The sequence below is a fragment of the Salmo salar genome, chromosome ssa02 (genome assembly GCF_905237065.1).
Source record: "Salmo salar chromosome ssa02, Ssal_v3.1, whole genome shotgun sequence".
Lineage (NCBI taxonomy): Eukaryota > Metazoa > Chordata > Actinopteri > Salmoniformes > Salmonidae > Salmo > Salmo salar.
In genome coordinates, this window is record NC_059443.1 from 53,225,528 (window position 1) to 53,369,244 (window position 143,717).

The 143,717-nt window shown below is 44.1% G+C and overlaps 6 protein-coding genes, 4 non-coding genes and 1 pseudogene across 13 annotated transcripts in view; 4 read left to right on the top strand and 7 right to left on the bottom strand.

Moving 5' to 3' along the window:
• Positions 1-1,101: 1,101 nt before the first annotated feature.
• LOC106586353 (uncharacterized) lies at positions 1,102-3,037 on the top strand. The gene is made up of 5 exons (XM_014173553.2): positions 1,102-1,448; positions 1,697-2,053; positions 2,219-2,279; positions 2,398-2,439; positions 2,681-3,037. Exons 1-5 carry the CDS (start codon positions 1,268-1,270, stop codon positions 2,745-2,747), a joined length of 708 nt encoding a protein of 235 aa, XP_014029028.1. The 5' UTR covers positions 1,102-1,267; the 3' UTR covers positions 2,748-3,037.
• Positions 3,038-18,407: 15,370 nt separating this feature from the next.
• On the bottom strand, positions 18,408-25,086 carry ima2 (Importin subunit alpha-2). Of its 2 annotated transcripts, XM_014171600.2 has the most exons (11): positions 24,810-25,086; positions 24,385-24,501; positions 24,140-24,280; positions 23,786-23,874; positions 23,409-23,677; positions 22,992-23,086; positions 20,778-21,041; positions 20,249-20,482; positions 19,480-19,662; positions 18,936-19,085; positions 18,408-18,608 (listed from the first exon to the last, which is right to left on the bottom strand). In XM_014171600.2, exons 2-11 carry the CDS (start codon positions 24,448-24,450, stop codon positions 18,519-18,521), a joined length of 1,581 nt encoding a protein of 526 aa, XP_014027075.2. In that variant the 5' UTR covers positions 24,451-24,501; positions 24,810-25,086; the 3' UTR covers positions 18,408-18,518.
• Positions 19,199-19,333, bottom strand: LOC123739885 (small nucleolar RNA SNORA84). Its single transcript, XR_006767993.1, has one exon. It is a non-coding gene; the product is annotated as a small nucleolar RNA SNORA84 (small nucleolar RNA).
• Positions 20,582-20,716, bottom strand: LOC123739890 (small nucleolar RNA SNORA84). The gene has a single exon (XR_006767998.1). It is a non-coding gene; the product is annotated as a small nucleolar RNA SNORA84 (small nucleolar RNA).
• Positions 23,261-23,380, bottom strand: LOC123740248 (uncharacterized; annotated as a pseudogene).
• Positions 25,087-25,168: 82 nt separating the features above from the next.
• trnar-ccg (transfer RNA arginine (anticodon CCG)) lies at positions 25,169-25,241 on the top strand. The gene has a single exon. It is a non-coding gene; the product is annotated as a tRNA-Arg (tRNA).
• Positions 25,242-26,993: 1,752 nt separating this feature from the next.
• Positions 26,994-33,104, top strand: LOC106585744 (uncharacterized). The gene is made up of 5 exons (XM_014172323.1): positions 26,994-27,205; positions 29,338-29,958; positions 30,378-30,464; positions 30,847-31,038; positions 31,690-33,104. The coding sequence occupies exons 1-5, from the start codon at positions 27,142-27,144 to the stop codon at positions 31,875-31,877; spliced, it is 1,152 nt and encodes a 383-aa protein (XP_014027798.1). The 5' UTR covers positions 26,994-27,141; the 3' UTR covers positions 31,878-33,104.
• Positions 33,105-36,551: 3,447 nt separating this feature from the next.
• On the bottom strand, positions 36,552-87,805 carry LOC106585727 (nucleosome-remodeling factor subunit BPTF). Its single transcript, XM_045713258.1, has 32 exons — positions 86,942-87,805; positions 83,936-84,758; positions 77,435-77,655; positions 71,093-71,338; positions 70,354-70,545; positions 69,118-69,467; positions 68,680-68,898; positions 66,730-66,878; positions 65,719-65,850; positions 63,166-63,295; positions 62,481-62,616; positions 61,950-62,132; positions 59,648-61,574; positions 58,532-58,656; positions 52,826-52,954; positions 52,439-52,589; positions 52,162-52,201; positions 51,857-52,082; positions 51,431-51,574; positions 48,747-48,877; positions 48,303-48,417; positions 47,870-48,090; positions 47,250-47,475; positions 46,333-46,913; positions 45,465-45,547; positions 44,243-44,468; positions 43,768-44,054; positions 43,060-43,233; positions 42,136-42,328; positions 41,675-41,759; positions 40,510-40,696; positions 36,552-38,939 (listed from the first exon to the last, which is right to left on the bottom strand). Exons 1-32 carry the CDS (start codon positions 87,456-87,458, stop codon positions 38,903-38,905), a joined length of 8,586 nt encoding a protein of 2,861 aa, XP_045569214.1. The 5' UTR covers positions 87,459-87,805; the 3' UTR covers positions 36,552-38,902.
• Positions 87,806-88,708: 903 nt separating this feature from the next.
• On the top strand, positions 88,709-88,790 carry trnas-aga (transfer RNA serine (anticodon AGA)). Its single transcript has one exon. It is a non-coding gene; the product is annotated as a tRNA-Ser (tRNA).
• A 4,629-nt stretch (positions 88,791-93,419) lies between these two features.
• On the bottom strand, positions 93,420-106,927 carry LOC106585723 (nucleolar protein 11-like). Its single transcript, XM_014172269.2, has 18 exons — positions 106,742-106,927; positions 106,187-106,300; positions 105,993-106,049; positions 105,593-105,741; positions 103,645-103,702; positions 103,331-103,472; positions 102,465-102,665; positions 102,102-102,178; positions 101,837-101,960; positions 101,404-101,498; positions 101,231-101,296; positions 100,904-101,088; positions 96,458-96,583; positions 95,821-96,048; positions 95,359-95,437; positions 94,970-95,062; positions 94,762-94,869; positions 93,420-94,236 (listed from the first exon to the last, which is right to left on the bottom strand). Exons 1-18 carry the CDS (start codon positions 106,886-106,888, stop codon positions 94,123-94,125), a joined length of 2,163 nt encoding a protein of 720 aa, XP_014027744.2. The 5' UTR covers positions 106,889-106,927; the 3' UTR covers positions 93,420-94,122.
• Positions 106,928-113,506: 6,579 nt separating this feature from the next.
• Positions 113,507-143,717, bottom strand: part of LOC106585713 (cytoplasmic phosphatidylinositol transfer protein 1) — a 78,822-nt gene continuing 48,611 nt past the window's right edge. For 2 of the 3 annotated variants that reach the window (XM_014172239.2, XM_045705937.1), the window contains 8 exons: positions 129,185-129,333; positions 126,539-126,627; positions 125,947-125,954; positions 123,617-123,688; positions 120,344-120,442; positions 116,502-116,657; positions 116,317-116,380; positions 113,507-114,336 (listed from right to left, as the gene is read on the bottom strand). In XM_014172239.2, the coding sequence (XP_014027714.2) occupies positions 113,852-114,336; positions 116,317-116,380; positions 116,502-116,657; positions 120,344-120,442; positions 123,617-123,688; positions 125,947-125,954; positions 126,539-126,627; positions 129,185-129,333 (1,122 nt within the window). In that variant the 3' untranslated portion in view covers positions 113,507-113,851. Of the gene's footprint in view, positions 114,337-114,673; positions 114,811-116,316; positions 116,381-116,501; positions 116,658-120,343; positions 120,443-123,616; positions 123,689-125,946; positions 125,955-126,538; positions 126,628-129,184; positions 129,334-143,717 lie in introns of all 3 variants that reach the window. The other variant, XM_014172257.2, reaches the window with a different exon arrangement.

Here is a 143,717-nt window from a genome sequence, read left to right on the forward strand (position 1 = left end):
CAATGCTACCAAATACTACTTGAGTGTATGTAAACTTCTGACCCACTGGGAATGTGATGAAAGTAATTAAAACTGAAATAAATAATTCTCTCTACTATTATCCTGACATTTAACATTCTTAAAATAAAGTGGTGATCCTAGCTGACCTAAAACAGGGAATTTTTACTAGGATTACATTTCAGGAATTGTGGAAAAACTGAGTTTAAATGTATTTGGCTAAGGTGTATGTAAACTTCCGACTTCAACTGTATGTTCTGTCCATCGCCTAGATGGAGTGCAATGGAGGATGTTATCCCCTGATGCTAGAACAAAGTTGACAAAAGGCCTTTAATAGACAACGGTCATTGCTATGCGGGATCCTCGGGACATCCCTACCATAAACCCTAACCTTAACCTTAACCCCTACCCCTACCATTACCCTTACCCTAACAATAAACTTAACAATAACCATAACCTAACCCTAACCTTAACCCTAACCGTACCCACTTTACATTTCAACTTCAATGGGTTAGCACAGACCAATAGACAATATCCTCTCCTGCGACTACCAGGAGTAAGGAAGCTGAAACCAACAGATGCCATCTTGCTGCCTTTGTTGTTCACTAGAGCTGTATTTGTAACATGTCCTACTTTTTCCCTCATTATCTTTCGGATACCCGCATAGTTCAATTTGAATGTTAGTAGTTATGTTATTGTCATTGTAAGCTTTCTTTGTTTAATTCCAGGTCAAGTTATCTGTCTGCAAACACGATATTCCTTACATGAACAGTACACATGAAACCAATGCATAAAAACAAACCACATTCATGGGTCTCGTATTACTCTTGGGCTGGTGTCATGTGATCCGTCAGAACATGAAAATGAATAGACGCTGATCTTTAATTCTCAGTCGTGGTCATGAGATACCCATGAGAATTGTTATGTGTGTCAATTTAGTTAATGCCCAACTTACTTCTCAGGTGTCACATGTTTAACAAAGGAAAACACTTTGTGATACCAGCGAATAGCAGTTTTTAACACATTTTCCTAGAGGCCTGAATCGAATGGTGAAACACAACACTGGGTGGATCTTTGGTACATTTAGGTAGTCCTTTGACCCATTTCAGAGAGCCAGCTTTATTGCCTTAACTTGGATAAACATTTTTAAAAAGACAAGAACGAGTCTTTGTCAAAGGTCACTCTCAAGGGGCTAGGGCGCCAAGAGTATATCTACTGTGCAACTCTCGTCTTCCCCCTCACAATTGAGGAAAGACCAGACAGAGACAACATGAAGATGCAGATGCTGCTGGTGTTGGCTGTAGCAGTCTTGATGATTCCCAGTCTGTCTGAGGGACGGATCCTCTCAAAATGTGAGCTGAAGAGCTTATTGGAGGAGGCGGCCTTCAAATTCAACCTGACTGAGAAAGCCAGAGAGAATTATGTGACAAACAAGGACTTTGTGGCTAAAAGTAAGTTACATTACATAACCCAATGATTTTTTTCATTCAACAATTGGAACAATTTCTTAAATGCTAGGTGCTGGTTTCACGGACCTCGGATTAAGCCTAGTCCTGGACTAAGAAACATTTCTTGAGATTCTCAAGATTCTTAATTGAAATGGCTTCTTATTCCAAGACTAGGCTAAATCTGTGTATGGGAAATCAGCCCCTAGGAGTCCGATTGTAAAGTAACTCTCAATTGTCATTGCCTCTTCCAGTCGTCTGCCATGTAGAGAAGGCCACAGGTTTCAACACCAGTTTTGTGACTCCTTGGAGGGATGATGATGGCCCTGATGACAGCCCTACCCACCCTGCTAAGGATGATAACCGCTCGACCCATCCTACCCACCCTGAGCACCCTCCTAGGAGGGGTAAGAGACACGCTGGGGATTCTCACGGGGATTCATCCAGCGCTGAAAGTCATCAGTTCAGCTCATCAAAAGAAGACTCCAGTGAAGAAGACTCCAGTGAAGAAGAGACCATGTACCTCTACGGCTTGTTTCAGCTGAGCGATCATGTGATCTGTGCCAACGGCTCCACTCCGTCTCTGAACCTTTGCCAGATAAACTGCAGTGGTGAGTTCAATAAATGTGACCTATCGAAACAAAATATGAAAAATAGCACAACAAGATCCTTAATAGAGTAGTTGGATGTTAGATTTGATCTTGAGTTTGGTTTTAGTTAAATGGCTTGTACGAGAGTCAGTGGTGTATCTCTGTTGTGCTTTTTTTTGTCTCAAGATTTGATTGACGACGACATAAGTGATGACTTGGACTGTGTGGAGACAATCAAACAGACAGTGTAAGCGTTTGGTTTTGAGGTTGATGTTTTTTGTACATTTTCTTATTGTGTTAATATACTGTCTGCAAGTGCAGCAATTCTTACTAACTTTTGGATTGTCCTTTTTTCGTTTAAACAGGGAAAGTGGGCCTGGTGATCATAAAAGGGCTCTAATGAGAATGTAAGTATGCAAATGCAAAATGTATGTTTTAAATTTTAAACAGAAATCTATTTTATTTCCATCATGTTGAATTGAAATTGGTTGGCATTCAATGTTTAAACGTGTGAAAAATTATATTAGAATGTCACTTTAGGATGTCCTTTAGTGATTTTTTTGCGAGTACCTCTAGGGGTGTAACTGAACATGGAAATGTAAATGCTTTCTGAGGTAATTATTAATATTGTTTTAATGATCCTTATAGGTTTAAGCTGCTCTTCCAGAAGGAATGTGTCATGACGGTTGCCTCTAGCTACTTTTCCGAGTGTTGAATGAGAAGCCATGTAAGATGACAACCCCCCAAAAGTGTATTTTGCACACTAATCGTTCACTCTCTAAACAATACATTGAGTTACATAGGGTGAATTTACACAGGCAGCCCAATTCGAAGCTTTTGCCCAATTATTAACCAATTGCAAAAAAAGACCAATGCCAAAAGATCATAATTGAGCTTCCTGTGTAAATGCAGCCATGGTGTGTAACAATTCGTTCTCATCAGCCTCTTTTTCACAAAGTACACCAAAATAGAATGTATGTAGAAAGAATAAAGTTTAACAGTATATTTCTTTGGTTTGTTTAATTATTTTGTGTTGTTGTTGTTGATGTGAACACCTGCACCTACTTTTAAATGCAATTGGGATAAATATATAGCAGGTTAAAGCAAGGCATACCTTGGACTAAACACTGGGATAAACTAAACAGGAAGAGGGTTTACTCCGCCCAAAATCTGTTCACGAAAATAAGACCATGATGTGAGGAATTTTTGTATGGAAGTCAATGAGAGTGTAAAATTTGATCAACAGAAAATGTAATTACTAATTTGCTACGTGAGTCTTACAGTGGATATCATAAGTATTCACCAACCTTTGATTTTTTTTAGATTGTGTTGCATTACAAAGTGGGATTGAAATGGATTTAATTGTGATTTTTTTTGTCATTGATCTAAAAAAATATTACTCCATAATGTCAAAGTGAAAAGAAAATTCTACAGTTTACAAATGAACTATTCACCCCCTTTGTTTAGGAAAGCCTAAATTATTTCAGGAGTACAATTTGGCTTAACAAATCACATAACAATTTACATCAACTCACAATGTGTGAAATAATAAGAATTGACATGATTTTTGAATGACTACCCGTTTTTCTATCCCCCATACGTACAACATCTGTAAGGTCCCTAAGTCAAGTACTGAATTTCAAGCACAGATTAAACTACAAAGACCAGGGAGCTTTTCGAAAGCCTCATAAATATTGGTAGACGGGTAACAATAACCAATCAGACATTGAATATCTCTTTAAGCATGGTCAAGGTCATAATTATTCTGTGGATGATGAATTAAACCACCCAGATACAACAAAGATACATTCTTCCTTCTGAACTGAGCTGCAAGACAGGAAGGAAACTGCTCAGGGATGTTAACATGAGGCCATTGGTGATTTTAAAACAGCTACAGAGTTCAATGGCTGTGATAGGAGAAAACTGAGGATGGATCAACAACATTGTAGTTACTCCACAATAAAGAGTGAAAAGAAGGATGCCTGTACAGAATACAAATATTCCAAAACATGTGTCCTGTTTGCAATAAGGTACTATAAAACTGAAAAAACGTTGGCAAAGAAATTAACTTTTTGTCCTGAATATAAAGCGTTATGTTTGGGGCAAACCCAACACAACACATAACTGAGTAACTGCCTCCCTATTTTCAAGCATGGTGTTGGCTGCATCGTGGTATGGGTACGCTTGACATCGGCAAAGACTGGGGAGTTTTTCAGGATTAAAAGAAATGGGATGGAGCTAAGCACAGGCAAAATCCAAGAGGAAAACCTGCTTCAGTCATGTAAGGGAATTTTTATGTTTGTGCTTTTCTGATAACTAACTAACTAATGCACGTGGCTGACTGTACAAATCCTCTCTATCAGTAGCTGCAATTTGGCAGTACGCCCAGACCTTGTTTTGAGAACGAACTAAAGATATCTCAGTTTCAAGGTCTCAGCTTAGAGAGAAGAAGCCTCGTGAGGTATTGGTCAGTCACATGTTATGAACCAGTATTGGTTGGCCACATGAATGAAACAAAACGGTAATGATTAATTAATTATGCTAAATCATGCAAATATAACATGTCTGTGTATAGTCATATACAGCCAGCAGCATACCACCCTGCATCCCACTGCTGGCTTGCTTCTGAAGCTAAGCAGGGTTGGTCCTGTTTGGTCCCTAGATGGGAGACCAGATGCTGCTGGAAGTGGTGTTGGAGGGCCAATAGGAGGCACTCTTTCCACAGGTCTAAAAAAATCAATAATATCCCACTGCCCCAGGGCAGTGATTGACACTCCCCTGTGTAGGGTGCTGTCTTTTGGCTGGGATGTTAAACAGGTGTCCTGACTCTCTGTGGTCATTAACGATCCCCTGGCTAAATTCCCAAGCCGTCCCTCATACAATCACAGTCACCTAATCATCTCCAGCTTACAATTGTCTCATTCATCCCTCTCCTCTATTATACAAGTTGTTGCTGTAAATGAGAATGTGTTCTCAGTCAACTTACCTGGTAAAATAATGGTTAAATAAAAAATAAGACTGGGATTGCCCATTCAGAGCTTCTGATTGACATGTGTACTATGGTGCATTGAGTTGGTTGGAACTTCTCCAGTGTGCTGACAATTAACATTGATTAATTTAAGATAGACTTTGAGTGTCCCTGTGTAAGAATTTCCACGACAGTTTGGCATGTTTGATGCTGCCTGCGGAGCTTTCCAGTGGGGGTCTGCAAGGAAAACCGGTGGTACATTTTATGAAGAGTGAGAGAAATTCCCGTCCGACCAAAAACGGACGAGGACCCGCCCAGACCCTTACTGTGAGCTGCCCAGGAGGAGAGACATCATCCACGAACAATTGAGGGACGGTAACTGATTTCAGTAAGTCAATTTAAATTAATCTGTATAAAAAGAAACAAAAATCATCAAAAAGAAAATCAAGGCGAGTAACGCATAAAAAGGTACCCATAGTCTTAAAGAGAGAAGACTATTCAATAGTAGTTTTAAGAGAAGACTAGAGCAAGGGCGTAAAGGTACCATGGAAAGCCCCACTGACACCTGTCTTTAGGCATTTACAAATGTCTTTGTGGTCTGCAGCCACAAAAAAATAACAAGGTATTTTTGAGTACGTGGTGTTATTTATATGTATAGTGAGTAGCAGCAAGAGAACCGATTACGGAGTGTGTTTGGGAATAGTACTAAGTGAATGTGGATGTGAAAGTTGTGTGACTGTGAGATATGGGATGTTAAGCTGAAAGATTGGTATTTGGATAACAAGAGTTGATTGCGCCTCCCGAGTGGCGCAGTGGTCTAAGGCACTGCATCGCAGTGCTAGCTGTGCCTCGAGAGATTTTGGGTTAGAGTCCAGGCTCTGTCGCAGCCAGCCGCGATCAGGAGACCCATGGGGTGGCGCACAATTGGCCTGGGTTAGGGGAGGGTTTGGCTGGCAGGGATGTCCTTGTCCCATCGCGCACTAGCGACTCCTTTGGTGGGCCGGGCACAGTGCACACTGACATGGTCACCTGGTGCACAGTGTTTCCTCCGACACATTGGTGCGGCTGGCTTCTGGGTTAAGTGGGCATTGTGTCAAGAAGCAGTGCGGCTTGATTGGGTTGTGTTTCGGAGGACGCAAGGCTCTCAACCTACGCCTCTCCCGAGTCTGTACGGGAGTTGCAGCGATGAGACAAGACAAGACTGTAACTACCAATTGTTGTTAGTTTTCCAGTTCTGTGAGCTGACTTTTCCAGTTCTGTGTGATCTGATCTGTAACGTTATCTAGGGGTCTGTCCAACACCGCCATTGGATCTACAGGTAGAGTATAACAAGTCTCAAATCAGATACGTAACATGTCTCAGAGGATAACGTCTCGTTAAAAATGAGGATAACATGTCTCATTAGTAACGAGGGTAACATGACTTTAAATTATATGAGGATAACATGTCTCATCATGTTTCATGTATAACGTTATTATGTATGGAGATATAAAAAAGAGAGAACTATTTCCGAATATGCTGTTAAACAGAGCTAGTGTAAATATCTAAACCCCTGTATGAATAGAACTGTAAGGGCTGTCGTGAGAGAGAGTGGACCAAGGTGCAGCGGAGTCAGTGTTCATCATAGAATATTTAATAGCAGAGAGAACACTATACAAAACGAGATAACTGACTGCCAAACAGTCCTGTCAGGTGCAAACACTAACAAAAACAATTACCCACAAAACCCAAAGGAAAAACATGCTCCTTATGTGTGACTCCCAATCAGCAACAACGAGCTTCAGCTGTGCCTGATTGGGAGCCACACACACACACGGCCCAAAACAAAGAAATACAAAAACATAGAGAAAAGAACATAGAACGCCCACCCAATGTAACACCCTGGCCTAACCAAGATAAAGAACAAAAAACCCCTCTCTATGGCCAGGGCGTTACAAGAACACTAGTCTAGAGGAGGAATTTGTGATGTAACACAAATGTACAAGGGTTATTATGATGAACTGAGGAAGTAAGAAAATAAAAATAATATTATACAACTAGCACACCCACATGTAGACGTATGTAAGTGGTGAAAAAAGTATTCTGAGGAATGTTCAGAGTGGTCCTTTTATGGATAAGGTTAAAGCATTGTACGGGACTTGACTTTCCCCTAACCAATAGAACTAATGAACGCTTAGAAGATTTCCTCCACCCTGGTAATGCATTTTGAAATAAGCCCATACCCTGTTAAATAGAACTAATGAATGTTGAACATGATTTTCTGTTAACTAAACTTAAAAGGCTACAATTTATTGTACTCCCGATGGAGTTTTCATTGATATCCCAAATTGTGACGTTCTAAACCAATTCTCAGGTACCGATTTTTTCTACTGGAAAGAGTAGAAGGGTTTTAGTTGATGGAGACTAGTGAAAGTAACAAAGTGAATGATGATTGGCTTTCAGATAGCAATCCAATAATGCAATATTTTAGTAATTTGAAGGAGTAAAACAGAGGGATTGAGCATTGGGACTAATTTTAAATTAGAGGCTGCTCACTCTTCAAGGCCTGGTCCACTGCTCTCGTGTTTAAGTCATCTGTTGTTTGTGATTAGAGATAACCTTCCTGTGGAACAATTAATAGCCGCCAGTACACACTGAACTCAAACAGGCTGTAAGAGACACAGTGGGGAAATTTTGGACAGTTTGTACATGATTGTACACTACCGTTCAAAAGTTTGGGGTCACTTGGAAATGTACTTGTTTTTGAAAGAAAAACACATTTTTTGTCCATTAAAATAACATCAAATTGATCAGAAATACAGTGTAGACATTGTTAATGTTGTAAATGACTATTGTAGCTAGAAATTGCAGATTTTTATTGGAATATCTACATCGTCGTACAGAGGCCCATTATCAGCAACCATCACTCCTGTGTTCCAATGGCACATTGTGTTAGCTAATCCAAGTTTATCATTTTAAAAGGCTCATTGATCATTAGAAAAGGCCAGCATCCCAGAGTCGCCTCTTCGCTGTTGACGTTGAGACTGGTGTTTTGCGGGTACTATTTAATGAAGCTGCCAGTTGAGGACTTGTGAGGCGTCTGTTTCTCAAACTAGACACTCTTGCTCAGTTGTGCACCTGGGCCTCCCACTCCTTTCTATTCTGGTTAGAGACAGTTTGTGCTGTTCTGTGAAGGGAGTAGTACACAGCGTTGTACGAGATCTTCTTGTTTTTGTCAATTTGTCATATGGAATAGCTTTCATTTCTCAGAACAAGAATAGACTGATGAGTTTGAGAAGAAAGTTCTTTGTTTCTTGCCATTTTGAGCCTGTAATCGAACCCACAAATGCTGATGCTCCAGATACTCAACTAGTCTAAAGAAGGCCAGTTTTATTGCTTCTTTAATCAGAAAAACAGTTTTCAGCTCTGCTAACATAATTGCAAAAGGGTTTTCTAATGATCAATTAGCCTTTTAAAATGATAAACTTGGATTAGCTAACACAATGTGCCATTGGAACACAGGAATGATGGTTGCTTTTAATGGGCCTCTGTACATCTATGTAGATATTTCATAAAAGATCTGCCATTTCCAGCTACAATAGTCATTTACAACATTAACAATGTCTACACTATATTTCTGATCAATTTGATGTTATTTTAAATGGACAACAAAATGTGCTTTTCTTTCAAAAACAAGGACATTTCCAAGTGACCCCAAACTTTTGAACGGTAGTGTATACAATTATTTCCTTATGAAGTTATCAAGAGATAATTCGATTTGATTTATTCTAATTTGTTTATTTTTGATTTAACAGGCAGTGTTGTTTTTTGGGGGGGATGCATGAATCACTGTCACATACTGACCAGTAAAGGGGTAATTTGTTATTGTAGTTTGGTCAGGACGTGGCAGGGGGGTATTTGTTTTATGTGGTTCGGGGTGTGTGTTTATGTAGAGGGGTGTTTGTTTAGAGTTTCCGGGGTTTTGGTCTATGTTCTATGTTAGTGTATGTCTATGTTCAGTCTACTCTATCTATTTCTATGTTTAGTTAATTGGGATTGGGCCTTCAATTGGAGGCAGCTATTCCTCGTTGCCTCTGATTGAAGGTCCTATGTATAGGGGTGTGTTTGTTATGGGAATTGTGGGAGGTTGTTTGTGCACAGCTGTGTGTAGCCTGCATTACTGTTTGTCATCAGTTCGTTTTTCTTGATTTGTTTAGTAAGTGTTCTAATAAAGTCATAATGAGCACTCAACCCGCTGCGCCTTGGTCCACTTCCTACGACGACCGTTACAATCACGATGTGAGTCGTGTCCAAAGGGGGAATTACCAGTCCCCTGGGGCCCTTTTTTGTCTAAGAAGTCTGGATTTCCTGAATTACAAATGCTCTAAACTAAACTGTTGTTCTGGTCTGTCCTCTCTCGAGGTTATGGCGAAGGTGACCATAGATGGTATCTAGGTGCATGGAAGATAATTCGGCTGAGAACAGAACAGTGTAAACCTCAGCACCCCCTCTAAAACGTCTGAAAATTGCGAAAATGGCGTTCAGTATGGTCCAGCACCACTTCTACTGTGAGACCTGAGTCCGAGCCGGCAACCTGTACACAGCATCCAAAAGCTATCAACTGCCTTTTCTCTCATGCTTTTTCTCTCAGGAGTGTGACATGGGTCCATTTGGAGAGGGATCCAGTCCAAACTTTTCTCATGCTGCTGGTATACTTGTAGGAAAATGGACAAGACATAATGGACTGTAAAGGACAGTGGCGGCTCAGGTGAGAGACATTATCAAGGGCCATCCACTTTGAACATGTGCCATTAAAAGGACAAACTGAAACACTATCTGAAGAAGAACATGAGGAAACACCAGGAAAGAAAGAATGAGTGCCGTGAAAGGGTGGTCAACCATGCCGTAATTGATTTAGGCTTATCTAAAATTGTTTATTTAGGGTATCAGGTTGATTGTGAAGGTCTGCACACTGCAAAATGTATAGTAATTTAGACTAAGAATGCATCTCATCACCTGTCATTACAACAGGTGATGAGAAAAGTTAGGGTCTTAAATTAAAGTGATAGAACCAACGTGAAGCACTAAGGACTGTCACTCTAAGTTTGGGTTAGATAATTTATCAATAGTTATAATTATGATTTGAAAGGCAAGGCTTCTAGAGACAGAGCTGTGCCCTAAACATGTTAGGAGAGACACTAGATTGGGGAAAGGTTAGCTCAAGCTACAGTCTCATTCTTAGCCATGTTGGTGTGAAACTGTTTTAACATGTGTTCACTTTCTCTTCCCTGTGAAATGTTATTAACAATCTATAATGCGATCTGCGCCTCTCTGGCTGGTAAGATTTCAGCAGCTATTATGTTTTCTGTTCCTCCAGAGGATGATGAAACTGCCAACTGTGGATGAGCCCCCATTTCCCCCTGTAGATACGGAAGATGAGTAATGACTGAAGGTTCTTTTCTTTAAATAAGTTGAAGGTAAACTCTTTACATGTTTACATTATGTGGAACACTGAGCTGATTTTTATTTATTTATTTATTTCACCTTTATTTAACCAGGTAGGCAAGTTGAGAACAAGTTCTCATTTACAATTGCAACCTGGCCAAGATAAACCAAAGCAGTTCGTCACATACAACAACACAGTTACACATGGAGTAAAACAAACATACAGTCAATAATACAGTAGAAAAATAGGTCTATATACAATGTGAGCAAATGAGGTGAGATAAGGGAGGTAAAGGCAAAAAAGGCCATGGTGGCAAAGTAAATACAATATAGCAAGTAAAACACTGGAATGGTAGATTTGTAGTGGAAGAAAGTGTAAAGTATAAATATAAATAATGGGGTGCAAAGGAGCTAAATAAATAAATAAATACAGTAGGGGAAGAGGTAGTTGTTTAGGCTAAATTATAGATGGGCTATGTACAGCAAGCACCAACCTTTTGAAGATCTTAGCAGAATTGTTAAAAACAACAGGGTTTTATATTTTGACTATGTTGATGTCCCAGGGACAGTTGGTGAAAAACATAGGTGATGTTCCACTAGACACAGGAAGACAAATTCACCTTTTAGTAGGACAATATTTGTATATATTAAGGATCCCCATTCTTCCTGGGGTCCAGCAACATTAAGACAGTTATATACAGTTTAAAATATTACATGACATTACATTTCACAACACTTTACCCAATACATTTAGTGTGTTCACTCAGGCCACTACTCCACTATCACATATTTACAGTACAACATCCATGTGTACGTGTGTGTAGAGTGCGTGTCTTATCATGTGTATGTGTCTGTGCCTGTGTGTGTGTCTCTCTTCACAGTCCCCATGTTCCATAAGATGTATTTTTATCCGTTTTTTAAATCAGATTCTACTGCTTGCATCACTTACCTGATGCAGAATAGAGTTCCATGTAGTCATGGCTTTATGTAGTACTGTGCGCCTCCCATAGTCTGTTCTGGATTTGGTGATTGTGACGAGACCTTTGGTGGTATGTCTTGTGGGGTATGCATGGGTGTCTGAGCTGTATGGTATTAGTTTACCGTTTTTCTCAATCGCTTTGGCTCAATTCTCCAATGAGAATCATTTTTTTCCAAACCATAAGTTCAAATCTCTGAACAATTAGTTTCTTGTTCACACCAGATTTTAATTCCTTATTCATTTAAGCAAATTGCATGTGTTTTGGGGTCACTTGGAAATGTCCTTGTTTTTGAAAGACAAGCACATTTTTTGTCCATTAAAATAGCATCAAATTGATCAGAAATACAGTGTAGACATTGTTAATGTTGTAAATGACTATTGTAGCTGGAAACTGATGGTTTTTTTTAATGGAATATCTACATAGGCGTACAAAGGCCCATTATCAGCAACCATCACTCCTGTGTTCCAATGGCACGTTGTGTTAGCTAATTCAAGTTGATCATTTTAAAAGGATAATTGATCATTAGAAAACCCTTTTGCAATTATGTTAGCAGAGCTGAAAACTGTTTTTCTGATTAAAGAAGCAATACATCTGGCCTTCTTTAGACTAGTTGAGTATCTGGAGCATCAGCATTTGTGGGTTCGATTACCGGCTCAAAATGGCCAGAAATAAAGAACTTTCTTCTGAAACTCGTCAGTCTATTCTTGTTCTGTGAAATGAAGGCTATTAAATAAGAGAAATTGCCAAGAAACTGAAGATCTCGTACAACGCTGTGTACTACTCCCTTCACAGAACAGCGCAAACTGGCTCTAACCAGAATAGAAAGCAGTGGGTGCACAACTGAGCAAGCGGACAAGTACATCAGTGTCTAGTTTGAGAAACAGACGCCTCACAAGTCCTCCACTGGCAGCTTCATTAAATAGTACCCGCAAAACTCCAGCCTCAACGTCAGCAGTGAAGAGGCGACTCCGGGATGCTGGCATTTTAGGCAGAGTTCCTCTGTCCAGTGTCTGTGTTCTTTTGCCCATCTTAATATTTTATTTTTATTGGCCAGTCTGAGATATGGCTTTATCTCTGCAACTCTGCCTAGAAGGCCAGTATTCCGGATACGCCTCTTTACTGTTGACATGGGGGAACATCACAACCCTGAACAACAGCTACATGCTCGTGGAAGAGAAAGATGAAGATGTGTAAGAATGCGTTGTGGTGGTGTTAGGGGAAGACATAATAGAGGAAGAGGTAGAAGGCAAAGAATAAGAGTCCCTGAAGAAATCAGAGCCACAATTGTGGACCGTGTCATAAACCACGGTCTTACAATGGAAGAGGCTGGTCGGAGAGTAATGTAAACAGTGTCATCAATTGTGCAAACATTCTGTAGGGAAAACAGGTAAATATGTACTTGTTCTTTACTTTTGTTATAGCATTTCATTCACAACAATACAGCAACTATTGTAAAGGTAAATGCAAGTCTGAAATCACAATGTACCGTAAGATATGTATGAGGAATATACAGTAATACAACACAATTTGAACACAATATACTATCTGTAACATGATCTATTTGTGAATTCTACATGTCATATATAGGACTGCACAAGGACCTCATGCTGGTGGCAGAGCAGCAGTATTCAGCCATCAGCCAGAACAAGAAATTTGCAACATGGTCATAGCCAACAATTCCATGACACAAAGAGAGATCCAAAGTGCAATCATAAATGACAAAAATATCTTAACAAATATAAATTCTGTCAGCATTTCCACTATAGAGAAAAGTTTTGAAAAGAAAGCAAATGACTATGAAACAACTCTACAAGGTTCAATTTGAGAGGAATAGTAACAGAGTGAAGGAGCTGTGGTACCAGTATGTCCAGGTAGGAGCTGTGGTACCAGTATGTCCAGGTAGGAGCTGTGGTACCAGTATGTCCAGGTAGGAGCTGTGGTACCAGTATGTCCAGGTAGGAGCTGTGGTACCAGTATGTCCAGGTAGGAGCTGTGGTACCAGTATGTCCAGGTAGGAGCTGTGGTACCAGTATGTCCAGGTAGGAGCTGTGGTACCAGTATGTCCAGGTAGGAGCTGTGGTACCAGTATGTCCAGGTAGGAGCTGTGGTACCAGTATGTCCAGGTAGGAGCTGTGGTACCAGTATGTCCAGGTAGGAGCTGTGGTACCAGTATGTCCAGGTAGGAGCTGTGGTACCAGTATGTCCAGGTAGGAGCTGTGGTACCAGTATGTCCAGGTAGGAGCTGCGGTACCAGTATGTCCAGGTAGGAGCTGCGGTACCAGTATGTCCAGGTAGGAGCTGCGGTACCAGTATGTCCAGGTAGGAGCTGCGGTACCAGTATGTCCAGGTAGGAGCTGCGGTACCAGTATGTCCAGGTAGGAGCTGCGGTACCAGTATGTCCAGGTAGGAGCTGTGGTACCAGTATGTCCAGGTAGGAGCTGCGGTACCAGTATGTCCAGGTAGGAGCTGCGGTACCAGTATGTCCAGGTAGGAGCTGCGGTACCAGTATGTCCAGGTAGGAGCTGCGGTACCAGTATGTCCAGGTAGGAGCTGCGGTACCAGTATGTCCAGGTAGGAGCTGTGGTACCAGTATGTCCAGGTAGGAGCTGTGGTACCAGTATGTCCAGGTAGGAGCTGCGGTACCAGTATGTCCAGGTAGGAGCTGCGGTACCAGTATGTCCAGGTAGGAGCTGCGGTACCAGTATGTCCAGGTAGGAGCTGTGGTACCAGTATGTCCAGGTAGGAGCTGTGGTACCAGTATGTCCAGGTAGGAGCTGTGGTACCAGTATGTCCAGGTAGGAGCTGTGGTACCAGTATGTCCAGGTAGGAGCTGTGGTACCAGTATGTCCAGGTAGGAGCTGCGGTACCAGTATGTCCAGGTAGGAGCTGCGGTACCAGTATGTCCAGGTAGGAGCTGCGGTACCAGTATGTCCAGGTAGGAGCTGCGGTACCAGTATGTCCAGGTAGGAGCTGCGGTACCAGTATGTCCAGGTAGGAGCTGTGGTACCAGTATGTCCAGGTAGGAGCTGTGGTACCAGTATGTCCAGGTAGGAGCTGTGGTACCAGTATGTCCAGGTAGGAGCTGTGGTACCAGTATGTCCAGGTAGGAGCTGTGGTACCAGTATGTCCAGGTAGGAGCTGCGGTACCAGTATGTCCAGGTAGGAGCTGCGGTACCAGTATGTCCAGGTAGGAGCTGCGGTACCAGTATGTCCAGGTAGGAGCTGCGGTACCAGTATGTCCAGGTAGGAGCTGCGGTACCAGTATGTCCAGGTAGGAGCTGCGGTACCAGTATGTCCAGGTAGGAGCTGTGGTACCAGTATGTCCAGGTAGGAGCTGTGGTACCAGTATGTCCAGGTAGGAGCTGCGGTACCAGTATGTCCAGGTAGGAGCTGTGGTACCAGTATGTCCAGGTAGGAGCTGTGGTACCAGTATGTCCAGGTAGGAGCTGCGGTACCAGTATGTCCAGGTAGGAGCTGCGGTACCAGTATGTCCAGGTAGGAGCTGCGGTACCAGTATGTCCAGGTAGGAGCTGTGGTACCAGTATGTCCAGGTAGGAGCTGTGGTACCAGTATGTCCAGGTAGGAGCTGTGGTACCAGTATGTCCAGGTAGGAGCTGTGGTACCAGTATGTCCAGGTAGGAGCTGTGGTACCAGTATGTCCAGGTAGGAGCTGTGGTACCAGTATGTCCAGGTAGGAGCTGTGGTACCAGTATGTCCAGGTAGGAGCTGTGGTACCAGTATGTCCAGGTAGGAGCTGTGGTACCAGTATGTCCAGGTAGGAGCTGTGGTACCAGTATGTCCAGGTAGGAGCTGTGGTACCAGTATGTCCAGGTAGGAGCTGTGGTACCAGTATGTCCAGGTAGGAGCTGCGGTACCAGTATGTCCAGGTAGGAGCTGCGGTACCAGTATGTCCAGGTAGGAGCTGTGGTACCAGTATGTCCAGGTAGGAGCTGCGGTACCAGTATGTCCAGGTAGGAGCTGTGGTACCAGTATGTCCAGGTAGGAGCTGTGGTACCAGTATGTCCAGGTAGGAGCTGTGGTACCAGTATGTCCAGGTAGGAGCTGCGGTACCAGTATGTCCAGGTAGGAGCTGTGGTACCAGTATGTCCAGGTAGGAGCTGTGGTACCAGTATGTCCAGGTAGGAGCTGTGGTACCAGTATGTCCAGGTAGGAGCTGCGGTACCAGTATGTCCAGGTAGGAGCTGCGGTACCAGTATGTCCAGGTAGGAGCTGCGGTACCAGTATGTCCAGGTAGGAGCTGTGGTACCAGTATGTCCAGGTAGGAGCTGCGGTACCAGTATGTCCAGGTAGGAGCTGCGGTACCAGTATGTCCAGGTAGGAGCTGCGGTACCAGTATGTCCAGGTAGGAGCTGTGGTACCAGTATGTCCAGGTAGGAGCTGCGGTACCAGTATGTCCAGGTAGGAGCTGTGGTACCAGTATGTCCAGGTAGGAGCTGTGGTACCAGTATGTCCAGGTAGGAGCTGTGGTACCAGTATGTCCAGGTAGGAGCTGCGGTACCAGTATGTCCAGGTAGGAGCTGCGGTACCAGTATGTCCAGGTAGGAGCTGCGGTACCAGTATGTCCAGGTAGGAGCTGCGGTACCAGTATGTCCAGGTAGGAGCTGCGGTACCAGTATGTCCAGGTAGGAGCTGCGGTAGCAGTATGTCCAGGTAGGAGCTGCGGTACCAGTATGTCCAGGTAGGAGCTGCGGTACCAGTATGTCCAGGTAGGAGCTGCGGTACCAGTATGTCCAGGTAGGAGCTGCGGTACCAGTATGTCTAGGTAGGAGCCTCATGTGGGCATCGTTCCATAACTCTTCTGCACACCTGAACCACTTATCCACCGCAGGAACTTCGGTCTGGTGCGGAGTGCACGGAGCCAGGGCTGGCTGATAACATAACCCAGAACATACTGGAAAGGAGTCAGCCCAGTGGAGGAGTGTCGCAATGAATTCTGGGCGTATTCTGCCAAAGGAAGGAATCGGGCCCACTCCCCCTGCATGTCCTGGCAGTGACTCCCTCAGGAATCTCCCCAGCTCCTGGTTCATCCTCTCCACCTGCCCGTTAGACTGAGGCCAGTACCCAAAAGTGAGGCGGACAATATGCTAGTTTATCCATTGGAATGGGACCGCCAACTCGTGGTAGACACAATATGTATTGTATCCTACAGAAAGCTTCTATATGAAGGCTTTCCAAACATGGGACTTGAATTTGGGGCTGTGTTAAGAAATGATGTCCTGCGGAAGGCCATAGTGCCGGAAGACCTGCTGGAACAGTGCCTCAGCGAGTCTATGGACAGATGTGACCAAGACCGCTGAGGCACGGGAAGGGTAAGTTGTTTCGCTGCTGGAGCGTGCTGGAGAGTTTTGAATTGAGTACATACTGAACATGTACACCTTACATTGGTATACAATATACAGTATACATTTATTTCCAATGGAGCACATCTTACTAAGAATGAGCAATTTACTGAAAGTACCAATGCAGCCGTTTTTAATCTCAATATCAAATCATTTCTGGGTAACATTACTGTGGTTGTTTTCAATTAAAATGGGCAGAAACAAACAAAATCGTTCTTAGGAAAGAGCAATTTCTCTAGAAAGAATTTGCTGGGAGTGGTATTAGCAGAGGTTTGGAACTCTCTTATTGGTCTGTTGAGCAGTTTTCTGGCAGCCCAAAGCTCCATCCCATCAATAACAGGCTGACATTTCAGGCAGTCTTTTCAAACAGCTCTTACATTAAAATGGCATCATCGTTTTCACAATTTCACAGTATTATTCCAAAATAGTGTGGAAATATATATAAAATACAGGATGATCATGTTTTTGACTGCACTTGGCCTTTAAGCTCATTCTTGTACCTTTACACAAGTATATCCTCAAGTTACTCTTGAAACAGTGTCATATTTTGGTTGCTTGGTTTATTACGGACCTATCCTCCACCAAAATCATCACTCCACCCTTCATAAGGCCAAGATATCGCTGTGGTCACCACCCACCTGACCCAACAGGCTTCAACACACATGGAAGAGGTAAATAATCTCTTTTAACAGCAGTGAGTCTAGAGGCCTGGCAGGTGTGAAAGGTGAGAGTAACTAACAAATGAGTGAGACTTGCACTGGTGTTCTGTCCTTCACTTGTCACAGATCCACGCAGCAGATATTTGAACACACTGGGACCGGAACGGAAGATCAGCCCCAAGACTGAACGTCCTGTGGTACCCAACGGACCAGCTCAAAGTCCTGTGATCCAGAACAAACCAACAGTGGAGCACCTGGTTGTGAGGTCCAAGACCGTCAGAAAAGCTTGGTTCCAGGCATAAGGACCACCTCTAGGTTGACACCAACAAATCTGTAAGATTGCCGTTTGTCATACCCTGTCCAGAAACAGTGGAATAATACACAAACTTTGCCCATTTTGCACACCAAATTGTTTTGGCAACGGTTGAGTGATATGGTCGGAGATTGATTGTCAAATAGATTGGTGGATAGGAGCTGGAGGCAATCTTTGATTAAAAAATAAAACTGATTGTCATCGTATTTGAATGGTGAGCATTTTATAGAGGATGTTTAGATGTAAACTGCATTGATATTTCATTTAAGCAAGCCTTTACCAATAGGGATATACCCCCCCTTCACCAGCGGGGGAACAGGCTGTGGGTCCTCCCAAGGGTATCAATAATAGTAGCATGTACTCTGAAGAATGACAGGAGGTTAAAGTCTTAACGTAATCCTACATGAGACTTAACTCATCATACTGTATCAGCCAATCATGGCTCTGCCTGGTGTTCAACCCCCCCAACAGCTGTTTGTGCTAGACCATTTAGCCTGGGAATAAACAATTGAATGTTTTATCCATGTTTAGAATGCTGGGCACTGCCGCGTACAATATGCACATATGTAGAAAATACTTTAGTGTGGTGTAGACTACCGGAACCCCAATTTAAATAAATAAATGTCCTGGAAGCATCAAGCTTACCAAAAACCCACCAATTTGACAGCACATATCGTAATAAAGTTTATTTACAGGTTGTAATTGAACAAATAAATGTCTGTACACTTGTGAAGTTGGGAGGGACAACAGTACACAGAAAAAGACACAGGAAACAAGGACATTTAAAAGTTGAAAGTGCTTTGGTTCTCAGGGATCTGGAAGGCGTAGCCGTCAGTTGTGATTTCTGGAGCAACAGACTGGTCCTCCTCATCCTGAAAGCAAGACAGGTGGTGTCACCAGAACAATTAGTTTGAATTGCAACATCATCCACTCTTTTACCATGGCCGCGTTTCACTCAACAAAGCTGTTCTCTACCAATCTGCTGCACCATACCAATAACACATGTAGCCTTTTAGAGTCACAATAAAGTGAACAAGGTCAGATGTGAAAAGATCAACTTGGGGAATAAAACCCAGCTCATGTTCAATGTCTCCTTTTGATAACAATCAGCCGCATCACCCATGAATGGACCTGAAGGAGACGAGCTAAAGATGACATAAGTGTATTTGGACTTAGTCATTGCTTGGTAAAGGTCTCACCTCGCCAGAGAAGTACTTCTCAATGAGGTTGAGAGATGCCTTGTAGACCATCTCGTTCTCGTGGGACTGCAGAGCCTCGATCCTGTCCAGGCCGCCACACTCCTCGATCATCAAGCACAGCTTCTCCACCTCGCCGATCTTCTCTCCTGCCTGAGAGCACGAGTCGTTTAGTATGGGCTTCTACACACTAATCCATTTTCTAATTTTAAACCAATAAACATAACATAGTCAAATTTTAAAATAGCAGATCAATGCTAAAACATGAATGTCTCAACAACCGGGCTATGGGAGATACTTGGAGTGGTAGCTCCCATGCATAAATCGCAGAGATTAATATTTGCCAGTCAATCAAAACCCACAGATCAGCACGGTCCAGCTGTCTCTAGGAACCACTAGGCAAACTGTCAGTGTTACAGGGTACTCATTAGCCATAATGTGTTACTGATAGAATTCCGGGTTGTAATAGGGACCTTCATTCTGTTTGTGTCATGAGACTTAAAAGCGCTACCCATTGGTTCTTCTTACATACCAGAAATGGACTTACCAGGAAGATGTTGGTTATGGCATCCAGAATGACCAGGATGGTCTTGCTGTCCTTGGCAGAGAGCAGGTTGAGCAGGGGCTCCAGCACGTTGGCCTGTACCAAGTGTATCACCTGCTCCACCGTTCCTCCGCTGGTGTAGTTGGTGATAGCCCACACGGCCTCCTTCTGGGTCTTGTAGTCTCCCTGGTTGAAGAAAGAGACATGAGGCAGGTTCATAGAGATAGCAAGAGGACTCATCTTTGTATTTGTGCCATTATAGTGTCTATGACAGCATGGCCATCGAGGCAATATCCACCAGAGTAGTACATTTCCTTCATGATTGGTTGATCATTCCTGATGACCCAGTTGGACATGACACCAACAGGGTAACCAGGAGGGATCAGCCAATGAAATTCCACCCAGTCGAGTATATTCAAATTGTGGAAGCCCTCAACAGCGCTGCCCATGCTAACAAAGCATTTTGGCCACTAGAAGCCTCTATCATTCTCTATGGGCAGGGCTCCCTTCCATATATAGACTCATTCACAGCTTTCATTTCTGCTGTCGGCACCCTCAGACAAGGAGTGCTGATGTTTGTGGAGCAGCACAACAGATAAACCAGGAATGAAACCGAACAGTCAAACGGGGAGGTAAAATCTGGGGCTGCATGTAGCAATCGTCTAGGATCAGGTCCTAAAAGGACAAATTAACCTAGTCCATCAGCCCTTGATGCATACAAGCCCCTTAATGGTTTGCCCCCTAATGAACAACCTATGAACCCTTGTCATACCTTTTTGAGGATGTCCACCAGCAGTGGCACGAGGCCGGCATTGACGACTTCCTGGATCTGGGTGTCCTTGCCAGCCGTGACGTTGGACAGGGTCCAGGCCGCCTCCTTCTGGATGTTGGACTTGTGGTGGCGGAGAAGCGCGGGGAACATTGCCAGAGCACCGGAGTTCAACACACACTGCGTCTGCTCATCTGTGCCAGTCACAATGTTACCCAGCGACCGCAGAGAGGGAGTCTGGGAAAATGGCAAAAATAAAGGAGGGGGGGGAATTAGGATTTGGATGCAAGCTACACAATTGACTGATGTGTGTGACAGGCTTTCCTCAGTAACTTGGAATGTCTCAACAACCGGGCTATAGAAGCTACTTGGAGTGGTAGCTCCCACGCATAAATCACAGAGATTAATATTTGCCAGTCAATCAAAACCCACAGATCAGCACGGTCCAGCCGTCTCTAGGAACCACAAGGCAGACCACTGTACAGGGACAATCAAAAATGGAAAGCCTAGTAACTGCGTCAAAGGGACGTACCACGATGGTGAGCTCCCCGGAGCCGAGCAGCTGGACGAGGCGGGGCACCAGGCCGGACTGCACTACCACCTCGATGCGCTCGTTAGGGCCGTCTGTCAGGTAGGACACGGCCCAGCAGGTGTCGGCCAGCACCTCCTTGTCGTCGTGGTGGAGCAGGCGCACCAGCGTGGGCAGCAGTAGCTGCACGGCCGCCAATGGCGGGGCAGGGTTCTTGTTCCGACACAGGTTGGACAGCGTCCATGTCACGTTCCTCAGGTAACCAGACTGGAGGGAGCAGGGAGAAGTCTTTAGAGATCAATAGGCCACTCTGTTGTGAGTTATACTTAGATTTATGGATGCATCAAATTGAGGTAATGAGCCAAGATGAGAACACCAAAGCAGTCAACTGTAACACGTCATAAATACAGTTGAAGTCAAGTTTTACACCTTAGCCAAATGCATTTAAAACTCAGTTTCACAATTCCTGACATTTAATTCCAATAAAAATCTCCCTGTTTTAGGTCAGTTAGGATCACCACTATTTTAAGAATGTGAAATGTCAGAATAATAGTAGAGTGAATGATTTCAGCTTTTATTTCCTTCATCATATTCCCAGTGGGTCAGAAGTTTACATACACTCAATTCGTATTTGGTAGCACTGCCTTTAAAATTGTTTAACTTGGGTCAAATGGTTCGGGTAGCCTTCCACAAGCTTCCCACAATAAGTTGGTGAATTTTGGCCCATTCCTCCGAGCTGGTGTAACTAAGTCAGGTTTGTAGGCCTCCTTGCTCACACGCTTTTTTCAGTTCTGCCCACACATTTTCTATAGGATTGAGGTCAGGGCTTTGTGATGGCCACTCCAATACCTTGACTTTGTTGTCCTTAAGCCATTTTGCCACAACTTTGGAAGTATGCTTGGGGTCATTGTCAATTTGGAAGACCCATTTGCCACCAAGCTTTAACTTCCTGACTGAATTATATAGTGAAATAGTCTGTCTGTAAACAATTGTTGGAAGAATTACTTGTGTCATGCACAAAGTAGATGTCCTAACCGACTTGCCAAAATTACAGTTAACAAGAAATTTGCGGAGTGGTTGAAAAAGGAGTTAATGACCAACCCAAGTGTATGTAAACTTCCGACTTCAACTGTAGCTGATGACCGAGTGGAATTTCCTGCAGCACTTGTTAACTTCTTATGGCTCGAGGTTGCTATTTTCACACCCGGATGAAAAGTGTGCCTAAAGTATACTGCCTGCTAGTCAGGCCCAGAAGCTAGGATATGCATATAATTGGTAGATTTGGATAGAAAACACTCTGAAGTTTCGAAAACTGAATGATGTCTGAGTATAACAGAACTTATTTGGCAGGCGAAACCGAGGACAAACCATCCAGGAATATTTTTTTTAGGTCACTCTTTTCAATGGGTTTTCATTGAGCACCCATAATTCTAAGGAAGTTGCTTGCAGTTCCTATCGCTTCCACCGGATGTCAGTCTTTAGAAATTGGTTGATGTTTTTCCTTTGTGTAATGAAGTAGCCCTGCTCAGAATGAGGCTCGAGGGAAGTGTACTTTTTGATAGAGGCGCACAACCTGAAAGAACGCTCCACTTTGTTTTCCTCCGGTATTGAACATAGTTTATCCTGTCTTAAATTTGAAAAAAAATATCTAAAGTTGTATTAGGAAAGTTGTTTGAAATGTTTGGACAAAGATTACAGGTAACTTGAGATATTTTGTAGTCATGTTGCGCGAGTTGGAACCGGTGTTTTCAAACACGCCAAATAAATAGACATTTTGGATACATAACAACGGAACTAATCGAACAAAAGGACCATTTGTGATGTTTATGGGACATATTGGTGTGCCAACAGAAGAAGCCCGTCAAAGGTAAGGCATGAATTATATCGTTTGAGTTGTGTCACGCCTGGCGGGATGAAATATGATTGTCTGTGTTTGATGGGGTGCTGTCCTCACATAATAGCATTGTTTGCCTTCACCGTAAAGCCTTTGAAATCTGACACTGTGGCTAGATAAACAAGAAGTTCAGCTTTAATTTGGTGTATTGCACTTGTGAATGTATTAAAGTTCAATATTTGTAATAAAAAAAGTTGAAGTTGGCGCTCTGCCATTTCACCGGATGTTGTCAAATCGACCCCGTTAACGGGATTTGAGCCATAAGAGGTTAACAAATTCCACAACAAACCAGAGCTTTTCCTCATGACATGTAAACAGCTTACAGAGAACACAGACAGGTCAGGAGCAGCCAGCAGAGTCAGGAGGGGCTCAATTGCGCCGTGCTTGATGACCAAGTCCCTGTAGGTGGAGCCGTCACCTGAGGAAAAGGGAGGAATCAGCCCAAGTCAAAAATGTGGTCACAGAAGACAGCTGACCTGGCATACAACCACAGAGTAAGAAGGCTTATTGCAAAAGGTATATTGAGCCAACACATGTTCAAGTAGTCAACATTAACATGAAGTTTCACACACACAACTTTTGCAGACAAATTTGTTTGAAAGACACAGGGTTTGACAGGAAGTTATTCCAACAAACACGGGAAAAGCTTTCAGATCACTGTTCCTGTACTATCAATGGCAACAGTCATGCCATGGTCACTTTCGATACAGGCAACAAACAAAAAGTGTGCCTTCTCATACCAGCGATATTTCCCAGGGCCCAGACAGCCTGCTCGCTGATGTGGGGGTGCGGGGACATCACCAGGCTGATGAAGGCGGGGATGGCTCCGCCGGCCACCACTGCGGTGGTTTGGTCCGAGTTGCCAGAGGCGATGTTGGTCAGGGCCCAGGCCGCCTCGAACTGTATGGGAGGACACTCGGTCAGGCCCAGGAAGCTGACAAAGTTTGAGATGAGCCCGGCGCCGATGATGCGATCAATGGGAGGGTGCCTCTCTCTGGACAGCAGCTTCCTGTGGTGAACGGCCAGGTGAAAAGTAATGGTTAGGGGCAGACAGGGCAACAGAACAGAAACAGTGATTACTCAAAACCAGTTTCCAATGAAACGCTTACTGACTTACCTGGCTGACTGGGTAGCCTGCACCTGATGATCTAGGCTTTGGCTATTTACACCAGCCACAATCTCCTCAACCGTCCAGTGCTGTGCAGGCTATGGAAACATGACAGGATTACAGATTAATTACATGACATCTGTGGAACGTCTGCATGCATGTCAATGGAACAAAGTGACAAATATAGGCGCTAGCTAACAGGCCTCTGATAGAGTACAGGACAGCAAGGCGCCAACTCAATTGGGAAGAGGTCCATCTTTGGCTTGATGGCCTGTACACGTCATAATCCCCCCCCAAAAAAACTTGCCGTTGCCTGCTTGAGTTTCAAATAAGGGTAGTTACAGTATGGATACAAAATAATACCTGTGCATTTTGGTCCTTCTCTTGGAGTGGAGACGTAGGCTCATCCGGGCAGATATTGACGTTCCTTCTTTTGAGAAGCTGGTCGTCTTTCTTTGCCTTTCGAAGTTCAACGTTGACCTCGACTCTTCTGCGCCTCAACTCCTGCACATAAACAATGTCAAGTTGCATAGCGCTAGACAAATGGCAATACTGTAAACTAGGTGTTAATCAATGAAGATCAGGCAGCAAAGGCGATATCAACTTACGTTGGTATCTTTTCCCTTGTTTTTGAATTGGGTGATACGATCGGCGTCGTTCGCAGTTGTCGACATTGTTTTCGTTGCTTATTGAACAAGGCGATGACTTCACTGTAGTATTGATTACTAACGTCATGGGGAAAAGTTAAATGTTAGCTATGTGCGTGCTTTAAATAAAATAACCAACGTTTTCCTAGCTAGCAAGACAGTGTCCATTTCCTGCTGCCCGGCAAACTAGAATCTAACGTAGATCACCATGTGGCCGGTTGAAAACGCGCAAACTGACCATTTAATCATAACCAGTACACCAGAAAAACAGTAATAATTTAACAATATATCAACGTATATCATTTATATCGAGTGCACCCAGTAACTTCTATATTATAACCATTAAAATAAACAATAACTAACAAACGCATGAAGACCACACTCACCCTTTTCTTGTTCTTACTGGCAATGACGTCAAACGTGAGACCACCTTTAAATTTCCGGCTTTCTCGATCTGTGATTGGCCCATTCGAGTCAAAGCACCTCTTCATTGGCCCCTTTTTGAAAAAGTCGAAAAGGATTCACTAGTGGTGATGCGCTGTTATCGCGAGACGATACTACAGATTTTCCCTAAATTTGACTATATTTGCTTGCGACATGTCGCAGAGCACAGTAGTTGAGCTAAAACTGGTAGTAAATATGTTGATCATGAAACCAAATATACACAATTCTACGGAACTTTACACGCCTTTATCGTCATGTTTTCAATTTTATAAACTGTGCCTGCGCTAACTGGGAACGTGATGACCCAGTGGCCTAATGGATAAGGCATCAGCCTCCGGAGCTGGGGATTGTGGGTTCGAGTCCCATCTGGGTCGTATTTAACTTCCGTTTTACGTTAAATGACACAGAAAGAAGTAAATGATTGTTAATAGTTATATGGATTATAAAACCGGGGAATGCACTCCGACTCCAATTTGTCTCTTAGAAATGATATTGCATTAAACTATGGAGCCTTGACCCACGAAAATGTACCATACAAATCAATCACATACGTAGCAATAAGGTTTAATCACGACTTTAATACAAATGTTTGAAATCTGCAATACCGTAAGCATCCAAGCGTCGCCTCAAAGTTTGTGACATTGTTTCCAAAAGGGGGCAGTGGTTCTACGCGTATTACTTTTACCGGTATAGGCTACCAGAATAAATCACAGTGGCAAACAGAATAAATCAGAAACAATTAGTTGGCGCATTTCTATACAGTATTTATCCCGGTGTTTCACCCAACAGGCAAAGACTTTTCTGTTTCCATCTTGCTGGCCGGTGTTATCCCGAAATCTCCAACCTGACAGTGTATTAAGGCAAAGAGATTTATTTATAGACTAATACACATGAAAATAGCCAAACCGAAAACTGCAGACATTAGAAGTGCCTCCCCGCGATCAAACCGCCTTAAAAAAATAAAATGAGACGCAGCCTAACGTGATCATCGATAGCTGTCTTAAAGGACACAAATTTAAAAAAGCTTTCTGCTACTAAGATCAGTGAAATGTAGGCTAAACTGACAACGGAGCGAAGAGCAGAAATCTCAAGTAGCAAGCAAGTCGCAGCAAAGAAGAATTGAGTGTGTGCGCGTTCAGGCGAAGGGGGGGATTCTGTCAGAGGGGGAGATTTTCGCCACAACACCGACACCGTTGTCTGACTGGGCCATGGATCTAGCGGACCTGCTCTCATTTCCGACAGAGAGGAAGAGGCGAAGCGAAAGGCAATGCTTTGGCAATGTTAACATATGTTTCCCATGCCCATAAAGCCTTTTGAATTTAATTGAATTAATTGGGTCCAAAATCTGTCTTCTCCAGCAGGTGGCGTTTTTAAGTTTTTGTATGGAGGTCAATGAGCGTGTCGAATTTAGTTAAGACATTACATTTTTTGTTATTTGGTACCTGTGGATTATTTGATCGAATATACGTTTCGTAATGATTACGTTGTTACGAGTGTACTGATATAAGTAGGACACGTGACATCCTGGCAACTTTGAGAAAAACACTTTATATCGGAGTTGTGCCTGGTCATCACTAGTTACTACAGCCACAAAGTCATAAACACGCCTATTTATATCGGAGTTGTGCCTGGTCGTCACTAGTTACTACAGCCACAAAGTCCTAAAGACGCCTATTTCAAAAACAGCATTTTTGTTTTCATTAATATTTATTATAAGCATATTTTGACTTTGTAGCTGAAGTAACTAGTGAAAACGTTCACACAAGAATCTGTCCCACCTGATCTTGCCTCCTCCCGACTGCCTGCCATTTTTGAAGACATTTATTTTCATTGTTAGAGCGGGCACTAGAGTATCTGGTCAATATAATGGATAATCTGTATGGAGGACCAAAGCCAGGCCACTGGTACTTTTCAAATGCAATTTACATAACAAAGGCTAACTGTGAACTTTAAAACCATGTTACTTTTTTTTTAAATGATTGTTCAAATGCGACAGCCTATCACAATCCGTAATCACTAATAATCATTATCATCAGTAATTAGTGGAATTAAAGGCTAAAGTCTGGGCCACGTTTTTTTTAAAGGCCCCCCCACACAGTAGCCTATCATTTGGAATTTAATAGGACCTCTATGGCTTCATGAATGAAGTGTCCCTGATGTCACTTTGTTTACCTCTGCGTCGGAGTGACACGCCTTCCATTCCAGGCATATAAACCTCAGGAATTCAGAGACACTCCAGCAGACTTCGAAATTGATCCAATAGTACTTTTCAGAATGACAGTGATTATTCTACTCCTGCTGGTACTTGCGTTTACTTTTTCTGAAGCGGAGGACAATGGTAAGTCGGGTAACAATTCTTGCTGCTTTCCAACTATGTCTAATTACATTTACATTTTAGGGAGAAGAATGGTGAAGAATGGTAACAGTGTCATTGTATATCAGAAGATCCATTAGGAAATAGCAATTGCTTTTAAAACCAATACACTTAAACTTTTTGTTTGTATCTATTGTAAATGTGATGATATGGTGATTTCTAAAGCAGTCGTAACATTTTCTCAGAGGTGCAATAAAGAAATAGATGTACTGGCTTATCAAATCGACATTTTATTTATCACTTGCGCCGAACACAACTGATGTAATAGACATGACTAAATGCTTGCTTACGAACCTTTCCCAATGATGCAGAGTTTAAAAATAATAATTAAAAATAGTAACTAACACACGAGGAATAGAATACACAAGAAAGGAACTATATACAGGGAGTACCAGTAGCCTACCAGTTCAATGTGCAGAGAGAGGTACGAGGTATTTGAGGTAGATACGGTACGCACATGAAGTCAAGGTAAAGTGACTAGGCATCCGGATAGATAATAATAAGAGTAAAGAAAAGATTAGCAGCAGCAAATTATGAGTGTAAAAGTGTGTGTTTGTGTTGGTATGCGTATGTAGTGTATGTTAGGGTTTTGTGTGGGGGTGACAGTGTAGTGTGTATATGGTGCGTGAATATAACATCTAGCGAGTGTGCGTAGGGTCAGTCAGTGCAAGGTAGAGTCAGTACAGAGAGTTTGGGAACCAATAATATACTATTTAGCAGTCTGGCTATTTAGCAGTCTTATGACTTTGGGGCAGAAGCTATCTCGCAGCCTGTTGGTCTGAGAGCTGACGCTCTGGTATCGTTTGCCGGACGGTAGCAGAATGAACAGTCTATGGCTTGAGTGGCTGGAGTCCTTGAAATTTTTTCTGGCCTTCTTTTGACACCGCCTGATATAGAGTTCCTGGATGGCAGGACTTTACGCATGGAATTAAAGTAAATTTTATGATTGATATATTTTTTTCTCTTTCACAAATATAAGCCTATAGTTACATCTCAGACATATCTAATTAAATCTTTGTACAGGCTACTTTACAAAAATATAATCATCTGAAATGTGCGTATCATAAAGCTGGAGTAAACAAAAAGAGTGACATTCTCATAATCTGACTATTTTTACAACTATCGTTGTCAGGAAGTTAGATCTAGTTCGAATTACAAAGCATACTGCCACTAGAAATTTACGTAATTTAGCAGACGCTCTTATCCAGAGTGACTTACAGGAGCAATTAGGGTTAAGTGCCTTGCTCAAGGGCACATAAACAGATTTTTCACATAGTTGGCTCTAGGATTCGAATCAGTGATCTTTCAATTACTGGACCAATGCGCTTAACAGCTAGGCTACCTGCCACCCCATAATGTCGATTTTGATCATTGAGGCTACAATGATTAACCTGTGAATGTTTTACTTTACTTTTAAGTGTTTGGCTTGTGTGCTGACAGTAAAACTATACTTATAAGATCTGGATGAAAATGTCTTTAGAAATGACTATGTAATACCAGTAGATTAGATTATATGGTGAATACATAAAACAAAAAAATCACAATTGAATAGAATATGTGCAGTGCATTTTGCATGCTTTAGTTCAGTGCCCACACTCTTTTTATATATTCTACGTTACCAGGTTAGTCTTATTGAGATGAAATATCTCATTTACAAGAGACCTACCTGGCCAAATATCACCCCACAAAGTTTCAGACACATTTACAACATAATACGCAGAGCACTACAGTTTAAAAACATACATTTAAAGATTGAGCAGGAAAGATAGTTTGGAGGTGTGGTGCATCCTGGGGTCAGAACATTGACAGCCCTCCACTTCATTGTCCACCAAAGGTTTTACCCTAGCTTTAATCACATTCAAGGAGACAAACTCCTGTCATTTCATACCCTTTTGTAGTTCATTCCAAGTGGAAGGGGCAGAGAACTGGAATGCTTTTTTTACCCAGCTCTGACAGTTACAAAAATATTGAGTCTCTAGCTATTGCTTATATTAAGCAGTCAACTGTACTCATAACCTTATTTGATATAGGGGCCGTTGATATTATAAAGTTCTAATATACTGCTGGCTGTAACTGTCCTTGTCTGCTTTATCCAGAGCTGTTCTCCGTGATCAGCACCCCCCCTGAGAAGGGCCAGAGTGTTTTACCTGGCCAGAACCATAGCACAAGGCTAGGGGCCAAAGACCCCTCTCTCCCTATCAACGAGCTCCTGGAAAAGGGCAGCAAAGCTGGGGACTCCAAGTACGCCCTCCACCCCCTTCCCTCTGGGGTCTGGCCCAAGCACAGTGACCCTCGCCCCAGCCTCCACAACAAGAGCAAGAAGGGCCCTAAAAATGACCGCCTGATCGAGCACAACAGCGAGAAGAACCGCGGCGAGGCGAGTCTAGTGCTTCCCAAAACGCCACTGACCGCTGCCACCAACCGCACACAGAAAGTCAACGTGGACCCTCACCGGGACCCCCACACCAACTTCAACAATCCCCCACAGAGTGACCCGGACAGTTACCCCAACTCTAGACCCAGGGGCCACCCTCACTCGGCCCCCTCCCCTCGCAGGGACCCCTCAACCAGAAAGCTGGACCCGGAGGAGAACCGCCCTGGGGGGAAGTCCAGTCTGTACCAGTCCGGCGGCGCCAACCGGAATAACAGCCGCTCATCTGTGCTCATCAACCGTCGCTCCTCCAGCCTGCTCTACCACTTCGACATTCTGAAACGAGGTACTGAAAATGACACTACACCCCCACACTATGTATGGTACAAAGTGAGTTGTGACAGTGCGAGACTGCTGTGATTTCGGGATAGTTATCTAATTACCTCTCCAGCCACAAATTGCTGCCTACATCCGGATTGAATGTGTCCCTTTGTGTGAAGTCCTGGGGAGTAAGAGGTTATGATATCGATGCTAAATATGCCTAAGTGAGATCATTTATGATGTAGTAATTAAGGGGCGAGGACGGGGAATGTGGGTCCCCCTCCTGCGGAATGCGACGCCTGGGTTCTGTAATGATAACCCTGGTCCTTCTAATGACACTGGAATGAAGTCTGGCTCCGCACAAGCAGGCACGGCACGGTCGGTCACTCTCTCTCCTTCTCATCTCCGTCTCTCTCTTCCTTTCTTTGTCTCCCTCTCTCGCAGAGTCTGACTTCACTCACGAGGCCGTCTGCATGAGTGAGTGCAGGAAGGAGAAGGAGGAGAGGGAGCACTACTGCTACAGTGAATTTGGTAAGTGTGTGTGAACATGGTTAGACTATTGTATGAAAGGGATATGGGTGCCCTGGCCACCACCTTCCAGTGATCTCTCCATAAAGACTGTAAGTGAAGGGATGGGTAAAGGGGACAAAATAAGGGCATGACACAATGTCTGGTGTAGTCTATTTGAAACCCGCCTATCATGCTGTAGTTTAGACTAGAGTGACAGACATTCCCTTTGGTCATGTAGAGTCTTCTCACCATGGTGCAGGGTGAAGTTGCCCCTAAACGCTGATCTTGGGTCAGTTTTGTTGAGCCTAGATCTGTACCTATGAGTGCTCTGTGCTACTATCCACTTTAGAGTTACAAACAATGACCTGTACTTTCATTTGACCATTTACCTTTTACATTTCAGCCGTCAATGGGGTCGTTCACGACATAGACATGGTGCGTAAGGGGATTAGACTCATCACACTGATGGTGAGCAGCGACGGCTTCTACAAGATGAGCCGTCTCTACGTCACTCCTGACAGCTTCTTTCTCAAAGTGCGTCTCCTTGTCCTGGACACCTACAAATGTAGCAAGCCTTGTCCTGACATCAAACTAGGTAACTGTCAACTTAAGGAACCAATGAAAGCATCCCAAATAGCACCCTATCCCCTAAATCAGGGCTCTCCAACCCTGTTCCTAGAGAGCCCTCCTGTTGGTTTTCAATCCAACCCCAGTTGTAACTAACCTGATTCAGTTCATCAAACAGCTAATTATTAGAATCAGGTTACGCTAGATTAGGGTTGGAGTGAAAACCTACGGGACGGTAGCTCTCCAGGAACAGGGTTGGAGGGCCCTGCCCTATATGGTGCACTCCGGACAACAGTAGTGCATCATATAGGGCAGGAGTATTCAAGTCCAATCCTGGAGATCTGAGGTACTGCTGGTTTTCTGTTCTACCTGATCATGAATCGCACCCACCTGGAGTCCCAGGTCTAAATCAGTCCCTGATTAGAGGGGAGGAATGGAAAAAAGCAGTGGAACTGGCTTTGCGGTTCCAGATTTGAATTTGAGGGATATAGGGTGCCACCATGGCTCCGTTCCGATATCAACACTAGCATATTACTTCTAATGGATTCTCAATACATTTCTCCATGCTATGTGGTATGCTAGTATAGTCAATGGTACTGAACTCATGTCTACCAGTTGAGCAGAGAGACCAAATACTGAATTCACTGACACCCTCTCTTCCCCCAATGCTATTCTATAGGTAGCCGGTACATTGTAATGGGTCAGATCTACCACCGGAGGCGCCACCTCCCCAACGACCTCCTGGCCCTGCTGGGGGGGAAACTGAAGCCAGGGGACGGCCTCCTGCGTAGCAACAACTACGTCAAGCGCTTCAACAAGAGGAGACACCAGAAAGCCCTGGAGGCCACCCGGTCCAAGTGTAGGTAAAACCAAAACAGACTATCGCCCCCTGCAGTGGCGGAAAAGACATTGCAGTCGTCAACATGAAGTGACTGAGACCTATAACCCCTCTACAGCATTTCAGCAGAGACGTAGATGGATGAGGCCAATATGTTGTTTTTTCCGGCATGGACCTCCTGCACTTGTTTGTATCATAATCCAGGTTGAGTGGTAATGTTTTTGCTTGTCTGTCTGTACAGTCTTTAGCTTGTAGCTTTGCGTCCTCTTTGATAGAAGACACAAGTGGACTCTATTTCAAAGGTTCTCGTCTTTCAACCTCTGCTTGAAGTATTGCCCCATCAGATTTCCTAAATGTATTTTTTTTTAAAACCTTTATTTAACTAGGCAAGTCAGTTAGAACAAATTATTATTTACAATGACGGCCTACCCGGGCCAAACACGGACAACGCTTATTATTGTAAATGAGCATAGAGTTGGATAGAGGGCACACTTAACAAAGATAAAAGCTGAGCTCTCTAGTATTGTCTCTACTCTAGTCATTTATTAAGATGTCATAGTACTTAAAAGGATAATTTATTCATGTCTGGTACATGAATCAGTCAGATCAGTGCCTCTCTCAAATTGGTTTAATTTACGATTGAAAAATTCTGCCAGTGAACCCAGAGTTCTGGTTCAATGGGATAATTCAGGTTGAGGACATTTTCATTGGCTAATCCGATGTAACACAACTTTTCATCAGAATGTTTTGGTTGTCCCGCGTCAACGCTTGAAGATGGTGTCTGAGCATGTGAATGAAGCCCAAATTTACCCTGAGGGAGGAAGACTGCCAACTCCAGCCCCACTATTCACACGAACACACCCGCACATCTCCAATTGGCTTGTCCCAAGTTATCCCAATCATCCATGGGAAAGACTATCTGTTCAGATCTAGTTGCACACTTGTGCTTCTCCAATGGCAAGAGTCCAATCACATTTCCCCTTTAGAACTTGGTAGGAAACTTTAAAGGACTTCCTATTGACTGATATACAATATCAGCAAACTCCTATTTATGCCTGTAAGAAAAGCTGTCACATTTTCATACTGTTGTTTTGTGCCTGTCATTTGATTGCAGGAAATGCACTTTTACTGTATGTGAAAAAGAAGAGGGGGGGTAGGATGAAAGACTGGAAAAGCATCAACAACAAACCCCAGAGGAGGGAAAAGTTGAGAAGACAGAAAAGAGACTAAAATAAACCTATTTTTCTAATGTTAAAGATGTGTACAGTCTGTTTTCTCCATTGGATATTTCAGACTTCATAAGGGAACCTGATGGTATTAGTGAATGTTTTTGTAAATATAATCGCGGGAATCTGATCCTCAGCGCACCTGGACACGCGGCTTCAAAAAAGTGCGGCTCTCCTTGCCGGTTCTCTTTGGAGATGGTGTGGTGAAAGCTAATACCACCTCTGGCCCTTATTTGTTCATGCACACACACAAATGCGAACACACACATCCGATGGGGCAAAAGCTCAAAGGAGGCATTTGAGAGTGGCAAAGGGAAGGTGAGGGGGGGGAAGGAGAGAGGGAGGAGGAGGGAAGGTGAAAAAGAAAGAAGAAAAAAGGTTATAGTGCCTTCAGAAAGTATTCACACCCCTTGGCTTTTTCCACACTTTGTTGTGTTACAAAGTGTGATTAAAATGGATTTAATTGTAGTTTTTGGTCATCTACATACACAAAATACTCTAATGTGAAGGTGGAAGAAAAATGTGAACATTTATTACAAATGTATGAAAAATAAAAATACTAAAATCTTGATTGGGTAAGTATTCACCTCCCCATAGACAATACATGCTGGATACACATTTGGAAGATATTAGAGTTTTGTAGATAAGTCTCTAAGAGCTTTGCACACCTAGATTGTACAATATTTGGCCATTATTCTTTGTAAAATTTTTCAAGCTCTGTCAAGTTGGTTGTTGATCATTGCTAGAAAGCCGTTTTCAAGTCTTGCCATAGATTTTCAAGCCAATTTAAGTCAAAACTGTAACTAGGTCACTCAGGAACATTCAACGTCATCTTGGTAAGCAACTCCAGTGTAGATTTGGCCTTGTGTTTTAGGTTATTGTCCTGTTGAAAGGTGAATTTGTCTCCCTGTGTCTGTTGGAAAGCAGACTGAACCAGTTTTTCCTCTAGGATTTTTCCTGTGCTTAGCTGTACTCCGTTTCTTTTTATCATAAAAAAAACTCCTGAGTCCTTGCCGATGACAAACATACCCATAACATGATGCAGCCAAAACCATGCCTGAAAATATGAAGACTAGTATTCAGTGATGTGTTGTGTTGGATTTACCCCAAACATAACACTTTGTACTCAGGACAAAAAGTTAAAATCAGCAATGGCCTCATGGTGAAATCCTTGAGAAGTTTTCTTCCTCTCGTGCAACTGAGTTAGGAAGGACGCCTGAATCTCTGTAGTGACTGGGTGTATTGATACACCATCCAAAACCTAATGAATAACTTCACCATGCTCAAAGGGATATTTTTTTTATCCCTCTACCAATCGGTGGCCTTCTTTGAGAGACACTGAAAAACCTCCATGGTCTTTGTGGTTGAGTCTGTGCTTGAAATTCACTACTCGATTGGGGGACCTTACAGATCATTTTATGTGTGGGGTACAGAGATGAGGTAGTCATTAAAAAAATGTTAACCACTATTATTGAACACTGAATGAGTCCATGCAACTTATGTGATTTGTTAAGCACATTTTTACTTATTTAGGCTTGCCATAACAAAGGGGTTGAATACTTACTCACTCAAGACATTTCAGCTTTTCATTTTTTAATAATTAAAAAAGTGTTCTACAAACAAAATTCCACTTTTACATTATGGAGTACTGTGGGTAAATCGGTGACACAAAATCTCAATTTAATCCATTTTAAATTCAGACTGTAGCACAAAATGTGGAAAAAGTCAAGGGATGTGAATATTTCCTGAAGGCACTGTATGTACATACATCAAGACAGAGAGAGACCCTGGGAGAGAGAGTAAGAGACCCTGGGCTCTCTCCATTCCTGAGGGAAAACTTTGAATGGTTGATAAGATAGACATCCAGGCCACATAACCTTGGTCTGACCTGTCATCTTTGACTATCCTCATACTTAAAATGAGAGAAAAGCCAAAGGTTTGCACTGTGTGCACATATCTCATCTCATACTACATGGAACTAATAAAGATGTATTTGTTATTTACTCATTGGGTGTCGGTGTGGTCTGTGGGTCTATTCATGTGCTATCGGTGGGGACCTAACACTCAGCCGAAGCCTTGCAAACACACATTCTTGAATGGCACCACAGAATGACATATATAATCACTTTTGGATTCATTCCTGACCAAGATGGCTTCCATAATGAACACATTCTGGAATTATGAGGGTCTATGACATCAGCCTCTCTAGTGAATTGTAGGATCTCTATGTATGCTGCACACAGATTTGAACTGGAGTGTATAGTAAAAAATACTGTTTCAACCCTGATGATAACCCCTGGCGATTAAGTGCCCCAAAACAGGGTCATAATTGTGGTGTAATAGGGGCTCTGTCTGGCCTAGGGAATGATTTTTGAACTGAGCAGTTCCCATGCTTTGAAGTCCATCTGGGAACATAGCTGGAGGGAACAGATGCAGGCGGGCAGGAAACGGGAGTTCGCTCGCATCTCGGCTACCATCACAGCGGGACAACATTCCTTATGGAGAGGAATAGGGATAAGGGGTTGGGGTGGGGGACGAGGTGGGAATTTGTCCTAGTTCCTTCCTGTGTGACAGAGAGAGAGAGAGAGAGAGAGAGTGAGAGAGTTCCAGCCCCCAAGCCACAGAGAGAGGAATTGATGGGACTTGTGGTCATCTGTAGTCCATTTGGTGTCCTTGCAAAGCTCTGGATTCAGTTAGGGGTTTGGAGTGGAGGGGGAGCGTGAAGAAGGGAGAGAGGGAGGGGTGTGTGTGTCTTTGGTGAGAGGGGAAGGTTAAAGGAAAACTCCACCCAAACTCTCTTTTGGTATTTGTTTCATTAATCCATTGTTGATATAGTCCCAAAATGTTTTGCATGGCAGCAGTCAAGTTTTCAAGCTATGTAACTTTGAAAATACAGAAATCTGGCCCATATGATGCATTTTGCTACATATGATGAAAAACGCAGAATCATATGATGCAAAATGTATCAACAATGAACGAATGAAACAAATCCGGGGATTATTTTTTTTTTTATGACAGGAGGTGACTGTGTATTGGGAAAATACAATGTGTGTGTGTGGGGGGGGGCATAAGTGCTGCCCTCAGGCATCATCCCCTGCTCTGGTCTGGGTAGAAGTTGCCTCTAAGCACAGATCTAGGATCAGATAATCCTCCCCGAATATCTTACCTTTTGTGGAACCCAGGAAGAGTAGCTGCTGTTTTCACAGCGGCTAATGGGGATCCTAATAAATACCAAAATACCTGAAACATTACAGGGGGAAATGCAGGGAAGCTGACTCTAGATCAGTGTCTGAGGCAACTTCATCCAACTCCACCGTGGAAAGGGATGAAAAAGGTACTAACTACTTAATATTCATTATATTACACATTCCTGACCATGTGACCTGACAGGATAAACACATCCGGACAAAACTCCTGGCCCTTAAACACAAATTAATTACAACATAAGCACGTAAACACAAAGATGACAGCCCATTGGACAATTGATGTCAAAACATGACTTTATTATCTAGGATGAAATGTCCTATCAAGTACAAAAAAGGATCTCATAAGAGTTGACACAATCTGTTAAAAACATATAGTATTTTCCCCCAGTTATGTTTCCTCTTACATTTACTAAAAAAATGAAATATTTTCAGCGATATGAATAAATAACAGATATTGTGATGAAGTTATTAAGAGATGTGTAGAACTGGTTGGTTCTTTAAATTTAAAAAAAAAAAAACTCTTCAAAAGGAGTTAACATTCCCCGCCCGTTTTAAATCAATATGCACACAATATGCAGCACTTTTAATATAAAGGGCAATTTTAACTAAATGCAGAGTCCACTATGACAAAAGATAGAGAATATCTATTGAATCTACAGGTAGGCTTAGTTGCTGGTTAAAATGGTCCAAAATAAAAGTACTAATGCTATAAAAATCTCTAAAATCTCTGTTTATTGACAGCCATATTATACAACATGAAATACAAATGGTGAACGATGCATGTAAGAATAGAAACTGGAGTGCATGGTTTGAAATGCAAACAGGTCAGTGAATAGGACTGACAAACAGGCTTCGGTCACCTCATCTCTCAACTCAGTCCACCTCCGAAAAAGTTGTTGGCACTTCAAACCAGGGTTTCGGTTATTTCCATTTCAATTCAGGAAGTAAACTGAAATTCCAATGAAAATGGGAATTTCAGTTCACTTCCAAAATTGAAATTTACCCCAACCCCTCTTCAAACCTAAGCCCCCCCCCACTCTTAAGTCGATCTTTAAGATGTTAACTAAGAGCACCAATGACAACTCCAAAAATGTTCTCCCCCCAACAAACAGTACTGCCTCGACACAGTTATTACAGAAGAGTTCCAAATATGATCAAAATGGCCAAGAGTTCCTAAAGAAATCTTCATACAAACCCCAACTTAGTATGAAGATTCTCCAACGAAGGTTGACTTCCTGATTTACTGTTCTAGACCACAACATGTTTACTTGATGCAGTGGAAAACTATAAAGCATTTGACTTAATCCTTTATAGGGGGCCTATGAGTTGAGAGATGCATATGATCCAACCTTCTTGACAAAATATTGGGGGAGAGAGGGGGGGGGATTGCGGTGTGGATGGTCAGTACACTTAAGTTAAATATGCCCTTTAACGGTTTTCACATTCTCCAAGTCCATCCTCGGTTATTTTCCTGTGGAAGGATTTGGAGAGCTTTTCTTGTTTTCATCGGTTGAATGTCTTCAATTAAACATTTTCGAGAAGCCTCTACATGGCGAGAAATAGAGCTTGTTTTCTCAATGTCGGCTGTTGTTTCATATACACCAATATTCCCGCCTTAGGTGGTAACATAAAGAAAAACAGAGGTTCAACATCTGAAAAAACAAGGTTTTACAAACAGGATACCATTTCCACATTGAGACATTACATAGAAATGGTAACTTGGACTCTCTATGGCCTGTTTGGAGGACAGGGCACATACATCTTCAAGGTGGCACCATGTGGGTTCACAATGATCTAGGATCAGCTCGTTCCAAACACAAGCAGCCAGACAGGTGTGTGTGTGCTATTTAGACCCATTTTGGATGAGGAAGCAGAGACAGCTGGAAAATGTCAGTGGTTGTCATCCCAAATGGCACCCTATTCCTTTTACAGAGCACAACTTTTAAACCAAGACCCATATGGCTCTGGTCAAAAGTAGTGCACTATATAGGGAATAGTGTGACATTTGGAACATACACAGTCTGAAATGGGAGTTGACCCCAGGGAAGGAAGAATAACTGATACAAAAGAGATGTGAGATTAGTTAAGGAATTAACAACTTGAAAAGAGTCTACTGCTGCCGTGTTTTGTACTACCCTTGAACAGCCCATTAGCTTGAGTTCAGGGGGGTTTTCTCCCGCCATCCCTCCATTTCATACACCAGATCGGAAGTGGTTTGAAGGGAAGGAACCAGGCTGTGAACTGAAAGTCTGAGCCTCCCTCCCCCTGTTTGTTGGGGATGTGGTATCACCCATCATGAACACTAAGGGTTTGGATAATGGAGCCTTCCACTGCCAGTCTCTTCTCTTTCCACGGCCATAGAGGTGGTTGAGGAGCGGCGAGGGCTCATCCGGTTTGGTACCAAGGCCGTTCGGCCTGAAGCACGCGTCGGCTACGATCTTCCAGGAGCGTGTGCTGGTTTTAAACAGGGGGTGTGACTCCCACTCCGAAGTCCGACAGGTGTGGTGTGTGGGGACAGGTAAGTAGTAGCCTGGCTTCCCCATTGGAGTATGAGTGTTCAGGGGGAACCACATTGGCAGCCATTTTGACAGTAATCTTTAGAAGGAGTGCAGTCTGTGTATTCTAAGAGGCTGTAGACTGCAGTTTGTTGTTATGAGACCTACAGAACGCAGAGAGAAGGGGAAACAGTTCATGTGATCGCTTGACGTGTTTTTTTTAAATTAAAAGCTTGACAAAAATCACAAAATATGCATGAGGGAATACAAAAACTCTTATTGGATGCCAGTGGGGTCAGACGTTTGAGCAGAGAGAGCAGCCATGTTGGTGTAACATTAGTTTAATGTTCTAGAAGGCTTGTATATACAGTGAGAACATACCATGTAAAACGTGGGACAGTCGAGTTCATCAGGAAGTAACTGCAAAGCTACACAAAAAACTATGACCTATATATCTTAGCATTATTTTTCTTTTGAACATATAATACTCCTTCACAAAAGGATATAATATGCACATAAAACAATAACATTATACATTAATAAATCAGATAAAAGACTAACTGGTAAATGTTGTTCATCTTTTTAAAATGGCCAGTTAAGAGGAGGTACAATCTTTGCACTTCATCAATACAATAAAGGTACTCCGTTAAATGAAATGATATGTAATCTGCACATGTGGGACTGACTTGAATGCAACGTTACATGTGTGAGAAATACGTTTCAACATTTGAGCAAAATCTAATCACAACGATGAGGTTGTCACCTAACCGTTTCGATACTTGATATTGTGCCTCACAAGTCACCAGATTGAGATATGAACAGAAATGAACTCAACTTCCATCGAATATCTATTGTCTGTGAAATGAATGTAAAAACGTAACAGATGTTTCCCTTGATTGCTGTTTGTGACCAACATGGCTGCCATTGTCAAATGGAGAAATGTTTTTAAAGCGTCTTTCCTTCTAAAAATACAAAACAACACACCTACGGTGTGGTTTATACTGCAAATATACTTTCTTACAAAAAGTTTGACGCCGTTTTAAAGCAATAAAAACAGCAAGGTCCAGGATAGCCTAATGTTTTTTTTAGAGTGACCCCGGCACCCAGCTCAGATTCCAACTACAAGGCCAGACTTATGACATCACAATCTGTAAGAGAGGGAGAGAGAATGGATGACATAAACACATGCAGGTGGAAGCACATGACCATAAGCACACAAACACACAATGCAGGGGAGGAGGAATAGATGCAAAACTACGTGCTAAAGACAGGAGATGGGATGCTAAGGACATGGAGCATGGATTGGACATTGCTTCTACACAGCTCTAAAGTGAATGCCAATAGAAAGCTGACGCCACACGCATACACAAACAGGCTCCACACAACAGACCACAGACAGATCTGTGTGGAAGGGCTGGCGTCTGGTGGTTCGGTGGCGGCTAAGGCCCTTCAGGTTGGACCCCAACGGCAGATGTGACAGAGACTAAAGCACTACAAAACGCAAAAAACCCCTCAAAACACCAAACTTCACAGAATCATCCTAAAGTTGGGGTGGGCGAGAGAGGGAGGGATAAGAGGGAGGGATAGCACAAAGAAGAGGCGAGGACGGAGGAGCACGGGAGGATCCGACGAAGACGGGGGGGACTTAAATTAGGCGAAAAAGGGTGGGATGAGCTCAGAGTTTAAAATGTCAGAGTTGACTGACGAGGCCAAGGGAGAGTTCAGAGGTCTTACCTGCTGGCTTTGAACCCTTTTAGCTTCTGGACGAAGAAGTTCTCGAGGACCTCGGCGCACTGGTAGAACGGCGAGTCGCTCGGGTTGTAGTATCGGCAGTTGTCGAAGACTTTGGTCATGTCCGCCACGAACTCCGTCAGCCTGATGTAGTGGCGCTTCTGCAACCGCTCCTCCATCGTAGAAAGGTCTAGAAAGAAGGGAAGAAGACAAGAACAGAACATGAATCACCTCCGGAATCATCAAGTTGACTCTTCCCCAGAGTCGCTTCAAAAGGAATTGCAGTTTATGTGGTGTAAATGTTTGATAGATAATCAAGTATGCGTCTAAAAGCGCAATACATCACTTGTACGTCAACTTGACCGTCAGAAATACTAGCTCAACGCTAGTTTCGACCCTGGATCTCTGGCTCGTGCCCTTTCAAAGTGAATTACACTGGATGTGACCGAGCGGCCGACCCGTCGATTCTGGCAACATGATGTCACTGTTATGAAATTTGCCTTTGAAAGAAGTTGAAAGTTAACACTCAATTGTCACGATAGTTAGCTAGGTAAGCTAGCAACAAGCCTGGTCCTTCATAATTCCCCACAGGGCAGCAGTGGGTTTCTCCCATGTCGTGCCCCGGGGCTCCATTTTAAATAAACATATCCGATTCTTAACCTTCCCTCACCCCCCCCACCCAGTCAGCAGGCCGACCCCTTGCCCATATCAAAGAGGGCCTTCTTCTCAGTCATCAGACTTCATCTACAAACCCCAAACTTATGCCGACCGGACAGCCGTGGCCAGACTTGGCTTTTTCTTCTGCAGGGTGAAAAGGTTTCTTTTTTGCGGGCGGCGGACTAGAGTTTCCAGGCCCAGGTCAAATGCACTGTAGTGTAGAAGGCGGCTACTGTAGTGTCCAAGTGCAGAAGTCTCTGGGGTTTTTCCGGCAGCTTATTAACGGTTTGTTTGTGTGGAAGTTCAAAAAGGCCCTGTTGACGCAAGTCCGCCTTTTACATGGGCAGTTTGATCCGAGTTGGAGGCCTTTCCTCTCGAGCAGGGCGACGTGTTGCGTTTGTGTGTGTAACAACTTAGGAGTCCCTTGTGATGGCTATTCCATTTATGACAACAGCACCTCTTTTTACAATGTTGAATCAATGCAAATAGGCAGAACTCTCCCCCCACTCACCCATTGGTTCCTTAATGACTCCGTAGTAGTCTGGGGCGTCATTCGGGTCCACCGGCTCCAGGAACGGCCACGCCATTTTGTGAGCCTGAGAGAGGTAGGGAGAAAGAGAGAGGAGACACTTGAGAGACGTAGAGCAAAAAAAGAAGAGAGAAGGAAAACAAACATGAGGTTGAAAATGGCATTGGAAGCAGCTGGTTCAACACAGATGTGCTCCGGCTACGTCCATGCCATGCGGACAGAGAGGAGGAGGGGAAGAAGAGAGGGAAAAAAAAGGAGGAGAGAAGGAAGAGGAGGGTGGAAAAACCCCTGTAGCCAGGGCAGTTGTCCAAGTGCCGCCCAGGGGACCAGCGTACAGATCAGATAAGAGATGAGAACAGAGGAGGGCTTTGTTTCGTACCGTCCCGACGCGAGGTAGAGGGGGAACGAGGGCGAAGGGAGGAGCATAGGAAGGGGTGACATACCTGTAAGGAGCGCAGGATTCTCCTTAACCCCTCGTTATCCTTGTCGGTGAGCGGCGTGAGCACGGTCATGGCGTCCTCTGTGGACTGGCACTGCGGACACACATACTGGTCGATGTGGTTGGCCTCGCTCTGCAGGATGCCCACGCAACGGCCGTGGTACCAGTTCTGGCAGCGGTCGCAGCCGATGTAGAACCTGAGCAGGGGCGAGGAGGAGGGCGGCAGGGGTGGGTCACGTTCATTGTGCTTGATGAACACGACCATGGTTTCTGTTCCAAGTCCCATTGAAGAAATAGACTCTGGCGTGTCTGAATACCCATAGTTGCATTCTAAATAGTAGGCATTTTGGGTATGTGAAACTAATACATTTTACAGTAAGGAACATTTCAGAAAATGTGTATGCTTTAAAAGCCAGGGTGATATAGACATACTAATTTCTGGTTTTCATCGAGTAGAATTCGCTGCACACTATTGAGTGAGAGAATAGTCTTTGGAGTCCCATGTGTGTAGGGGAATAGGGGATGTGCTCTACCAAAATTAACGAATGGCGGGAATCAACGCAATTGCGCATTAGATGACACATTCTCAGTATGGATGAGCCTAGTACGCTGATACGTGTTGCTTGGAGGGTTGTTTTTAGTAAACAGAACGTCTAAATAGCATGTAGTACGATTAGTACACGGTGTGTAGTTTTAGTAAGTAGTAGGCAAGACAGATTTCAGATGGGGCCAATGTCTTTACATAAGGAATTCAAGCTCTGTTACATAGAACAACCTTCAACCCTAGACGTCAAAGGAAATATGAAACGATACAAAGTATAACTGAAACGATACATCAAAAGGTCAACAGATATCACCATCTAATAGGTAATATTGTACGTTTTTGCCACTGAGAACCCATACACCACACACACTCCTATGCACTTACTGTGCTTCGTCGTAGGGCGTTCGGCAGATGCAGTAGAGCTCCTCGGTCTTTCCCTCCTGGGCCCGCTTGCACTCGCTGCAGATGTAGTCGTCCATCTTCTTGGCCTCCTTCTCGGTGACGCCCACACACTCGCCGTGGTACCAGCTGGTGCACAGGTCACAGCCAATGTAGAACCTGGGAGAACACAGGACGTGAACGAATGCCAAATCACTATGGGGTCAAATGAGGTCATGGTTTCAGGTACGTTTGTTAGGAATGTATTGAATGCCATTTGTGTGTTGCCATAGTGTTTCAACTTCCTGGTTGAGGGCATTTCAGGAAGTTAAATAATGGAGAGTCACCAGTTAAAGTCCAAACACACCGCAATAATTTCAGGTGAAATTGATCTTCACTTCTGTTAATGTTTGAGCTTCCTCAGAAATGGTTAATGGTATACATTTTGACTGTCTCTTCAGAGAGGCATTGGAGGTAGCTTACTATACATTTAACGTGTTTGAATTATATCGACGCTCCTCAGAACGGCTTTAGATAAGGGTCCCGTTTGCGGTACATAAAACGTTGTGTACGGCCCAAATGGCACCATATTCCCAAGCGCACTACTTTTGACTAGAGCCCAATGGACACCCTAATTGGTGTATAGTGTAGTGCTTTTGACCAGGGCCCTGCATAGGGAATAGGGTACCATGTAGATCACAGCCTGTCTCTTACTTGGACTCGTCGTAGGGCGTTCTGCAGACACAGTAGAGCTTGGTCTCCTTCTTGCTGTCTGAGGTAGCGATCATCTTCTTCTTCTTGGCGTTGGCCGTCGACGCCGCGTCCCTCTCCTCCTCCCGCTTCCGCTTGTGGGCGAAGGCCGCCGGGTTGAGTTGGGAGGTGTGTGTCAGGGCGTGCTGGGCGTGATGCGTGTGTGCGGCGGTGGCTGCCGCCTGGTGGGCGACGGCCTGGGCCCTTTCCTTGTCCCGTCGCAGCTTGGTGAGGTCCCTCCTCAGCTCATCCTGTGGAAGGAGATAAGGGTAGAGAGTGAGATCAAAAGTGTGTGTGTGTGTGTGTGTGTGTTGGACATCTGTGTGCAGCTCTGCTACCATGTGTCCATCATGAGTACAGTATGTTCATGGGAGAATGCAGTGTGTGTGTGTGTGTGTGTGTGTGTGTGTGTGTGTGTGTGTGTGTGTGTGTGTGTGACCTGCGTCTCCAGCTGCAGCTCCTTGTCCAGCAGGGCTCTCTTCTTGAGGATCTCGGCCTTGAGCGTCTCCTTGTGCCGGCAGAGCAGCGACGACAGCTTGGTGGCGTTGGCCTTGGTCCTCTTCTGCTCGCCTGCTTCCTCCTTCTTCCTCTTCTTGACCGCCTGCTTCTCGTCCTTGTCGATCTTGTCCAGGATGAACTTCATCACCTGGTTGCACACAATCATCCTGGGTGGAAGGGGATAGAGACATGTTATATGCCTTATAAGACATTATAAAGGCTCATACATGCTTATAGCCATTTATAAAGACACACAATCCTCCTGAGGGGAGCGGTGGATGGGATTTTAAAACATTTTGTATTTAGGTGACAATGTATCGTCTTCATTTCAGTGTTCCCATCAATGTAACAAGAGAGTTAGCTATGAAGCTCGTTTTCATCCATAGTCCAGTGAAGGAATTTTAAGGACATTTGAAGTGAATACATTTTTGGGGGGGTAATTCAAATGATGAAATCTAAATGGACTTGAAGGAAATGTAAAGTATAATGTTCCCATACATCATAAACCTTTCCATCACCCGTTACCTCACACTACGAGACAAAACACTCTAAGCCAATCGGTAGCCATGTCACGAGGTCACATGTGACAGATGTCAAGAGTGTTTTTGTTCCCTGTGTTTATTTAGAGGTGGGGCCGGAGAGCGATGGAAAGAGAGACTAGCAATAGGAAGCCACTGCTCTCTCTCGCGCACGCACACACACACACACACACACACACACACACACACACACACACACAAAAGCTGTGGAGGTCAAGGTCAACCATGGTTCCCAGACTGTGTACACTGACGTGACTGACCACAAAAGAGAGAGATGGAGGGAGACAAGACCCAAAAAATTGGCCTGAATCCCAAATGAGCCCTGGTCAAAAGTGGTGCACTACATAGGGAACAGGGTACCATTTGGGATAGAACCACAGTGCCCTGGCTTGCCCTGCTCCAGGACTGTAGGTCTGGTTTAAACCCAGTGAGGAGGACACAACACATGGTCTGTCTGTGGTAACCTTTCCCATGACCCAGACACGTTAAATATAACCCCTGGCTTTCTCCACAGGGAGGGAGAGGATGACACCTCCACACACACACACACACACACACACACGGCGGGTCAACACAAGGTCTGATTGTCATGACAACAGCATTAGCTAGCTCCTAGTCCCTCACCTCTGGTTCTCCTCTCTCTCGGCGGGGGACATGGGCTTCTTCTGTTTGAGGTGCTCGATCACCGCGTTCTGCTTCATCACCACCTGTCACAGAGGAGACAGAGGGGTCAGAGGTCAACTCAGGCCTCACACGGTTGCGTCCCAAACGGCGCCCGATTCCCTATGTAGTGCATTACTTTGGACCAGGTTCCATAGGGCTCTGGTCAAATGTAGTGCACTATATAGGGAATAGGGTGCCACTCCAACTCAGGCCTCACACAATGAAAGAACAGAGAAATGTCAAAGACGTCAAATACACAGGAAGCAGGTGTTTGTTACACCGCAGGCAAAATACATGCGTTGTAGAACGCAAGACGCATAAACACACAATAAAGGACCCTTATGTATAGGTTACGTCCCAAATGGCATCCTATCCCCTATATTGGGCACTACTTTTGACACAGGCCCATAGGGCTCTGGTCAAAAGTAGTGCACTATATAGGGAAAAGGGTGCCATTTCAGAGGAACCCATAGTGTGTATGCACTAGACTAGGGGTGCACGCAAGCCACAAACGTGCTCACACACACACACACACACACACACACACACACACACACACACACACACACACACACACACACACACACACACACACACAATCTAAAACAGACAAAGACAGTGGCGGTGGACAGCTTGGAAAATAAACCACAGTCGTGGGAGCAGGCTGTTTGAGAGGACTGTTTATGTGCTGATGTCAGAGAGAGACGGGGCCTACTATACTGTTACACCACCTGTGTCTGGCTGGCTGCCTGAACACACACACACAACACAGACATGCGAGCAAACCCACGTAAGTACACGTTTCTGATATTGACCACTGCGCCCTCACCTGTTTCTGGATGATGTCGCTCTGGCTGGCCGCCGCCAGCGCCTGCTCCCGCTTGGCCTCGGCCGCCAGCCTCTTCTTCTGCTGCTGCTGCTCCCTCAGCTGCTGGATCCTCTGGAGCTGCTCCTGCACGCTGGCCGTCTGGATGGCCACCACGTTCTGGATCGGACCTCCAGGCTGGGCTCCACCGACCCCGGGTTGCTGGATCTGGATGGGAAGCTGGAGCTTCATCTGCTGGGGGAGCGAGCCTCCGGAGGTCCCCTGTTGGGCCTGGAGCTGAGCCAGGACCTGGACCTGTTGCTGGAGGCCCGGGACAGTGATGAGCTGGTGGGGGGAGCCCTGGAGCTGGAGGGTCTGCTGCGGCCGGCCCGTGGGGGTGCCGGGGGGGTGTTTGAGGGACTTGACCTGGAGGGGGGTGGGGGATTGGATGGGCATGTGGGCCTGGGTCTGGGAGGGGAGTTGGCCCTGGGGGGTGGCGGATGGGGGGGTGCTGGTGGCCAGGGCGGCGCCAGCCTGGATGGGAGCTGCAGCCTGCTGGGCGGGCTGGGCAGGGGTCTTGGTGGTCTGGCCCGGGGCGGTGGGGGCTGAAGGGAGGAGAGGAGAGAAAGGGGATGGGCAGACCTTTAGAAGACACACAGGCTATGAATATTTTATACAGGTGAATATTTGAATGGTAAAACAATAATCTGCGAGTGTATATGTGGCTGCTGATAGGCTACATAACATTTGGGTACTGGGTCCTGTTCAGTGGGCACAAAACAGGATAAAACACTTTTGACATACTACCGTACCCTCTCACTGTCTGTTAGAAAACATTTCCCCCTTTTGTGTCTACTGAACGCAGCCCTGCAGTGGATGATGGAGACTGTGTGTCCGTATCCGTGTCAATAATACACACTATTATTCGCTCTTTTGACTACCTGTGGAGGTTGGGGTAGCGGCAGGGGCCATGGGGGTGAAGAGGAAGCGTTGGACATGGCCGTTGGGCATGGCCGCCTGCATGAGCTGTTGACCGGGCCCGGGGATGACCGTGACCCCCTGGGGGATGACCTGCAGCTGGCCCGTGGCCTGGCCTTGGCCCTGGATCATCACCGTCAGGCCCTGGGCCCCGCCGCCTGGCCGCTCTACTGCCTGGCTCTGCTGCTTCTGATGGGGGGAGAAACAGGGAGATGAGGGAGGGGTGATGCTTTCGGAGGTCATTTACAGGTGCAACGGCAGCCTGGTCCCAGATCGGTTTGTCATGCAATATATAGCAACGACCATAGGAGTTGGCTAGACAAACTGATCTACGATCAGGCAAGGGTGCACTACTCTTTAAAAAAAACCAAACAGACCATGTCGAAACTAGCACATATAGATATACTAACAAGGACATGAAAATGAGTTATTCTGATCTTTCCTGTTGAATAGGACTAAAATGAAAACATACTCGTTTTGAAAAGTGCAGAATTACAATACACTAGGTGGGCCGAGCAGAAACCTATTGTCCCACTGTTGCCTGACATCAGTTGAAGGGTTATTATGGGGTAGCTGATGTTACCTGGGTGAGCTGGGTGAGTTGAGCCAGGGTGAGTTTGACCTGGCCCTGGCCCTGCTGTACCCGCTGCTGTGGTGTCTGGGCCGTGATGGGCTGGCCCGGGGTTTTGGGGGCACTGCCCACCCTCTGTCCGGCCACGGTGGTGACGGGGCTGGCACCTGAGATGGCCGTGGACACGGCCTGCCCCCGGATGATCTGGGTCACCACCTGCTGGCCCGCCTGACCTGGAGGAGGAAAACACACACACACACACACACGTAAGTGGACACACACACACACACACACACACACACACACACACACAAAGTCCAGACACACAAACAGACCGAAAGGCAGACAGACAGAGTCAGAACATGCATGAACACAAGTTCGTGAAAGAGACTATTCTAACTGGCCTATCATGCTAAAATGGAGTAGGTAAATACAAACAGCCTACCTTGCTGCACCACGAGGGGGGTTCGGAGGATGGTTTTACCCATGGCGCCTGTCTGATGGATGGGGGTGCGGAGCACGGTCATCCCCGGACGGATCTGGCCTCCAGCGGTGAGCACCTAGAAACACAGCCAAGGTCAGAAACACTGGGACTTCCCCTTATACCACAGGGACGACACGGACACCAGTGAAGGGTTGCTGTTAATAGTTCACGGGGAATTCTTTCAATAACGTGTCGATCACGTGTTACCGCTACTGACCGGTTTTAGAGGGCTGTGGGGAGAAGGAGTGACAAGGGGGCAGGGTGGATGTTGGTAAGGAAGGGGGAATTTGAAGATCTAGGCGGGGTTACCGTAAAGCACTCTGTGACAACTGATGGTGGAAATAGGGCTTTATAAATAGATGTGATTGACTGACCGACAGGGAAAGATGGTCTATGGGGTGTTACCTGCTGTGGTGAGCCTGGCATGCCCGGCCTGATGTTTATGGTTGTGGTGCGAGGCTGGAACGAGGCAAAGGTCTGGGCGCCGCCAGCTTGGCTTGAGGGAATGATGCCGAGCACCTGCTTCTGAATCATACCTGAGGAGAGGAGAGGACCTATTATTACTGTGAACCCACACATACAGGATTGGTATTTATCTAATACTTGTTAAAAAAGGACCTGTAAGTAAACATTTCACTGTTAGTCTACACCCGTTGTTTACAAAGCATGTGACAAATAAAATGTGATTTGATTTATTTCACCATAACATGAGCATTATGGACAAAATCAATACTCAGAATATTACATTTTCAGAATACACTTGTGTGTTATTCTGACTTTTGATGATCAAACGCTTCACATTTAAAAGACAGAAATGAATCCACACCAAAATTCACCAACATCTGTTAAAAACGAGAATCCTACTCCAGCTTTTCACTTTTGTCTTTTGGAAATGAAGAAAACTCAAACGTCTCCTCAAGGCTATACCGGTTTCACTTTATCAGGTATAGAAACAAACTATCCATTCTGCACATTTCATGATGTATCAAAACGTCACTCAATAAATGACTTGTGGATTTTGTTCCTTTCAAGTCGCAACCCTCTCTGATCTTGACCACAGTAAATATTAACCCAGCAAGTAAACAACATCAAAACTATCTTCAAACGGGGTATGTTGGTTTGAATCCATCACGTACGACCCGCTCATAAACCATGTATGGATTTTCCTTGAATTCATACGTTTTTATTTTCCTCCGACAAAGCAAGTGTTTCATATTCATTACTTTGGCCGCGCTTCAGTATTTACGAACTCACGTGGACACAGGACGGCAATCGAAAGGAAAATGCGTTTCCTCAAAAGATCTGATATTTTTTTTCTTCTTCTCATTCTCTTCACCATCTCCTCTCTCTGTGTTTTTTTGTTGCCTTTTTTTCTGACCACAAAACCCATCAGGTAAAGCTATACATCAATGTTTTCCCCTCTTCAAATAGCAGAGGTTATACCAGCTACAGTAGAAGACTGGGGAGTTTCATTTCTGGCACCGACATCAAACGCCCACTTCATAAGAGTAGCTGTTTGGAGAGTCGGTGAGCTAGCGAGCAAGCGACACAGAAAGAAAGAGGGGGGTAGAAATCCTTCCATCCTCCATCTCTCTATAGTGGGTTACCTGTCTGACGAACCAGACCTCAAGGTAAACTTGTTTTCCTGCTCCGCTTCCTTAGCACGTTCCAAAACAAACAGGCATTGAAAAAGTCACGCTGGAAAAATATACTACTGCTCTTTACTACCAGCTCTCTCTCTCTTCCTTCCTGGTCGACAGGATGAAACATGGATGTCACTAGACAGGAGCACTGTTTGTTTGCGGAGTAATTTAGCCTCTTGAAACATGGATGTGGCTTGTGTGTGTGAGAGAGCATGTGTGTCTGTATATATATATTGTATATATTTTCAAGGAGTGTAGCCATGAGCCTGACCCCCCTTTTATATAGATAACTGGAAACAGGAAAGATTTTGTGAAATATGGGAGGCAAAAACGGGTTCAGGACAAGGTCATGTTTTTGCATTGTATGAGTTTTAGTGTTTTATTTTATTTATCTAGGCAAGTCAGTTAAGAACAAATTCTTATTTACAATGACGGCCTACCGTGGAACAGTGGGTTAACTGCCTTGTTCAGGGGCAGAAGGACAGATTTTTACCTTGTCAGCTCGGGGATTCGTATTAGCCAGTAATAACGAGGAAAAAGCTAAGCCTTATTGAAGTAAGACAATGTTTCGGCGCAGATAAGTCTACAAGCATAAGTTCAGCATCTCCCCCTTTTAGCCACTAAAACTGCCACACCTACAATCACTCACACACTAACAAACCAAGTGTTAGTCCAAGTCAGTCATCGTGAAGCATTAATACTCACAGATATTCAATGGGAATTTCAATAAATTGCCACTTGGCTGAATAAACAAATGAAGTATGGTGCCTTTAAACAGTGTTGTACACGCGTCATTAACCCACTGTTAAAAGGTGAACTCAAATGGGACAGTGGTGCTAAAAATATGAACCATCGCCTCATCCGATGAGTCAATATTGACATCTAAATTAGCTAGCGTGCCACTTCAAAAGACGGTCTGGCTATGTTCTTAGACTACACAGTCTACCGTTCTGTCCCACCTAAAATAACAACGTTCTATTCGATTACCATGCCGACAGGGCACAAATAGACATGATGTGCATGTGCCACTCCAGACTGAGCCACTGAGTAACGGCTTGGCGCTTAGCGGTGCACCACAATGGGGTTGGCATCGAGTGGGCACCGCACCACTAGCCTGGTCAAGAGGACAGACCTTACCACAGGGTTGTGCCACATCAGGTGTGTGAGACAGTGCTTCCGTCAATAGCGGTAAGTTAGGTTAGTGGTTGGAGAAGACGGCGGTTGGTAGAGAAACATTTTGCTTTCAGTCATCCATCCTTGTCATCATGGAAAAAAAGGGAGGAATGAACGATGCATTTGAACAGCATTTAAAACAGCACCTCTCTCTCTCTTGTTTAATTTAACATTATTTTACCAGGTTGTCCCATTGAAGTCATAAAATCTGTTTTTCAAGTGAAACCTCTCTCTCGCTGCGTCTCAGGTGTGGGCACAGGGGAGTTACTGTACCTCCTTGAGTGGTTGGCACGTTGACAGTGACAATCTTGCTGTTGGCGGGCAGCGGTAGCTTGGCGGTGAGCACCTTGCCCCCCATGGACGTGCCCGTGATCTGGAAAGTCTGTCCGGCCGACGTGGCCACCGTGCCCGGTGAGGCTACAGGGAAATATGCAAATGAGGCTCCGCTCGAGAGTCAAACAACAACCGCTGTTAAACAAGCACAGCTGCTAACGCTGACTAACAGATTTAGTTTGTTAGGGGTTGATTCATACACAAACCACTACTACTTTCTACTTGCAAGGATTCCCTACTAAGTAAAAGATATCACTTAAGTATAAATAAAATCTGAACACATTTGAATGAGATTCAATTAAGTAATTCTCTTTACCAATCTACTGGCTTGTGAACAAAGAAAAGGACCTATGACCTTTGACATACCTCCACTGGGCTGCCCCTGCTTGACCCAGGAAGCAAACGACTGCTGGAAGTTCTTGTTCTGCTGGAAGGTGATGGGGGTGCCCACCTTGGTAGCCAGTACCACTTTGGTTCCGGGGGTGGCCTGGCCCGATAGGGTCACTACCTTGGGGGTGGAAGCTGGGGTGGCTGGGCTCCCCGTGGTGGTGACGGTGGTAGAGCCAGTGCCCGTTTTCTGGTCCAGACGCTTCTAGAACAAGAGAAACCGTGAAATAATCTGGAAAACACAAAACATCCCCATTTTTCACACAGCCAGTGGTCCTACTCACCTTGGCCTGTTCCGCCGCCTGGGCTTTCTCCTTCTCAACCCTGTGAAGACAAAAATAAATGTATCATACACAAACCACAGAAAGAGCTGGAACATAACTATTTTTTCCCCAAATGAATGCAATTAGCTATACAAAAACTATAGTATATCAAATTTATGAGTCGAAGTGAGGTCATAACAAAAGATAATGACCATTGAATTTACAGTTCACTCAAGAGAACAGCATGGAGTAAGCAGTTACTATGCCCCCTAGATCTAGTGCCCCCGTGCCCTCTGACCTCTCGGAGAAGGCCCTGATCTCCCAGAGATCCAGCTCCTCCTCGGCCACCCAGGACTCAATCACCACCGGCCCAGTTTCCTTTTTGGGCTCCGGCTTCTTGGGCCGCAGGTTGCTGGAGCGCAGGCCTTTCCTCTGTGGCGTGTGGGTCTCTGTATGTGTATGTGGAATGGATGCAAGAGAGAGGGGGACGGTAAGGGTGGTGCAAGAAAACAAAAGTAGAGGGGGAAGGAGTGAGAGAAGAATAAGAGAGAGAGAGAGAATCGAGTCAAGAACGACATAAAATGAAGCAATGAGAAAAAATTAGAATGATGAGAAAAAAACACCACCACTATTCTCTTTTACATTCCATGTGGAGTTTTATTCTAGCCGGCTGCTTCTCCCTCACCTTTCGGGGTCTCGGGAGTGCCGAGGGGGCAGATGATCTTGCGGATGCAGTATTCCGAGCGGATGCCGTAGGGCCCCACGTCGCGGCGCTTGATAATCTCTGTGGTGGTGATCTCCGTCTCGGAGGTCTCTGTTGCAATGAGTGGGGATAGGGCTGGGTTGGTGTAGGATGAAGGAGGAGGAAGATGCAGAGAACAGCTCCCAAGACATGACACAGCAACGACTTAATACGCTGCCATTCAATACAGTACACAGGAATGACATTCCATGGGAAAAGCCTCGGACATTTGAGTAAAAAGTAAAAAGGAGAAGCAGAGGAAATGGGCTTCATAGTGGATATTTTAGGATATATACTCCCCTACGTATTTATTTGGACAGTAAAACTAAAACCTTTAATTTGGCTCTATAACCCAGCATTTTGGATTTGAGGTAAAAATGTTCATACGAGGCGACAGCACAGAATGTCACCTTTTAATTTGAGGGTATTTTCATACATACAGTGCCTTGAGAAAGTATTCATACCCCTTGACTTATTCCACATTTTGTTGTGTTACAGTCTGAATTCAAAATGGATTAAATATATATTCACATCCTTGAGCCAATACTTTGTAGAAGCACCTTTGGCAGCGATTACAGCTGTGAGTGTTTCTGGGTAAGTCTCTAAGAGCTTCCACACCTGGATTGTGAAACATTTGCTCATTATTCTTTTTAAATTCTTCATGCTCTGTCAAATTGGTCGTTGTTTATTGCTAGACAACAAGTTTCATGTCTTGCAATAGATTCTCAAGTAGATTTAAGTTAAAACTGTAACTCGGTCACTCAGGAACATTCCTCTCCAGGTTTCTTCCTAGGTTCCTGCCTTTCTAGGGAGTTTTTCCTAGCCACCGTGCTTCTACAGTCGTGGCCATAAGTTTTGAGAATGACACAAATATAAATTTTCACAAAGTCTGCTGCCTCAGTTTGTATGATGGCAATTTGCATATACTCCAGAATTTTAGGAAGAGTGATCAGATGAATTGCAATTAATTGCAAAGTCCCTCTTTGCCATACAAATGAACTGAATCCCCCAAAAACATTTCCTTAACGTCTCCTAAAGTTGATTCAGCTGCGGGATCGGAGCACCACCAGTACAGAGCTTGCTCAGGAACGGCAGCAGGCAGGTCTGAGTGCATCTGTACGCACAGCGAGGCGAAGACTTTTGTAGGATGGCCTGGTGTCAAGAAGGGCAGCAAAGAAGCCACTTCTCTCCAGGAAAAACATCAGGGACAGACTGATATTCTGCAAAAGGTACAGGGATTGGACAGCTGAGGACTGGGGTAAAGTCATATTCTCTGATGAATCCCCTTTCCGATTGTTTAGGGCATCCGGAAAAAAAGCTTGTCCGGAGAAGACAAGGTGAGCGCTACCATCAGTCCTGTGTCATGCCAACGGTAAAGCATCCTGAGACCATTCATGTGTGGAGTAGTTTCTCAGCCAAGGGAGTGGGCTCACTCACAATTTTGCCTAAGAACACAGCCATGAATAAAGACTGGTACCAACACATCCTCCGAGAGCAACTTCTCCCAACCATCCAGGACCAGTTTGGTGACGAACAATGCCTTTTCCAGCATGATGGAGCACCTTGCCATAAGGCAAAAGTGATAACTAAGTGGCTCGGGGAACAAAACATTGATATTTTCGGTTACCGGCCCAATGCTCTAAACCCTAGGCTACTGGCCGCCCCGCTACCTGCATGTTTTGGAATATTTTTATTCTGTACAGGCTACCTTCTTTTCACTCTGTCATTTAGGTTTGTTGTGGAGTAACTCCAATGTTTTCTCCTATCACAACCATTAAACTCGGTTACTGTTTTAAAGTCCCTATTGGCCTCATGGTGAAATCCCTTAGCAGTTTCCTTCCTCTCTGGGAATTGAGTTAAGAAGTACACCTTGATCTTTGTAGTGACTGGGTGTATTGATACACCACCCAAAGTATAATTAATAACTTCACCATGCTCAAAGGGATATTCAATGTCTGCTTTTAAATTTTTTTTACCCATCTACCAATGGGCGCCGAAGACGTGAATGTCGATTAAGGCAGCCCCCCTGCACCTCTCTGATTCAGAGGGGTTGGGTTAAATGCGGAAGACACATTTTAGTTGAAGGCATTCAGTTGTACAACTGCCCCTTTCCTTTTCCAATAGGTGCCCTTTTTTTGCGAGCCATTGGAAAACCTCCCTGGTCTTTGTGGTTGAATCTGTGTTTGAAATTCACTGCTTGACTGAGGGACCTTACAGATAATTGTATGGGGCAGAGTTGCGGTCATCTTTCAGAAATCATGTTAAACCCTATTACTGCACACAGAGAGTCCATGCAAGTTAATGTGACTTGTTAACCCCCTAGAGTCGATTGACGCGCCGGTGCGTTAATGTAAGTTACATAACAAACAAATCCCCATCAAAATCCATCAGTTTAACCCTCCTGTTGTGCTCGTTTCATGTTAATTAATTCTGTGTTCCCGGTCCAAAATGACCGCCCCATTATAGCTGATTATAAATTCATAATAATACATATATTATCACCTAACGTTGTGTTAGATCTTTTTATCACGTTAAGTTCTTGTGAACATTACAAGTTTTGAACTTCTATTTGCTATTTATGGCCTGTAGGCCTCATTGACCTGAGCTCATACAACTCGTTTTTGAGTAAAAAAAGCATAATGTATGGATTATTTTGACTATAACAAATACTCAGATGAAATGTATTGTGCTATTTATCAGACTCATTTGTGTCAAAGTTTAATAATGACTCTCTCCTCCTCACCAGTGTCATGATCAAAGATATGATCAAGAGCCTCACATACAGTATATCGTTCGGTCATTGTGCTGCCACAGAATGAATTGTGAGCAAGGCCTCAAAAAAGCTTTCTATACCAGAGCTGTGAGGAAAGTTCTATATATTATTGAAACAATGTTGCGATTGTTTGTGAGAATGCTGACAGGTGTGGTTCCCGTGGGGGAAGATTCTATTGGGGAAAGGTTCCCGTGGGGGTTGCCATGGAAGCCAAGAAGGGAAGTGAGGTGTGTGTGTGTGCTCAAACACACATGCATGTGGGGGTCTGGTAGAGGAAGTGTGTCCATCTGATGAATGGGCATGTGCCTGAACTCAATTTTATACACTAATTGTAGTCTCACCCATTCATTTCTAATGACCGGTCATTTTTGACCGGGAACACCACAGGTGTACAAAAGTTAAATATAACCCCCAAAACGTAATGAAAATCATCAAAATGTATTTTGTGTGTTCAGATGCCCTGTGTGGACAAAGTCATGGAACATTATGACAATCAGATTAAATTAACTACAATTTTCAGAGAGAAAACTTGTAAATTGGTCCAATTCGACAAGAACTCAGCAGGAAGGAAAAGCTAGAGATATCTGTTTAATTGAATGAGTCTCAATCCAGCACATCCGCCATTGTCGCACTTGCACATCGGAGGTGAAAGGTGGCAGAACTAGAGCGGTGTTTGTCAGACCATGAGACATCCAGAAAAATCATTCTTCTCACGTAAACGTCTGTAGAGTCCGAACGGTGTGGCCTACAAACTATTATGACCCCTCTATGGAAAAGGGAGATACTGTTTTGCTATACGACCCCTAAAAGTGTCAGGAGACTAGTCTGAAATAAGTACCGTAGATGTAATTTGCTTGGTAGCAACCAAACCGTTTGAGCTACAAACGAATGGGCAGCACATTTTTACTCCTGAACTTATTTAGGCTTGCAATAACAAAAGGGGGTGAATACTTATTGACTCAAGACATTCATTTTTTTTTAAATTGGTTCATATTTTCACTTTGACATTATGGGGTATTTGTGTAGGCCAGTGACAAAAAAAATCTACATTTAATACATTTTAAATTCAGGCTGTAACACAACAAAATGTGGAAAAGGTCAAGGGGTGTGAACACTTTCTGAAGGCACTATCAGTTTCACAGTTGAGAAATTAAAGCACTTTATGTATCTAGTCCCCCAATTAAAAGGTGTCATAAGTATTTGGACAAATGCACTCGTATGTGTAGTAAAAAGTTTGGTAATTGGTCCCATATTCTTAGCATGCAATGACTACATCAAGCTTGTACACTTCCCCTACAATGTACACTACCGTTCAACAGTTTGGGGTCACTTAGAAATGTCCTTATTTTTGAAAGAAAAGCACATTTTTTGTTCATTAAAATAACATCAAATTGATCAGAAAGCAGTGTAGACATTAATGTTGTAAATGACTATTGTAACCGGAAACGGCAGATTTTAATGGAGTATCTACATAGGCGTACAGAGGCTCATTATCAGCAACCAGCACTCCTGTGTTCCAATGGCACGTTGTGTTAGCTAATCCAAGTTTATCATTTTAAAAGGCTAATTGATCATTAGAAAACCCTTTTGCAATTATGTTAGCACAGCTGAAAAATGTTGTTCTGAATAAAGAAGCTGGAGCATCAGCATTTGTGGGTTCGATTACAAGCTCAAAATGTCCAGAACTTTCTTCTGAAACTCGTCAGTCTATTCTTGTTCTGAGAAAGGAAGGCTATTCCATGCGAGAAATTGCCAAGAAACTGAAGATCTCGTACAGCGCTGTGTACTACTCCCTTCACAGAACAGCGCAAACTGGCTCTAACCTGAATAGAAAGAGTGGGAGGCCCCGGTGCACAACTGAGCAAGAGGACAAGTACATTAGTGTCTCTAGTTTGAGAAACAGACGCCTCACAAGTCCTCAACTGGCAGCTTCATTAAATAGTACCCACAAAACACCAGTCTCAATGTCAACAGTGAAGAGGCGACTCCGGGATGCTGGCCTTCTAGGCAGAGTTGCAAAGAAAAAGCCATATCTCAGGCTGGCCAATAAAAAGAAAAGATTAAAAAAAAGAAAAGATTAAAATGGGCAAAAGAACACAGACACTGGACAGAGGAACTCTGCCCCTTCACTGTTGACGTTGAGACTGGTGTTTTGCGGGTACCATTTAATGGAGATGCCAGTTGAGGACTTGTGAGGCGTCTGTTTCTCAAACTAGAGACACTAATGTACTTGTCCTCTTGCTCAGTTGTGCACTGGGGCCTCCCACTCTTTATATTCTGGTTAGAGCCAGTTTGTGCTGTTCTGTGAAGGGAGTAGTACACAGTGTTGTACGAGATCTTCAGTTTCTTGGCAATTTCTTCATTTCTCAGAACAAGAATAGACTGACGAGTTTCAGAAGAAAGTGCTTTGTTTCTGGCCATTTTGAGCCGGTAATCAAACCCACAAATGCTGATGCTCCAGATACTAGTCTAAAGAAGGCCAGTTGTATTGCTTCTTTAATCAGAACAACTGTTTTCAGCTGTGCTAACAAGGGTTTTCTAATGATAAATTAGCCTTTTAAAATAATAAACTTGGATTAGCTAACACAACGTGCCATTGGAACACAGGAGTGATGGTTGCTCATAATGGGCCTCTGTACGCCTATGTAGATATTCCATTATTCCATTAAAAATCAGCCGTTTCCAGCTACAATAGTCATTTACAACATCAACAATGTCTACATTGTATTTCTGATCAATTTGATGTTATTTTAATGGACAAAAAAATGTGCTTTTCTTTCAAAAACAAGGACATTTCTAAGTGACACCAAACTTTTGAACGGTAGTGTATATGGGTGGGTGGGTGTTGCGGTACATGCAGAGAAAGGATGGTCTACCTGTGCGCGTGGTGCCTACAGCGGCGGAGGGCTTGACGGCCATGTCGTCCCACCTCAGACAGGCCCACAGTAGCCTCAGCATCAGACTGACTCCTGCCAGGGACTTCACTGTCTGGAGACGGTACCTGCAGAGAGAGACAAATAGGTTACCACACACACAGGAGCACAAGCGCGTGCACGTACACACATATACGCACGCGCAAAGACAACTGTCTGGGGTCACCAACACACACAGCCTATGTCTGCTACCATAAAGGTACATGAGCACATACACACTCACACAGAGTTCATAAAATGAATAAGTCAACCCTGGCAGCCAGGTAAAATGACCGTGTTGGTTCCTTGTTACCGAGGTTGGCTATGAACCTGACTCTTTGGTATGCTTCCTCAATTGGCCATTTAAAAAGGTTGAACAAATGTAAAAAAAGAAAAGAAAATACAAAAAAACATATTGGGACAGTAAAGGAGTGCATCCCAAAAGGCACTCTAATCCCTATAGAGTGCACTACTATACCATAGTATGCCATAGGGCCCCGGTCAAAAGTAGTGCACTATATAGGGAATAGGGTGCCATTTGGGATGCACACAGGGAAAGACATTCCTCCTTGTCCAGTGTGACTGACTGGCCACAGGCAGGGAAAACATCCTCAGAGTGGTTAATGCGCAACGCGAATATCCTGACACTTGCAGACCGCCAGTATGATTCACGTCTAGCAGTAAAAAGGCAGTGGTCAAAATAACCTGAGGTCTCTCTGTGAGAGCCACAACAGAGTCACAGGGGCCAAACCCACTACCGGCAAACAGAAGGCATAACCAACAAATCAACAGGACAGACGTGAATATCGTTCGCCGGAGCATTAATGCTCGAGGTTCCAGTTTTTGTGGTGCAGTGACTGTATCATAGCTCAGAGTTGATGGAGTGCAAGGCTGAAACTAACGCTAATCATAAATCAGATGGAGCACTAGAAAACTCATATTTAAGGCCCTGAGTTTTCCCTAGCCAGGTAGTCTGGCAAAACTCAGGGCCTTAATCATATCAAATAATGCAGTTAGTTAAAGCGCTAACCCGTTGAAAACAGGGGAGCGAATGAGAAATCTTAAAAACTGTGTTCTCACCTCCATGTGATGCCATAGGTGGGTCTGGGCGAGGGGTAGGGCCAGATGTCCGGGGCCGGCTTGGCGTTGTAGCTGAAGATGGACACCTCCCGGATGCCACCCCGCCGTGCCAGCTTCTTCAGGTCGTTGTTGGGCAGGACAAAAATGCTCTTACGCTGGCTCTTGGTAACAAACTTGCGGTAGGATGGCAAGGCGGTTCCCGAGCGCGTCTTCTTGGTGCGCGAGAACTTGAGGAGGCGAACGCGGCCCTTGGTGGAGGTCGTCGAGGTCACGACCCCCGAAACAGAGGAGGTTGAACGAGAGGACTCCTTGTGGGCGGCGATGAGCGTGGTCTTGTACTCGGTCACCGTTTCGCTGTGGCTCTCGTCCGATTGGCTGTCGGGCGTGGGTGAGCGCATTTTGGTCACGGTGGTTTTGGTCATGGTGGTGAGTGTGGACACCGCGCTGCTCTCGGTGGTTGAGACAATGGGCGCGGGCGTCGTCCCCAAAGAGCTTGAGACCCCCGCCGTTAGCCGAGACTCTGTGGATACCGTGGTGGTTGTGGTGGTTACCTGGGTGAGTATGGTCTTACAGAGGGATCCCACCCCACTGTTGCTGCTCTCCTCCGCAGAGCGCACCGACGAGGGGGACATTTTGTTGGGCGTGGCAGCATCGAGCTTAACTTCCATGGGCTGGGTGTTGTTAAGCTGCTGGGTGCTCTGGGTGGTCGTAGATCCGAGCGCCTCCATGTTGTTTTCCAGCCCGGCCACCTTCACCGGGGGCTGGCAGTCCTGCACCGACACTATGACCTTGCTCTCCACCTCTACCCTTGGAGCCGGCCTTGGTTCCGTGCTGTCCGGCCCAGTCCTCTCGGCTACAGGGGCCACATTGCCGTTGAGCAAGGGCTTATGGGTAGAGCCTACTTGACCCTCTCCCTCCGCCTTGCCTAGGCTGTTCACTTTGACCTCAGAGCTGTTAGTGTGAACGTTGGAGGGCTCGTTAGGAGTTAGTAAAGAGTTGGTCAAGGCTTTAGCCTCCACGCTGTCATTTCCATTGATCTGAGGTAGAGAGGAGTGCTGGGACCCAGTGGCGATGGCCTCAGTGATGCTCTGTCCATTGCCCTGCCTCTGCTCGGGCCCCTTCCCGTTCTTCTCTGTGCTTTGCTGGGGGGGATTAGGAACAGTAGTTGCACTATGGCTGCCCTCCTGGGTTATAGTGCTTGGAGAAATCGTTGTGGAGTGTGGTTTAAAAATGGCCACTTCAGGTCCTGCACCCTCGGTGGAAGTGGGCTTGTCGCTGGAAGACTCTGATGGTCTACCAGTGTAGTGGATCCCACCCGAACTCTGAGTTTCCATTGGTTCTGCTGTGCTGCTGGGCCTTTTAAGGCCTTCCTGCCCTGAACCGACCCCTGTGGGCCCTATAGTCCTCTCAGGGAGGTTTCCCTCCTGTTTCTGGGGGGTCATTTGGTTTTGTGTCCTAGGGAATGCTTCAGCTGCAGGCTCTTTGGCTGGGGTCGCTGTGGCTGGGTGAGGGAACCCCTCAGCGGTCTTTGAAGGGCCCGCCTGCACCTCCCCTTTGACTGACAATGGAGCAAGCGCAGGTGGCACCGAAGGGGTGCTGAACTCCAATTTCACTGTGGGACTCTGGGCCTGGGTCGGAGTTTGGGGCTGGAGTGGGGTCTGCGGCAGGGCCGGGGTGGTCTTCACTGGGGTAGGCTTGGCCAGGGAGACCTGAGCCCTCTGCTTCTCCTCCAGTGCGTGCTGCTTGACGCGCCGCTCCAGCAGACCGTCCAGCTTGGAGGCCTTGACCTTCTTCTTGTAGGCCACGCGCATCAGGAAGCCCTGGGCCACGTCCACCACGTCGTAGTTGAAGGGCCTTGCATTCCCCTCACCGAGCTCCTGCCTCACGGACGTTGTCTCCGTCTCGGTCCCTGGGCTGCTGCAGGTTCCTGAGAGAAAAACAAAATGGACACATAAGTTACTGGATCATCCTTTTTATCCTCTCGTCAGAACAATGGTGAAGAAGCTTAGTGCCCAAGTATGGAAGTATGTGAGCCTCCCTTCACATTGGCATGTAGAGCAGTATGAGATCTGATTGATTCAATAATACGTGTGACTGATATTGCACGTGTTAGTAAGCGAAGTTAAAGCTAAAAATCAATAAGGGAGAATGACCGTCTATAAAAGCGCTAACCTTTTTCATCATCTTGTCCTGAGTCTGAGAGGCTAGGGTCCACCTCCATCTTGTCAGCAGCCTCCTCTGCAGCGTAGTCTTGCATCTTCACTTTTGCTGGCCCGTCACTCTCTTCTTTCTTTCCCTCATCTGGCTTTTCCATCGTCTTCTCTCCCGACAGGCGGTCTGCTGAGGGCTCTGGGGTGGTAGTGGTTAGCACCCCCATCTTTCTCTACGGGTCTTCTGCTTCCCTGGGGTTCTGAAACTACAGTTTTGAACAACCTTGGCCTTGGACCCAAGTCCAGCAAGTTGCATTTCTCGCCACGTCTGGCAGCTGCAAAGGAAGAAAACATACATGTTTTAGTTATCATAGACACATTTATATTAGTAGACAATTTCACAGAGGACATTATCCCATGTGACTTAATAATTGAATCGTACATTTCTCACAACTTGTAGCAATTAAGAAATAAGAGGTGTTTGACAGCTACATTTGTCCACTGAATTCCTTGATTTCTTTCAAACCAAATCATAGAGATGGATAAATATCTCTATTTGGATATATTTCGTTTTTGCATTGACATTGCCAGTGCCGTCACAGATGCCATAAAGGCACAGATACAAAGATGAGAGCTCTATCTATCTCTATGAAGAGGACACAAACTAGAACGCTCCTGCTGACCTTCCAGCTCGGTGCGGTAGTTGGCGTTGGTGTTGCCGGGCAGCTTGGTCAGGAAGCGGTGCACATGCGTCTTGCTGATCCAACTCCAGCCGCCCCAGCCCGTCACGCGATACTCCTCTCCCTTCTGCTTCCACACCTTCACACGGGAGAGAGAGAGAGAGAGACAGACAGAGACGGAAAGAGCAGAATGACGGAAGTGGAAAGGAGAGAGAGGGGGGAGGGTACAAAGGGAAGAAAGCGGGCAGCAGAGAGAGAAGGGGGGAACGAGTGATAAAGAGGACAGGAGTGAGAGAAGGGGGAGAGAGAGAGAGAATTGAGAGGGCCATAGGGTATTCACACCCACCATTAAGTAAACACATCTAGTAGGGCCACTATGTGAAAGTTGACACTCCCCCCGGAGCTCGGACACTCACGCCTCATCAAAGGGCTTTCAGCACCGTTCGCCATTCTGGGAGGCAGGAAGTTGCAATTAAACACGTCCTGGCGATTAGGGGTGATGGTGAACGGCCCGGTCATAAATAGAGTGGTAGCGCTTGGACTTAAAAGGGCCTGGGCGCGGTCGGTAAACAAGGGCCAGATGAAAAGGGTGTATGTGTCTGTGCATGTGTAGCAGCCCTTAAGTGTGTGTATGTGTCTGAGTGAGTGTGTCTGTGTGCAGGTGTGTGTGTGTGTGTGTGTGTAATACCTGGTGCTTGATGGGGAAGGTGTACTTGACCCAGGTGGCCTGCTGCATGGTCTCCTCGTCCTCCAGCTTCTTCTCCCTTTTCTTTACCTTCTCCTTCTCCTCCCGCTCCATGGACGTCATACGGTGTAGCCTGCATGGTGGCACAGAAAGGGAGACGAGAGAGAAAGTCAAACAGTCGGTTCAAAAGCGGCTTCCTTCAATACACTCTGCTGTGAGTGAAAGGTCTGGGCTAGCCCGGATCAAAAAGTAGGAGGGTAACTCCCTCGTTGCTCTTGGCAAGGCCCCATGCAACACACACACAAATGATGCGAGCCCCTTGACTGACTCTGCACACCCACCCTTACTATAACATAACCAAGTCTTAAGGAGGGGGATTGGGGTCTATACCCATCAGTAGAACAAGTAGCAGTGTTTCCCCCAGTATATAAATATTGTGCAACACGCCGGGGGTGGGCCATTTGATCTGCTGCTGATCACCTCTGGGTAAACTGGTCTTCGTGTGAGGGACGGGAGGGGACAGAGGAGCTGCTAGAGCAGGGCAACGTTCTAAATGGCACGCTATTCCCCATGTAGCGTACTACTTTTGTAGTGTACTATACAGGGAATAGGATTCCATTTGGAAGGCACTGTGTGCCAATGTTTATACAAGCATATCACTTTGAATGCATTGCTTCATACTATTTTTAGGTTTTATTTAACCAGGCAAGTCAGTTACAAACTAATTCTTATTTACAATGACGGCCTACTTGTAAAGCCCCCCCCCCCAACCCAGACAACGCTGGGCCAATTGTCCGCCGCCCTATGGGACTCCTGATCACGGACCGTTGTGATACAGCCAGGGATCGAACCCGGGTCCTTAGTGATGCCTCTAGCACTGCAATGCAGTGCCTTAGACCGGTGCATCGGGAGGCCCACTAGGGATGCAACAAATCTTTTGGGAGTCCTTTAGCACCCAGCTCCTCAAAACCTCTAGCCACTAGATGTGCTTTAGGCACTATTCCAGTTAAGGATTCTTTAAGGGTACACACCCACCTTGTTTAGACACATTTTTGGCCAATGTCTTTGACTTCCACAAACACTCCATTTTTCCTCCAATTACAGGGCTCATCTAGCTTAGCTGAGTCAAAAGACACACCCTTTTTTTCAAGTACACTTTTCATTTTGAATGTCATTCTGTTTCTCGATTTTCCATTTGTTCAATTCTGAGCTTATCTACTAGTGACAGGTCAGCTGACCCTGTTGTACCAGAAATTATAGCTGGTTCAGAGTTGTACCAGTTCTGGTGTTTTCCTTTGGCTTTTCCTGCTCGTCCAATGACGGTTGCTGTATGTGGAATACCATTTTCTTGTCCATGTATTTAACAGTTGTCCAGTTTTCAGATTGGAACAACCATGTTGTCTTAACACATGTGGCTGTTGTTGGATGTTTTCCTAATTTGAACTCTCAACAGTATTACCTGTGTCATGGTTGAAGGTCTCTGCTCAATTTCCTGTGTCAGTTTCAGTGTCCATTAGGGATGCACGATATATCGGTGAACATATCGGAATCGGCCGATATTAGCTAAAACCGCCAACATCGGTATCAGCTGATGTCTAGTTTAACACCGATGTACAAAACCGATGTCAAAGCTGACGTGCATACCTATATAATGTAGGTACATGACGTAATGACGGCACGTAAAATTCTGCGCTACACGTGCAACACAGCATTCCTAACACACAATGTCTGCTGTGTGGATCGAGCAGTCAACAAGTCGAGCAGTCATTTGAAAGAGAAAGAACATTTCAGCAAGACAACTCAAAAGGCAAAATCCATTAAAGCCAAGATAATGGAAATCATTTCCATTGACAATCAACGGTTCTCTGTTGTGGGCTTTCGCCGACTGGTCAAGCACCGGTTCGCACTACCAAGTGCGACCTGACCGGAGTTACACAGTAATAGCTTCACTGCTATTAGCTTCACGACATACATACTATGGAATGCCGTTTGGGTCTTCCTGTGTCAAAAAAGATACAGTAGCACTGTCAAAGCTGTACAAAAATGCAATACATGGCTGCCATTGCACTCAGGCCAGGTTCATCAACAAGACTCCTGCGCAGGCGCACTAATAACAGAGTGATAGAGCCGTAATAACAGAAATATAGGGATACTTAAAACATTAACTTAAGTGGTCATTTTGTTTTTTTACATGCAAAAGTGAAATAGGTGTATTTATGCTGTTGCACAGATCGCTTTATATACCGTATCTATTCAAAGAAACTACAGATAGTTTGAGAACTTTAGCATGACAGAAATATAATGCTTCTTTGTTCACATCTCCAACCACCCCGCCCTGGGTATTCAGCAGCTGCCACTGGTCTAGGGTTTGCACTTGTTCTAAGAAGTCCGACTTTGAAGTGGCTGCAGACTTGTATGATTAAATTGTATTAAGGAATTATTTGAAGTGGTAATGTAAAGATGACATAACACTGTAAATTAGGTTCCCTTGATGATTTGATGGCAGTTTAAAGTGAAAGACGTGACTGCGTGTGTGTGTGCTCTGAGTCTACTCGCCTAGTGTGTCCCAGAGAGTCCTTCCAGACAGGGAGCAGGGCCACAGGTTTGATGGCACACTCCAAGATGGCCATGGCCAGGGCAAACTCCCTGGCCTTACTGCACATCTGCACCGCCTTAATCCAGTTGTTCCTGATGAAAACCAAAACAAAGCCAAAGAGAGTCAGACAATGGTGTCATCCATCATATGGAAGCATGGTGACATCAGACAATGACAGTGTGACTTTATCTGTCACCTGGGACTGCTGGGATCAGAACTGAACAAGAGCAGAAGACGCTAACTTCAACGAACATTTAAAAACAAACATGTTAGCACCAAATTATGTCACAAATTACTATCTAAATGATAGCCTGTGCCCCCTCCCCCAACGAGGAAGAGCACACAATGGTTAAACGAACACTTAACCCCCTAAGGTCGATGTCCACGCCCCCTGCATACATTTCAATTAGCATAATACAACAACAGAAAAAATAAAAAACTCAGTTTAAGTTAGAGATTGTTTTTTTGCATTGGATCAGTCTCAATTCACCTAATCCGCCTATGTCGCACTTCCGCATCTGCGGTGAAAGAGCTAGAGCGGTGTTTGTCAGACCATGAGACAAATGGAGACTGTTCAATGCCAAAAATAAGGGGTTAAATACATGTCCAAAAAAATGTATGTTTCCCAATCTTTCTTCTCTCTCTCAGATATAGGACAGACACTTGAAAACAAAATTCCCTTAGATTTTTTTGAGGGGACTGATGTTCAATGTAGTGAATCTGCTATTCAACGCGTTTGTATGGGCTAATAGCAGTAACGCAAAGAAATATAATCATTCTACATTTTGTTTTTATACTTCAAGGGGTCTTAAAATTCTAAATCAAATAGCTTAGTAGAACCCCCCCACACACACACACACCCCTGGCTTAGACTCTTATGGGTTAAAAACATTTTGATCAAATTCTTACATAACATATAAATCAACCAACTAGGATCTCAAAACCACCCAGAGCCCACATTCCATCCGTACCGGTGTGAGGCCCAGTTGGGGTGCATGAAGGGTGCGGGCACGTTGGTCTCCAGCTGGATGATGGTGAGGCGCAGCGTGGAGATGGTCAGCACTTTGGAGCCGTGGATGGAGCCGTTCCACTTGAAGTCGCCTGCTGGCGTCATGCAAAACTGGATAATAAAATACGTTTTATAAGTACAGAGCTTTTCTTTACATGGGGAAATCACAAAGCACTGTACATCTAAAAGAAACTTAAAATTGCTTTAAGGAGCAACAATTAGAAAGATGGAAGAAAACAGCTCAAATCAAACAAGGAAGACTGAAAGGTGGCATCAAAGGCTTAACTTCTATGGGCTAGCGTCCCACCTGTGCGACACAGCCAGTGAAATATCAGGGCGGCAAATTCAAAAACAACAAAATGTCATAATTCAACTTTCTCAAACATACAACTATTTTACACCATTTTAAAGATACACTTCTCCTTGATGTAACCACATTGTCCGATTTCAAAAAGGCTTTACAGCGAAAGCAAAACATTAGATTATGTTAGGAGAGTACATAGACAAAAATAATCACACAGCCATTTTCCAAGCAAGAACATGTGTCAATAAAACCCAAAACACAGCTCAATGAAGCACTAACCTTTGACGATCTTCATCAGATGACACTCCTAGGACATTATGTTACACAATGCATGTATGTTTTCTTCGATAAAGTTCATATTTATATCCAAAAACAGCATTTTACATTGGTGTTCAGAAAATGTATTCCCACCAAAACGTCCTGTGAATGTGCACATCAATTTACAAAAATACTCATCATAAACGTTGACAAAAAATATTTAAGAATTATAGATAGACTACCCCTGGAAGCAACCGCTGTGTCAGATTTTAAAATAGCTTTACGGAGAAAGCACATTTTTCAATATTCTGAGTACATAGCTCAGCCATAAACTCAGAATTAGTATTAGAAATATTCTCTTACCTTTGCTGATCTTCGTCAGAAAGGCACTCCCAGGACTGCTACTTCCACAAGAAATGTTGTTTTTGTTCCAAATAATCCATATTTATGTACAAATACCTCCGTTTTGTTCGCGCGTACAGATCACTTATCCAAAGGCATAACGCGCGAGCGCGGAACGAGAAGCATGTCAAACGCTGTTTAAAATAAATCTTTATGGTATTTTTTATGTTAAATTGCGATAATATTCCAACCGGACAATAGCATATTCATTCAAGAAGAAAAAGAAGGAACGGCGTGCTCGCGTGCCCGCGCATATCCAATCCCTTTGTTGCCAGGCAGACCACTCAGTGAATGAGCTCTTATACTCTGCCCAGTGACAGGAGAATGCTCAAACCACTTTCTGAAGGCTTTAGGCAACCAATGGAAGCCTTAGGAAGTGCAACGTCACCCCACAGACACTGTAGCTTCGATAGAGAATCAAAAGAAGAACTACAATTCTCAGACTTTCCACTTCCTGCTTGAATTTTTCTCCGGTTTTTGCCTGCCATATGAGTTCTGTTATACTCACAGACACCATTCAAAAAGTTTTAGAAACTTCAGAGTGTTTTCTATCCAAATCTACTAATAATATGCATATTCTAGTTTCTGGGCCAGAGTAGTAACCTGTTTAAATTGGGTACGTTTTTCATCCGGCCGTGAAAATACTGCCCCCTAGCCCAGACAGGTTAAAGGGATACTTCCGAGTTTTGGGCAATGAAGCAAGTTATCTACTTCCCTCACAGTCAGACAAATTCATGAATACCATTCTTATGTCTCTGTGTGCGGTTTGAAGAAAGTTGCTAACTAGGGAAGTAGATAAAGGGCTTCATTGCCAAAATCTCAAAGTATCCCTTTAAACAGTTGAACGTAAAACTTATCGCAAGTGTTTATTTGTTCAAGTTTTTGTTGACTCCTTCAGGTGTGTACAAGCTAAAGTTATCTTAAAATAAGTTTTATCTTAAAGTTTACCTTGTGCGAGAGGTGTCGCCGCTTGTCCAGGTCCTCGCGGTGCTGGGGCTTGTTGAGGGCCAGCGTATTTCCGCTGTATTGGTTGTGGTAGACGCGGTACTTGCCCTCCTGGCCCAGCTTGAAGAAGTGGCTGAGTGTGCCCTTCATCACCACTTCCTTGCTTGTTAGGCTGCGGGTGCTGAGTCGTGACACGTCGCCTGCCGGGGTCACCACCAGCACCTGGAGTGAGGAGAGGGGGGATCAAATCCAAGGTAAATCAAATACATTATATTTTGATAACAGACGAGCGACACTTGAATTGAAATAAATGCATGATATTTTTAGAACAAAACATTTGGCCCACGATTCCGGAAAAAGTTTGGTGCACCGGGCAACAACCTAAGGATAGCTAGGAATCCAACGGCTAATCAATATTTTTTGTAGATGAATAGTGATCACCTCTTTGCCCTCCTTGTAGCCCTTGTTGGCCTCGTTCACAGCTTCCTCCACCTTCTTGCTCTTCAGCTGGCTCAGCTTACTCTCCGGGTTACGCAGGCGGGTCACCATGCGGCCTCCCGGAGTGACTGCCGACCGCTTTCCACCGGCCTCGCCGTTAACCCCCTGCTCGTCCTGGCTGTTGATAGAGGACTGAGAGGACCTGTCGGCCAGGTCGGGCTCCTCCGGGACCCTGGGGGCCTCCCTGGCAATGGTGCTGCTGTTACTGTTCTCCTCACCACTGGGATGAGGGGGCTGGCTCAGGCTGGGGACCCCCTCTCCCCTGGGAGAGATAGACTCAGAACCTGCCTTCTCTAAAACCACAAATACATTTGAAAAAAAATATAAAAAAAATCGCAACATAAGTCACTATTTAAAATCATGCTTTAAAGGGATGTTATATTGCAAAATTAAAGTTTGTTATTTTCAGACATCGAAGTTAGTCATAGGTCAAAATGAGTCCACATCCCACACAATCATGCATGTCGATTCCAGCTATATGCCTCCACCCAAATGAACAATAAGCGCCAGGGAATCCGGAAATTATATGGTGCCTATCTTTTTCATTCATTTTGGATTGAGGCATGTAATCAAATCTAGATATTTTTGTTTGCCTGGGATGTGGACTTCTCAAGAGAAGACAGTCCCTTCAAAAGTTAAAATGACATGCAACAGTGCCCTCTAGTGTCATGAAGCAGCATGCGCGTCATTCCTGTAGTGCCCACACACAGCCTTTTACACAGCCAATAGGGTATGATGATTCATAGTTATAGTGATCTGGACCCATGCATTAAAGGCATGTTTTACACGTAAGGTTCGGAATCAAATGCATTGTCTTAAACTCATGGTGATTCATGCCAAGCTATTTAGTCTGATTGCATATCAAAGCAATTAGCTTTAAGTGTTCTTTTGGAATGAAATAAAAGCATGTATTCGGCAGAGTTGCGACAAGCGTTCAATACCGAAGCTGAAATTCAGGTGTTCGCAAGGGATGGAAAATCCTGCTGTTTGCAGGATAAATTATTGAGGTGCTTGACAGCCAATGAAATGAGGGATGCAAGAGGGACAGAGACCAATGGTAGAGCGATCCGACATGGGGGAAGCGGGATGTGTGGGGAAGAACAACCCAGGCACAGGGATTGAATGGAGGGGGATGATGAATGGGGTTCAAAGTTCACAGAGACACCACCCCCTTGGTACCTTCTGCCTCCTGCACGCCCTCCATGTTGGTTTTGGCCTCGTCCCCAGGCTCTCGGGCCCCGGTAGGGAGGTCTTGCACCCCCACAACAGGGCTGGGGGCCTCTGTTGCGGGGAGGATGGGTTGTGGAGCCGGGAGATCAGGATTACTCCCCTCAGGGATGGAGCCCTCACCAGTAGAAGGAGCCAGCTCGGCTTCAATCAGAGAAGCAGATATTCAGAGTTTGGCAAACTATGCTACATGTTGAAAACATTTTAACTCCATTCAAATGTGCATTCTCGCTAGAATGTAATTATCTTGGAACTTTTGGTGCCAAGATGGCGGCCAATAACATTACACATTTCAAACAGAGTTGGTCAAAGTGTATTTATCAGACTTTGTGTGGAATATGCACAACAAGAACCTCCAGCGTTTGTATATAGACGATGCTGTATTGTAATGAGACTAGTAGGCATTGTGTAAAACTTGGTGTGAGGACACTTATTACAGAGGGGTTATCAGCAGTATTGCTGAAGGCATTGTTTTAAGTTGACAAAGTGCTCTCCGATGTGTTGACAGCGCAACACAAGGGATTTCTTGTAATTGGCTCAGAAAGAGAAGAGAGCTGTGGGAAACGGATCAATAATTAATTAGGCCTACATCGCTCTATATTAAGACACAGTAATATCAAACAGGCCGTAGAGCCTGTAGGACCACGATGTAGTAGTAGCTGTAGTTAGATGGTGTGTGTGTGTCTCTTACCTGTAATGGTGGTCCCCTCTTTGGTCGCCTTGTCCTTGTCCTTCTCAGCCTTACCCTCCCCTGCTCCCTCCTTCTCTCCCTTCTTCTCTAGGTCATCAGTCTTCTCCTTTGGCTCTCCCCCCTCCGTCTCCTCCTCCTTCCGGAGAGTTTTCTGCGCCTCCGCCTTCTCTCTCTCCTCTGCCGCCCGGCGCTTCACCTCCTCCAGCTCCTGCTCCTGCTTGGCCCTCAGCCGGTTCAGGATCTCCTCTGGAGAAGGGAGAGGACACCGATTGATTGAGTCATTTCATTGATTAGACAATTAAAACACATATTATCCTATGTCAGAATGTTTAATTGTGGGAAAACTAAAAATCTTGAAAAAACGTTCAGCCAGAAATATCAAATAACTAGTAGTATATAGACTAAACGCGATCAAGGACAACACAATGAAATCTGAGCTACGGTGATACGTCAGGTAGAAATTGAAACCAGCAGGACTGCAGAAATCAAGGCGCCGAGTTATGCACCCGAGCTACACCTTGACTGTCTCATACGGTCTGAGCATAAACTACGGTTTTATTGACTAGCCTATAAAACAGTTCTAACTCAGAGCATTCTTCATGCTCTTGCCAGCAAGCGATGGTGTGTGTGTAGTCAGCCAGCCTATGCATTCGCTAAAGCTTTATCCCACACTAACAGAGTACGCTTAAATCGATACATCTTCTGATTTGACCACGGCGCAACTCTGCCAGATGAATGAAACATTCAAACCTATGCTTGAAAGCCTGCCGCTACCTGTGCTTCTCTCTGGGATATACCATAGGAACGGCCACGTCGTCTGTCTGGGAATGAGCACATTAGCACCCAGCTGTGCTTTGAATTGAACACCGCCTCAAAATGACACTTATCTGAAATGATAGCCGCATAGCGAGAACTTGTCACGGTTTAGACAACTGCTCAATGCGGTAAAGCAAAGAAAAGAGCCTGTATTAATGTGTGACTTCCACTCTATCGCAGGACCACATGGGGAGAACTTTAAATCGTACTCTGTGAAGAAGCAGGTTATTTCATGGTGACAAAGAGAAACGGGTCGTTTCGGGCATCAACGATAGCCTACTTCCTCTGTCATTTGTCGCCGGAGAGCGTGTGTGTGGGCGGTGGAGAAGCCTTGACAGCAGCCTCAAGTGTCTTCTTAGGGGGCCCAATCTGGGATCTGTCATCACTCTCCTGATGCCAGTGTCTTATGGTGTGTGTGGCGTTTCTCTCTCACACGCACGTAGACAAAGTGTGTAAAAGACTCTTTCAGACATAATGTGATTTCCACAGTGTGTGTGCAGGAGCGGGTCGTAAGTAGACTCACTGGTGAGATTTCAAACCATTCATTCTCAATGGGAGGCACACCAACAGAGAACTGGATCTCAGTCTGTATCCGAGTCCATCACAATTGTACAGTTACAATAGCCTGGTCCCACATCTGTATATACTCTACAACAAAGTCCTACGGTTATTGCCATGTCAAACATAAACAGATCTAGGACCAGACTACAGATACAAGTCCCAATCTAAAAAGACTCAGCAATAGCATACATAGCATACATAGCCTATTATTGTTGTCACCTCGAGACCAATTACAGGTAAAAGGATTGGATAGCCTTAACACCCTTTCACATTCAACCATCCCATTTGTTCTTTAAATCAGATCAGTTGTCATGAAGGAGAGGAGGAAACAGTTAGGAGCCCAGCCAAACTGGGACTGGAGAGTAAAGTTATGTCATGGAATGGGTACTGGTTCCTATGGCCCTTCAACATGCCTGAGTAGTATTCACTTAGGGGGGGAGGAAGAAGGAGATATGAGAGAAATAGGGGTAGAGAGAGAGAAAGAGAGAGAGCAGGATAAAGAGAGAGATAGATAGAGGGGGAGGGGGCAGAGGAGGAGTCATTGGCAGGCTCTCTGGTGTTAGACAATGGAGCCCCTCACACTCTCAGAACCAGGGACCTTTGGCTCAGCTGGACTGTCTTGGCTAACTTAGCTACGTATAGAAGACAGGAGGACACCCAGCACAGCCATGTCCCTCCTCGTCTTCCAGCTCCCTCTCTTTCTTTGTCACCTTTATCTCTCCTCCCCCTTTTTGACCTTTTGCCTCCATATTCTTCCACTGTTCCTCAACCCCCCCCACCCACCAATGACTCTCTATCTGACCATCTCTCCCTCTCTCTCTGCCTCAGAGGCATTCAGTCCTGCCATCTTGGACCTCCTCCCAGTGAAGCCTGCTGGAGCAGTGCCACAGCCCCCAGAGCCTACAGCCAGGACAAGCCAGCACAGGAGGAGATAGAGGCACTTAAACACAACCAGCCAGCCAACCTGCCACTGCCCCACTGATTAGGGCCTACTTACCCAAATATGAGAGGTGTGGAAATATTTAGGATTTTGCTTTGGGAAGGCAGGGTAAATCCACAATGATAATCTGACAGAAGCAGGGGAGATGGATAGCGGTATGATAGTCACATACATTAGTGCTTTTTGAGGTCGTGTCGGTTCGATTATCAAAAAATAATTACGATTTTAATTTCGGTTTCAATTATTTTTTTAAACATTAAATGCACTATGTGGGTTGAATTGTGTAACAACAGAGAATTAAACAATGAATAAAAGTCCCACATTGGTAGTGACTGCCCATCACTTATTAACCATTCTTTGTTCACATTACTTTACTTTAATAAAATATTTCAGTTGGTGTGTAGATTACATTTGTTTTATTTGACAAATGTATTATTTAATTCAAAGTCATCATCTCATCTCTATAAAGCTGCTACCTATACCTGACAAAATCATTATTTTAATAGTTCTTCAAAGTAAATAAGGCATACTTTTATGACTGCTGAATACCAACTATCAATCACTTAGATCATGTATTTTCAGGTAGAGATACCTTGAAGAAACTCCTCTCTATGTATCCCCTCTTGATTGTGCATTCTTCCGTCTCTCCGTAGCACGGGTAAAAGAAACAGACCGGACAGAAGTAGTAGTGCAATGGATTATGGTCAACGTAGTTAATTATAATTTTTTTCTGCGCTAAACTATGTAGAACATTGGCCTGTTGGAAACTACAACTCCCTACTACAGCGCACAGTTCGGGCATGATGTGATTTATCTCTGGAGAAACTGCAGCACAATGTGCTGTAATGAATACTCAGGGAGAAAAAGGTGTAGATTCACGCGCAGAGCGAGGCAGGTGTTGATTTCGCCGTCGCAGAAGACAGGAATTATGGTCACAGGTAGGCAGTGGTCATACACAGGCAGCAGGTGGTCATACACAGGCAGCAGGTGGTCATACACAGGCAGCAGGTGGTCATACACAGGCAGCAGGTGGTCATACACAGGCAGCAGGTGGTCATACACAGGCAGCAGGTGGTCATACACAGGCAGCAGGTGGTCATACACAGGCAGCAGGTGGTCATACACAGGCAGCAGGTGGTCATACACAGGCAGCAGGTGGTCATACACAGGCAGCAGGTGGTCATACACAGGCAGCAGGTGGTCATACACAGGCAGGCAGTGGTCATACACAGGCAGGCAGTGGTCATACACAGGCAGGCAGTGGTCATACACAGGCAGGCAGTGGTCATACACAGGCAGGCAGTGGTCATACACAGGCAGGCAGTGGTCATACACAGGCAGGCAGTGGTCATACACAGGCAGGCAGTGGTCATACACAGGCAGCAGGTGGTCATACACAGGCAGGCAGTGGTCATACACAGGTAGGCAGTGGTCATACACAGGTAGGCAAACAGGCAGGTGACTCAAAACTAGGACTGAAGCCTATAACTGGTTCTCACAAACGAGCCAGGAAAAGGCTCAGTAGAGTCAATACGAACAATACCTCACAAAGGCACAAACAGAATGAACTGAACTAAATAAGGAGCTGATGAGACCAGGTGAGTAACTAACACAGGTGAAATCAATGAACAAAAATGAAAGACAGGGCTACCTTCAAGAACACAACGAAACAGAACACAAGGTTGACTAAGAAAATAAATACACAACCTTACATGTGCACATTGAGCTCACAGAAAACAACTGAACGAAATAGAATTCAAATAATTGAACTGACATGGTCAATTAGTTGTTTAAAAAACTAAAAAATGACCAACAACACTACCATACATGGACTACTATATCTATAGCCTTACATGATGTGCATGTGCACATCCCTCCTAACATATGCAAACGTGCAGACACACACACGCACACAAAATGCTAATGTGCACGACTTGCATGAGTCATAACTGTAAAACCCATACACACACACCCAATACCATGGATCTGAAATGTGTGTGTGCGTGTGTGTATGCTGCCGTGCTGATCAGTGCCCTCACGTTACCAACTCAGAGACCGACAACATTGTGAGGTGCAGCCGTGGGTATGAGGCAAATCGGCAGCCTCGTTGGAACCAACCAAACAGAGGAAATGATGCCAATGATGAATATCACAAACATCAAGAGACAGAGAGTAGTGCGTCCCAAAAGGCACCCTATGGGCCCTGGTCAAAAGTAGTGCACTACATTTTCCATTTTGGGACACACCCAGAGTAAGTGTTTGCTCATCTCTTTAACACCATTCATTCACCATAGGAGAATAACTGAAAGAGGAATCGAGTAGTAGACTAGAAGTTCTCTCCAAACCACTGAGCATTGTCAAGAGGCAAAACCAATGACTGATGGAAACAGCCAAACAACCAATGACTGATGAAAACAGCCAGAACAACCAATGACTGATGGAAACAGCCAAACAACCAATGACTGATGAAAACAGCCAGAACAACCAATGACTGATGGAAACAGCCAAACAACCAATGACTGATGGAAACAGCCAAACAACCAATGACTGATGAAAACAGCCAAACAACCAATGACTGATGGAAACAGCCAGAACAACCAATGACTGATGGAAACAGCCAGAACAACCAATGACTGATGGAAACAGCCAGAACAACCAATGACTGATGGAAACAGCCAGAACAACCAATGACTGATGGAAACAGCCAGAACAACCAATGACTGATGGAAACAGCCAGAACAACCAATGACTGATGGAAACAGCCAGAACAACCAATGACTGATGGAAACAGCCAGAACAACCAATGACTGATGGAAACAGCCAGAACAACCAATGACTGATGGAAACAGCCAGAACAACCAATGACTGATGGAAACAGCCAGAACAACCAATGACTGATGAAAACAGCCAGAACAACCAATGACTGATGGAAACAGCCAGAACAACCAATGACTGATGGAAACAGCCAGAACAACCAATGACTGATGGAAACAGCCAGAACAACCAATGACTGATGGAAACAGCCAGAACAACCAATGACTGATGGAAACAGCCAGAACAACCAATGACTGATGGAAACAGCCAGAACAACCAATGACTGATGGAAACAGCCAGAACAACCAATGACTGATGAAAACAGCCAGAACAACCAATGACTGATGGAAACAGCCAAACAACCAATGACTGATGGAAACAGCCAGAACAACCAATGACTGAAGGAAACAGCCAGAACAACCAATGACTGAAGGAAACAGCCAGAACAACCAATGACTGAAGGAAACAGCCAGAACAACCAATGACTGAAGGAAACAGCCAAACAACTAATCATTGATTTTATTTGTCAGAGTCAAACACTCCTTACTGGAAGTACCCGCTCTTGACTAAGTGTGCATCCCAAATGGCACCCCATTCTCTTTCTAGTGCACTTCTTTTGACCAGAGTCCTATGGGGCCTGGTCAAAAGTAGTGCACTACATAGGGAATAGGGTGCCATTTAGGACACACACAAAACTGTCTTATTTGAAGAAAAAGCCCAAACTTACTTTACAATGGGAAAACAAATACATAACAGCTTTAGCCTACCAAACTGTGCTCAAAATTCCCTGGGGTCTCAATAGATTCAATGCAAAGCTTTCACCCTTCCAATGATAGTAACACAAGGATAGACTTCAAAAAGAAGGAAACAATAGGATGTGTACTATGATAGGGCATTTATAAGTTAGTTATCGAACAGCGTACAGAGAGCTGCATTCAATAGGCAAGTTGTCAGTGTGTCATACCGGTAGTTTAATAATAAATAACTACGCAAACAACTGCTAAAACATTCTTCTGAAATGACAATACCAGTCCTAGAACAAAATATGAAAAAAATCCCAAAACCTGTGTGTGTGTGTGCACACCCTAGGCCTCGTTCAGTAGGTAAACGTTGCAGAAATGTCCTTAATAGAGATCTGTATTCTACATGTCAGATAGATATCGGTTATGATGAACAAACGTGCCCTATCTGAATGTGTCCACATCTCTTACCGTTGGCGGCGGTGAGGAAGCACTTGTTGACGCCGCGGGCCTTGTTGGTGAGCTCCTCGGTGATGTCCATGTGCGTGTGCACCTCGTCCCTGATCTCCTCCAGCGTGGCGTACAGGTGGGCCTCCCAGTAGCCCTTGTCCAGGCAGTCGATCAGCTCAGCCAGCTGCACCTTGGTGCTGTAGTACCAGATGGTCTTGTCCTCCTGCTCGCCGTCCTCCTCACTGGCGTGGAGGAAGTGAGCGAGACAGGGGTGGAGGATTGTGGAGAGAAAAAGAGGAGGGGAGAGAGATAAGAGGGAGATGGAGGGGACAGGGAAAGAGAGAACATGAGAGTAGGGAGACAGAGGGATAGAATAAGAGAAAAAGACAGGATGGAGAAAGTTCGATGTCTTTGATTAATTGATTTAGAATGAAGAACATTTAAGCAGACACCTTCTATTGTAAATTGTCCATTATAAGGACATAGTACTGACAACTATTTAATACACGTGTCTTCTATAGTGCCAGTTCTCCTTAAAAAGGGCCATTCCGCCACTTTACAAACTAATATTCATTATCTCCAGCACCATACCGGTGTCTAGATATGTGAAAACGGCATGTTTCTATGATCTGTGGTTGCAAAGATAAGAAGAAAGGTCCTAAAAAAATGCTTCTCTGGGGTAGGATTAAAAGTAAGAAAAACTGATTTTCAAAACCTGCAACGGGTTTCTAGCCAGAGGGAAGCTATTTTCTTGCTCCACGTCACCGTGAATCTCATAGTGTTAGAAAATCACCGTTTGTAAAAAGTTTAATCTTTTGATTACGTCATCGGGTAGAGCGTAGAAATGCGCAGTTTTCACATACACTGTATGTAGACACTGGTATTGTGCTGGAGACAATGAAAATGAGGTTGAGAAGTGGTGGAATTGCGCTTTAAGTTTTAACATCGACTTAGCTGCAATCAAGGAAAACATGATTATAGGGAAATGAAAGTTGTAAGACCTTTGAGTGCTCCAGGCATGCATAAGACATAGGCCCACATCAAATATCAACAAAGTGACACATTTGACAGCTTTGTGCACAGCACGGTCTAGGCCTGGGTCTCACTAGCCTTAGGCAGTATTCCAACAATCTAGTCAGCATCCTCTCAGGATGCAACCACCCACTCGAGACACACACATTCTCTCTCTCTCTCCATGGGGATGGTGAAGATCGATTACACTGCATCCGGTGAAAGCCACTTTCTTGAGTGGGATGAGACAGTGAAGGCTATCCCCGAATCCCTCTGTTCAGGTGTAGGTGTGTGTGTGTGTACATGAGTGTGTGGCACTCTCCTCTCAGGTTAAAGGAGTCTGCTAACACACCATCTGTGGCTAGTGCTTAATAGCTGGCTTATATGCTATCGCTTACTAACATTTGTGTGTTGACATTGTCCTTATCCTTCAAACAAGTGAGGCATTGGCCTTTCTATACCTTACCAGAGAAGCTAAACAAGTGATGTAAGTCGCTCTGGATGAAAGCGTCTGCTAAATGACTAAAATATTAATGTAAACGTTTCAATAAAATCAATAATTGCCATCTGTCATGTAAACAAAGCTCACAGCTTGAACATGATCGCGGGTTGCTCAATTGCTCACGCTTCTGCTTAAATTTTGATTCAGGGTTATCCATGTTTCTTAGGTGGATAACGTCGGTGCCTGATTGAAATTGACACTGTAACAACAATAATGAACATGCACCTGTGGAACGGTTGTTAAGACACTAACAGCTTCCAGACAGTAGGCAATTAAGGTCACAGTTATGAAAACTTAGGACACTAAATAGGCCTTTCTACTGACTCTGAAAAACACCAAAAGAAAGATGCCCAGGGTCCCTGCTCATCTGCGTGAACGTGCCTTAGGCATGCTGCAAGGAGGCCTGAGGACTGCAGATGTGGCCAGGGCAATAAATTGCAATGTCCGTACTGTGAGACACCTAAGACAGCGCTACAGGGAGACGGGACGGACAGCTGATCGTCCTCGCAGTTGCAGACCACGTGTAACAACACCTGCACAGGATTGGTACATCCGAACATCACACCTGCGGGACAGGTACAGGATAGCAACAACAACTGCCCGAGTTACACCATGAACACACAATCCCTCCATCAGTGCTCAGACTGTCCGCAATAGGCTGTGAGACGCTGGACTGAGGGCTTGTAGGCCTGTTGTAAGGCAGACATCACCGGCAACAACGTCGCCTATGGGCACAAACCCACCGTTGCTGGACCAGACAGGACTGGCAAAAAGTGCTCTTCGCTGACGAGTTGCGGTTTTGTCTCACCAGGGGTGATGGTCGGATTCGCGTTTATCGTCGAAGGAATGAGCGTTACACAGAGGCCTGTACTCTGGAGCGGGATCGATTTGGAGGTGGAGGGTCCGTCATGGTCTGGGGCGGTGTGTCACAGCATCATCGGACTGAGCTTGTCGTCATTGCAGGCAGTCTCAATGCTGTGCGTTACAGGGAAGACATCCTCCTCTCTCATGTGGTACCCTTCCTGCAGGCTCCTCCTAACATGACCCTCCAGCATGGCAATGCCACCAGCCATAGTGCTCGTTCTGTGCGTGATTTCCTGCCAGAAAGGAATGTCAGTGTTCTGCCATGGCCAGCGAAGAGCCCGGATCTCAATCCCATTGAGCACGTCTAGGACCTGTTTGATAGGAGGGTGAGGGCTTGGGACATTCCCCCCAGAAATGTCCGGGACCTTACAGGTGCCTTGGTGGAAGAGTGGGGTAACATCTCACAGCAAGAACAGGCAAATCTGGTGCAGTCCATGAGGAGGAGATGCACTGCAGTACTTAACGTAGCTGGTGGCCACACAGATACTGACTGTTACTTTTGATTTTGACCCGCCCTTTGTTCAGGGACACATTATTCAATTTCTGTTAGTCACATGTCTGTGGAACTTGTTCAGTTTATGTCTCAGTTGTTGAATCTTGTTAAGTTCATACAAATATTTACACATGTTAAATTTGCTGAAAATAAACGCAGTTCACAGTGAGAGGATGTTTTTTGTAGTTGCTGAGTTTATATTACTGATTGTTTGGCGCTTCTGTCAGGGCTGGCTAGCTAGCTAGTGTTGTGTAACTTTAGCAACATGGTGGAATGGCAAGAGCTGTTTCAGCATTAGCATAGCGATTGCTGCATTAGCCGCAAGCCTGTTAGCTAGTTGCGAACACTCCTGTGTAGATGGCTGCGCTTGTGCGAATGTCTCTCGGCTTACCCTCCCTCACCCTTGAATCAGCTAGCTAGCTAGCATAATATGCTCTCGGCTGGTCGACATGGCTTCTTCTCAGAGGTGTGCAGTTTTAGCTTGCTTGTATAGCTAAATGAACGAATGTAAAAGCTTGTTTTTAGCCCACATATAAACAACTCTTTCAACCTAACTTGCTAGCTAGCTAGTTGGCTAACAAATGCTTATTTCATTAATGCAATGTTAGCTAAGCTAATAGAATGATCCTAGCTAGCTAACCAGCTACATTTGTCAGTGGGAGATATGCTAAAATGGAGACACCTTTGAGCCTTGTAGCCAGCTTATAGCAATACCTCCAGGACTCCTACACAAGGCAGGATGGCTGGTCAGCTAAAGATCATCTCTACCAATTGGCTGCTCATTTACTACATGTCAACATATTCTGTGGTACTAGTCCTAACATGTACTTTATGGTTATGTCAGAGCAATGTATATTATGTCATTGTCCACTGGATTAAAAACCCAAGACATCTCAAAGACCAGGCAAGAAAGTTAGAACTAAATGCTTTGTAAAGCCAGTCCTAAATCGCTCCGTCCCCCATGGCCCTAACCTCTTCATGTTTGCAGACCTGTAGGGTCTGGGCAGGTAGACTATAAGCAGTGCAATGATGGATTGCACACGTTATTGGTCTGCAGAAACAAATGGTTAGGGCCAAGGGGAGAGGTAGGGAGCGATTTGGGACCTGACTTAAGTGTTGCTGAGACTTTCCCAATCACACAGAGTTATTGGATGCTAACCCACCACCTCAAGCTCAACAATGACAGGAGAAGCTGCTCTTCCTCCCTGGAAAGGCCTGCCTGCTCCAAGATCTCTGTCACAGTTAACAACTCCATTGTGGTCCCCTACCAGACTGTATAAAAAAACTCCTTCACACTGTCCACTGGCTCCCATCAGCAGTGTCCATCAAATTCAAGTCCCCGTTGCTTGCCTATAGGGTAGAATGGCAAATCGATCCTGGCCCAATCTTTGTCAGCACTGCCAAATGTTGCCATTATACATGTAGCATGTCTCATAGAAGTTGCATGTCTTCTCCCCAAAAATGTCTTCATCCTGTAGCTGACCTAAGAGCACTGTTGGAGGTTCGACAGGCTGAGATACCCAGAAGGTAAACACCAATCTGTAAAAATGTGTAAATCACGTTTAGATCAATGTTTCTTAACTCTGTTCCAGGGGACCCAAAGTGGTGCACATTTTTGTTTTGGCCTACACACCTGATTGAAATCCTCAAAGCTTGATGAGGTGATCCTTTGAATCAGCTGTGTAGCGCAAGGCCAAAAACTAAAAATGTCCCCAGGACCAGGTAAAGGGTCAACCATAGTAGTACGTCACCCCTGGAGCAAATTAGGGTTAAGTGCCTTGCTCAAGGGCACAGACAGATTTTTCACCTTGTCGGCTCGGGTATTCAAACCAGGGACACTTCAGTTACTGGCCCAACCCTCTAACAGCTAGGCTACCTAGGAAACACTGGTTTAGATAAAAGTGTCAAATATAGGCCCCACATTCTTCCTCCAAAGGACCTTTCAATAGAAAGACCGGGGCAGCCATTAGCAGTTGCCTTCAACACTCATCCTTTCCGTTTAAAAAGGAGTTCGGACACTATACTCCGTTTAGTATCGCGGTCTTCATTTTACAGTGTGATGACAACGGTTTTTATGTTCCTCCTAGTGTCAGGACAGCAAACAGTTTACACAACAGCATCCTTTCAAAGACTGAGAAGGCGTCGGTAGGCAGGGACATTATAGACCAGGCCCAGTCCTGCACAACAGCCACAGGTGAGACAACAGCTCTAGCCCATCATCCCATCCCTCCACATAACCCCGTGTTTCCCAATCCGTTCCTCCAAGGCCCGTAGCAATTGCATATTTTGGTCCTATCACACCTGATCAAACTAATCAACTGCTTGAGAAGGGATGTCCATGGAGAGATAACATTACAGAATATTCAGATATTAATGTATTGTCTAGAACAGACATAATTATCTGCCAGGTAGAATAGGAAATTGTAATAACTATTTATTCCACTGAACAAAGATATAAATGCAACATGCAACAATTTCTACGATTTTACTGAGTTACAGTTCATAAGAAAATCAGTCAATTGAAAGGCCCTATAGAACTGTCAAAGAGATTCCTCTCGGGGCCCTAATCTATAGTTGTCACATGACTGTGAATACAGACATGCATCTGTTTGTCACAGATACCTTCAAAAAAAGGTAGGAGCGTGGATCAGAAAGCCAGTCAGTATCTGGTGTGATCACCACTCCTCTTCAATGGCTGTACCAAGTTAATGGATATTGGTGGGAACTGGAACACACATCGATCCAGAGTATCCCAAACATGCTCAAATGGGTGACATGTCCAGTGAGTATGCAGGCTGGGACATTTTCAGCTTCCAGGAATTGTGTACAGATACTTGCGACACGGGGCCGTGCAGTATCATGCTGAAACATACACACTGTCTGCCATTTGCCCGGTACAGTTGAAACCGGGAAGGAAATCTCCCACGTGAAGTGTTAGTTTCATGAGGTGAAATAAAAGATCTCAAATGTTCCATACCCACAAATATCTTATTTCTATCAAATGTTGTGCACAAATTTGTTATATCCCTATTAGTGAGCATTTCTCCTTTGCCAAGATAATCATCCACCTGACAGGTGTGGCATATCAAGAAGCTGATTAAACAGCATGGTAATTACACCGGTGCACCTTGTGCTGGGAACAATAAAAAGGCCTCAAAAATGTGAAGTTGTGTCACACAACACAATGCAACAGAGGTCTCCAGTTTTGAGGGAGTGTGCAATTGTCATGCTAACTACAGGAATGTCCCCCAGAGCTGTTGACAGAGAATTTAATGTTAATTTCTCTACCATAAGCCACCTCCAAAGTCATTTTAGAGAATTTGGCAGTATGTCCAACCGGCCTCACAACCTCAGATCATTGTAACCACACCAGCCCAGGACCTCCACATCTGGCTTCTTCACCAGTGGGATCGTCTGAGACCAGCCATCCGGACAGCTGATGATACTGAGGAGGATTTCTGTCTGTAACAAAGCCCTTTTGTGGGGAAAAACTCATTTTGAAATCAATAGATTAGGGCCTAATGAATTTATTTAAATTGCCTGATTTCCTTATATGAACTGTAACTCAGTAAAATTCTTGCATGTTGCGTTTCTATTTTTGTTGAGTATAATTTTGGAGTGAGTGAACGTCTGTTTGTCGTTGTCTACTTACACCACGATGCGGCGGTCCAGGAACCAGTACTTGCGGCGGTGACGGTCATAGCCGATTGGCAGCTGGCGGATGTATGGCCGGCTCTTCTGCGCCTCCGTCACACAGTCCACCACGCCGGGCACCTTGTGTGCCACGCACACCTCGCACTGCCACTCGTCCTCGGGTACCTCCACCAGCGGCGGCTTCACGCACTCCAGGTGGTAGACGGCCGAGCACGTCTCACAGCAGAGGAGGTCCCCCAGCCGGTGGCACACTCTGCAGTGGTCGTCATACGCCACCACCCCCTCCGACATCAACTCTTCTCTAGCCAGGTTAGTGGCCAGGAACTGGTCCACGAGGAATTGAAGGACCTTAATTTTGCTCTCGAGGGGCTCGTAGGGGTACTCCTCGCCCTCCAGTAAAGGGAGCACCTGGCGGTACTCAGGGTCACTCTCGCAGTAGGCGCGCACTATCTCGGGCCAGGTCATGCCGTCGATGAAGTAGAGCGTAGAGTTGACGCTGTCCTTGAGGTCAGCAGGACCGAACGTGGTGTTGGACGTGTCCTCCTCGCGCAGGATGGCCTTGAGTAGGGCGGTGTGTGTCTCAGCCAGCAGGGTGCACTGCTCCTGGCCCGCCAGCGCCGCACAAAAGTCCTCAAACCGGAACGGCGAGAGGCGCAGGACCGAGCCGAAGTTGCGCAGCACCTCATAGACGGCCGAGATGTTGAGGAGCTGATTGGCCGGCACCAAAAGGTCCTCTGAGGACTTGGGCAGCTCCAGGGGGGGCACCTCCTTGGCCTCGAAGATGGGCGAGCGGGGCCGGTGCGGGCGTCTGCCCCTCCGGCCTGAGACAGAGAGGGATGGAGAGAGAGAGATATAAATTATGTAAAGAATTCAAATCAATCAAGAGACATAAAATGGGGTCAAGAAAAAAAGGCCCTTCAATACTGAGTGCTGGACTGAGGAACACAACAAGACCGGTGAAGAAACAAAGACAAAGCTAGATCCATACCGAATGAGCCAAAGCAGGCAGCACAATTTCCATCAACCATAACGGCTGTCAATGTTTCTATGAAACAGGCAGGGCTTCTTATTCAACACATTTGAGTGTGTAACTATTTTGTTACTGTTTATTGATTGATAACAGCTCTGTGAATGTGTGCATTACTTTCCTTGTATCAACTTTTAAGTATAGCCTATTGGTTATAACCAACTTGTATTTTTTTACCCTTCCATAAATCCCACGGTGTATATCAACTCTGAATCTCTTCTATAAACAGAATTTCTCCCTTTGGAAAGAGAACTTTAGATTTACTCAGTACATTTTTTTTAAAATCAAGTCTTAAAAATGTAAATAAGCCAACCTTAGCACCTGGTACTTGAGTATACCCCGTGCAGTGGAGAATTTGGCCTTCCTTCACTCATTGGGTGCTGATCTAGGGTCAGCTCCCCCTGTCCATGTAATCTTATTCATTATGATCGAAAAGGCTAAACTGATCCTAGATCAGCACTTTTTATGAATATGGGCCCTGATCAAGTTCAGAATCTGAAACATGGATCCACACCCTCTGATATCAGCTGGAGTAGTTAGGTATAACAACTAACATACTGTAGTTTGAAATTAGATTTCAAACATTAGACAGGGTGTAGACATAGACGAGGTGACATTAAAATGACCAACAAGCACCTCTCCCCTGAGCAAAAACCTCTGCCTTCATTCCTCCCAGGCCCTATGCACAGAGTCTCACAGAGTGTGTATGTGTAAGCATGTATTTGTGACAGTGTGATAAAAATGAGTGTGTGTGATTATAGGTCAGATGAAAGGCACATAAACCACTCTGCACAATTCAGCCATATTCACATGGTAAGCGAGCCTATTTGGGGTAGGAGGTTATTTGCCTAATCAGTCACTGGGGTGCAATGGAGAGACAGAATTATGATTCAAGAAATACCAATGTTGTCTAAGCTGTACACATCTGTGCTTATGAGATGTGGGGCAAGTTATGAATAATATAAAGACATTTTAGGATGAATACCATATCAATAAATCTATCATTTTATGGAAATATAATTCTGCATTGAATTACAAAACGGTTCCTTAATATTCCATAAATGGCTTGAAAACTGACTATGCGAAGTCCAAAGTACATGAATGATTAGACATTATGCAAGAACAAAACTATTGACTTTACAGTTCAACAATTATTTTTCAAAGGAGTTTGCCTTTGCTCTTGCTCGTTTACATTGATAGATTGGCTTTGCTATGGTTACCGTACAATTTAGTACGTGATATTATAATGAGTTAAAGCTGCAACAGGTGAAATTAGAGCGCCTCTTTTCAAAACAAAAGGGCCTTGCGATGATGTCCTTGTCAACCTGATTTGACCACAATCTCGCGAAATATATCGCAACACTTGATTTTCTGAAGGGAAAAAAACGGTTTAATTTAAGGGAGGGGGATAAATTACAAGTAGTTGATTAAACTGCGCATTTATTGTTTACATCTACTACAGGAACTGTATAAAGGTATATTCATGCCGTGCAAGGCAACGCGACAAAGTATCAAAAACGCACGCGCAGTAATAAAACAAATGGTATAAATCTGAACGTGAAATTTTGTAGGCAGATAGTGCAGCATGGCATGCTTGTTGACGGGTATTGCTAAATTAATGAATGGAAAGTAGCTAAATATTTATCTTTAACTAACGCCTCGGCAAATAATGTTGTATGCAAAATAGTGCAATTATGCAAATGAACAATTCCGTGTTTACAATAATCCCCATCGTCAAATGCGTGTTAATTTTTGCCGAAAGTTGCAGATTTTTTTATAACAGAAAACATGCGAGGCGACAGTAGTGTTCACTGTGCGGGAACTAGCAAACGATCACTGGAGCTCCTAAACAAAGGCCTGTTTATGAGTGCAATCTCCATTTTGAACAATGCAGCTTGCTTACCAAATGTGCTAAATAAAAACGGTAACACTTTGGCGTGCATTTGAAAAATGCTTCTAAATTGCAAGCAAACGTACCTGGAGTGCTGCCGTGCGTGCTATCATGGCTCCGAAAGCTGCTCTCTGTACAGTAGCTAGCATCATCCTCCTCTGGTAATTCTTCCAGAAAATCGGACTCATTGTCCACGGCCTCCTCTTCGTAGTCTGAGGGATTCTCGTGTAAAAGTTCGTCTTCCTCCGACCTCAAACTAATATTATCCTCTTCCTCGTCGCTATTGTCATCGTAGACCACCTTGCACAGTGGCGGTCTCCCCCTGCTGCCGCGACCGCCTCTCGAACCCCTGCCTCTTCCTCTGCCCCGCGATGTCGTCGCTGCTCCAACTTTCCCCCGGCCCCTGGACGAATGGTAGTTTTCTCTCCGATGAATTTCTGTATCACCGGTATCCACCACCGAACCTCGTCCGCGGCCACGTCCTCGGCCCCTTCCCCTACCACGGCTACCTCTCCCTCTACCTCTCGAACCGCGAACTGGCCCAGGGGAAACCTCTTGCATCTCCGCTGCCTGTTTAGGCGGCCTTCCTCTTCTCCCTCGCATTGTAGCAGATGTATTATTTTTTATTTCAATTTTAGCGCGCGACTAGTCCACGCAAACCCGAAAAAACGGGCACCCTCGGAAACCCTAACCAACGTCGCGATAGTCTCAATTAGCCCCACCAAGCCCCGGGCTCAATTTTTAGTAGAAAGTTCAAATAGAATGGCCGGCGTCCCGCTTTAGGTCGCCTGCAGTCGCCATTTTTCTTCGGATCTCTCCCTCCACTGAAAACAGACAGCAGGCCCTGTATGGAGGTCACGTGACTACTATTCTACAGTAGACGCATTTAGTTCATAAAATGTGTTATCCATGCAAACGTGATGCCTCCACGATTGTTTATTTACGTTCACTTGTCATGTCAATTCATACAAATCAAGAAAACATGGACTTATTACAATGTAACAGCGTTGTCAATTTGCAGCTTACGTCGTCGTTCTAGCCAGAATGTAGGCCAGCATATGTAGTCAGACACAGGAAAGATCAGAATCATGAAACCAAGTTGTTGTTAAGTCAGTTCCAGAGTTACAGCACATATTAGGGAGAAGTTCACTATATGTCAACATTTAAATCATGTAGGTATTGGCAGTTGATTTGTTGCTATTATCAAAGACACTCCATTTGTAATTTTGCTAATGAGTGGGGTTATTCAATAAACTTATTTTAATGGCAAAAAATACTCATAATATATTGTGTATTGCATTGGATAATTGTATGCATTTATTTAAAAAAATATTGATGCACACAGCGGATATTATGAAGAGGTCATTCAACATTCTGGATCAGAACGAAGAACACCCGAATAGGTCCATCACCATGGGATGATGGTGACATAACCTACCAATGTCGCAGTTGTGGTGCAACATTGTTTCTTTTTTTCTCTTTGTTGCTGCAATGGTTTTTAAATCCCTCTCTTATGATAGGGTCTAGCTACATTATGTTTAATTACGGTCTATGGTTTATGCTCTCAAATGTAGCCTATTTAGATCAGGCCTAATACGTCTGGTGTACTGGTGCCTGCTCTCTGTAGTTTGTCTATGCCATGGCTTTTCTCTTTAAAGCAAGCACATTGCTTTATTAACTCCAGCAGGAAGAAGTCTAATTATTTCGATGTTATAGCTACATTTTCAATAGAAGCAGCCAGCAAAGTGAACGGTCGTTCAAAAAATAGCTAACGGTCTTAAAAACGATAAATGATAGCAGGTTTAACATGGGTATGGGTTAAATTGGTAGTAATTTATTGTATACAGTATCAAGTTGTCGTGGCCGAGTGGTTAAGGCGATGGACTAGAAATCCATTGGGATCTTCCCGCGCAGGTTCGAATCCTGCCGACAACGATTTCTTTTGACGATGTAAACTGGAAGTTTCCCTCTAAAGGGTACAACTTTTAATACCCAAATCTTTCAACAAAACATTTGTTACGTCAATTTGAATGTAATTAATGTCTTGATATTACCTACGGTCTTCATGCAAAAGGCGGTACAACACAATGGAAAAGGGCACCTCCAAGTGTTCAAAAATAAATACTTAATTTTCTGGTTGCATGTTCCACGTAGCCTTTAGCGGTATTGCAAAAAAATATTGATGTGGATATCTAAATGACATACACTACATGACCAAAAGTATGTGGACACCTTCTTTTCGAACATCTCATTCCAAAGCATGAGCATTAAAATTGAGTTTGTTCCCCCTTTGCTGCTATAGCAGCCTGGGAAGGCTTTCCACAAAGTTAGAACATTGCTGCGGTGACCTGCTTCCAATTCAGCCACAAGAGCATAAGTGAGGTTGGGCACTGATGTTGGACGATTAGGCCTGGCTCGCAGTCATCGTTCCAATTGATCCCAAAGGTGTTTGATGGGCTTGAGGTCAGGGTGCTGCGCAGGCCAGTCAAGTTCTTCCACACTGATCTCGACAAACCATTTCTGTATGGACCTTGTTCTGTGTACGGGGGCATTTTCGTGCTGAAACAGGAAAGGGCCTTCCCCAAACTATTGCCACAAAGTTGAAAGCACAGAATAGTCTAGAATGTCATTGCATTCATAGGCTGTTCTCTCTGCTACCGCACGGCAAGCGGTGCCGGAGTGCCAAGTCTAGGTCCAAAAGACTTCCCAACAGCTTCTAACCCCAAGCCATAAGACTCCTGAACAGCTAATCAAATGGCTTGTATGCTGCTGCTACTCTCTGTTTATTTTCTATTCATAGTCACTTTAACTCTGCCTACATGTACATATTACCTCAATTACCTTGACTAACCGGTGCCCCTGCACATTGACTCTGTACCGGTACCCCCTGTATACAACCTCGCTATTGTTATTTTACTGCTGCTCTTTAATTATTTGTTACTTTTATTTTTTACTTAACACTTTTTTTTCTTAAAACTGTATTGTTGGTTAAAGGCTTGTAAGTAAGCATTTCACTGTAAGGCTGTATTTGGCGCATGTGAAAAATATAATTAGATTTATTATGTAACGTTAAGATTTCCCGTCACTGGAACTAAGGGGCCTAGCCCGAAACCATGAAAAAGAGCCCCAGACCATGATTCCTCCTCCACCAAACTTTACAGTTGGAACTACGCATTGGGGCAGGAACCCCATTTCATGAAGCTCTCGAACAGTTCTTGTGCTGACGTTGCTTCCAGAGGCAGTTTGGAACTTGGTAGTCAGTGTTAAAACAGAGGACAGATGATTTTTACCCGCTTCAGCGGTCCTGTTCTATGAGGTTGTGGCCTACCACTTTGCGGCTAAGCCGCTGTTGTTCCTAGATGTCTCCACTTTACAATAACAGCACTTACAGTTAACCGGGGAAGCTCTATCAGGGCATAAATTTGACAAATTGACTTGTTTGAAAGGTGGCATCTTATGACTGTGCCACATTAAAAGTCACTGAGCTCTTCAGTAAGGTCATTCTACCGCCAATGGCGATTGCATGGCTGCGGCTCGATCCTATCCACCTGTCATCAGGGGCCCAACTTTCATTGGGGACGGTGGGACCCACATTCTAAAATTGTATTTTGTCCCCCACAGTTTTATCATTGGCATGTGATATATATATATTTATAAAATTATAAAATTTGTATATATATATACTGTTAAAAAAAAAAGGGAACACTAAAATAACAAGCATCCGCCAACTCCTGGACAGTCTGTGGTGCAACGTGGCGTTGGTGGATGGAGCGAGACATGATGTCCCAGATGTGCTCAATTGGATTCAGGTCTGGGGAACGAATCCATAGCATCAATGCCTTCCTCTTGCAGGAACTGCTGACACACTCCAGCCACATGAGGTCTAGCATTGTCTTGCATTAGGAGGAACCCAGGGCCAACCGCACCAGCATATGGTCTCACAAGGGGTCTGAGGATCTCATCTCGGTACCTAATGGCAGTCAGGCTACCTCTGGCGAGCACATGGAGGGCTGTGCGGTCCCCTAAAGAAATGCCACCCCACACCCAGGGGCGGAAATCCTGGGAAAAATATGATTTGTCCCCCCCAATATATCACTGAAACATAACTATGTCATTTAAATAATATTAATAATACGCAATGAAAGCAATTGTGCTGATTATAGACACTTAATAGCGCGTTTTTAAGTTTCAAAAGATTGCGAACCCCCCACCCTTTTCCTCACAATGGTTTGAGCCACAGGCAAGGTGGATCAACCTGAGGTTAATCCTGTCAATTGTGCACACACACTAGCTGAATATGCAGAGCTAGCGCACAAATATGAACTATTAAGCTAGCTAGTACCTATTCCATTTATGTGGCCTCGTCAAAGATGGAATCTTTGCTATCGTCAATTTATTCCGAGATCAGCATGCAGATGATGTTAGTTAGTGCTTCAAAGACCCTGTGATAAGGTTAGCGATAAACTGAAGTCCAAACTGAACAGAACTACATTCTCTTCTACCATTGTCTTAAATATATTTAATGGTCTCGTTGCAAAAGCTAAATTGTCGCAAGGGAACTTTTATTTATTTATTTTATTTAACCCGGGTAGAAAAGATTATAGCAAACACCACTGAAACTGAATTGGTGCTCGCTAGCTTTGCAAATTCAGCTATTGTTGGAAGCCAGCCAATATGAAACAAACTATTAAAATTACAAAAGGTTGCAGCATATGTTGTGTAAATGGTGAACTCATACAGCTGTCAACTCTTGTCATTTTAATCCGTTTAAAATTTGCTAGCTACCTTTTAGATCGAAGCCCAAATAGAATGATAAAAGATAAGATGATAGAAGCCCATCTCCTACTGTAAATAACCTACACACTGTGTGTGTGTGTGTAGCCAGCCAGCCAGGTAGAAAAATGGCAGAAAAATAAAAGACGGACATCAGAGTATTTTTCAGTACACCAAAACGCAAAGTAAGAACCCTAGTAGCCTAATATCTCAAAGACTAGTTGATAAAATGTTCATAAGAAAGAAATGAAATTCTAATGGAAATGTTTCACAATGATGTCATTAGGCAGAGCAGGCAACAGATGGCACACAGACAGCAGAGTTGGGGACAGATATGCAGGGACAGACTGGCAGAGACAGGGAGTCTCAGGTAAGTTTGTTGAGTCTTTGTTTGGCAACATTATGAAAGGTTCTCCATTTTTTTTACTTGTAAAATAGGAACATAATTGGAAAATGCCATGGATACCCCCACTCTTAATTTAAACTGGTGACTGAACTAAGATTTGTTAAAGGCAATGGTATTGCTGTTGTGAGCAGTTGTGTAGTTTTGGGTACCGGTAGTTAGGAGTACGGCAAACACCTTATTTATTTGGTTCCTCAATATACATTTACCATATTACAATGTAGGCTATGTGTTACAGCACTACTTTTGGTGTCCCCCTCAGGAATTGCTCTTGAGAAAATTTCATGTAATTGTCCCCCCCAAAGTTGATATCAGATTTTCGCCCCTGCCCACACCATGACTGACCCACCGCCAAACCGGTTATGCTGGAGGATGTTGCAGGCAGCAGAACATTCTCCACGGCGTCTCCAGACTCTGTCACGTCTGTCACGTGCTCAGTGTGAACCTGCTATCATCTGTGAAGAGCACAGGGCGCCAGTGGCGAATTTGCCAATCTTGGAGTTCTCTGGCAAATGCCAAACGTCCTGCACGGTGTTGGGCTGTAAGCACAACCCCCACCTGTGGACGTCGGGCCCTCATACCATCCTCATGGAGTCTGTTTCTGACCGTTTGAGCAGACACATGCACATTTGTGGCCTGCTGGAGGTCATTTTGCAGGGCTCTGGCAGTGCTCCTCCTGCTCCTCCTTGCACAAAGGCGGAGGTAGCGGTCCTGCTGCTGGGTTGTTGCCCTCCTACGACCTCCTCCACATCTCCTGATGTACTGGCCTGTCTCCTGGTAGCGCCTCCATGCTCTGGACACTACGCTGACAGACACAGCAAACCTTCTTGCCACAGCTCGCATTGATGTGCCATCCTGGATGAGCTGCACTACCTGAGCCACTTGTGTGGGTTGTAGACTCCGTCTCATGCTACCACTAGAGTGAAAACACCGCCAGCATTCAAAAGTGACCAAAACATCAGCCAGGAAGCATAGGAACTGAGAAGTGGTCTGTGGTTACCACCTGCAGAACCACTCCTTTATTGGGGGTGTCTTGCTAATTGCCTATAATTTCCACCTGTTGTCTATTCCATTTGCACAACAGCATGTGAAATTTATTGTCAATCAGTGTTGCTTCCTAAGTGGACAGTTTGATTTCACAGAAGTGTGATTGACTTGGAGTTACATTGTGTTGTTTAAGTGTTCCCTTTATTTTTTTGAGCAGTATATATTACCCCCCCCCCCCCCCACTTTTAAAATCTAACTTGCGCCCCTGCCTGTCAGCAACAGGTACGGCTGAAATAGCCAAATCCACTAATTTGAAGGGGTGTCCACAAAACTTTTGTATATGGTATCATGTCATCTTACCTTAGACATACATATAACCATTCATGATGGGACAAGGACAATTTTGTGCATTGGTTATTTTTAATACAAATACTGTCATATTAATTCAGAATTTACTTTGTTAGAATGCAACACAAATTGTATCTATAGAAAACATGCTATACTACAATGTGATTGGGAGATGTACAGTTATTCACAGTCCAAATAGCCTTCAGGAAATACAACATTTAACCACAAGATTGTCAACCATATGGAAGGTTGAGTCCCATTTCTAGACACGTCAGTATTTTGTATATTCCTATAAAAGGGGCAGTATGTTTCATAGGTTAAAAATATCTATACAATGTTGCAATATCATTGGACTATATCGTTTACATAATTCATATTAGCAAATATTTCTACTACACACACCCTCAGATTATACAGACAAATACAAATCACATGGCTATAGGGACCTAGGCCTCATCAATGGCACAGTTCAGAACTAGAGAATCATTTTCTCTACACATCTGGGAATCTACTAGACTGATCCCAGATCTGTTTGGGCGCTGCTCAGCCAACTCCTATGCTCACCGTTGAAAGCACAAGCAGATCTGGGACCAGTGTAGGCATCTACAGTAGGTAGGTATGATACAGCAGTTGAACCATGGACCTTTTGGTAGTGGACCAAATACAAAGTGGAACACAACGATGCAACTGACCGAGAGAAAATGGGGAGAGAAGGTCAACGGCAGAGTTTGATTAGAAATAATCTGTAAATATAGTCTAAAACAGCTCAATGACTTCTATGGAGTACTGGCTGATGTCCTTCGACAGCTTCATTTTGTGGAGCTCTTGAAGGCTGCTCTCGATCTTCCCCAGTTCAGAGAACAGTTTCACCTGGAATGGATAGATGGGGATAGACGTTAAACTAACCCTTACAACAAAGAACCATATACAGCATGTGCGTCAGCGAGATGAAGTAGATGCACCAAGTAAATAGCAGTAGTGTGTCAATTTCTGCAACAAATAAGAGCGTTGAAGCGTGTGGCTGAACTCCTGAGCTGGGTCGGTCCCGTAGCTAGCACGTTTTGTAACGGTGGAGCGAACCAGTGCACATGCGCAGATACTCTGTGTGTCAGCAAAGTCTTGCATCGTGCTCATCCTAATATCGTCGATCTCGTAGCAACGTCATAAAACGCATAAAACCTTTGTGAAGTTCTGACATAAAACGGCTAGCATTTATAATTGCAACACTTGCATTTCCAGTTTGAACCACTGAAGAGGTAAACATTCCTCCCTGGGTGCCTCAACGGGTTTCATTATCACGGAAATAAAAACAAACAAATGACACTAGTTGTTATCAAGGGAACCATTATGACAAAAATGCTCAAATATCATTTGGATCAAAGAGCAAGCATATACCTGGGACTTGACAAAGCTTTGGAGATTTGACAGCAATCCTTTGGCATCAGGAGTCATGACCAAGACTGTAAAATGAGCATCCAACAACAAGCACACCCAGTCAATGATCTAGAAAAGGAAATTCAGAATACACACATTAAGTTAATGCTATAAAATATAATTATATGCATTCACCTTTTGTATAACTTTAAAGCTTCCATGTACCAACCTGTGTCATCGTGGGCGATCTCAAACCTGGCGTTTGTGTGTACACGTCTTGGGAATATTTCAAATAGACAAACTGGAGGTACTGAAGAAAGAGCTAGAAGAGGAAAGGAAACAGAAGGATGCAACCATCAGTCTTTCAATGCATCCTCATAGCTAACTGCAATACATAAATTGGTAGTAAATAGAAAAAAAACACCATGGTATATTGCAGGATTACAGTCAATTCCAAATCAATTTCAGTCAATTCAGGAAGTAAACAAATATTCACATTTTACTGTTCTTCAATGAGAAAGACTGGAATTGGAATTTACTTCCCGAATCGACGAATGAAATGGAATTGATCCAACGATGGCATATTGTCAAGGAGATGAGACACAGGTATCTACTCACAATAACCTGCTGAGTATCGAGGTCCTTCAGGTGGGGGAGCAGGAAGTTGTCACTGTACGGCGTCTGCAGGACCTCATTACTATAGCAGCACAGTTAAGTTATAACACCTCCACACAGGTTTAAGAGTCATTTCTATGGACTGGTGCTGTATATTAGCGCAAGGTAAACATTATGGTGCATTGCAGCCGACTGTTGACAATGAAATGTGTAATTGTTATTTAATTTTACCTATCCCCATTAATGAACAATTCAACGAAACAACCAACTCAACAAACCTATAGTGAGAGGATACAGTAACAGCCTTGTGTTGGTTCAATCCCTCTGACTATTGATGATTCTGTGTGTCAATGTGCGTCTATCAAATACACTGTTCAATCAATAATGCCATAAGCAGATATTACTGTAGTCTTGCAATGGATTAGTGTTCAGTGAAATGATTGTCCAGACTATACAAAAGGATACAGTAGCACAGCCTTGTGTAGACCCACAGGACAGGCCTCTAGCTGCAGTGTGGCCTTCTTATCCTGGGGAGGTTTGGGCTGGTGGTTGGCGTCACAGCTGTCCTCCTCAAACAGAGGCGGGCTGAAGCCGTTCTGTTGGCCCCCCCGGGCCCCCGCCGCCACCAGGCCCTCCATGAAGGACACGCTGTCCGGCTCCAGACTGACCATCTCCACGTCGCCGTCTGGCACACTTGAGGGAGAGTGACACACGGCCGTTACAACAACAATCCTGATTTCAGGGTATTTATATGAGTTGACAAATTATTGTATTTACAGGAACAAGACTAGGAAGTACTGGAAATGGTTCAAACAAAACAAGTTCTAGAAATAAAGCACTTCAAAATAAGCATAATTTAAAAAGCAATACACAGCCACAAAAGAGACCGCTTGGTTCACAATGTGGTGGAAAAATTATGCATTGTACACAATGAATAGAAACTTCAACCATCAAAAGAGAGCACAACAATTAGGCCAACAATTACATAACCATGCTCCTGCACTGGTAGGAAACACTAGCCTGAGCTTCACCAGAACGCATCTTACTCACAACGTATAGGTTGTTTCAAAAGACGCCCCATACACTATCGAGTTAGACTGACCTGATGAAGGTTTTGAGGCAGGCACACGTGACCACCTCAGGGATGTCTGGGAAGAGCTGCAGGCAGAGCTGACACAGAAAGTAGTCCTTGTGCTCCAGGGCCAGCAGCAGGAGGTCGGGACACACGCTGCAGAAAGACACAGAACAGGTCAGAACCAAACCAAGGGACTCAACAAAAGACTGGAAAATACTACAAAAAGCTTCCTTTCCTAGTATTCTTTCCTTCATTGCTACTGATAGGTACCCACCCACCATAATGTCTTTATCTATGATTTCTTGCAGTGTTCGAGACCACCTAAAGCGAGACCGATTCAAGACCAAGCCTGGAGAGAAAAGTCCAAAACCGGATGAGGGGGGAGACTTTGTCAAGACTTAGACCAGGAGGGTGACAAGCGGTCCGAGTCAAGACCGAGCCACGAAAAAGTCAAATTCAAGACCATGATTGTAATTTCGTCAAATCATCAGTTCAAAATGTCCAGTATTTCTGTGTTCATATTTCAGAACACCATATGGATTCTTTATACATTCAGAAGTTACAAAATGCATGCTGAGGGAATAGAGCCACTCTACAAATTATTACTAACTCAAACACAGTGGGGAACAAAGGGCCTTTTACACCAAAGGATTTATAAAATAATTATAACAATAATTCTAATTACATTCTTTTCAGTGATGTTCTGATTTAATCTCTTCAGATTCTGTTGGAATGGAAAGGTTAACACTGAAGAGAAAGAAAAAAAAAGATCCAATCACGATTCTTTTTTGTGGTCTCCGGTGAGATAAATCTAGCTAAGACAAGCCATTGGCTAGGCAATCAAACTAGATAGAAGGCATCTGCCATTCAACTGTATTAGGGGCAACATTTTGGAGTGACAGTTTAATCAACCAACCAAATTTTGACTTGTAATAGGTGGGACCGTTTTTACAAAAAAAACGTATGGTAACGTCTGCCTTCTCAAAGGCCAACCGGCCACTGTACAATAAGGAGCAGAAGTTTTCCCACGGTCTAGCTAGCAATCTTTTATTGGAGACTAGTTGCAGAGGCTGCAGCAGGTGTTATCAAAGAAGATGTTGTTCCTAATTTGTTAGCTTCTCCCTTTTCAATAATAACTTTCTACAAGAAGTTAAGTTTGAAATGATCATCATCTGGTGAGTGGATTTATTTTTTATTTTTATTGCAGCTCGCTTGCTGTTAGCAATCTCTAAGAATATAACTAACATGTGAAACATTGTTACATTTAAACATTAGGTGGCAGGTTACTTTGTGTGCTAAACATTAAACGTTTATGCAACGGGGAGTAATAGTTGTGCATTAGCCTAACGGTTGTGTTTTTGTATTCTCATGATTAGGATCTACTGGCTTATTATATCCACGTTTATAGACTGCTTATCCTTTAACACCATGCTGTGTGTAAATAAGAAATAATTCTTAACCGACTTACCTAGCTAAATAAAAATGTGTGTGACTGCCGTCTTTCCATCTGCCCTATGTGGTGGTGTAATGGTAACCGGAGAATACTCACATTTTGCTACAACAACAAAAAAATCACAAGTGGCCTGCCCAGCGAAGGAAAGGTACCCTGTGTAAAAAATCCTGTTTGCTACGTTTTTAAAAAATGTTTTCCTATATATTTTTCAGTTTACCACTATAAATCACACCTTTTCTAATAGAAAAACAAAAACGTGATCTAGGATATTTTGTGGGGGTAAGGGATACTGAGGAGTATTTTTTGAATAATAATGTATTGTTTCTCAGCTCAATCTGATTGGATGGACCTGTGTCCACCCAGGCCCACACCACCCCTGATGCAAACAGGGCATGATGACTGAACTGCACATCACAAATAGCCTACTAACCAACACGTCAGACCAATACCTGGTTTGCATACACATTGTTGTTTTAGTTAGCATTTCCTGGTATTTATCATACTTTTAAACATCTTTCCTACCCCCTACCGGCTACTAATGTCATTCTTCTGAGCTGCTCCATGCCAAAACCAGTGGAGAACTGTGCACTCTTGTTCCCCGCAGATGATATTCCGCTGAAACCTGGCTATGGGTGTGGCGTGCATATTAATATATTTCACTTGATTTGCGAAATTCTAGGCTACTCTGTGCATGATTTCTCTATTGTACAACATAACTGATAAGTCGTACAGTGGGGGGAAAAAAGTATTTGATCCCCTGCTGATTTTGTACGTTTGCCCACTGACAAAAAGGATCAGTCTATAATTTTAATGGTAGGTTTATTTGAACCGTGAGAGACAGAATAACAACAAAAATATCCAGAAAAACGCATGTCAAAAATGTTATAAATTGATTTGCATTTTAATGAGGGAAATAAGTATTTGACCCCCTCTCAATCAGAAAGATTTCTTTCTCCCAGGTGTCTTTTATACAGGTAACGAGCTGAGATTAGGAGCACACTCGTAAAGGGAGTGCTCCTAATCTCAGCTTGTTACCTGTATAAAAGACACCTGTCCACAGAAGCAATCAATCAATCAGATTCCAAACTCTCCACCATGGCCAAGACCAAAGAGCTCTCCAAGGATGTCAGAGACAGGATTGTAGACCTACACAAGGCTGGAATGGGCTACAAGACCATCGCCAAGTAGCTTGGTGAGAAGGTGACAACAGTTGGTGCGATTATTCGCAAATGGAAGAAACACAAAAGAACTGTCAATCTCTCTCGGCCTGGGGCTCCATGCAAGATCTCACCTCGTGGAGTTGCAATGATCATGAGAACGGTGAGGAATCAGCCCAGAACTACACAGGAGGATCTTGTCAATGATCTCAAGGCAGCTGGGACCATAGTCACCAAGAAAACAATTGGTAACACACTGCGCCGTGAAGGACTGAAATCCTGCAGCGCCCGCAAGGTCCCCCTGCTCAAGAAAGCACACATACATGCCCGTCTGAAGTTTGCCAATGAACATCTGAATGATTCAGAGGACAACTGGTGAAAGTGTTGTGGTTAGATGAGACCAAAATGGAGCTCTTTGGCATCAACTCAACTCGCAGTGTTTGGAGGAGGAGGAATGCTGCCTATGACCCCAAGAACACCATCTCCACCGTCAAACATGGAGGTGGAAACATTATGCTTTGGGGGTGTTTTTCTGCTAAGGGGACAGGACAACTTCACCGCATCAAAGGGACGATGGACGGGGCCATGAACCGTCAAATCTTGGGTGAGAACCTCCTTTCCTCAGCCAGGGCATTGAAAATGGGTCGGGATGGGTATTCCAGCATGACAATGACCCAAAACACACAGCCAAGGCAACAAAGGAGTGGCTCAAGAAGAAGCACATTAAGGTCCTGGAGTGGCCTAGCCAGTCTCCAGACCTTAATCCCATAGAAAATCTGTGGAGGGAGCTGAAGGTTCGAGTTGCCAAACGTCAGGTTCGAGTTGCCAAAGATCTGCAAAGAGGAGTGGGACAAAATCCCTCCTGAGATGTGTGCAAACCTGGTGGCCAACTACAAGAAACGTCTGACCTCTGTGATTGCCAACAAGGGTTTTGCCACCAAGTACTAAGTCATGTTTTGCAGAGGGGTCAAATACTTATTTCCCTCATTAAAATGCAAATCAATTTATAACATCTTTGACATGCGTTTTTCTGGATTTTTTTGTTGTTATTCTGTCTCTCACTGTTCAAATAAACCTACCATTAAAATTATAGACTGATCATTTCTTTGTAAATGGGCAAACGTACAAAATCAGCAGGGGATCAAATACTTCCCCCCCCACTGTATGTACATCCACTACACTACTTTGCATCAGTGGGGATTAAGGGAGTACACGCAACGGCCATAAAAATAAAATTGGAAAAAAAAGTGCTTATATGGCATATAGCCTCCACTACACCACTGGCCCTTTTAAAAGAGCACACACTCCTACATGTGTGCTGGTATTACAGTTGTTTACCTTTCAGCATCATTAACCTGTTCTCTCACACTGGAGGCCTATAGGTTCACCACCGTCACACACTGGAGGCCTATAGGTTCACCACTGCGCAAACAGGTCTATAATAGATATAAAGACTTCAGGTATTCATGTTTCCAGAAAGGAGTGTATATATTTGGCCTGGTGAAGCAGTTCTATGTGCTTACTGGATAGAAGCTGATAATTCTGAGTTTTTTACTCCGCTGGTCTCAGGAAGAAATTATGAGGCTCACTGTCCGAGACCGAGTCAAGACCGAGTGCAAATGTATCCGACAAAGACGCACTCAAAATGTGGTCTCGAGACCGGTCTCACGTACTTGAACACTGATGTCTTGCTAGATCGGTGAGGATGGAGGCAAGACACACACCCCAACTTGCATAACAAGTGGATGGCACCAACACTACTACCACGCACCCAATATAGCCCATCATTCTGATAACCTCCCTGTCCAAAGGACCAATACCCCCGTGCCGTAGGAGGTCCAGTCAACCCAATGCCACCCTCACCTGTGGCAAAGGCACTGTGTTTGCACCAGCTGTGCCAGGGCCACGGGAGTGTAGAAGGCTGTCTCGGCCTGGCTTCGGGCCACCAGGTGGCAGGCCAGCTGGCCCACCGAGAGCTGCAGGTCCTGGGCATCGCCTCTGGAGACCAGGGCCTCCACCTCCCTCTGGACCTCATCCACTGGACCAGTCTGGAGGGGTTGAGGATTGACCACAGTCAACACCTAACTTAACATTTCCTTGAGAACAATTACATTCACTCAACATAGAACATCAATACCTGTTTGAGACTATCAAAACAGAAGAGCAAAATGAATAGTTGATCTAAAATACCTTGACAAGCTCCAGTACTTGGTCCACTGTGAGGGCTTGTGCTGATTGGCTCTTCCGACTCAGCTTCTGTACAAGGGAGGACCAATCAGAACAGGTGAAATTAACATTAATCCATTCCGGTGGAAAAGTACTAGGGTTAGGGTCAATCAATTCTGGAAGTCAGGTTAACTTACACTCTTCCTGGTCTCTACTATTTTGGTGGGCCCCTGTGTCTGATCCCCATGGAGTAGGGTGTTCCAAGAGGGCACAGCCACCGACGATTTGGACACTACAAAGCCGCAAATGAAATAAAATCCAACTCACTAAACTGTTTGTTTAAGATGACATTTCAAGGGATGCTCTTCAGATGCAATTTCAAAACAGTCATTTACAGATTCAGTACATTAGATAGGTGAGGGAAACATATGCAATGACGTGTAAACAGGAGTGATATAGCTTCATCTGAAATGGCTTCCTATTCACTACTTTTGACCAGGGACACTAGGACTTGTATTAAAAGCAGTGCACTGTATAGGGAATAGGGTGCCATTTTAGATTCAACCAGGCACTGTCAAGGACGACTAACGCCACTCGGGTGACTGTTTCACTGAGGAAGTGCCTTGTTACCTGCGATCCCGGGGTGTCGTAGTTTCCCCAGGGCCGAGGCCAGAGAAGACTTCTGACACTGGTAGGGAATGACGGAGAGGGCCTTGCCATGAGGGACAAACAGCTTTCCCAAATAACACCAGACCTGAGGGGAAATGAAGGAATGATCATTGATATAAATAGGGGTGAAGCGGGTCTTTAGTACAAGATACAAGTATAGAGTAATTTGGTTGAAGATTGTGAGGCAAAAAAAAAAAATGAAACGCCAAATTCCGAGTATTCCTACCTGTCCATGGATTCTTCCCGCCAACTCCTTACCAGCCTGAAGAGTCTGGAAATTAGTATTCCAGATGCAGAGGAAATCTGAAATTGAACAAAATAATAATAAAAAGGATTGGATGTCAGCAACGTGGTGAAAGCTCCCGAGCAAACAAGGGGAAGATGTCACCATGTTGTTTACACGCGTCAAATCAGAACTTTGAAAAGTACGTATCTAGGGGTTGATGTTGGATTGGGTGAATGTGCGTGAGAATCATAATTCAATCAATTCATGAAGTAAACTACAACTCCAATTTCCCGCATGAGGAAAACTGACATTTCTGTTTAGCTCCTGAATTGACATGGCATTGATCCCAAACCTGATATTTACCTTTGCCAGTCCTGGCGGAGGGATGGGGCACCCCCACCACAGCCACATGAGCTTCGTCCAGGGCCACTGCCGAGGCAGCGCCCAGCTCTCCCTCCCCCACGGGCAGCCTCAGGCGCAGGCTACGAGGCAGGGTCTGCACCCCCTCCAGCCCCACATACCCCCGCGCCGCCACCACACTCTGGTACACACAGCCGTTAGGGTCTGGAAAAAAGAGAGCGAGAAAGACAGATGCAAGTCAGGTCAATCATAGCCTTGTGTCACCAGTACATCACTGAGAGCGCAAGTTTCTCATAAAAAAACGAAATGCTATCATGAGGCTGTAGCTATGATGACCGACAACCGCATTTCATTGTATGTAATGTGCTTCATTGTTATCGAATGCAGTACCATTTCAACAGTATTCTAGTTATCTGGGGGGGGGGGTGAAATCAGCATTAAAGCTGTAATATGTAATTTTTTGGGCTACCCGATCAAATTCACATAGAAATGAGAGTTATAGATCTGTCACGTTTTTGAAACCAAGTCCAAGTGGTACATCTGTTCTATGTGCGCTTATTTCTATGCTTTCTGTTCTTAAGTTCAGTTTTCCCGTCTTTTACTTTCGGTTTAGTACACCAGTTTCAAACAGTTGAAGATACAATATTTTTGGTTACTGAAAAGATATTTCACAGCATTTGAGATGGTACATTGATTCTCTACACATCGCTTGTTTTGTCACAAACTGAAAATGGGCTAACTATTAGAATTTTTTACCAGGAAATGCCGGAACGATTTCTGCAGAATCCACCTTAAAAAAGCTGAATGAACATTACTACTTGAACATTTCTAACACATTACTTTGGCAGGGAGGTGACGGCCGTACTCACACAGGTAGAGCAGGTTGAGATGTTTGTCCCGGAGAGAGGCAGAGAAACTCAATGGGGGAGCTCCAGAGTCTTCTCTCTCCAGCCTATACTTCTGTAGGGTGTTGGGGTTGAGCCTCTGCACATAAAGGCAGCGCTCCCCTTTCTGTGACGGACAACAGGGAAGCCACGTTAAACACGACATTGTGGCATAGAATTCAGACTTGCACAAAATATAGCTTGTTGCAGATGGCGCTGTGTTTATGCCTGCACGTGGCAGGTCATTGAGTACACGGCTATTCAGCGTACTGGTGTACCGCGAGGAAAGGATATTCTACCTGCTCTGTCGTGAAGAGGACAAAGTGTTGGTTCTCAGCCACGATGTTGGTGCTCCACCTAGGGGGTAACATGAGGACATTGTCAACTGTGCGCCTCACACAAAAAACGATTGTTTACTCAAATGAGCCAAGTATTGACAGCAATGTGGACAGAATTACCATAGTCGCTGACTCACTGTAATTTAATATGGTTGCAAGTTGAAAAAAAAACAATATACAGTTGAAGTCGGAAGTTTACATACACCTTAGCCAAATACATTTAAACTCAGTTGTTCACAATCCCTGACATTTAAATCCTAGTAAAAATTCCCTGTCAGGGTCAGTTAGGATCACCACTTTATTTTAAGAATGTGAAATGTCAGAATAATAGTAGAGAGAATTATTTATTTCAGCTTTTATTTCTTTCATCACATTCCCAGTGGGTGAGAAGTATACATACACCCAATTAGTATTTGGTAGCATTGCCTTTAAATTGTTTAACTTGGGTCAAATGTGTCGGGTAGCCTTCCACAAGCTTCCCACACTAAGTTGGGTGAATTTTGGCCCATTCCTCCTGACAGAGCTGGTGTAACTGAGTCAGGTTTGTAGGCCTCCTTGCTCGCACACGCTTTTTCAGTCCAGCCCACAAATTTTCTATGGGATTGAGGTCAGGGCTTTGTGATGGCTACTCCAATACCTTGACTTTGTTGTCCTGAAGCCATTTGGCCACAACTTTGGAAGTATGCTTGTGGTCATTGTCCATTTGGAAGACCAATTTGTGGCCAAGCTTTAACTTCCTGACTGATGTCTTGAGACGTTGCTTCAATATATCCATATCATTTTCCTCCCTCATGATGCCATCTGTTTTGTGAAGTACACCAGTCCCTCCTGCAGCAAAGCACCCACACAACATGATGCTGCCACCCCCATGCTTCACGGTTGGGATGGTGTTCTTTGGCTTGCAAGCCTCCCCTTTTTTCCTCCAAACATAACGGTCATTATGGCCAAACAGTTATATTTTTGTTTCATCAGACCAGAAGACATTTCTCCAAGAAGTACAATCTTTGTCCCCATGTGCAGCTGCAAACCGTAGTCTGGCTTTTTTATGGCGGTTTTGGAGAAGTGGCTTCTACCTTGCTGAGCGGCCTTTCAGGTTATGCCGATATAGGACTCGTTTTACTGTGGATATAGATACTTTTGTATCCGTTTCCTCCAGCATCTTCACAAGGTCCTTTGCTGTTGTTCTGGGATTGATTTGCACCATCTATAAGAGACAGAACGCGTCTCCTTCCTGAGCGGTATGACAGCTGTGTGGTCCCATGGTGTTTATACTTGTGTACTATTGTTTGTACAGATGAACGTGGTACCTTCAGGCATTTGGAAATTGCTCCCAAGAATGAACCAGACTTATGGAGGTCTACACATTTTTTTCTGAGTTCTTGGCTGATTTCTTTTGATTTTCCCATTATGTCAAGCAAAGAGGCACTGAGTTTGAAGGTAGGCCTTGAAATACATCCACAGGTACACCTCCAATTGACTCAAATGATGTCAATTAGTCTATCAGAAGCTTCTAAAGCCATGAGAACATTTTCTGGAATTTTCCAAGCTGTGTAAAAAGGCACAGTCAACTTAGTGTATGTAAACGTCTGACCCACTGGAATTGTGATACAGTGAATTAGGTCAAATAATGTCTGTAAATAATTGTTGGAAAAATTACTTGTGTCATGCACAAAGTAGATGCCCTAACCGACTTGCCAAACTATAGTTTGTTAACATGAAATTTGTGGAGTGGGTGAAAAATTAGTTTTAATGACTCCAACCTAAGTGTATGTAAACTTCTGACTTCAACTGTATATATTTTTACATCGATGGCTCCGAAACAGAATACGCAAACCTATAGTGGTGGGACTAAAGCCAACCAAACCGAAGGTTACGGATCGCTAAACCAGACTAGTGTCCATTGTCTGACCTTATGACCTCCTCCTCTGACAGGACATCCTCTATGGGCTGTTGGGGGGCGGAGAGGAGGGAGTCCAGGAGTCTGACTGCCCCTCTCTGGAACAGCACCACAGGTTCTTCCCCTGGGGCAGAGTGGACCCTCCATACATCAGCAGATACCTAACAGACATGCAGACACAGAGCTAGTTAAGACCGATAACTGCAAGACATCAAGAAATGACCTTAAAGCCAGAGGAAAGCCTGAGATAAAAAGAAACGTATGGCATAATTTGATTCAATTATGGTACAATGACCTCTCACTGGCACAGTTCATGTTACTGTGCAATTTGCAGAGTATGTCACCATATTGACAAAGTCAAAGCAGAGGAGGTTGAAATGGTATGCGTGTGTGAGAGGAAGCTCATACTTACAGTTGCTTTAAATGCTTTGTCTAAATTGAGGTCTTCATCTTTCCAAACTCTGATGACCTAGTGAGTAAACATTCATTGACCATGAACAAAAGGAAGACAACCACTATATTTAAAGAATCAAGTCCAATCGTCAAGTCCAGATGTTTTAAATGTGTTCAGTTTCTATGTTTGTGGAAAGTGTCCACAAGTGTTACCTTGTTGTCAGAGACCACTACATACTCCTTGGTCTGAAAGTTGAACACTGCAGGACAAGTCAACAACTGTCCCTGTTTCACCGTCCAGCTACCCAGAGGCTTCTGGTCTGAAACCTGTCAACACAGCACCTCATAAGAAAACAACACATGCATTTTTCAACACAAACACAACCTTTGTCATATTATTCCGGTAGGTTACGTTCATATTCAAATACAAGACTAGTGTGACTACCTTTTTGACAGTGGCACGACGTCAGTTAACCAAACAAACCCACGCCAAGCAGCTACCTAGCAGTACTGTTCCCATTGAAAGAACAGTACGTGTGCTAACGTCCACCTATGTGCATGTCGATTGATTCAAGTAAACCGTCTGAATACGCAGATTTGTTGCTAGATAGTTGATGAACACCATTGCAATACTGGTAAGAGGGAGCAATTGTTATATGTAGCTAGCTATATTTTTAAACGCGTCGGATCCCCCCACTGCAATGGACACGAATGTGCCATCAGTTGAGCTGGTTGAACAGTTCAGCCACTTATATTGGTCAATATTACCTTGTATAAAGTGACAGATCTCGTGGAATCGGTGACGATGGCATGGTCACTGTCTCCATCCAGTTCAATTCCCTGGATTTCCGAATCTGAAGCATTTTGAGTTTGTACGAGTCCGCACAACGTGAATCCCTCATACAGCGCGGCCATGCTGGATGAAGAAAATGAAACGTGCAAACCTCGCGAGACTGACGCACGTCTACCATAGAGTATTTGGTTTAAAGATGGAAAACTGCAGTAAGATCAGACAGCGCGCCCCTGTGACTAGGTTATGGTATTTCATATTGAGTTGTGGTAATGTGTGGTGTCTGTAGCAGTCAGTGCCCCTGTGGGTATATATTCAATATACACTATATATACAAAAGTATGTGGACACCCCTTCAAATTAACGGATTCGTCTATTTCAGCCACATGTATAAAATCGAGAACACAGCCATGCAATCATAGACAAACATTGGCAGTAGAATGGCCTTACTGAAGAGCTCAGTGACTTTCAATGTGGCACTGTCATTGGATTCCACCTTTCCAACAAGTCAGTTCATAACATTTCCGCCATTCTAGAGCTGCCCCGGTCAACTGTAAGTGCTATTATTGTGAAGTGGAAATGTCTAGGAGCAACAACGGCTCAGCCGCGAAGTGGTAGACCACACAAGCTCACAGAACGGGACAGCAGAGTGACGAAGCACTTAGCGCATAAAAATTGTCTGTCCTTGTTTGCAACACTCACGACTGAGTACCGGAGCGCCAAGTCTAGGTCCAAGAGGCTTCGAAACAGCTTCTACACCCAAGCCATAAGACTCAGGAACACCTAATCAAATGGCCCCCCCTCCCTCTTTTACACCGCTGCTACTCTCTGTTGTTATCACCTATGCAAAGTCACTTTCATAACTCTACCTACATGTACATATTACCTCAACTAAACAGTGCCCCCGCACATTGACTCTGTACCGGTACCCCCCTGTATATAGTCTCGCTATTGTTATTTTACTGCTGCCCTTTAATTACTTTTTTAAAAACTGCATTGTTGGTTATGGGCTCATAAGTAAGCATTTCACTGTAAGGTCTACACCTGTTGAATTCGGCACATGTGACTAATAAAACTTGATTTTATTTTCAAATTTCCTCTGGAAGCAATGTCAGCACAAGAACTGTTCATCAGAAACTTCATTAAACGGGTTTCCATGGCAGAGCAACCACACACAAGCCTAAGATTACCATGCGCAATGCCAAGCGTCGGCTGGAGTGGTGTAAAGCTCGCCGTCATTGGACTCTGGAGCAGCGGAAACCTGTCTCTGGAGTGATGAATCACGCTTCACCATCTGGCAGTCCGACAGACAAATCTGGGTTTGGTGGATGCCAGGAAAACGCTACCTGCCCCAATGCACAGTGCCAACTGTAAAGTTTGGTGGAGGAGGAATAATGGTCTGGGGCTGTTTTCATGGTTCGGGCTAGGCCCCTTAGTTCCAGTGAAGGGAAATCTTAATGCTACAGCATACAATGACATTCTAGACAATTCTGTGCTTCCAAATTTGTGGCAACAATTTGGGGAAGGCCCTTTCCTGTTTCAGCCTGACAATGCCCCTGTACACAAAGTGAGGTCCATACAGAAATAGTTTGTCGAGACCGGTGTGGAAGAACTTGACTGGCCTGCACAGAGCCCTGACCTCAACCTCATATAACACCTTTGGGCTCAATTGGAATGCCGACTGCGAGCCAGGCCTAGTCACCCAACATCAGTGCTCGACCTGACTAATGCGCTTGTGGCTGAATGGAAGCAAGTCCCCACAGCAATGTTCCAACATCTATTGGAAAGCCTTCCCAGAAGAGTGGAGGCTGTTATAGCAGCAAAGGGGGGGACAAACTCCATATTAATGCCCAAGATTTTGGAATGAGATGTTCAACGAGCAGGTGTCCACATACTTTTGGTCTTGAAATGTATATATCAAAATGTTCATTCCCCTTGCTCTTTATCTTTCACTCTCTCACACACAAACCCCCATGCAATCACCCGCCAACCCTGCGTGCTGCACACACACACACACACACACACACACCTGACAACCGACAATGGCAAAGTGTAGTAGCAAGTAAACTTTATTTACTACAAGAATTAAGAAAAAAGTGAAACAATAATTACAACGGAGAACCAAATATACTTCAAGGAGGGCAGTAAAAATATAACAATTATAAATCAGTGGAAGAACCCAGAGCGACTTCCAGTAGCCGAACAAGGATGGCACTTCAGATAGGGAGAGAGTAGCTCTGGTCCAGGGTGTTAGTGTGGATTGCTAACGCTTGTCCTGCTCAGGAGGCTCAGTGTCAGGAAGCAGCAGTGACAACCTGGACCAGAGCTAGGGAGACAGCGCGACAGCCTAGCAAGCCGCATCAGGAGGGACACAACGAAAGCTTGGTCCTTTCCTTAGAATGAACAGATGCCATTTGAAATACAGCAAACCACAAAATCAAACTACAGCAGTTGTGAAAATTATAACAGAAAACCAACCTCCGAGTCAAGATGCATTGTATAAATTCAAAAAGTAAACACAGTCACCCCGATAAAAAGAAAAAAAATATTGATTCAAATATTGTTTTTATAGATAATGTGTCATTACGTCAAAGAGCTGTAGGATCACCAAAAGCAACCTTAACGTTGATGATGCACACTACAATGGGGAGGTTGCAAATTCAAAGTAAATCTTTTCACAGTGAGCACAATATGTTGAAAAATATGTATTTTCAATGTCCTTTCAACCAAAAAGGACATTTTTTAAATGTATTTTGCTCATAGGGTTGTAATGTACAGCATGTAGCTACAATGGTCTTTTCTCCTGTGGATTTTTCAACAGCTTGATAAAGAATACTAACAATGGGACATTGCACCTTAAAATGTTATAGATTCAAACCAGACTTTTGTACTCTCAAAACGAATGCAAAATGACAAGTACATTATCAAGAGTTGGTTATTTTTCCAGAGTGAAGGTCTAGGTTTTATAAATAGTAAACTCTTCCATTTTCTGTTCCATGCTCCACATACGTTCCATGCTCCACATACGCTCCATGCTCCACATACGCTCCACATACGCTCCATGCTCCACATACGCTCCATGCTCCACATACGCTCCATGCTCCACATACGCTCCATGCTCCACATACGCTCCATGCTCCACATAATCTCACTCAAAAAGTCTCTGTGGAGCATGCAACTGAAAATGAAAGAGTTCACTATTTAAAAAACCTAGACCTTAACTCTGAAAATAATAATATACTTCTCATTTTGCATTGGTTTTGATATAGGCATTAGCTTACTGGCACTCAAACATATCCCTGGATCTTTTTTTATTCCTGATAGTCAATATCATTTAACACATGTATCCCACAGGAAATTTAACAGCAAAGACAAGTAGTTTAGAATGATAGTGAGCGTCTTGTGTAAAGAGGAGACATTTTGGGCTTAGACACTGTAGAGTGGTCTATATCTGACCAACAAGTAGGCTTGTATAACTTTGGTCCAACAAAACCCTAAAACAGAGATATAACAGTCAGTATATTTGTTAACGGCTAATTTCATTCTCTCATCACAAAATGCGAATGCCCACATATGTAATGTAATGTGACGTCTTTAGGACAAAACAATGGTCAACAGGTACTACAAACTACAGCTATTTCTCTCTATATCTTGAACATTTTGATGAAAATAACTAACATGAAGCTGTATTTCAAATCAATGTTTTGAAATTGCAATAAATTGAATAGTAGGCTTAAAAGGACAAATCCGTCATTTTTCAAACTCATACTCATTATCTCCAGCACCATACCGGTGTCTAGATATGTGAAAAAGGCATGTTTCTATGATCTGTGGTTGCAAAGATAAGAAGAAAGGTCCTAAAAAAAAATGCTTCTCTGTGACATCACAAGGTAGGATTAAAAGTAAGAAAAACTGATTTTCCAAACCTGCAACTAGTTTCTAGCCAGAGGGAGGATATTTTCTTGCTGCACGTCACCGCGAATGTCAGTGTTTGAAAATCATAGTTTTTAAAATGGTTGACGTCATCGGGTAGAACTTTGTAACTTTATATATTTTTCTACAAAACGTAGAAATGCACCATTTTCACGTGTTGACACTGGTACTGTGCTGGAGATAACAAAAATGAGGTTGAAAAGTGGTGGAATTTCCCTTTAACATTACAATAAATTGGGATGTTTTTTCTTTATTGAAATGTTTTGGATTTTGTATACAGACGAGACAATATAGACTTTTGCATGCAGAGGCACTGAGAAGAGAGTTGTATTCTCAGAACATGCTCAGTTTCAGTCTCTGCTAAAACTCTGCTTTACTATACAATGATTACACTACAGAGCCTAGGACAACGTCACATTTGCTTTCTCCACAATTTCGCATCAACAACATATCCTGCAATTTATATACACATATACTTTACATATGTATACATGTTTGTGAACATTTCATGCGGCATATGAGACCCCTTTATGCATCTATGTGATTGTATAAAATAGTAGCTAGGGCATTACATAAAGAGAAACCTTCTGTCCTCAATGTTTCTCTCCCCCCCCCCCCCAAAAGTTTCTGATGACGCACTGTGATGAGGCTAGTGCAGGAAAAAAAAACTTTGAGCCCACCAAAACTGGTACAGTACCAACATTGGCAAGCAACATTATCGGCATTCCTAAAAACACAATGCACACAATGCAAAGATAATCAAGTACATACAATAAGGCCAGGTTGAAGCAAGTGCCCTGCGCAAGCATGGAATTTCTTATCAACTCCACTGTGCTCAATGTTCACTTACAGTTGAAATTTACATACACTTAGGTTGGAATCATTAAAACTTGTTTTTCAACCACTCCACAAATTTCTTGTTAACAAACTATAGTTTTGGCAAGTCAGTTAGGGCATCTACTTTGTGCATGACACAAGTTATTTTTACAACAATTGTTTACAGACAGATTATTTGACTTAATTCACTGTATCACAATTCCAGTGGGTCAGAAGTTTACATACACTAAGTTGACTGTGCCTTTTTAAACAGCTTGGAAAATTCCAGAAAATGATGTCATGGCTTTAGAAGCTTCTGATAGGCTTATTGACATAATTTGAGTCAATTGGAGGTGTACCGGTGGATGTATTTCAAGCCCTACCATCAAACTCACTGCCTCCTTGCTTGACATCATGGGAAAATCAAAAGAAACTAGCCAAGACCTTAGAAATGTTTTTTGTAGACCTCAACAAGTCTGGTTCATCCTTGGGAGCAATTTCCAACTGCCTGAAGGTACCACGTTCATCTGTACAAACAATATAAACACCATGGGACCACGCAGCCATCATACCGCTCAGGAAGGAGATGCGTTCTGTCTCCTAGAGATGAACGTACTTTGGTGCGAAAAGTGCAAATCATTCCCAGAACAACAGCAAAGGACCTTGTGAAGATGCTAGAGGAAACGGGTACAAAAGTATCTATATCCACAGTAAAACAAGTCCCATATCAACATAACCTGAAAGGCCGCTGCAGGACGGACTGGTGCACTTCACAAAACAGATGGCATCATGAGGCAGGAAAATTATGTGGATATATTGAAGCAACATCTCAAGACATCAGTCAGGAAGTTATAGCTTGGTCGCAAATGGGTCTTCCAAATGGACAATGACCCCAAGCATACTTCCAAAGTTGTGGCCAAATGGCTTCAGGACAACAAAGTCAAGGTATTGGAGTAGCCATCACAAAGCCCTGACCTCAATCCTATAGAAAATTTGTGGGAAGAACTGAAAAAGCGTGTGTGAGCAAGGAGGCCTACAAACCTGACTCAGTTACACCAGCTCTGTCAGGAGGAATGGGCCAAAATTCACCCAACTTATTGTGGGAAGCTTGTGGAAGGCTACCCGAAACGTTTGACCAAAGTTAAACAATTTAAAGGCAATGCTACCAAATACTAATTGAGTGTATGTAAACTTCTGACACACTGGGAATGTGATGAAAGAAATAAAAGCTGAAATAAATAATTCTCTCTACTATTATTCTGACATTTCACATTCTTAAAATAAAGTGGTGATCCTAACTGACCTAAAGCAGGGAATTTTTACTAGGATTAAAATGTCAGGAATTGTGTGAAAAACTGAGTTTAAATGTATTTGGCTAAGGTGTACGTAAACTTCCGTCTAAAACTGTAAATTTACAGCATATCCCCAAATGGCATTTTTCCTAGTCATATCTGTTCTGTTGCTATACCAATTTGATTAAACTGACTGCATCACTCTCCAATGTCAAACTTTATGCCCAATATGCATTTTATCATGGCTTATCTAATGTTGCGTAAACGTTCCAATGGTTAGTTAAGTAGACAGGCGAGTATAGATGCAGGTATAAAAAAAGGGAGAGAACGGTTACGTTCCCTGCTCTTCCTAAAGAGGGCTGAAGCAGAGCTCTGGAGACCTGAGACGGGATCTCTTTCTGTGGTTGTATTGACCTTCCATCTGTTTCAATTGGAGTGTGGAGTGGAGAGACATGAACACACACAGATCTGGGTTCAGTTTTGAATGGTCTCTCCTCCATCCAGGTGAAAGGTGGTGTCTTTTTAGTGAGTCAATGTAGTTATAAAACTAACTATACTACAGTACTTCTACTTCCATTTTGTTAATTTCAAAGTTTAATTATTTCAAGGTCAAAATTATATTTTGATATTTGTAGGCTGAGAATTCTATGGAAAGATGTTCATTCACTCAAGTGAACAAAACATTAATATCATTGTCTCTCTAATTTCATGTTATGGCAACTACATTTACATTACATAAGGTTTATCAGCTGACCTGATATATATTTTAAAAAAAAAAGAGAATCCATCTGGCATTTTGTCAATAACATATTTAATGACGAACACAGGGATCGCTAATTGAGGACAGCACACAAAACCCCTTGTGGATATGTTCTCTTGATGGACAGCTTGGGTGGTTGTTACAGTAGATCAGACAGCTGATTGGCTAGATATCAGGAAGAGGAAGCCATCCATTGAAGGCTGACAAAACAGACTTCTGTTGAGGATGTAGGAGATTGGAAACTGGTGGTTAGACCTTTGACCTCTGGAGATATGTGTAAGAAGCACTCACCTCTGGGATATGGTTAGTTGGGCCTGGAGGACTGGGCACTGGGGTGTAGAGGCTAGTCTTGCTGGGCTACTAAGACAGTGAGGTGGCAGGGCATATGGGGGAAAAGAACATCTCGTCCCTCCTATTCCCCCCCCTAACTCAGCCTGGTCAGCGTCAGAGGAGGGCCAGGGGGAGTGATTTTGATTTGGAAGCGGCACCAGCATAGAGCCCTGGGGGACTCCACTCTGGTTCTGGGCAGCGGCGTCGGGCAGGGTGAGGGTCTCAGGGGCGGACTTCTTGCGGGCTCTGTCCTTGGGGACGGAGAGGAACTCGGGCGCGTCAGTGCAGAGGGGGGTGGTGGGGGCGCTGGCGGGGCCGGAGAGGGTGCAGGAGGACAGGGGCATCTGGCTGATGGAGATCGATGGGGGGAAAATCCCAATCTTCTCGTTGGTGGCTTCCTGGATGGTGCGCTCGTACTCTCTCACCTCATCCATCGTCATGTCTGCACGGAGAGAGAGAATGAGGGGGGGAGACAGCACTCCAAAGCATTCTAACACTTCTTTCTAATCTTAGTCTGCCATCATACTACTAGTTATGTCATAATCAAAATGACCAAACATTTTCAAATCAAAAGTCATTTTATATTTTCCTCAAGTTGTGAATATTTTTTACTTCATGTTTTCCCGATATAGAAAGAACTATAAAGCTCGTAAGAACCACTTATTTAAAAAAAAAAACGTTTTGTATAGAAACAGAGTGATTGGTTACCTCCTGAGTTACGTCAACACGAACAGAACACGTCAATGAAACAGAATAAGAGGAAATGAAACGACACATACGCTGACTTTGTCATGAATCTCTATGTCATCCAGTGATGGGGAGTTTGTGGAACGCTCTCGCTGCTCATGGCAAACTTTAATGTTAGTTTGTTCCTGCATACTTTTCTCGTATTCCCGCACGTCATCCAAGTTCATATCTGCAAAGAGGGGAGGAAGGAGGTCGAGATGTTGGCGTCGTCACGTTAGGACGCTCAAGACGAAGGTAGAGGAGGGGTTAAGTGAGGAGGGGCACGCCGTGTGTGAGTAGAGAGCGCTGGGTAGTGATTAGTGCTTTTGGGAGGGGCCAAAAGGTCGAAGTTCAAGCACAATCAATAGGAGGTGGAGAGGGCAGAGCTAGCTTCCCACGACCGAAAAGAGTTGGTTTGAGGAGAAAGCTAGTCAGGCCAAAGCCGGATTATGAAGATGAAGAGGAAGAAAGGGAGGGATAGAGGGAGAAGGGAAAGGAGAGGGAGAGTAAATGATCCAGAACCCTCAGAGTCAGACGTGAAGGGTTGGGAACATCACCGGAAAAAATACATTCCCAAAGAACAGTCCAAGGCAAGGTCATCCCAAATACGTCAGGAGGATTTGGGTGAGGGGGAAATCATCCAAATAGTGCATAGGAGGGAAAGTTATTCCCCCCCCCCAGAGATAGAGGAGAAGGGAGAGAGTGAGTAGTGGTGTCCCATTACAGCAGTAATGGCTTGTTATGGACTTACCCTGCAGCCATGGAAAAAGCTGAGCGCTAATAAGAGTCCTGCTAGTATTACTGCTACTGCTGCTGCTGTTCTCATTGCCATGCAGTCACGAACGACATACACACAACTGTCATGATTCAACGAGTGCAATATCTTCTGTGTAATATCGCCTAATACGTTCAGCAATTGCTATTCTCTTGAGGAAATTGTAGCAAATTCAGCCATTTGTGTTCACTATAGACATCGTACAAGCTTAGATGCCAACAAGAATGAAAAATATTTTGGACGCAAGAAGAAACAGATCAGTGTACAAGGAGGGATATTGTTTGATTGAACGCCAATACAGAATTGCAGGAATTGGTTTTCCAGACAAACATGGAAGGAACTGCAGTCCAGGTGTTGTCTGTGTATGACAGATGTAGTGAGTTAGTGAACACAGATCAACCCTGGACATGACAGTACTTCTAGGGAGCGATTTTCCCAGACACAGATTATGCCATTGAGCTTGGTCTCAGTCCAGGACTGGGCTTTGAATCTGCCCTCTAGGGTATGTGTTCTAAGTTGGGTTATTGATGTCAGAGAGGTCAGCCAGCACATAAGATGGATCAGGGTTAGATGCAGTGATGGGGAATTGAATGGTGTTTAGGGTTTCACATGGCTTATTTAGTTCTATAACACACAATGATACAGACAGTCGATTCAAGACGGCATCAACAGTAACCACGTAGCTCCCAAAAGGAGTACAATCTTATTGATGACATTCTAAGGAGACTTCAAAGGTCCCAGTGTTTAACTTGGGCCATGTTCATTAGGCACAGAATAAAAACTGGAAGGGACTTCCTAGTCTTGTCCAATAAGTAGCACTCATTCATTTTAACCTTCAACACAAAAAAAATAATATTTGCCCTACTGAACACTACCCAGTGATTAGTTAGAGGACCAATTGAGCAGTGCTTGTCGACCTACCGATCCACTCATCCACCCAGGCAAAAGCCTGCCTGTGGCCTAGGAGCAGCACATCACGCACCACCTATAGAGAGAGACAATAGAGGGGGTCAGAGAACACTGATCTCAGAGCAGTTCTACAAAAATTAACCAGCACTATCTGTGGAGTAAGTGGCTGCTATGTGTGTGTGTGAGTGACTTCTGACCTTGTGTACAAACTGCTCCACGCGCGTCTGCAGGCCCCACACCTCAAACTTGACTGTGACCAGCTTGTAGGAGCACATGATGGGCTCCTGGGTGTCCCTCCAGCCCTCCTGCAGCATGCCCCTCGATGTCTTCTCTGACTTGAAGTACCGCAGGTCCTGTTGGTGTGGACACACACACATGAATGTACGCACACGCACACACAAAAGTAGATCTCAGTAATTAATCCAAACCTCTGCGCCCTGAGAGAAATGCATTATGGGAGCTACAAATAGAAAGCTAAAGTTAAATAGGAATCCTTCCCTCCAGATATTTTTCCCTAAATCTCAGGGTGAGGAAATGTATCATTCAACCACCGCGTACTGCATCTACTATATTCAACAGTATAACTATACTTACACAGATGCTATATGCTAACATGCTAATTTATAACACTGAAAATTAGATATGGAAGAGGTGTGTGGAGAGAATTAGAAGGTGATGCTAGAGTTAGCTTAGCATTATCTGGTCAGAACTGAATTGCGGAGTGTATCGTGGGTTTACCTGCACTATAAATTCAATTCAGGAATATAACTAAATTTAAACTTATTTGAATCAAATTCCAAACCAATAAAATAGTTTGGGATATTTGGAAGACTAGGATGCTTAGGGCAAAACCAATTATAGGTCGACCGATTATGATTTTTCAATACCAATAACAATTGTCGGAGGACCAAAAAAAGCCGATAACGATTAAATATATATTTGTAATAAAGACAATTACAACAATACTGAATGAACACTTATTTTACCTTAATATAATACATAAATAAAATCTATTTAGTCTCAAATAAATAATGAAACATACTCAATTTGGTTTAAATAATGCAAAAACACAGTGTTGGAGAAGAAAATAAAAGTGCAATATGTGCCATGTAAAAAAGCTAACGTTTAAGTTCCTTGCTCAGAACATGGGAACATATGAAAGCTGGTGGTTCCTTTTAACAGGAGTTTTCAATATTCCCAGTTAAGAAGTTTTAGGTTGTAGTTATTATAGGAATTATGACGCGTCAACTATTTCTCTATACCATTTGTATTTCATATACCTTTGACTATTGGATGTTCTAATAGGCACTTTAGTATTTCCAGCCTAATATCAGGAGTTGATAGGCTTGAAGTCATAAACAGCGCTGTGAAGCAAGCATTGCTAAGAGTTGCTGGCAAAGGCAGTAAAGTTTGAATGAATGTTTACGAGCCTGCTGCTGCCTACCACCGCTCAGTCAGACTGCTCTATCAAATATCAAATCATAGACTTAAATATAATATAATAAACACAGAAATACGAGCCTTTGGTCATTAATATGGTCAAATCTGGAAATTTTGAAAACAAAACGTTTATTCTTTCAGTGAAATACGGAACCGTTCCGTATTTTATCGAACGGCTGGCAACCCTAAGTCTAAATATTGCTGTTACATTGCACAACCTTCAATGTTATGTCAAAATTATGTAAAATTGTGGCAAATTAGTTGCAACGAGCCAGGCGGCCCAAACTGTTGCATATACCCTGACTCTGCGTGCAATAAACACAAGAGAAGTGACACAATTTCCGTAGTTAATATTGCCTGCTAACATGAATTTCTTTTAAACTAAATATGCAGGTTTAAAGAAAATATACTTCTGTGTATTGATTTTAAGAAAGGCATTGATGTCTATGGTTATGGTTAGGTACAGTTGAAGTCGGGAGTTTACATCCACTTAAGTTGGAGTCATTAAAACTTGTTTTTCAACCACTCCACAAATTTCAAGTTAACAAACTACAGTTATGGCAAGTCGGTTAGGACATCTACTTTGTGCATGACACAAATCATTTCCCCAACAATTGTTTACAGAGATTATTTCACTGTATCAGAATTCCAGTGGGTCAGAAGTTTACATACACTGTGCCTTTAAAAAGCTTAGAAAATTCCAGAAAATGATGTCATGGCTTTAGAAGCTTCTGATAGGCTAATTGACATAATTTGAGTCAATTGGAAGTGTACCTGTGGATGTATTTCAAGGCCTACCTTCAAACTCAGTGCCTCTTTGCTTGACATCATGGGAAAATCAAAAGAAATTAGCCAAGACCTCAGATTTTTTTTTTTTTAGACCTCCACAAGTCTGGTTCATTCTTGGAAGCAATTTCCAAACGGCTGAAGGTACCACGTTCATCTGTACAAACAATAGTACACAAGTATGAACACCATGGGACCACGCAGCCGTCATACTGCTCAGGAAGGAGACGCGTTCTGTCTCCTAGAGATGAACATACTTTGGTGCGAAAAGTGCAAATCAATCCCAGAACAACAGCAAAGGACCTTGTGAAGATGCTGGAGGAAACCGGTACAAAAGTATTTATATCCACAGTAAAACGAGTCCTATATCGACATAACCTGAAAGGCCGCTCAGCAAGGAAGAAGCCACTGCTCCAAAACCGCCATAAAAAAGCCAGACTATGGTTTGCAACTGCACATGGGGACAAAGATCGTACTTTTTGGAGAAATGTCATCTGGTCTGATGAAACAAAAATAGAACTGTTTGGCCATAATGACCATCGTTATGTTTGGAGGAAAAAGGGAACACCATCCCAACCGTGAAGCATGGGGATGGCAGCATCATCTTGTGGGGGTCTTTGCTGCAGGAGGGACTGGTGCACTTCACAAAATGATGGCATTATGAGGAGGGAAAAGTATGTGGATATATTGAAGCAACATCTCAAGACATCAGTCAGGAAGTTATAGCTTAGTCACAAATGGGTCTTCCAAATGGACAATGACCCCAAGTATACTTCCAAAGTTGTGGCAAAATGTCTTAAGGACAACAAAGTCAAGGTATTGGAGAGGCCATCACAAAGCCCTGACCTCAGTCCTATAGAACATTTGTGGGATGAACTGAAAAAGTGTGTGTGAGCAAGGAGGCCTACAAACCTGACTCAGTTACACCAGCTCTGTCAGGAGGAATGGGCCAAAATTCACCCAACTTATTGTGGGAAGCTTGTGGAGGGCTATCCGAAACATTTGACTCAAGTTAAACAATTAAAAGGCAATGCTACCAAATACTAATTGAGTGTATGTAAACTTCTGACACACTGGGAATGTGATGAAAGAAATAAAAGCTGAAAGAAATAATTCTCTCTACTATTATTCTGACATTTCACATTCTTAAAATAAAGTGGTGATCCTACCTGACCTAAGACAGGGAATGTTTACATTTTACATTTTAGTCATTTAGCAGACGCTCTTATCCAGAGCGACTTACAGTAGTGAATGCATACATTTCATACATTTTTTTTTTCTTCCCGTACTGGTCCCCCGTGGGAATCGAACCCACAAACCTGGCGTTGCAAACACCATGCTCTACCAACTGAGCCACACGGGACTTTACTAGGATTAAATGTCAGGAATTGTGAAAAACTGAGTTTAAATGTATTTGACTAAGGTGTATGTAAAACTTCCGACTGTACATTCGTGCTATGATTGTGCTTTCTTCACAAATGTGCTTTTGTTAAAACGTCACCCGTTTGGCGAAGTAGGCTGTGATTTAATGATATATTAACAGGCACCGCATTGATTATATGCAACGCTGGACAAGCTTGTTAACCTAGTAATATCATCAACCATGTGTAGTTAACTAGTGATTATGTGAAGATTGATTGTTTTTTTAAATAAAAAGTTAAGTTTAATGCTAGCTAGCAACTTACCGTGGCTCCTTGCTGCACTCGCGTAACACATGGTCAGCCTGCCACGCAGTTTCCTCGTGGAATGCAATGTAATCGATGCAATTACCTCTAATGAAACCACACACACATATACACACACACAGACTCACCTCAGACTCTTTATAGTATCTCTCAGGGATCTCGTCGTAGGCGATATCCACAAAACACACTTCCCTTTCCTGGTCTTTATTTTCACTGTCTGAGAAGATCTGAAAACAGACAAAAAACAATATCCTCTTCACAAAACTACACAGCTCACTGATATTGATTGTGCCTCCCAAATCTTTGTGTTATCATTCGATCCCAAATCTTCGTGTTATCATTCGATCCCCTGTTTGTTATTTGATGGAAGCTAGTCATTGTCCATTCTATTTCAGCCAGAGTGGTCAGAATATCCACAGGGTCAGATATTTGATTTATCATTGCCCATATTCACTAAGCATCTCATAGTAAGAGTGCTGATCCAGGAACAGTTTAGCCTTTTAGATCATTATGAATAAGATTACATGGACAGGGGGGGACCTGATCCTAGATCAGCACTCTTTCTCTGAGACGCTTGATACATACAGGCCCTGACCTTAGACCTTTGATTACGGACCACTTTACCTTAGACTTTGCTGCTCCACTAGGCTACTGAAGGGACACGTCATTGTGCAACGCAGCCAGAAGGGAGAGCTCTAAGCTTGTGTTGATTGACGTCCACTGTACAGTATTCTCACTGCCATTATCTCCCATTCACACAACAGACAGACAGACCTCATATATAGCCACAGAGCAAACAGACACCAATAGCATTAGCCACTCTCTGTTTACATCTTGAATATTGTATGCCTTGCTGCCAAATATGATTATGAATAGTAGTCCAGCGAGAAGAACGTGGCTGTGATGGTGCCACATTTATAATACATTTGTACCTTATTTATTGAGGTATAATAACTACATAAAGAAAACTGTAAAATGATGTTTGACTTAACGTAAATTAAATATCATATTTGGAAGCAATATGATCAGTAGATTCTTTTGGTTCAGCTCGTGTGCTATATTTGGACTAGTCTCCAATGCCAAAACTTCAAGATGCCCTATGGGTTGGTAAAGTGTGCCACCCCCCCCCCTCTCCTCCCCTCGGGGCCAGACACACGTTTCTCGAATAGATACTGTGGACTGAGGTGTGGACTCTGACCACTGCCTGGTTGCCCTCTGTGACTTATAGCAGGTGTGAAGCTGTAGTGCTGTGCTGAATGTCAGGAGGTGGGAGGTTGACATCCTCAGGTTCAGTGCTTACAGACAGAGAGATGTGGACATGCACATTTGCTCTCCCTTTCACTATATCTTCTGTCGTCTTTCTCTTCTTTCCATCTTCTTGTCCATCTCTGTTCTCTTTGTCACTCTCATCTTCCTTTCTTCTCTCCCTCTTCTATCCTTCTCTTCCTTCCTTATCCTCTCTTTGACTTCCTCACCCCTCCATCTCCCTCTCTCACCTCTCTCCCTTTCTCACCTCTCTCCCTTTCTCCCTCCAAGAGGCCCTTCTGCCACAAGATGCCGCATTGGGGGTGACATGCCATCATGGATAAGTGCAGCCAAGGGACAAAGAAGACAGAGTAGAAAGAGGAAGAAAGTGCAATAATGAGGGGAGAGAGAGAGAGAAGAGGAGAGAGAATGAGAGAGGGCGAGTGTGAGAAGGAGAACGTGTAATAAATAATGAGGGGGGAGAGTAGGAACGTTAGGAAGAGGGGAGAAGAAAGAGAGGGAGAAAGGACAAGGGAGACGGAGGGAAGAAAGAGAGCGTGCAAGAATGAATGAAAGCGAGCAAGTAAGAGGGAGAGAAAGAAACTATATTGGTGAAGTCTCAAGGAGACAGACAGACAGACAACCATGAACCATGAGGAACAGTATTTAAGCAGTGGCTCTTCTCCAAACCTAACAGCAGCCCTGCCCTGTCACGGTCTGCTACCTGATACAACTGTGGAATTGTCAATCACATCCTCTAACCACACCCTCCATTCATTCAGACAGAATATGCAGTCTGCTCACACACACACTACTTCATTCACACACTGTCATTCACACGGATTCACACAGACACACTTCATTCACACACGTATGGATGTACAAACACAAATGAAATCCAAACAGACATTGAACCTCTTCTCTGTCAGGAAATAGGACTGTGAGCGTGAAAACAGGTTTTTACAGCCTGACATTATCTTTCATAACACCGTGAGCACAGAAACACAGGGCTGCATATTATTTCACAACGTACACTATCTTGGCAGAGAAGACTGAAATTTGGACCAGATTATACAGGGTTGTAAAAGATGCAGAGCTTGTGCTGGTCAGCCCTGAAGCCGCATTGTCCGTGGAAAGAATCACATGGGAGCTTTTTAGTGGAACTTGTGCGTGCCAACACATATGCGTGTCTGCATCTGTGTGTCTGTACGCGACACCAAATGTGTACTTGATATGTGCGTGTGTGTGATATGACTCCGTGTGTGTGTGTGTGTGTGTGTGTGTGTGTGTGTGTGTGTGTGTGTGTGTGTGTGTGTGTGTGTGTGTGTGTGTGTGTGCACATGCACAGAGACACTGGCCAGCAGTTGTTAGAAGAGAGGTAGGCTGGGGTCAGATTACAGATGTAGAGACCAGAGTGTCTGCCTTTTACATTCAGTCTGATATAGCATCCTCTCTTTTTACATTGTCTGATATAGCATCCTCTCTTTTGACATCGTCTGATATAGCATCCTCTCTTTTGACATCGTCTGATATAGCATCCTCTCTTTTGACATCGTCTGATATAGCATCCTCTCTTTTGACATCGTCTGATATAGCATCCTCTCTTTTGACATCGTCTGATATAGCATCCTCTCTTTTGACATCGTCTGATATAGCATCCTCTCTTTTGACATTGTCTGATATAGCATCCTCTCTTTTTACATTGTCTGATATAGCATCCTCTCTTTTTACATTGTCTGATATAGCATCCTCTCTTTTGACATCTGCAGGGCTTTCACTAACATTGTCTGGCCATGGAAGTGGGTCTCACACACACAATAAATGACCAGACAGGTTGATGCCCGTCTACTCTCTCTTACGACATTAAGAGAGAGTGGATTTTTCTAAGATCAAGACTGACAACTCCTTACACACACACACACACACACACACACCATCCTAACATACTATTATGCTAACATAATAGTAGAGATATTATTCTGTAGAGAAACGAGTTTGTGAATTGGTAGAGAGAAGGCCAGAGTATAAATGAAATGGCCTCTTCAATTAGCAGCACTGCACTTGGCAGACACCGAGGGGCCATAAGGCCCCTATTATGGAATTACTTTATCATACTGAAGGCCTCAGAGCAACACACACACACGGTCTTTACTCACGTTGTCATTGCTGCCTTTGTTGTCCTCGTATTTCGTCTCTATGTGAATGGAGAACTTGGGCAAGAAAGAACACTGCAAAACAAAAACCATGTCTCAGGAGAGATATTTGAAAATGGTGGAAAAACAACATCTTTCACCTGAAATTGGTGTTTAGTTTTATAATGGTTTGTGTGTCAGAGACATTTAGTCTCCAGACTTCCTGTACCAATATCCCCACCAACTGATGTGTTAGGTTATTTGTTCAGAAAAGGGAAAATGAATGTATGGGAGTATGCTCGTGTCTGAGTGGTCTGTGTGTGGTGTGCATGTACCCCCCCCCCCATGACTCACACACAGCCTTTTATTGCGCCTGAAATGGGCTCTGTCACTGTCAAAGCCATGTCTCCCCTTCATCCCCCTTTCCCCTCCATCCTCTTCTCGCTGCTGCTCTCCTCCTCTCTATATTAAGCCATATGACTCATTGTGGTGGCATTTATCACTTTCTGAGAATTTGAAAATGCCACAGCTCAAAGGCTTTAGAAGTTTCAGACAGTATGTAACAGGTGGCAGCAGCAGGTTTCCAAGACTGTCATCAATCTTAAACCCTTTTCAGACAACAAACACTGCTACAGTAATGTTTTATAATGGGTTGAGACGGATGTTGGTTGTTAACACCTTCTGTGAACTACCAGTGTATAAAGCATTATTTGTATGTATTATGGATCCCCATTAGCTGCCCTTCCTGGGTTACAGCAAAATTAAGGCAGTTATACAATATTAAAACATTACAATACAATCATTAGAGAATTCACAACACACTAAGTGCGTGCCCTCAGGCCCATACTCCACTACCACATATCTGCAACACAAAATCCATGTGTACGTGTGTGTATAGTGCGTTATCATGTGTGTGTATGCATGTGTCTGTGCCTATGTTTGTGTTGCTTCACAGTCCCCCCTGTTCCATAAGGTGTGTTTGTATTTGTTTTCATACTGTTTGCATCAGTTATTATGATGCCTTCGATCACATAAGACTTGCTATAAGCATCTATAACAGCTAATAGTTGTATAGAGTCATGTACTAAAATCACTTAACCAAGGACCTTTTGGAATCAACATCAATAGCAAACCCACCCCACACAAATAGTGGAAACCTAAACCTCAAAAAGATATGGACATGTGAAAATATGTTACTTAAAGATGCAGTACGCAGAAATCACTCCACCATTTCCTGGTTGCTAAAATTCCAATAGTTAGCCTAATTTCAGTTTGTGTGACAAAACAAGCACCGCTACTTAGACTTGCTTTCAATGAATGTGACAGATCTATAACTCACATTTCTATGTGAATTTGGTCGTGTCGCCCAAAAAGTGACATATTGCAGCTTTAAAGGCATTTAATACCAAGTAAATAGTATTTAAGAAAGCTCTGGATGAAACGTATTTAAGAAAGCTCTGGATGAAACGTATTTAAGAAAGCTCTAGAGAAACGCATTTAAGAAAGCTCTAGATGAAACGTATTTAAGAAAGCTCTAGAGAAACGCATTTAAGAAAGCTCTAGATGAAACGTATTTAAGAAAGCTCTAGAGAAACGCATTTAAGAAAGCTCTAGATGAAACGTATTTAAGAAAGCTCTAGAGAAACGTATTTAAGAAAGCTCTAGAGAAACGTATTTAAGAAAGCTCTAGAGAAACGTATTTAAGAAAGCTCTAGAGAAACGTATTTAAGAAAGCTCTAGAGAAACGTATTTAAGAAAGCTCTAGAGAAACGTATTTAAGAAAGCTCTGGCTATGGCAGCAAGTAAATGGACATCATTTGATACCTTAAGGGCAACTGAATCCTCAGGGCAGTAAAAATGTATGATGCTTCTCGTGAGTGAAACGAGGGTATGGATGTGTCTTTATCTCTGGAGAGCACATGCCTAGCTACAGACATACATTCATCACCATGAAGAGAGCTGTAATTCAGAAGACACACACGGAAATGCACAAGCGTGAACACAGTGCACTAAGCTGTTGCTATGGATAGCCATACTTAATGTCTCAATAGGGGAAAGTGTCATCCTAACAAAGCCACATACATTTTATACAAATCCAAAATAACACAATAAATATGCATTAAAACCACACAACCCAAGCCTTCTATATACACATATCCCAAAACACTGACTCCATATGTAACGTCTAGTTAAAACAACCAGTGAAGGTGAAGAAAATGGTAAGAGAGAGATGTGGCGTTCTTTCCTGGTCCTTCCATGTTGCTGCATTGAATGTGTCCGGACACCCCGCGCACTACTGAACTGCGGTGGCTCTCTTCACAGCTCTGTGATCAATAAAAGGAAGAGATACTTACTGTGTACTCTAGAGAGGCAGGCGCAGAGGGACGCGTGGGAGCCGAGGGGAGAAAACACACCACAGTTAGGGCTTCAATGACGCAACAACACAGTAGCAACGCAGACAGGTTACGATGTGATACAATGCCAAGGAGCACAACGCGACACAAGAAACAACCCAGCTCAAACATCCGGAATGCCGCTGAACATTTTCCATTGTCTTCTGAAGAAACTTTTCTGGGAAATGATGTTGACCCGACGTTGTAATAACATTACGAGAATAATAGTCTGACATATGTTATTTCAAAACCAAATGGGAACCAGACAGAAACGTTGCCAGAATGTTCTCGCAACGTTAATAGAACGTTTTTTTTTGGGGGGGGGGGGGTCAGCTGTGTGCACACAGTATAACGTGACTAAGCTAGCCTGGCCATGCTATGAGCTCAGTGTCACAGTAACTAGATTAGGTTGAGGTTGGCCTGGTGCATTTCCGCTCGGGTTACGGTCGATATGTGGTCAGAGTTCCTTTCTGACCTAACACAAGCATTAGTGGTGCATGGTATGAATGGATTCTGGTTCTACAATAAGACGTCGGTGTGAGCGTGCGTTCACCTGTGATGGTATAGGGGTAGTAGTTCCAGGCCTTCTCTGTTACGTAGAAGATGTTGGGCACCACTGCTCGAGCCCAGCTGGGCAATTTACTGTAAAAAAAGAAAGAAAGAAAGAAATGAAAAGAGAGGAGAAGAAAGAGATCCATCATGATGGTGTCAATTAATCAGACATCTTTTGTAAAGTTTGAGTGGTTTTTCTTCCTTCCTTCCTTGTTTGTTTGTTTCTCAAGGTGAGTGGGCGTGTTAAAAAGCCCCGGCCATTGAAGGCAGTTAAAAAAGAAGCTTGAAAATGAAACTAAGAACATTGAAAAAGATGACAAGAGAGAGCAGCACTTACCAGAGCCGTCTATAGCCTCACAACACTGCCTCGATGGGGTTGGGTTTTTTATTACAACGGCAAGGTTTTGTGGGAGAGGTTGAGCTCTCTTTTACATGCAGGTGCACCGAAACACACAAGCCTTGGCAGAGAAAGCTGAAGGAGACATTCACTCAAAGGCTCTAGTGAGTGTAACAGTGGCATATAAAAGGTGTGTGTGTCCGCGTTGGGGAATAGAGATTTGTGTGTGTGTGTGTGTGTGTGTGTGTGTGTGCGCGCATGCGCATGTAAGCCTCCAATCTCTAATAAAAGCTTTAGAAATTCAATTTTCTTTGATCACACGTTGCTAAATGCATGACTGAGCGAGTGGTGACAGCTGATATACAAAGAAAATGATAAGCCAAAGAAATGTTGACAGGCCAACTATTCACAGCCTGTCCCCCAAAAGCAAATGACTGTCACTCCGTCTGCTCAACGTCTCTCATTCTTCTTTTAAAACAATCCATCATGCCCGTCCACACATTGGCACTTCACACTGTGCCCGCCAAGCTCTAAAAGCGGTGGTAAGGTTTCTCTATCCCCACATCCCACCCATTCCTTACAGTATTTAAAGACTCTGGCAGGGAAACCAGTCATTTGCGCTTAAGTTCTGAAAGTGTGTGTATGTGTGTGTGTCCGCAAAGTAGACCCACTCACTTCATTCCATCACAAAATTAACTATCCGAGTCAATGTGTAATGAAGACCATTGAAATAATGAATTCCTAATTTATGTTTAAGTTAAGAGGTGATTCAAGCTATTCATGCCAGAACAATAATCTAGCGAATCAGAAAGGTGATTGAGTGCTGGGGACCATGACGCAATGCCCACTGGCTTCAATTTCCTGCTTGCTTTGGAATATTAGGGCCAATGGATTTCTATTAATCATATGTGTCCTGTTGTGATGCATGAGACATAACTGGCCCTAAACTAAATGTCTTCTATTACATTTAGAATGTTCTTCTCATCTTCAATTATTTTCCATGACATTTATGTTTTCACGACAGAAAGGCCTTGGTTTGCACAGAAGGTTGAGAAGAGCTGGCGGATTCAGTGTGTCTTGGAGTAGTCCCTCCCTCCCACGTTCTCCTCTCTCTCCCTCCCTCCTTACATAAGGCAGACACCTGGTTCACTAAGCCTGAGATGGATGTTTATGGAGAGGTTGCACTTGTAGTAGTCAACATGGACACACACACACGGCTGAAAGGCACCCATCTGCTGTCAAGAACTAGAGCAGCGGGGAGTGTGTTTAAGAGGTGGTAGGGGCTTAGGTAACTGCAGCTGTGGTTGCACAATGAGTGGCGAGTTACCATATGCGCACACACACACACACACACACACAGTGTCCCTGCTGTTGCTCAACCTCACTACATAATTCCCTCATCGTCATACTGTGTCCTCTGATGAACTGTGTCACCATTAAGACAGTACTTCATGTGTTCACATCTTCTCTTACAATACTGAATAGTGACGGTTTTCCTACTGGGAGTTGGGTAGTGACAATTGTTATGATAGTAATACTGTAGTAGTCTATAGCCAGTCCTTATTCAAACAATACATTATGTATCCCATGACAGATTCCAAGATGTGTCGTTTTGAAGAGCCTGCAGCAGGTTTTTTGATAATGTTAAAATATGTCTCCTTCTGAAAATGCATGTCTCTCTTGCCTCCTTCCCATTCGCTCTCTCCTGTGTGTCTTTCTGTTCCCCTCCTTCCCCCTCTCTCTCCTCTGTGTCCCTTTGTTCCCCTCCTTCCCCCTCTCTCTCGCTCTCTAGGATGAGCGGTACAGCAGGGCAGACCCTGTTGACTCAGCACCTTTAGGTCCCGGGCATCCCGACCGCTGACACATGTATTTGTGATGAAATCTAGCTCTCTCTGTCCCTCTCTCTATCCGTAGATCTTGCCGACTTAGGAAGTTTCTGTCCTTGGATGCTCAGCGATGCGCTGGGAGAGGTTGCACGCACACACACACACACACACACACACACACACACACACACACACACACACACACACACACACACACACACCTGAAGGGGGAGTATTGGGTGTTGCACAGCTGTGAGGGCTAAGTAACTCGGGGCAACGCGACAGCAGCAGTCTGCCATGCGAAGCCTCGAGTGTGTGAGGAACAACACTGTCAGCGTTCCAAATGGCACCCTATTCCCTACATAGTGCCCTAAACCTATAGATAAATCAGCAGAACAGCAGCCCCGCATCTTGTTATGGTGTACAACCATTGACCATAGATCTCAGATTGCACCTTCAACATGGGTGGATGAAGGTCACTCACCTGTTGAGGTAGACACGTTTCTCAGTGAACTGGCCCTGACCGTGGGCGGGGTCCTCAAACGGTTCATTCTGGACCACCTCCACCCCCTCACCGCGGTCACTCTGCTCATGGCTGTGTTTGCTGATCATATATAGCTGACCAATCCTGTACTGGAGAGAACAGAGGGAGACCATGTTTAGGGTACGACCGCAACATGAACACGTTCAGTTTAACAAATTCATTGAATACAGCTGATCTAGTCCTGTAACGGAGGAAACAGAGAGGTGGACCCGACCATGATATGAACATTAACAAGCGTGAATAGGAAGAACACATATGAATTCTTATACAGTGACTTCAGAAAGTATTCACACCCCTGGACTTTTTCCACATTTCGTTGTGTTGCAAAGTGGGATTAAGATGGATTTAATTGTCATTTCTTTGTCAAAGGTTCTACACAAAATATTGTGTAATGTCAACAACAACAAAAAGTCAATAAACACTTGATTCCTTTTTTATTTTTCTATTGTGTTATTTACTGTACGTTTGCTTATCCCATGTGTAACTCTGTGTTGTTGTTTGTGTCGCACTGCTTTGCTTTATCTGGTTAAATAAATGTGAAATATTTTCTTATTTAATATTTTTTTTTAGATAAGTATTCAACCCCGAGTCAACACATGTGAGAATCACCTTTGGCAGCAATTACAGCTGTGTTTGTAAAGCTGTGAGAGCTTTACAAACCTGGATTGTACAATATTTGCCCTTTTTTTTTTGTTTGTTAAGTATTCAAGCTCTGTTAAGTTGGTATAATATAATATAAAATAAAAAAATAAAAAGAGTTCAACCGACAACGACACAGATATAATCACCTCCTATGACACGTCAACACCAGATAAATGACAGATTCTTTTTTGTGAGCTTTATCTGTCACAAATGCTTTATTAAACAGTTGAGTTTGAGATGGGTGAAATTAAATCTATCAGGATGTCACCATCAACATTTTGAAGTCATTGTTTTCAGGGCTCTTGCCCTTTCCTTTGAAGACTACTAGAAAGACCACCAGTGAAGTGCTTCTGAGACTTCCTGACCAATCTATTGGGGCTTTAATAATTCAAGGTTAATCCACAAAGACTGGCTTTTGATCAGAGTTAAGCTGCTGTCCCAGAGCAAGAGACAAAGGATGGAAAGAGAGGTGAGGGGGTAGGGAGAGAGAGAGAGAGAGAGAGAAAGGACAGCGAGCGAGAGAGGGAGGGGAGGGTGGGGCTGGGAAAGGAGTGGAAAGATACAGAGGGAAAGAGAGGGGGCAGAGAGGTTGGGAGAAGAGGGAATGTATTAAAAAGACAAAGGGGAAAGATAAAGAGGGGAAGAGGATTGAGAAAAAGAGCCGGCAGAGAGAGAGGATGAATGGAGAACCAGGATAGGCAGCGAGAGGGGATGAACGAAGAACCAGGATAGGCAGCGAGAGGGGATGAACGAAGAACCAGGATAGGCAGCGAGAGGGGATGAACGAAGAACCAGGATAGGCAGCGAGAGGGGATGAACGAAGAACCAGGATAGGCAGCGAGAGGGGATGAACGAAGAACCAGGATAGGCAGAGAGAGAGGATGAACGAAGAACCAGGATAGGCAGAGAGAGAGGATGAACGAAGAACCAGGATAGGCAGAGAGAGAGGATGAATGAAGAACCAGGATAGGCAGAGACAGAGAGGATGAATGAAGAACCAGGATAGGCAGAGAGAGAGGATGAATGAAGAACCAGGATAGGCAGAGAGAGAGGATGAATGAAGAACCAGGATAGGCAGAGAGAGGATGAATGAAGAACCAGGATTGGCAAAGAGAGAGAGGATGATAAATGGAGGGAAAGAGAGATAAGAGGACATTATTCAGGAGAGCGAGGGAGAAGCTGGAGAGCGGTAGCACGAGAAAAAGAGGGCGAGAGGTAGAGGACATGCTGAGATGATACTGAATGACGCTAATACTCTTATCTGTGGCCAGCTGAGAACAAGTGAAGCCCTCCACTCATCCCCTGCTGAGTCACTCCTCTACCGCATCCCTCTCTCCACTCATCCTCCACGCATGACCTGCCAGGCTGCTGCTAAGTAAAGCTTTGGAGAAGAGGAGAGGAGGAAGAGGGGAAGAGAAGGGGAGTGCAGTGGAAGAGGGGGGGGGTTGAGGTTTGTAACCTATCCATCAGCCTTGGTGTGTAAGATGTTAAGTGACTTCAGAAGAAACTGAAGGATTGACCAAGGGTCCCTCGAGTGTCACAGTTTTCAGGATGCATAGGCAGCACACACACACACACACACACACACACACACACACACACACACACACACAAGCCCAATAGCAATCTGAAAGTTTGTCACACTGCAGTAGAGGCCACTTTGTCCAGCTCCTTAAACTACAACCACTTCCCACCCTCCATTCCGTGACCTCCATGGTCAGCTGGTTTCTCCTTTAACCTTACAAAAATTGGAAACTGCACTGGAATGACTCACTCCATTCCTCACCAGTCGGAACCCAAGGTCTCCCAGGGGCTATGGAGAGTGAGCTTGTGTCAGAAATGGATGCCTCAGCACAAAAGTGCACTCAGGAACCACCTACAGTAGCACATTGCTGCACATTGCAGCCCGAGACGCAATCAATTATTAAGACCGGTGTCGCCCGCGTGGGTGAGACATGTCACAGACAGGGTGGATGGGGGACACTGCAATGTCATCACCCAGGGCCAGGAGTATCCTTTTGGGGGGTGGGGGGCAGGAAAGCAGTCCTAGCTAGATGTCTAACAGGAACACAGAGAATCCTCGGAGAGGATGTCCATCTTAATGAGTGGATTGAGCTCAATCCCCTCTTTCTGCCGATATAAAGTTTGAATTTATTCCATAACGTGGAGCTTGTGAAAGCGGTCTTTTTCTACACATGAAAGGACGCGGACAAGAAAATCATCACGTATTTGGCTGCAAAACGCAAACCGTGTGAGCTACAAACTAGTAGTAGTCACCACCATCGAAAGGGGAGACTCTCACGAACATGAATGTGTCGGTTGTTCTGCTTTACGACGCACACAAGCATCATGGGAGTCCTCTGAAGGTAACCCATTACCGGGCTGTAAAAACGGCAAAAAGTGAATAGGGGGTAAAATGTGCCACAAATAACGTGCCCAAACATGGGTAAAAAATGTAATACAATCCCTGAGTTCTCTTATATCTCTACAATATAGGACAGACACTTCAAAACCTTATTCCTTATGATTTATTTTTGGATTGTCCGTTTTTGCCATGTACAAAAGTGTGCTATATTCAATGCGCTTCTATGGGCTATAGTAGTAAAGGGCAAATTCAATGTTCCATCAAATCATTTTTTTCAAAATATATATATTTTTTTTATACCTACAGGGGCCTTAAAATTCAAAATCAAATGGATAAATTATTCATTTGATGATAATCTTAAAACAATTCCATATGTAAGCTTAGTATATATTGCAATCTAAGGGGCTTAGACCTACAGGAGTTTGGGTGACTGACTTCATATGGCCCAAACTGGAGAAGTACAGTCGGAAAAGTGGGTAGGGCCTACAGTGAACGCCATTCAGGTATGTGGACACCTGCTCGTTGAACATCTCATTCCAAAATCATGGGCATTAATATGGAGTTAGTCCCCCCTTCGCTGCTAGAACATTCTCCACTCTTCTGGGAAGGATTTCCACTTGATTTTAGAACATTGCTGTGGGGACTTGCTTCCATTCAGCCACAAGAGCGTTAGTGAGGTCGGGCACTGATATTGGGTGACTAGGCCTGGCTCGCAGTTGGCGTTCCAATTCATCCCAAAGATGTTCGATGGGGTTGAGGTCAGGGCTCTGTACAGGCCAGTCAAGTTCTTCCACACCGATCTCGACAAACCATTTCTGCATGCACAGACCATTATTCCCCCTTCCAAGCTTTACAGTTGGCACTATTCATTGGGGCAGGCAGCATTCTCCTGGCATCCGCCAAACCCAGACTCGTCCATCAGACTGCCAGATGGTGAAGCGTGATTCATCACTCCAGACACAGGTTTCCACTGCTTCAGAGTCCAACGGCGACAAGCTTTACACCAGTCCAGCCGACGCTTGGCATTGCGCATGGTGATCTTAGGCTTGTGTGCGGCTGCTTGGCCATGGAAACCCATTTCATGAAGCTTCCGACAAACAGTTCTTGACCTGATGTTGCTTCCAGAGGCAGTTTGGAACTCAGTAGTGAGTGTTCTAAGTGAGGACAGAATATTTTCACACGCTACGCACTTCAGCGGTCCCTTTCTGTGAGCTTGTGTGGCTTACCACTTCGAGGATGAGCCAGTGTTGCTTCTAGATGTTTCCACTTCACAATAAGAACACTTACAGTTGACTAGGGCAGCTCTAGCAGGGCAGACATTTGTTGGAAGGGTTTTATCCTATAACGGTGCCACGTTGAAAGTCACTGAACTCTTCAGTAAGGCAATTCTACTGCCAATGTCAGTCTAAAGAGATTGCATGGCTGTGTGCTCGTTTTCATACACCTGTCAGCAACAGGTGTGGCTGGAATCCACTCATTTGAAGGTGGTCCACACACTTTTGTATATCTAGAGTATCATACCCCCACAAAAATACTAACCTCCCCTGTTATTGTAATGGTGAGAGGTTAGTTTGTCTTGGGGGTATGATATTTGTGCGTCTAACTTTCTCACTCATCATTATTCACGATTCATTCAGGATTATCTGTAATCATGTGTTTAGAAACACTTATTTATAATAAAAGTGATTTCAAAATGACAATACATTATTTAGCATTAATTTCTAAATCGGGCACAAAATAATCTGAAATGGAACAAAGCAAAACAGCAAACGCACCCAACAAGTTTGTAGAGATACAAGCTTGATGTAGTCATTGTCTGCTAGGAATATGGGACCAAATACTTAACTTGTACTACTTTAATACACATACATATATAAGTGACTTTGTCCCAATACATTTGGTTTCCTAAAATGGGGGGGGGGGGGGACTATGTACAAAAAGTGATGTAATTTCTAAACGGTTCATCCGATATGGATTAAAATACGCCTCAAAGGATAGGTTTTGTTGTGAAAACTATTTCATTAAAAACTGTTGACAGCCCCTCTCTCTGTGTTCTCAAGAAAGGAATGAAGGAGAGAGGGGAGGAGATGGAAACGCATGGTGGTGAGATACGTAGCTAAAAGGTAATGTGTCAGCCTATTCATTATGAGAATATAATGCGCTATTACTAGGCTATTCAAAATCAAATACAAATTCACTATACTTGTAGGCTAACTATGTAAGCCGCCCTGCATTATCAGTGAACCAACAGCGTCGCCTAGGCCTCTCATTTTTCTCCCAGACTAAGGAATGAAAAGTTTGGAGCTTAGCATAAGGTAACCAGTCCATCCAGTATGCATATTAATACAGTCGACACTCAAAGGCGATTACTAGAATTTGTTTACATTTTGGAGTATATGCTAAACCAATGACATCTTAAATCAGTTTTGTTTATGTTTTTCTGCCGTGCGTAACACGTGGTAAACTATGTATTGTATAATGGCACAATCAAATCAAAGTTTATTTGTCACGTGTGCCAAATTCAACAGGTGTAGGTAGACCTTACAGTGAAATGCTTACATACACGCTGTAACCAATAGTGCAAAAAAGGTGTTAAGTGAATAGGTAGGTAAAGAAAGAAAACAACAGTAAAAAGACAGGCTATATACAGTAGCGAGGCTATATACAGTAGCGAGGCTACATACAGACACCGGTTAGTCGGGCTGATTGAGGTAGTATGTACATGTAGACATGGTTAAAGTGACTATGCATATATGATGAACAGAGAGTAGCAGTAGTGTAAAAGAGGGGTTGGCGGGTGGGACACAATGCAGATAGACCGGTTAGCCAATGTGCGGGAGCACTGGTTGGTCGGGCCAATTGTGGTCGTATGTACATGAATGTATGGTTAAAGTGACTATGCATATATGATAAACAGAGAGTAGCAGCAGCGTAAAAAGAGGGGTTGGGGGGGGGGCACACAATGCAAATAGTCCGGGTAGCCATTTGATTACCTGTTCAGGAGCCTTTTTCTCCTAGACTTGGCACTCCGGTACCGCTTGCCATGCGGTAGTAGAGAGAACAGTCTATGACTAGGGTGGCTGGGGTCTTTGACAATTTTTAGGGCCTTCCTCTGACACCGCCTGGTGTAGAGGTCCTGGATGGCAGGCAGCTTAGCCCCAGTGATGTACTGGGCCGTACGCACTACCCTCTGTAGTGCCCTGCGGTCAGAGGCCGAGTAGTTGCCGTACCAGGCAGTGATGCAACCAATCATTATCTTAATTCAGTTTTTTGGGGGGGCTTGTGCTCATATATAGGCCTATGCATAAGCTCTAATATGCATATGGATATTTTGAATGAATCATTACCTTAGAAAGCTGTCCATTTCGTTGCGTTAGGCTTTGAAACAACATCCACAACGACCATCCTTTACACCCAGTTCTACCTGTTGAACTTCTTTCTTCAAATTGATCAATCACAGTGAGGTGAGCTTTAAAAGCACATTCTGTTTTGAAGATACTTATTTGATGTGATTCTCCATTCCATTTGCATTGACGTCAGAGTGGTTAGAAGGACAAAAGAGCCTTGAGTACCAGGCCATTAGCGACCTGATGATCATTAGCAAGTTGGGTACTGCCAACGCATGTCCGGAGTGCATAAGAGGAGACAACCGTGACTCAACGGTCATGTGGAATTTTACTACAGTCAGGACTCATGATGACCGCCAGTGGGGCGGTAATATGGTCACTGCAACAGCCCTAGTGATAATCTTTGTTGACGACGGACAGCAGTTTCAAAATATAGAGAGAGCCAGAATACAGTATCTTGTATTGGTTGAATAAGCCATTGTCCATGTTCTCATTTGAAACAGTGATGAGGGGCAGGGGATCAATGTTGAACCAGAGGAGGCTGGTGGGAGAGATATAGTAGGACAGGCTGGAATGGAATAGATGGAAAGGTGTCAAAAACATGGCTTCCATATGTTTGATACCGCTCCAGCGATATCTCTGTTCGCAGGCTAGTTGGAAATGTTTGCAGGACAAACAACGTTTGGCACTGATCGTTTGAATACCGTCCTTGGGTCTGCAAATAAAAAATGGAGCGCTTCAACAGTCCACAGAATTCACGTTAAAACATACGCTACTTGATCAAACCCACTTCATCTAGTATGCGTCCCAAATGGCAACCCATTCCCTATAGTGTACCCTATGGGCCCTGGTCACAAGTAGTGCACTATACAGGGAATAGGTTGCCATTTGGAATGCACACCCTAGTTTCTTTGGCATCTGTGCCGTCTTAAGAGAGGTAAAGAATAAAGATGAATCAAAGCTTCAATAAGCAGAAGAGCCCCAACCAACAACCCTGGCCTGCTTATGCAATTTGCCTGATGACAATGCAACTGACAGCACTGGTCCCGTTAGTCTCTGTCACTGAACAACAGCTTTATCAATACGGCTACAGATTAGAATGCTGCTGCTCGGTCAATACCATGGATACAAAAACAACCTGCTTGGCAATATCTCTAGGTCTAGATCATACCTTGGTATAGATAGTGTGTTAGTAGACGTCAGGTTATGTTCAGGGTGACCTGACCAGGACAAACTATGGGATCGGGTTATGGAGTATGACGTTAGCCTACGGGCTAAGGGCTAACCAGGAGTGTTCCTGACCATGTGACTTGACCAGGAAAAGCTGACCGGTCGTGTGGCCTGTACTACTTTCTCAGACAACCACAGTCCGAGTGGACAGAGATATGAATAAACAAAAGCGGCATTTTTCCTTCAAAATTTCCCCATGGGGACAATAAAGTCAGTAAGTAAGTATAAATCCGCAACAATCGATGGTGGCTAGAATCAGAATTCCCCTGGTGATTATGTACGGTCGATGCGGCACGCTTCGCCAAGGAAGCGATTTATGGTGAGCCCGGAGGCAGACAAAGTGGTGCATATATCATTGTACAAGCCCCTCCATCCCTTCGTCTGGGTCGGAGAGGGGGAAATGAGAGGGTGTGGGCGATAAAAGAGGGAGGGAAGAGTGGAGGAATTCTACGCAGAGATGATCCCCACCCGTTATTCTATTTGGACGTTGCTCATCAAACACACGGGGCCTCCAGCTCTAATACTTCTTCACAAATAGACATGCTAAAAGCGGTAGCCGGCGAGCGCTAGCTGCATTGTTTTTAATTGGGTGTGGAAACAGACGCTTGGCCCAGAGCCAAACGCTTCTTCTTGCCCGTTTCTGAACATCTAATTAAAAAAGTAAACACTGATAGATTCATTTTGGGCCTCAAGATGAAAGGGAGACTTTGTGCACTAATATGTTTAAACACCACAACAGCTGTAAGGCACACTTGTTATGCATCTAGAATAGTCTACACAAGAAGGCTATAAAGAGTTGCTAGTGTCATTGTTGACATGGCAAATAATGCTGCAAAAGACGGCGTCTTACAGTTGCTGAATACTAATGAATATCTTTTTTTATTTTTATTAATATGCATCTGTCTCTTTGTGTATATTGCCAAAAGTCACGGAAAGCACTGTAAGATTAGCCTACAAAGTAGGCGATCAGTGAACCTTCTTTCCACTAACCCAATTATCCGACGCTACCTACACCTCAACGCTAACAGCTACGCTAATTGCGCTGTTCCGCCTCGTGAACCAGATGAGTGTCGACCCCCAAAGAAGCTCCATAGCAACCCTGGGAAGAATCCATTACCGCGACCACTATGCCCTGGCAGGTAGCAAAAAATACACGCTCCCAACCAGAGAATGGCTTAGACAAAAGAGAGAGAATGTCAAAAGAAATCTCTCCCCTGCCCCAAAGGCAGACTGTTCATATGAATTAGCGCCTTACTAATTTCTGTTTCCCCATTTCTCAAGTTCTCTCATCTCCATTAAGGCTTGAACGGGTCTCTGTCGGCAGAGGGAGAGCAGGAGAGACAGAGTGAGAGGAAGGAAATTCCAGGTGCCGCATACAGTCCAAAAGGTAGGCATCAGAACCAGTTCAATCCCTGTCTTCTCTAGTCTAATACTGCCAAGAGGTAATCTACAAACAATGTACGGCTTAATTTTATTCTCTATGGGCCTTTTAAACCCCCCCTCCAATCGACAACAATGAGACCTGCCAACGATTAAACTGATGGATTAGCTAAACCATGAGAGACACCATAAGAGGAGGAGATGGGCTACATGATTAGATCAGATTGCCTGTGACAGCCTACCTCCACTGGAAAAAAGAAGGCATGGTGAGTATATAGCTGGCTCAGGGGAGATAACCCCGGCCTGATCGAGATCTGTTCTCAACTCCGACTGTAGAGGGAGCGACAGTGGCAGAGCACCCCCCCCCCCACCAACACACACACTATATATCATTCTGACCACAGAGATCATCACGCCATTGAACCGGCGTGGCTTGCTGGATCGAATACCCATTATTCCCTGTGGAGAATGCCTGGCTAGGATTACACTGATAGCCCCCTTACGACATGCCATACCGTTACCCCCCCACCGCTTCCAGATACTGCCGTCTCAGCTATGGCGCCATCACTCCCTAGTAGCCTCATTCACTCAGCTGGGAAATATATTCCATACACTTCCACACTGATGTGCACATTGAATCAATTGTGCAGAGCGCAGGGGTACTGCTCTCTCAAGATAAGATTATCCCTGTGTGCTTCTGAGTCAATAGGTGCAGGGGGGTCAATTAGTGTGTGTGTGTGTGTGTGTGTGTAAACCAGAGTATCATCAGTGTGATAACATGGTCGGTAGGGAGGGGGCTATGAGCCAGATGAAGGCTTGATTAAGTCTGTGGGGAAGGGAGTGAGTGAGTGTGTGAGAAGTACAGCATTTCCCTTTTCTCATGTGCTCAATATAGCCGCAATGAGAGTCGTTCTCACTGGCGGTTGCTCTGCCCTGTTCCTCTCATCTCAGACACAATGCACACATCCCATGAGCCTCAGCACAGACAGTGACAGGACCAGATTAGGGCCTGAGCCAGCATCTCACGCAACACTACCACCACTGGCCTGCCTGCTCTCCTCTCTAAGAAAGAGAGATGACACAGAGGGAAGGAGGGTGACAGAGAATGAGTGAGGAGAGAGAGAGAGAGAGAGAGAGAGAGAGAGAGAGAGAGAGAGATGATAATTGGTCTATGATGAATGCAAACACAGAGAAACCAATATGAATTATTAAAATTGGGTTTTGAATATCCTTTTGGTCTCTGTTTGGGAAGCCAAAGCAGCCATTAGCATACAACATAACGAGTTGCTTTTATCCAAATCTGTTCACAGTTAGCATATCCAATAGAAAGTAATGGCACACATGAGAATCGGACCTACAACCCTGGTGTTGCAAGAGTACAACCGCCCCCAATTCACTTCCTCTGTACACAACCCTCTCAGTTGGCCCCTCAGACTCTGACTGTATAGCTCTTTGTCATGGTCCTTCGAGCCGGATAGCAACAGGAAGCAAACCATCTGAGTCGCACGTCATGCTAGCATCCATGTTTGAAGTGAGCATTTAGCATGTATTACCTGTAGTTCTCTTCATATGTATTTACAGTCTACCCGGCTCTGAAGTCTGTCTCAACAGATGCGTCACAGAAGGTGGATTGACATCATTATAGAGCAGTGTCACTGAATGCTATGGCGACTCCACTACCCATAATTCATCCCTCTGGCTCAGCAGGCCAACGGCCAACAGTGTCCTTTCCAGACATGCTTCCTGTTCTTCGACATGGTTATTTATATGGGTTAGCCCACCAGATGGAGACACACACGCCAACACACAAACAAACATCCTTTCTGACACCAATACATCCACTTTGGTCAGGCCTTACCCACAGTCCATGAAATTGACTAAAGCGGACACCCCCAGTAAGATGGAGGATAGAAGTGGAGGGGGGCCAGGCTGTGGCCTTGTCTGGGCTGGAGTGAGACAAACAGGGCCGAACTTGTCTACCTGGTGCCCAGGATCCGGCCCGGGCCTAGGCCCTGACACTTTCCACATGCTTAATTGGCCTAAATCTGATTAAGTGGCAAGCATCCCAGCTGAGTCGCACGCCTCGCACGCCCAGAATACATAATCACCACCGTAATCACTATTCATCGTCACAGCGTTGACTATTCGTCATCATACGTGCCCCCAGGGGACGCCAGCGGCTGAGGCCGCCCCTGAGTCAGTGGAGAGGGGCATTCTGGGATGGATGACTTCCTGTGATGAAGGCCATGGTCATTCTAATGGGATGATGGAAGAGGGGAAGAGATGGAGGGATAGAATTATGTAGTTGAAAGAGAGCGCAAAACAAAGATTGTAAAAACTCCATCTATCCTCCATCCATCCATCAAACCACCATAGCCTCCACTTAGATATAAACCTACTGCTGCATTAGACAAGCACCCAGTGAAGAGAGATTACTATGTACGTGAATGACAGGAGGGATAGTGAGGATACATCTAGGCAGCCCATCACTGGATACGTTTCAAATGGCACCCTATTCCCACTATAGTGCCCTATTCCCATTAGAGATCTGGTCAAAAGTAGTGCACTACATAGCAAATAGGGGGCCATTTGGGACGCAACCTCCACAGATCAGAAGCATATTTCTCAGCAGTGGCGGTTATGTCGACCTTGAGGAGAAGGTCACAGTGAGCGTATATGAACGGCAAATTCACGCCCACAGCTGTTGAGGCCGGTGGGTTGGGCGCACAGGAGCAGTGTGAAGAGCAATCTGAAACATGCCGCCTCGCTGCGGGAGAGGCCCTGACATACACACTCAGTCTATTCTCTTTCTCTTGGATGTGTGTTGAGAGGTGGGGAGAGAGAGACAGTGAGTGTGTGTGTGTCAGTAAGTGTCTTGCTGTGCGTGTGTATGTCTTCCTCTAATGGTCTTGTTCATTCATTGGCTAACACACACGTCCACATGATCACGCCTACTTGTCACAACAAAGTCTGAATCAATACCTCAGTGTGGTTTTACCTCAGTGCTTTGGATTTGAAAGCAGTCAATTACCCCTAATGCATCTCTGACATGACTGTGTTCAACCTCCACCATTTCTCTCTGTACTTTTGTCCTCACATTTGTTAACTGTTTATTGATATTTCAGAACCGTTCCATGAAGAACAAATGCATACTTTCCCTTCCTCTCTTTTGAAACTGTCAGGCTTTGGGAATCTTAAGAGTCATATTTGAAAAAAATCTGCCTAACTGCGAGGCTGAATAGACGTCTAAACATCCAATTATGCTTGTGTTCGTGAGCTCACGTCCTCATAAAATCCTTAACGTTACCCTTTTAAAAAGGGCAGACAGACAGGAAAAAGACACAGGGGCACATTTTGTTGTAACACCGTCACGCAAAACTTAATTACACACACACCGTTACACAAGTGGACACACCCAGGGGAGGAACAAGAATTAGGAGGGTTGTAAAATGATTCAGAACCTCTGGAAAGATTAACCGATGTGAAAAGACAGGCCTACATTTGGGCTGGGTTGAAGTTTAATAACACAGGAGGGGAGTGAGGGTAGCAGGAGAAAGGAGAGCTGAGCCCAGAGCACATTAAAAGGAAGAAATAGAACTGGGGGTGGAGAGAAACAGGAGGACTTTGTTGCTTGGTGAGCAACAGTGGAGTAGGATACACTGCAGTAAAACCCCATCACTCTTAGAGAGGGAGAAAGGGAGAGGGAGCGAGAGAGAGGTGGAGGGCCGGAAGGGGTGAGGGAGAGAACGAGAGGGAACAGAAATGAAAACGAGAACAGGGAGAACAAGAGAAGGATGATGAGAATGAGTGAGAGACGGAGTTCAAGAACGAGAGAGAGAAAGAGAGAGAGACAGAACAAGAGAGTAATGGTCTGTGGGAGGGAGCCGGGCCCTGGGACTGTAAATCCCCAGAAACTTGAGAGGAGGTAAACAAAGCATTAGCCGCCCTGTTCTCCTCCTCTCTCCCCTCCACCCCTCTCCTCTCATGACATCCATCCATTACACACAGCAGGAGGATGTGGCACTACCTGTACAGTAATCCTACCTGTATAAAACTAACTTAACTGTAATACTGCACATACACATTTCAATAAACTTTCGAGAATAAGTGCCATTAATATAATATTATTTAATTCATATAATATAGACTTTTGGGTATATTTGAATAGATTTGAATACACTTACATCCTAATGTCTATCCCGTGCATGACAATAACAGCCCCATACCCACATCGACGGGACAGTTGTGGAGAAGGTGGAAAGTTTTAAGTTCCTCGGCGTACACATCACGGACAAACTGAAATGGTCCAACCACACAGACAGCGTGGTGAAGAAGGTGCAACAGTGCCTCTTCAACCTCAGGAGGCTGAAGAAATTCGGCTTGGTCACCAAAAACACTCAAACTTTTACAGATGCACAATCGAGAGCATCCTGTCGGGCTGTATCACCGCCTGGTATGGCAACTGCTCCGCCCACAACCGTAAGGCTCTCCAGAGGGTAGTGAGGTCTGCACAATGCATCACCGGGGGCAAACTACCTGCCCCCCAGGACACCTACACCACCCGATGTCACAGGAAGGCCAAAAAGATCATCAAGGACATCAACCACCTGAGCCACTGCCTGTTCACCCCGCTATCATCCAGAAGGCGAGGTCAGTACAGGTGCATCAAAGCAGGGACCGAGAGACTGAAAAACAGCTTCTATCTCAAGGCCATCAGACTGTTAAACAGCCATCACTAACATTGAGTGGCTGCTGCTAACATACTGACTCAAATCTCTAGTCACTTTAATAATTAAAAATTGGATGTAATAAATGTATCACTAGCCACTTTAAACAATGCCACTTTATATAATGTTTACATACCCTACATTACTCATCTCATATGTATATACTGTACTCTATACCATCTACTGCATCTTGCCTATGCCGTTCGGCCATCGCTCATCCATATATTTATATGTACATATTCTTATTCATTCCTTTACACTTGTGTGTATAAGGTAGTTGTTGTGAAATTGTTAGATTACTTGTTGGATATTACTGCATGGTTGGAACTAGAAGCACAAGCATTTCGCTACACTCGCATTAACATCTGCTAACCATGTGTATGTGACCAATAAAATTTGATTTGAACCTGTGGCGGTGACCTCAGCATGAACCTATGGCGGTGACCTCAGCATGAACCTGGGAGCTAAGCCGGACTAAAGGCAACTGGGTCATAAAATTGTTGTTTACTGTGCTGTAGGGAGACTTAATCATTGTGGAAGTTGGAATATTTTGAAGGTACAACTGTCATGCACACAACTCTTCATATTTAGTAATAGAATTAAACTCTAAGGGCTGGGTTCCCGGAACCAGATTAGACGAAGTCTAGTCCTGAACTAAGAAGCAAATTCAATTGCGATTCTCCATTGAGCATGCTTTTGAATCCAGGGTTAGGCTTGATCTGTTTCTGCGAAACTGGACATATATACTCTGTATTAGGCAACGAGTGAATTAACAAAATAAG

Coding starts and splice junctions, on each gene's coding strand:
- LOC106586353 (XM_014173553.2), top strand. CDS start 1,268: ATGAAGATGCAGATGCTGCTGGTGTTGGCTGTAGCAGTCTTGATGATT. Junction 1,449..1,696: donor CAAGGACTTTGTGGCTAAAA/GTAAGTTACATT, acceptor TGCCTCTTCCAG/TCGTCTGCCATGTAGAGAAG. Junction 2,440..2,680: donor AAAAGGGCTCTAATGAGAAT/GTAAGTATGCAA, acceptor TGATCCTTATAG/GTTTAAGCTGCTCTTCCAGA.
- ima2 (XM_014171600.2), bottom strand. CDS start 24,450: ATGTCGACAACTGCGAACGACGCCGATCGTATCACCCAATTCAAAAAC. Junction 24,281..24,384: donor ACAAGGGAAAAGATACCAAC/GTAAGTTGATAT, acceptor GTTTATGTGCAG/GAGTTGAGGCGCAGAAGAGT. Junction 23,875..24,139: donor AGAAGGACCAAAATGCACAG/GTATTATTTTGT, acceptor ATGTTTCCATAG/CCTGCACAGCACTGGACGGT.
- LOC106585744 (XM_014172323.1), top strand. CDS start 27,142: ATGACAGTGATTATTCTACTCCTGCTGGTACTTGCGTTTACTTTTTCT. Junction 29,959..30,377: donor CTTCGACATTCTGAAACGAG/GTACTGAAAATG, acceptor CCTCTCTCGCAG/AGTCTGACTTCACTCACGAG. Junction 30,465..30,846: donor CTACTGCTACAGTGAATTTG/GTAAGTGTGTGT, acceptor TTTACATTTCAG/CCGTCAATGGGGTCGTTCAC.
- LOC106585727 (XM_045713258.1), bottom strand. CDS start 87,458: ATGCGAGGGAGAAGAGGAAGGCCGCCTAAACAGGCAGCGGAGATGCAA. Junction 52,955..58,531: donor TGTAGGCACCACGCGCACAG/GTAGACCATCCT, acceptor TCATTGCAACAG/AGACCTCCGAGACGGAGATC. Junction 45,548..46,332: donor GCGACATCATCCAGAAACAG/GTGAGGGCGCAG, acceptor CCTCTGTGACAG/GTGGTGATGAAGCAGAACGC.
- LOC106585723 (XM_014172269.2), bottom strand. CDS start 106,888: ATGGCCGCGCTGTATGAGGGATTCACGTTGTGCGGACTCGTACAAACT. Junction 101,297..101,403: donor TAGTAGAGACCAGGAAGAGT/GTAAGTTAACCT, acceptor TCCCTTGTACAG/AAGCTGAGTCGGAAGAGCCA. Junction 96,584..100,903: donor ACACAGTGCCTTTGCCACAG/GTGAGGGTGGCA, acceptor GTCTTTCTGCAG/CGTGTGTCCCGACCTCCTGC.